Consider the following 144179-nt stretch of genomic DNA (forward strand, 5'->3'; position numbering starts at 1 on the left):
ATAGTTGTTTTGAGTCTTGCTATTATCTTCTGCTTCTAAGATCGATATTTTTTTCTTATTGAACAACTCAAGAAATATTGTTGGTTTCAAACTTATTTATATAATTTTAAAGATGCCCCTTTCTTCTCCCCTTGTATCTCCAAGTTTTATTCTCCTCTCTCTCTCTCTCTCTCTCTCTCTCTCTCACACACACACACACACAAAGGCAAGCTGCTTTAGTCTTGGTTTTTATTAGGTCTTGAATCAAAGAGACTTCCAAGCTCATGAATGGCTTTGGAGTTGCAAAATAAGATGTATCAATCACCATCTTTCACAATTTCTACTAGAATCAGGTACTTGGAAAAAGGAGAAGAAATTGTAAAGACCTACCCGTTCACATCACAAATGTTTGAAAATATACACCTCTAGATTTATTTGAGAGAGAGAGAGAGAGAGATTATTAACCTCCAACAAAGGTCCAAAAGGTCTATGAGACTAAGCAATAGTACAAGTGTGCCATGAGAAAAGGATGCAAGCCCATCAACTACAGGTGATAGTAATGTATACAAGAAGAAGAGTGAATCGTGTGTCATCCTCATCATAGGTAGCACCACAATATCCACCAACCGGGTCAGTACATATCTATGTTGCTGGAGTATGTCCTTGATCTGAAGGTGACGAGATGAGGGTCTGAGAGGGAGGCCACCTAACTCTCTGAAGAGAGTATGCCTGCTCTCTAGTAACACAACAGGTCCCCTGAAAGGGTAGGTACAGTGTATCGGGATCGCATGCATCACCCTTGATCTACCACCTCTTTCTGAGGCTGCCACAACTAAGTGTTCATTGTGCTAATGAAATTGTCAGTAGAATTTGATTCATCCCCTCTCTCTAAATGTAGCCGCATCAAGGCCTCCCCATCAAGGTCTCCCCTTGACAGGGTAGCTCTAATGGGTACACACCAAAGCATCTCTAATATCTGTAGCACATCAACCATGAAAGGGGATCAAACGCCTCTTTGAAGAGGTAATGAAGAAATCCCTCATATCTCGCCATAGAGTGTGGGCATGGGGCAGGTAAACAATTAATGTTCCTCTATCTCTATCTTCCAAGTGCGCCTGCCCTGCATAGTCATTCTCCTTTCATGGTATGCCCGTTGATCTCTTGGCCTCAATCCAAAGCCAATGGAACAATGCTTTCATCTTACTCTTGGCAACCCTCATGGCATGAGATACGTCTATAACGAAATTTGGTTTTCTCAATAAAATCATCCTCTAAGCATATGCTCTTTGTAGAAGCGAAGCTTCGTAGGGAGCTCTAATGGGATCAGCCAGGTCCGACTTTTGTGCAGCCAGATCAAATCTAGATAGATGATTTAGTTGATCACTTTCCATGAGAGATCCAAAAACAAAATATAGTCAAATCAGGATATGCCATCCATCTAGAGACAATGTGAGGCAAACCGTGTGGGAGTACAATGATCTACTCTATCCAACCTATGCAAGCTGTCTTTAGAACAAGTGTCAACTCAGGAGGCAGTCTCTTTCTATGTATATAGATGATGCATGTAGGTAACAGTCTGGAAGAGAGCATCTTAAGCCAATATTATCTTGTGTGGCATCAAAGGCTTACTTCTGATCATGCATGAGAACATCATAACATGCAAGCTGTTCAGTTTTCTGCATCTGTTCTCTCCTGTAGTCATTTCCAAATGGTCTCATCAAGCAACTCTCATTGTTCCATTTCATTGCGTTAAAAAATGGACATTTTGAATGTCCACAGAAAGCCCAAATATGGCCTATGGAACACACACACATTCACTTAACGCCCACAGGAGCCAAATATGACATGTAGAAACAAATGTAAGCACTAGATGGCAGTAACCTCGAATAATATCAAAAAAAATAAAGTGAAAAAACTACTACTGAGCTTTTATCGCTTCGCAATCTAAAGATACATCACTTTACAAGTTTGGGTGTACGAAATTCCTAGATGATGGCTCAGAGAGAGAGTAACAACATTTTTTATTAATTAATCTTTCAGCTTACAAAAGCCCTGATTTGGTCTTTTGCTATACATTTATGTTTACAAACAAATCCAAAAAAAAAAAAAGAATGGCACCAGGAAGGTTAGAAGTAATTTGGAAGGATAAGGTGGCATTCCAATAACCCTTTACTGGGGCCTTTTCAGCAGTTCTTTCACTAGTGCAACCACACCTTGGGCATCCACAGTCCAGCCGACACTTACTTGTGGTTGATTGGTCCAAGGGTTACTCCCATTCCATCTGTAGTAGCATATAACCAAAAAGGGACTAGCTTAGTTTACATGTAAAGGAGTCATGAGCATCTATGGATACACACATGCATTCAAAGGAAGTGACATACTTTTTGAGACCAAGATCAAGCAATGTATGCCCAACACAAATTCCTTGGGTTTCAACTCGAAGGGCTCCCTTCCTGTAGGTGAAGAGACTTGGGTCCAGAAGTGAGGCAAGGCAACCGGGATCATGGAGGAAAATCCCTGCATTTGCCAAAACCCAGTCAGTCTCTCCATTCCCATAACTACCTTCAAGCCATATTAAAATTACTCCTAAATGCACACAACGTTAACAAGAACATTGAAAGGGAGGAATGAAGAGACGGATAGTCCACACCTTCCATACCGTCTGACCGAACATGCCAGTTTTTGTAGAATATGCACATGTTGTAGATGTACTTCCCATGTCTTCCCTTCGAATCTCTTATTTCAAGAAGATCTGCCTCTGAAAATCACATCCAATATACACATTTAGAAAGATTGGTTCCAGAAGTCTTAACTTCTACATAAGTAGCCTCAATATAGTTCGCAGTTTAGCCATGCACTCTTACCAGTGAGTATGATCTGTGTGGTCAAGTTGATACCAATGACCACAATATCTGCCCCACTAGTGAACACCAAATCAGCTGCCTCTGGATCACCATAGATCTACAAAGCAGGTAGAAGACTAAGATGCCTGTTCATGGTCAGGTGAAGAATGATGTGAAACGGGCACGGTCATGTGGAATGCGACCGTGAAACCGGCACAGTCACATGGAATGTGAAACAGGCACAGTCACGCGAGGAGTGCGACTGTGAAACAGGCACAGTCACATGGAATGTGAACCGGCACAGTCACATGGAATATGAAACAGGCACAGTCACATGGAATGTGAAACGGGCACAGTCATGTGGAATGCGACCGTGAAACCGGCACAGTCACGCGAGGAGTGCGATGCGCAATGTGTAAGACACATATGAAACAGCACGGTCATCAATAGAAGTTTAGATTTCTTGTTACTTACATTAGCTTCTGCTGCAGGAGTCACATTTCCACTAGCAAAAAAGGACCCACCAAGAACAAAGAGCTTCTTTACGTTGCTTGCAAAGGACTTGTCTTTTTGCATAGCCTGGAAGCAAAAATTGTTCCTTAAAGGTTCTCAGAGACCAGCCATTGCACAAAGCACCCTTGCAACCTCAAAAAGTAGGTCTAATTTTAAATAGATGTGATCTCAACATTTAAGAGAACTTACTTCTGCAATATTTGTTAGAGGCCCCAGTGCCAAAATAGTGACTTCATTTGGGAACTCTCTAATTTTCTCTACCAAAAAATCAGCAGCACTCTTCTTAATCTTGCTCTTTTTAGGCTGCGGTGGGAAGGTATGGCCCAATCCATCACTTCCATGCACAAAGTCTGCTACACGAGGTGCTCCTCCCTATACACACAACAAAACAAATAGCTTGCAAAGTCAAATTAAGCAATCTTTGCATAGCCATAGATGTCTAAGCCTAGGCAAACCCATGTTCTCAATGTGTACACAACTAAAGTCATTACCTTTAAAGGTTCGGAGCGACCCTCCGCCACCGGCACATCTGGATATCCTGCAACTTCACACTGTTGATTGTAGATGAACAAATAACTCACATGGAAAATACCGTCATGAGAAGTATCATGTAGAAAATACAAACCAGATGCAAAGCATTTCGTGTAGCCACTGATGTCGTAGCATTCCCAAATGTAGTCGTCAGACCAATCACTTCCAGCTCGGGTGATTGGAAGGCCATAAAAATGGCCATAGCATCATCTGCAAGTAAAATCAACAAAACAAATGGTCAGGACAAAGACATACACTTTGTTTACAAAATACAACACGACAATCACAGTCTTATGACAATGAAGATTGGATGTACATGATGTGTGTGTATGTACACATGTATTTACATGCATAGACCCACGCACATCTATGCACGATGTATGTGTGCATATGCATGTTTATGTATGCATGCATCTACAAACAAACCACCACACATGATTACATGTATGCATATGTATGTTTACATGTGTATGTATCTACATACATGCACCCTTACATATCTAGGCATGATGTATGTCTATGCAGGCATATCCATGTTACGGGTGTATATATATACACACATAATCCCTTACATAACTAGGCATGTTGTATGTTTATGCATGCATGTATCTACGTACATGCACACACAGGTATCCATATGGCAGCACACGCACATGTACTTCCAAAAAAAAGAAGTTCAATTTAGTGAATGGAATCATGTATTGAAGATTGAGCACTAACCAATGCCAGGATCTGTGTCAATGATAAGCTTTGTGCGGATCAAACTCTTGATGGCAGGTGGATCTTGAGGCACATGGCCAGCAATGGGATCTGAGTTGGAGACAGGGTCAAGGGAGTGGCCATCCAGCACCATTCTCACCCTGCCTTTTTTTCCCCTTCAAGAACGCTAGCAACTTAGGCCACACTCTGCCTTCTTTCCCTTATTTTTCCGAGAGTTTTGAAGGAACAGATCACTGCTTTTCAATGAATTCAGGCTCTTCTTCCCCCGCGCTTGCTGTTTCGGAGAGCCTAAAGAGCCACTTGAGCATATGACAGGGCACAATTCTGCGGAAAACTCAGCTAGAAAGAAGGCCAAACGCACACACCACCACCACAATCTCTATGCTTTTATCTCCAAAGAAAGAAGGCAGCCCACATCCAGATTATAATTAGCTTACAAGCCCATATCCGGATTTCAGATTATCTTGAAAACCCAAATCTGAGTTTGCAATTATTTCGAAAACCCAAATCCGAAATTCTATTATCTTGGGGGGGAAAAAAAAATTTTGTTTATCTTGGAAACCCAAATCCAAAACTCTGATTTTATGGAGAACCTAGATCCGAAATTTCAATAATCTGGAAAACCCACATCTGATTATCTATGCAAACCAAAGCATGGAAAATTGCATTCATGAGAGCAGCCCACATGCGCAAAAACTCCCCTCTTCTCGGAGGACCAGTCGTACGCTTTGCTTTGCTTTGCTTTGCGTTGCTTTCCTCACAATTACAAAATACAAATGACTCATTATGACGCTGACACGGCTATTAACCGGCGCACCACCGGTCGTGCCCCTCTTTTCCACCCACCCTAAAGGCGCGCTCAGCTCCTTGCGTGTGAACAGGCCCATGCCTATGGATAATATCTTTAAATAATTGGATATTATCTACTAATATAAAAAATTATGGTGCATACCATCAATACTCATTAATTTCTATATGCCTTACCCATATATATATTGCCCTTCTCTTCTCTTCCCTGTATATTATGTTAAGGAAGAGTTTCACAAAGCTTCCATGTGGCACGAATTTGGATGTTCGGGAAGAGGAGGAGGAGGAGTTTGGGGTAGAATTTGGAGATTGGAGACGCGCGGAGCACGGGTCAGCCCGACTAGTTCTACAAAAGTGGGATTTGAACCCTGTAGGTCTACAAAATCTCATGTCTTCTACCACTAAGCAACACAATTTGATTGAAGGTGAATAGTTAAAACAAATGATTCACATTGATTTAGTTTGACTTAATGTGATGTCCCTAGAAGATCATTTATTACTTAGCATATGTATTGAAAAAAATTGGACAGTATAATTATGTAAGTAGTAAAGAGGCAATATTTTGATCTTTTCTTTCTCATTAACAACATGATATGAGTCCTAACATCTTTTCTTTTTGTGTAGATGTTACAAGCCAAAAGTGTATGTTATATCCATGAAGTAATTTGATTTTGATGGCTAACTCATGTATTGATATTGCATTCAATACATGTACCCTTACATATCTAGGCATGATGTATGTTTGTGTGTATCTACATAAATCGAGGCATGATGCATGTTCATGTTTTATGTATGCACGTGGTTCAAATTTGGTGTTGCCTTCATTCAAGCATCAAAAATTATACATTTAGTTGTAATCTCAACATTTATCTAATTTTAATGTTAAATCTAGAGGGGTTACTTTTAAGCATTTCAACATCTTGAATCAAGAGCACTAGAAACCTAGGTCCTTAACTTTTAAAGGAATAGATCACAACTTTGTAATGAATCAAGGCCACCCTTGCTCCCCCACCTACTTTTTTGAGAGATCCTAGGCCCTAAAGAGAATATGAGTATATCATCGGGTACACTTATGCTTTATCAACTAGAAAAGGAAGCAAAATGGCCCACAAACTCATATTATAATTGGCTTAAAAGCCTAAACTCAGATTTTGAATAGACCCATATCTAAAAATTTTATTACCATGACTCATAAGAACTCACATCCAAAATTTTAATTCGAATTGTATTGATTATATTTGCAAACCAATCGGCAACATATGAAACTTACATTAATGAGAGCAGTCCACATGCAAGAATCCCCTTGTTGACATAAACCACCAATCACCTTTTTCTCTCAATGCAAGCCATGTTCACAACAAATATTTTTCTTAACAAATCACAAATCTTTGAGCCTTGAAATTTTTCTTTAAAATTGTAAAATTTTGAGCTTAAATATAGTTAAAATGTCTTAATTTGTACATATTTTTTAATATTGAGAAAATAAATTTTCCCAGTAAAATCAAAAGTGTTGTAGGTGCATCCTACATAGTTTGCAAGCTTTTTGTGAACACTAATATAAAGGCATTTAAGACATTGTTCAGTGCTTAAAAATTGCACCCCAACAATGCATGGATTTTGTGGTGGTGTCTTATCCAACTACCACCCTTTCACATGCAATTATTATTTCCCCTTTGAGGCACCTTATTACTCTAAATGGAAATTAGCTCTTCAAATATGCGTAGAAGCTTTTCATTTCCATACTTGCCTAGGCCTAGTTTCCACACAAGGCTAGCTTTCAAACCACTTTTTGAGATGTTTAAATGCAAGAAGGTAAAATTTTGCAAGCTTCTTGGTAGTAGTTTCCAAGTGAACACATGGGATTTGGAGTAGGCAAGTTGGCAACTAGTTACTAGTTTCAATGGAAACTAGGCTTTATAAAGCTGCTTTGAAAATTTTCACACTTGTGAACTAGGATGCCATGTGAATATGCCCTTAGCTACTCTTATGAATTGGCTCCACAATGACCACATGTTTTCCAATACAATACCTTGTGTCTTATAATGGTGTGTTATGGATAATACCTTATTACCAAATAAATGATGGGGAATCAATAACTACTTTAAGTAACTAGGTCTTGGGGAATCAATATAAGACACAATACCTTGTGTCTTATAATGGTGTGTTATGCATACTACCTTATTACTGAATAAATGATGGGGAATCAATAACTACTTTAAATAATTAGGTCTCATTTACCATTAGATAAATTACATTCAATCAATTAATACTCATTAATTTTTCATATACCTTAGTCATGTTGCCCACCCTCTTTATAATAGAACATGAATCCCCATCTTTTGAATCTCATGCACTCTACCACTAAGCTACACATGCTTGTTGTTGATTATAGTGCTTAATGTTCTTATTTTATTTTAATACACGTGTGTGTGTGTACGTATAAATGTTTGGATTAGATTTTATAACATGTGTATAATATATATGCATACATGCAAACATGTATGCATGTATATACATGACGATGCCACACATGTAAATTGAATTAGCAAAAATTTAGGTGCATAGTATTGTGTACATGAATACATGCATGTATGTAGTATGTAGAATTTGTGTAAATACATGTATCTAATCCTACACATCTAAAATGATTGGAAAATTTCTAATCAATGCATATATCATTTTTTAAACATAGGCTGGCAACAATGTTATTAAAGGCTGACAAATCTAAGCTAGTAAGCTAGGGATGCCCTGACAGAAGGATGATTCAAAAGTATTATTTTGACCTCAACAAGTTTTTGGGGGCCAAATAGAGTGTCAACCACTATCTAAGGTATAAATTCAAAGTAGATTAATAATAATAATAAGTAGATTAATAATAATAAGTTGTTAGAGGTGAAATAGAGTGTCAACCACTATCAAGGTATAAATTCCAAGTAGATTAATAATAATAAGTTGTTGGAGGTCAAACAGAGTGTCAACCACTATCAACATATAAATTCGAAGTAGATACACCTTTTTCCTTGGTTAGCTTAAATTTTTTCATCTTGTCATATCAAGTGAGTTCAAGATGCTCCTTACTTTTTGAGTTTTTCTTTTCAACCCTTGTCATCTTCTAATGTAAAGTAGCATGACATTGTGATGACATTGTGTTACACTTCTCAAACTTTTCCATCTTGTCATATCAAGATGCTTCTTACTTTGTGGGTTTCTCATTTAAAGACGCAATGTAACATTGTGTTTTACTTCTCAATTCTTTATGTCTTGATCAAAATACAAACGTGCTAAAATGACACAAGGATCCCCATATAGAAATTTGTAGAAATGTTCAATCTCTCAAGGAAAATATTTATTTAACCATTCAACTTAAGCTATTGCAACAAATGCAACATAAACCAAGATTTAAAAATTAACATATGAAAATACTTAGATTTTGCATGCATAAACATTGGGGGTACAATCTCTCCCCCCTCATGTGTGTGGCTTGTTCCCCACACGAGTATTTTGAGCATTCAATTGCCAATAATATGCCATCATAGCCTCCAAAAATATAGAAGTTGTGTTTTTTCTTGCACAATGCTCTCTCTTTACCCAAAATAGAGAGCTCTTAAATATTAAATTACTTGGGGCTAGGGAAAAGCATTTAAGCTTTACAAATTAAATGTTAGCAAGTCTATGCTTCAAGTCTAAGCATGTAGAAATATATAAATGGATGTACACAAGCTAGCACATATATACAAAGCTTATCCAAAATTATGAATGCCTTCCAAAAATAATAATTCATGCACTTCTGACTCAATCTTTTGAGTCCTATTTACCTATAAAATATCCTTAAAAAATTAGTAAATAATTATAGTCATACAAACCATCACCACACACATGTTTAGCAGGCGTAAGTACTCGAGGAATTACCCTACCATACAAACCAATTGCAACAAACATAAGAAGCCACAAGCATACGTTAATGTGCACCAAATGTATTAATATTTATAATGGCAGCACCCACAATATTAACATAATTTGGCATGATGCAAAGACAATCTAGGCATCCCCAAATTATCTAAGTGAGTAGAATAATATTTTTAAGGGGGCTTAATATACATTCTCATAACATTCCCCTTACGTAATGTTATGAGAATGTATTTTAAGCCCTCTTAAAAATATTATTCTACCCTCTTAGATAATTCAAGGATACGTGGATTGTCTTTGTGTCATGCCAAATTATGTTAGTATCATGGGTGATTTAATTTTACTACTACAGGATGACCCATTTTTTATGCCTAGTTTCAACGGTGGCCACGTCGTCGAAATAGGCAAAAATGTACGTCGATACAAGTGTTGAAAAGTGCATTGAAATAAGATTCGGTATAAGCGTCGAAAATTGCGTCAAAATTTTTTTTGTGACTTCTTAAAAAAATTCAAGTGTACAAAAAAAGAAAACAATGACAAAAACCAAGTATTTCTTGGTAAATAAAAATGAAATAAGATGTTATAGCTCATCATTGGCTCTCCCATCCTCAGTAGATCCATGCCTCCGAATACATCTATTTCTAAAAATATCTCTCCATCTATATCTTCGTCAATGAGTGTAGCCTCCCTATCGTCCTCTTTTATTTTAGGCATTAGAGGTGGTTGTGTCAAAGTTGTTCTTCTATTTCTTCTTCGAATTCCAGATTAGTTGTTTGCTTCTGGAAAGTGCTAGTAATTGTTGAATTACTATACCTTCATTTGATCCTTCTTCTAGTTGTTCAACTGGATCAATATCTGTTTCTTGTGCTTCTTGAGTGGGTTCCTCAACCTTTACCTAATCTGATATTTCCATATCTTCAAATATTTGTTTACTACCCAGATCAATTTGGATTACAAACAATCACCTATTATCTCTCGGGTCCACCTTGAAGACGACCTGCGCATAATGCTCTAGTAGCACAAATGTGTCCCTTTGGTTTGTCCATATCTTTGTGGATTCTACTTGAACAAATCCGCTCTTATCTCTGCGCATGGTTACTTGTGGTCCTTAAGTCACTACCTTGAACCACTTCACATCAAAAATGAACATAGAAAACTTTCTGAACCCAACCTTGGTAATGTCTTATATCATTCCATAGTAATCAAGCATGCTAACTTCACTACTTAGATCACTTGCACTTGAACGACTTTCTTGCATGAAATTTGCTTTGACACCACAATCAAAGTCTCTTCTTATCTATTCTCTCCACTCGAAAGTGAGGACTGCGTGACCAAAGTGCACCAAATTTGCAATATTACAAGCAAAAGAAGATCATGAAATTATATCAAGAACAAAAACTTATACACGACTATGTCTTGCGGTTTCTTGTGCACATATGAAAACTCACTTACATGGTAATCACAAACATACACAAGCTCCTTCTCCTCATCACTTATAACCTCGCCACGCTGTTTTGCTTGTTGTATGGTTTGCTGAAGCCATCTACTAGAAGGAAATTCTGGAAGTTGAGGGAGTGGATCTGGGTATGGCAATGCTCTAGTTATTCGACTCTTTCTAAAATTCAAACAATCTTAGTCTTTTTCCTTCTTTGCTAGGTTATATCTCTCAATCTATTTCTCCATAGTACTTGAGTTGAGGATACAAAATTATCCTCTTGCGCAATGCCATATCCATTGTTCTCTGAAGCCCTTGTCCTTGATGCTCTTCCCCAACAAGCCGATCATCCTCTTCTTGTGTCCACAATCATGGCATATCTGGGTCTGATGTATTAAGAAATTATGTTATGTATACAAGAGATTCTTGAACAAGCCATCCCATTGTCATACCTGTCCTCAGGGTAATATTTTTGACAAACAAAACCTTTCAATGTCTTCATAAATCTCTCGAGGAAAAACATCTATCGGCTATGAACAACATCTACTATAGCAACCTCGTCAACCACATGAACAAGTAGGTGCAATTGAATGGTCAGGAAACTTGTTTAAAAGAATTTCTCTGCCATTGTAGCTGCATCAATGGAGTTTAGTCGAGCTGCTTCCACGTATTATGTCTTTGCTGAGGCAATCCTGAATGGCTATTGGCAGCACAAACTGGCAGCACAAACTGTAAGATTTTGTGCCACTCATGATACTTCAAGCCACTAAGCTCTTCATTCTTTGTGAATGCTCCCTTCAAGCAATGCATACAACCAGTGGGAGTACGAAATGCACTGATGTACTTCTTTACACGCTGCTGCTCTTCTTTGGTTAAGACCCAAGGTGCTCTAGGGAGAATCACCTTCCCATTAGGTCTACTCCGTGCCGATAAGTGATGCATGTGATCCACCTCTTGTAGAGCATCCCTTTATGCCTTGCTCTCTTTAGCACCTTTAATGGTTTTCCAAAGCATATCAGCTATATTCTTGAAAATGTGCATAGAGTCGAGAAGATGATTAACTAGAAGATAACTCCAGTATGGGAGTAGATGGAAGATGGATAGCCGCTTCATTTTGGGGGGTGAACAACTTGGATCCACTTCCCATGCCCTTCTCCAATCACTTGGTTGTAGCACACGAGGAGGCCTCCCTAGAGATCTCTCTCACAACTCATGGTTGTTGGGGAGATACTTTTTGTGGCCCTCGTAGACAACCTTCCTCAAATGTCAAAATAATGGGGAGTATGCACAACGGAAGCAATAGTTGATGGCAAGATAGAGCAACATATATGAGAGAGAGTAAGAACACAAGATGTATAGAAAGCTTCTATATTACCTTCTATTTCAGCCACTCCAAAGTTGGCTTGATCTTCACCCTCATGTGTTGTGTTACTTGAGTTGTGTTGTGTTACAAAAAGTGAAGCCTCCTGCCCTTTATATAGGGTTTACCAACAAGGGCTAGGGTTGGGCCAACCCTAAATCCCTTTTCCACCCACATGCCCACTTTATTTGGGGTGTGTTCACACCTACATGACCTCTTTCTCTCACCCTTTATCACTTGTACATTATATATTTTAACACCCCCTCTCAATGCCACCATGGAAAAATGCTAAACATGGAGCAAGGTGAGGATTGGACATACAAGAACAAAATGACCCCCTCTCAACCATAGGATAGATGACAAGGTAGGTAGCCTTTATAGATTAGGCTTTTACAAAAGTGATGAGTTATAGAGAAATGTGGTTCATTCCCAATTCTAGCAAACATGCTTCACTCTTCAACTAGAAGAGTTGATTATCATGTGAGGAACTTTCAAAATTCCCCTCAACCTTAGTAACATTCTTGGTACCTTCTCTTCCATAGTGGCTTCGTGCACCACCCTTTTTGATCCTTCGCTTTGATGAAACCATCTTTTTGTAAAAGATAATCTTCAAGTGGGATTTGGATGTACCATTCTTCATTACATTGGCTTCATTGGTTGCATCTTCATGCTTCATAATGCGTACATGTCTCCTTCCAATCATGCTAGCTTCCTTAGTCCAGTTGCCACATAGACTACAGCCATGTTTCAATAGCTTATGCATGTGCTTCTTAATATGCTTCTTGCTTCTTAATATGCTTCTTGCTTTCACCTTCCACTTCATCATGATGCATAAATACATATACCAATGTGAACATTGATTTAGGAGAGGTCTTACCACTTGTTTATAAACACAAGGGCAATGTCTAACTCCATTACAATACGATAGATGACTTTCATGCATATGAGTTCATAAAAAAAAATTAGAAACAGATTTCATGCTTGATGCGCCAATTTTGCTTGGTTTCAAAAATTGTGCATACCTTACACTTCCCAAGCGAGAATGGCACCAAATAATTTCTTCCTCCGCTTGCCTCGAGCTTGAAAGAAATGAAGGCGAAAACCTTTGAGTGCTCAGTTGAAAACTGGTTGAAAAATTGTAGAGCGAAAGGTTAAAAAAAAAAACCTTATAGAAAGGCTTAAAGGAACCTTTAGAAGGACATTCCAAGGGTTTTTTTTTAATTAAAAAAAAACTGATGGAAAAAAAACACAAAGGAGTATAAACCTTTGGAAGAATGCGTTTAAATTTTTTTGTTAAAGCGCGTAAGCTGAGTTAAGGCGTGACCAAGTTGCTGCTGAAGCAACAGTAACCACCAGACGCTGTAGTTGCCGTCCCGTCTCACCGTCTCGCAGTCCGTTTGACGGGACTGGGTTCTGAGTTGCGTTTTTTGTAGCTGTGCGTTGCTCGCCAATGATGCGCCGACTGCATTAAGTCAGCTTTGCTTGTTGTTGTACCAGCCCAAGGTCTTGCTTACCACAGCAACACGGCTGTTGTATAAGCAACAGCCACCGGTCAAGCAGATCTGATGGATGGCAGGTAACGGCGACGGAAAACAGCGTCGGACGAAAAACGCAAAAAATGGACGGAAATGGCGCACCGGATGGATTGACGGACGGAAAAACGCAGAATTTTTTCTTCTTCTTCTACCCTTTGTCTTCCACCTTGTTGTTGATGTGGATCTCAGAAGACCCACCTAGCAGCAGGGCTTTTGCTCTTCCAAAGCCATGCAAAGAAGCTCCAATGCTTCTTCTTCAGATCTCCAAGACTCCAAATAGAAAAGCATTGACGAAAAAAAGGATGAAATTTTTTGTAATTGAAAAAATCAAAGCTTTACCAATTTGCTTGCAATTTCTTCTTCTTTCTCCTCTTCTTTGATTTGCTGGCTTCCTTCACTTTGTTGAAGATCTTGAATTTGATGATGAGAATCTCCTCTTGATGAAGCTCTTTTGTTGCCTTCCTTCTTGATGCCTTTTTGCTTCTCACCTTCTTCTACCACCGTCCTTCTTGATGAGGATGTGAATGGCTTATGATAGTGAGAGAGAAAGAAAAGGGGATTAAAGGGGAACTTAGCCTTTGCAATGCTCTGATAGCATGTCAAAATAATGGGGAGTATGCACAACGGAAGCAATAGTTGATGGCAAGATAGAGCAACATATATGAGAGAGAGCAAGAACACAAGATGTATAGAAAGCTTCTATATTACCTTCTATTTCAACCACTCCAAAGTTGGCTTGACCTGCACTCTCAAGTGTTGCGTTACTTGAGTTGTGTTATGCTACAAAAAGTGAAGCCTCCTGTCCTTTATATAGGGTTCACCAACAAGGGCTAGGGTTGGGCCAACCCTAAATCCCTTTTCCACCCACATGCCCACTTTGTTTGGGGTGTGTTCACACCTACATGACCTCTTTCTCTCACCCTTTATCACTTGTACATCATATATTTCAACATCAAAGTCGTTGAGTACCGAGCCTCTAATCTAGGCCCACATATAGGGCATGCATTATAACCAGATATTGAAAGCCTTGTTAAACATGCTAATCATTGTGATGAGATATATAAATAATACAAAAATACCGAAATCGTGAAATTAAATCAGATTAAGAAATCTTAGAATAATTAGCTTACCAAAGCACTCTCCATAGCCCAGCCAATCATGCATGGTCCACGTAAGTATTCCTCGCACTGTTGCAGCTCTTTCGCCAAACCGCTTCGACACATCATGAACTTGGATACCATCCCCCCATAACGTGCGTAGCTCGTCAACTAATAGAGCCAAGTAGACGTCCATATTTGTAACATTGTACTTCCTTGAAACTATCAAGGAAAGTAAAATGTGCCCTTCTTTATTGCTAACCATGGTGGCAGGTTATAATTCACTAGGCAAGTGGACCATGTACTCCATGAACTTCGTAAAACAAATGGATTGACTCCATCCATTGCAAGTTCGGGACGAATACGACGAGGCTCTTTCCCAAAGTCCACCCACTTCTCTTCGATATGCCTCCATGCTGGAGAATCAGCGCAGGCACACACAGTGGATCAGGTGTTTCGATGCCAAGTCATAAAAGATACAATGGATTTGCATCTGAACATTTTTTGAATACGTGGAATGATGGGGAAGTGTCATAAGACTTTAGCAGGGACCCTTTGTCCTTGGACATCTTGCCGATATCTCGATGAACCACACTATGGACACTCATGAAGACTCGCATACTCATGCCGAAAGAGAATACAATTATTCGGACAAGCATGGTGTGTGTTGCACTCCATCCCTATGGAGTGCAACATTTCTTTTGCTTGTGCATGGTCCGAAGGCATCTTATTATCTTCTAATAGAATTTGATCCTTCAATAACCTATTACATATAATAGAATGAATAGTAAAGGAGAAAGACAACACATTCATGCAAGCATGTGAAACATATAGAGGGGAGGGGACACATACCCCATAAGTTAAAAATGCTCATATCAGACTACTCATTTTTAACTTATGGGGACACATACCCCATAAGTTGAAAATGCTCATATCAAACTACTCATATATTGATTATAACTTCAATATGGAGAGGCAAGTACGGAGAACTGAAACACATGCTCCACAGTAAAGTGGTAGATGGGCAAGCCTACGTAGCTCCTTCTCCTCTCAAGAAGTATGATCCACCTGTAATCTTTGATGTCTTTTACTTCTTGGGCCGTTGTATGCTCCGAATAATGATTGTCTACTTTGTGGCTTGTGTCGTGCGCAGGGCATCTATCATGTCGGCTATGTCATGTTTTAGAACTTGATCCGAGTCCGTAAAAGCTTGCTTGGGTTCCAATGCCATCGAGGTTTCCTCTGCCCTTGCTCTTTTTCTCCGCTCAGGTTGGATATCCACCGGTTCATTGTTGTCTGGGGGCGAACATTAAGGCCAGTAAGTAGATGTTGCAAGTTCTCTATTGGAAATATGCCCCATTTTTTGGAATGCTCGTTGCAAATTCTTCGACGTTGGGGACTTGGTACTTACAATGACTACATGGGCACATCATTTTCTCCTCTAAATTGATAAAATTTGAAAGGTTCATAGCACTCACAAGCTCCTTGTATGTTGAATACGCAAGAGAATTTGGGTCCAAATGAGGGGGAGGTGGAGCTTCTTTTATACTTCATGCATGGCCTAGTCGGTATATTCTTGTTTTTTATGGAACGGTGTCAAGCTGCAAAAAAAAAATCAAAATTTGAATGTGATTTTGAATTTAAAAAGTGAACTAAAGCTGGCATCAAAATAACCGTCGAAAATAATTTTTATTGACGCGTATTTTGATGCTTTTATCGATGCGTATTTCGACGCCTATTTCGACGTTTATTTTAACTATGGGAATTTTTTACAGAACCGCAATACCTCACTATTAGCATTTTTGAAACCTGGATTTGCTTCACCACTCTCCCCAAAAATTTGCAGGTTCTCTCCTGTTAAAATGCAAGCAAGAGTAGGCTATGGTGGATCAAATGCTAGAATCAACATAATTAGCAAGTGATTAGATGAGATTAGTGAGTAATTAATCTAATCAGATAATGTAGGCATGGATACTCAAAAACCAGCAAATACTCATTAGGCCAATGCCTCAATTTATAGGGTTTACATCCACAAGATGCCAAGCATCTAATCCCACTGATTTCTCCTTGATTTGTGCCACCTCCCCTACATTTGGAGGCACCTTTTCCTAGAATCTTTCCACACCCCTATATTCACTCATGCTACCCTTGATTCTCTCATCAGTAGATACCTCTCACCTTTTCATTGTTACCCACTCAATTATAGACTCTCTTTTATAGCCTCTTGCTAAGGGCTTGTTCCCGCACACACCCATTCACTTGCATATTTCAACACCTCCCCTCAAGTGAATAACTTTAGCACACCTGGACCCTATACCAAGTTTCCTTCTTACTTGGTAGCCCGCGACCAGTGCCTCAAGTCCCTAACTCATAGTCCTTGACACTCTCTCTCTATGTGTCCAAGGCTACTACAAGTGCTTGTGACCTTGACTAAAGTGCTCACACATACATCTATCACATGGCCTATATCATCGGTGGCTCAGAGGTGGTTTTACTCTGTTGGGGCAAGTTACTGGGTTGTGGGGTTTCTCTCTCGTTCTCTCTCAGAAAAGATATCTCGACTCCTCTTCCTTAGGAGTCTCCATGAAGTTTGCCAATGCCGATCCTTCTTCATTGGTGGGTTTGCGCAGTCTCTAGTCATATGTCCTGGCTTCCCACAGTTGTGGCAAGTGAAGGTCCTTTCTCCTCCCTTGCCTCTTCCTCATCCTCGTCCTTGTGAGAATCCTCCTCGGGTGTAGAATGCTCTCTCCTCTCGAGTTGTAGGGTCCAACCCTTTCTTCTCTTTGACCTTGGTCTCTTGCTCTAGTAGAGCTCCTTCTATCTCATGCAGCTTCAATTCAGGTACATTCTTTAAGGTTGCCACAATGTTTTTATATTCTCCTTTGTCCACACTATTCAGAAGCACTGCTAGTGCCTCATTATCCTCTACCTTCTTACCAATGGCTGCCAGTTGTTGCTTAATGCTTTTGTATTTGTTCAAGTGTGTGGTTAGAGGTTCACTTTCCTTTATGTCAAGTTTATAGAATTGCATTAGTAGATTTATCATTGAATTTTTTGCTTAAGTGCCAAATAATTTATTAAGTTCATCCCATGCATCTTTAGCCCGTTGTATCCTTGCAATGTGGTGAATGATTTCGTCATTTAGGCTAAGTGCAATGAGCCCTAATGCTTTCTCATTCCTTCTCTTCCACTCATTCTCCCAATCTCCTCTAGACATTCATCTCTTCTCTCAACTGGCCCCCACATATTTTTTCTCATGAGCAAATACATGGTCTTTGTTTGCCATGTATGAAACTGCTTAAATTTAGCTATTTCTTGTGCCGTGCTCATGAGATGATGTGAAGGGGGTCTTACCTCTTGATCCAATTCAAGATTCAAGGGTAACTGATATGTACTGATATGGTTGGAGTATCAAACTATCTCCAAATTGCAATCTGAAGTGATAGGGGTTTGTATCAGATACCCAATGGTAAACTTGTACTATCAATTGCACCAAAAAATAATGATTAGTGCTATTTAACCATTGATTAGTGAAATAGTCCCCTGTTTTGTGTGTGTAGAAAATACACTGAATTGGAGGGATTAATCGGGGTAGTGATTGTGACAAAAAATTCAATTTGAACACATAGACATGTGTAGCACATTCCCAATGTTGGATTAGATCCACCAATGCCTAATTAACACCTTGATTAGGTGAATTAATTAAGCAATTTGCCAAGATAATTCACTGTTCATGTGCAGAAGATTGTCCCAACTTGGAGTCTTCAATTGATCCACTTGCACAAATCTAATCTCAAAATGCTTCGTTATAGTAGTAGATAAATGTGTCGATATGTTTTGAGCCCACAAACATCAAGATTGAAGCTTTAATGAAGAATTAATCAAGTGATTAACAGAGGCACTTCCTCCTTGACTGTGCACAATGCTGGATCTCACTGTAGACTTGATGAAATCAAAAACTGTCTTCACCAGCTTGTAGAGCATGCTTGAAACCCCCTAGGCCTAGCTAGAATTAGACGAATTTGAAGCGGGTGCATCGCATGGAGCTTTTTTTCGAATCTGCTGGCACTTGCAAATCACGCTGCCACCACCGCCTTTCTGCTCTAAAATCGACCAATTCCTTGGAGTTGTGTGGAGGGCCTTAAGTCTAGTATGTGCCTTTAAAAGGGCTTGGGCAATGGGTATGTGTGAAGGGAGAGAGAGCTCCTCCACTAGCTGGGGGTACAGAAACTAGTTGAAAGAAACTAAAAAAATGTGATTAACTTGTAATCTTGATTAGCAATGTAATTTATTGCTTAAAAAACTAGATGGATCCTAAGCTATGGCAAGATTGGGCTATGGTGGATTAAATGCTAGAATCAACATAATTAGAAAGTGATTAGATGATGATTAAGATAAGATTAGTGAGCAATTAATCTAATCAGATAATGTAGGCATGGATACTCAAAAACTAGCAAATACTCATTAGGCCAATGCCTCAATTTATAGGGTTTACATCCACAAAAACCAGCAAATACTCATTAGGCCAATGCCTCAATTTATAGGGTTTACATCCACAAGATGCCAAGCATCTAATCCCACTGATTTCTCCTTGATTTGTGCCACCTCCCCTACATCTGGGGGAACCTTTTCACAGAATATTTCCACACCCCTATATTCACTCATGCTACCCTTGATTCTCTCATCAGTAGATACCTCTCACCTTTTCACTGCTACCCACTCAATTATAGACTCTCTTTTATAGCCTCTTGCTAAGGGCTTGTTCCCGCACACACCCATTCACTTGCATATTTCAACATCTCCTCTCACCTCCCCCATCCCTATACCCTAAACTTAAGCCCTTCCTCCGTCCCTTTCTTGTTTCAGACTTTTTTGGTATGTGTGTGGTGCTAACATAATATGTTTTTTGTTTGTTTTGTAGGTTCTATTCTCTTCCCCAAATTTTTACAAGTTTTCTCTTCTCATCTCTCCCATCCCTAAACCCTAAATCTAAGCCCTTCCCCATCCTTTTCTTTGTTCCGATTTTTTGTATGTGTGTGAGCTAACATGCTATGTTTTTTTGTTTGTTTTGCAGCTTCTAATTTGCTCAGATTCCAGGTAGCCCTTCACCTTTTCTCTTGTTTTTAATTTATTATTTTCCTTGCTTTTGATAATTGCACCCTTGGGTGCTGGAGTTTAAGATTAGCTTAGGTTGAAGCATGCATGCATCTAGCTTAAGCTTAATGCATAGATTAAGCTCTATGCATAGAAGGTCTCAACAATGTTTTAATATCACAACATGCCTCTTTTGTTTAAGCTTTAAGCATTCTTCTGTTAGAGCATTCTTGTGTTGTTGCCTCTTTTGTTTTGCAGCTCTTGCACTAATCCTCTCTTTTGGCTTCACATAAGAGCGGTAAGCTCTCTTCTTCTTTTGATTGCTTTTACAACATGTTTTTCTTTTATTGCACCCTTGGGTACTGGGTTTAGGTTTAGCTTAGGTTTACCTCTATGCATAGGCTTATGCATAAAGCTCTATGCATAGGGCTTATACATTAAGCTTTATGCATAGAGCTTAATCTATGCATAAAGCTTAATGCATAGATTAAGCTCTATGCATAGAGCTTAATCTATATATTAAGCTTAATCTATGCATAGAGCTTAATGCATGCATAGATTAAACTATATGCATAAAGCTTAATCTATACGTAGGTCTTTGTATATAGCTTAATGCATGCATTAAGCTATATGTATAGAGGTTAATGCTTTTGACTCAGAGAGCTTCAAAAGTACCTAATATTCTTTGTTTTTTTTTGTGTTTGTTGTGATGGTATGTGTGTAGACCATTGATCGTACACCTAACGACACACCCGCATATAGCCCCAACCTCTCTACCTTGCCTACACCATAGGCAATGTCCCCGAGCCAATTTTATCATTTCATGTCGCAGATGAGCCTCGAGAAAAGGTCTATAGATCAAGCCTACTTTAGTGGAGGCGCTGGCACTTTTGCACAACCATCACAGCAGCCCACCACTACACAGGCCATGCCCTTGGACACTCCACGGCACAAACCCCGACCGCCATGGCTCGCTCGACTATGTCCAGTCACATAGAAGACGAGATCGTTTGATGGGTTGTTGCCATGGTGGTGACTCCACAGATGCTTCTTCCTCTCAGCGCCACGAGCGCCCACCCATTTCCAGTTGTGAGGGGACATTGTGCTTGGGCTCATCTCGCTGCTTTGACACAAATCCCTCTACCCCCAATCTAGCTCATTCTGCTATCAAGTAGTTGATGGAAATGTGGTCTTGGATGACGTTGGCAATGAGATGAAGTCTCGAATCCACGAGTTATGCCATATAGCCTTTGCCCACGATTGCATGACTACGAGTTATGCCATGATAGCCTTTGCCCATGATTGCATGACTACATGGCATAAACTTGGTAGCACCAAGAAGGAACGAGTCGTGAATCAAATCAAGAGTGAGTTTATGCCAGCACCAGGTAATGAAGAGGTCCATCCTAGATGGTTAAAAGATCACATGGTGAACATGATGAAGCACTGGCGCAGTGACATCACACGCAATGTAAATTTAAGGGGACAAAAGCCTTGGAATTGCACACAAGAGATTTGTGGAAGAGAAGTGTAGAAAGCACCATGCAAATCCTCAAAGGTATAAGTAGCATGAGGAAGCCGCAGCGAAGTAAATGGAGAGCATAGGGAGATCCTATATTGGAAGCGGTGGATGGATGCTTTCCACACATGCTTTGTAAGTTTTAATAGTACCATCACTCACTTTTTTGGTCATAATGGACATTTTATTTTTTTTAAATAAGTACTCATGCTTCATGCTTCCAGCAAAGAGTGGTCGGTCGTGCTGCAAGTGATGTGGAGGAAAGATACACCTAATGCACGGGATATATGCCCTCCTCAAGCGGTGTGTACTTATCTTTTGTATCTGCTGGCACACATTTGTTCATTCTAATATAGTGAGTTTGTGTGCTCTCAAGCTTCTCTATCTTATGTGTGTGCATTATTGTAACCCTAACCCTAATTCCAACAATTGGTATCAGAGCTAGCTTTCTTGACACTTGATCTAGTAGTCTACCTCCCTCCTCTCATCATGACCCTGTTTTTCTGTCTTTGATTGAGATATCCTCTTAGGAGAAGAAGTTATATACTATAGTGTGTTGTATTCGAAGTATACAAATTTTTTGGGGTCCGCGGTACGATTCGGGCATGTTTTGGGCATCGCAAGGTTTCTGTAGAGGTTCTGGAGAGGCGTTATTTTGGATTGGTTCTGCTCGATTTTGGGTTGGTTTTGCTCGATTTTGGGTGTTTGGGTTGTGTAGCGGCAAAGATTTGTGTGCAACAGCATCTACAGTGTCTTCAACAACATCGATCATCATACTTTCGCCAGTAACACTCTATTCTTTACTCTGTGTTATTGTTCATACACTTTGCACGTGATTCAGTCCATCCAGGGTTGCATTCAGGGAATACTGATTGAGTACTCGCAGTGTGCTGAAAGATTTTGCATTTGGTAGAAAGTCATGATTGGCAGTAGTGATGTATTCAACATGTTGTCTGCTGAGGACAAACTTGATGGGACTAACTACCCATTGTGGTCCTATATGATGAGGCATGTATTGGTTGCTACTAAAGGCCTTTGGAATGTGGTCAGTGGTAGTGAAACTCATCCTGTTTCATAACTACCAGTGCAACTAGGTGTTGTAGGTACATCTGAAGTAGAATCTGATACAGATGTGGCTCCTCCACATGCACCACTAGTACCTCCCACTATTGCTCAAACGTAGAGTTGTGCTCATTGCTCTGCAAATGGGGGCGCATTTACTCTTTCTAAAGCTTTATATGTGCCAAGGCATTAAGAAGAACTTGCTGTCAGTTTCAGCCTTATCCTTGTTAGGTGTGACGGTGAAATTTGTGGATCACAGATGTACAGTTTAGGATAGAAATGATGGTTATTCTATCATTGCATCATGTACCTTGTTTCATGGCCTATACAAGATGGATGTATTTGAGAAGTTGCAGCATGATGCTTGCTTAGTCTCTATGACTCGTGCTATGAGTGATGCAAAATTATGGCATGCACGATTTGGCCATCTGAATTATGGGAGTTTTTTACGCCTTCAAAGGAATGATATGGTGTGTGAGGTTCCAACTCTTGAGACCCCTACTAGACATGTATGTGAGGGGTACATTCTTGGTAAAATGCATCGGGCATCATTTTCAAAGGATGGATCTGTGAGAGTTGTTAAGAAATTACATGTTTTTGGCTGTCTTGCTTTTGCTCTTATGCTTGAGCAACAATGCAGTAAGCTTGATTATAAGGCAATTAAATGTATATTGTGTGATATAGTTCAGAAAGCAAGGGATATAAACTCTACCATCCGGCCTCAAAGCAGATTTTGGTAAGTAGAGATGTTGTTTTTGTTGAAAACTTAGTTCAGCCCATGCTTTCATGCAAAAAACAATAGAATGTATGCTTACAGGACATGTTTGATTCACTCCTACCTTTGTTTAAATGGAGGGCAGCCATATGTAGAGCAATTGAATACTCAATCAAGTGCTGAAATTCAGCCTTTTACAGGTGTAAAATCAGCCTGCAAATCAGCCTTTTAATGAGGCAATTATTGAGGATGTAGTGGATGAGGAGAGAGCAGACATATAAGAATCTAGGCGTATGCCAAAATGACTTATGTAGACATTGAGGTATAGCAAGTTGGCAGCTCCTTTACCTAGCAGAACTCATGCAAGTTCTCATCATGCAAATTATTCTCATGTGGATCATGTTCTCATTTCTACTTTATGTAATGAGGAGAAACCTGTTTCCTTTGAGGAAGCACAGGATGATAATCATTGGATGCATGCTATGTAGGATGAGTATAACTCTATACTCAAGAATGACACCTGGTATTTGACAGATTTACCTCATGGCAAGAAGGCCATTGGTACTAAGAGGGTTTACAAGTTAAAATGCAAAGCAGATGGTAGCATTGGTCGCTATAAGGCCATACTTGTTGCAAAGGGGTATGCCCAGCAAAAGGGCATTGATTATGATGAGACCTTTGCACCCACATCTCGTATGACGATAAGGCCATACTTGTTGCAAAGGGGTATGCCCAGCAAAAGGGCATTGATTATGATGAGACCTTTGCACCCACATCTCGTATGACTATCATTAGGTGTCTCATTGCTTTGACATCACATCATGGTGGAATGTACATTAGTTGGACATTAAGACTGCATTCTTGAATGGTGATTTACATGAGGAGGTGTATGTATCGTAGCCTCCTGGTTTTGTTGTGAAAGGAGAAGAGTCTAAAGTATGCAGGTTGAAAAAGGCTCTTTATGGCCTTAAGCAGGCTCCTAGAGCATAGTATGAGAAGATTTATACATACTTGGTTGTAAAAGATTTTTGCAACAGTCCAACAGAGAGTTACCCTCTATGTGAAGAGGAGTAAGGACATATTTTTGGTCATCGTTCTATACATTGATGACATGCTGCTCTTCACGAGGTCCGATATAGATTAGATTTGAGCCTTTAAGGCTGATTTGCAGTCATCGTTTGAGATGTCAGATTTGGGGCCGTTGTATTACTATTTGGGGATGCACTTTATATAGCGCAATGATGGCATTGTTATGCTACAGTGTCTAAATATATACAGAAGCTATTGAAGAGGTTTAATCTTTGCAGTCATCGTTTGAGATGTCAGATTTGGGGCCATTGTATTACTATTTGGGGATGCACTTTATGCAGCGCAATGATGGCATTGCTATGCTACAGTGTCTAAATATATACAGAAGCTATTGAAGAGATTTAATCTTGAAGACTGTAAACTTGTGGCTACACCTATGGAGACAGGTACTCGACTTAGTCTTCAAGATGCAGGAGACTCTTTTGATGCTAGTTTGTATTACCAGGTTGTTGGATCCCTTCTTTATGTATGCAACACGAGGCTAGATATACAGTATGCGGTCTCATAGTTGAGCAGATTTATGCATAGCCCAGGTACAAAGCATTGGCAGGCTGGTAAGCGAGTTTTCTGCTATTTACAGGGCACCCAGTATTTTGGATTATTTTATTTTAGTCACAACTGCATGCTTTTAGTGATTCAAATTGGGCTAGATGTTATGACACATGAGTGTCCACTTCTGGATTTTGCTTTTTCCTTGGGGTTTCATGTATATCATGGCTCAGCAAGAAGCAACCTACAATGGCCACTTCTAGCTGTGATCTTGAGTACAAGGCAGCTTTTACAGCTACACTTGAGTGTGTGTGGCTCATACGTCTTATGGTTGATTTGGGTGTTGGACAATTGTCTAGCACTACAATTTTCACTAATAGCCATAGCACATTAGCAGTTGCAAGGAACCCAATGTTTCATGCTGGCACTAAGCACATTGAGGTGCATTACCAATATGTCAGGGAAAGACTCTCTGCAGAGCAGAGATCAGCTTGGTCTATGTGCCTACACATGACAACATGGCAGATTTATCCACGAGGCTCTTTCTCATGAAAAGTTTGAAGCTTTTCGTAAAGCTTTGGGCGGCTTACTGCCTTTTTAGAATTGATCAGCCATACCCTGTACATGTTCACATCATCACTCTAGGGGGGGATTTGTAGCATTATATAGTAGTGATGTGTGTGAACACAATTACGACCGTCGGGGCACTTTTTCCCTCATCACTGGGAGGTTTTTCCCCCCGTGCGTATGTACACCCTCTTATCTCCTCATTTTGGGGTGTGTACTTATCTTTTGTGTATCTGGTATACATTTTTTCATTCTAATCTAGTGAGTTTGTGTGCTCTCAAGCTTCTCTATCTTGTGTGTGTGCATTGTTGCAACCCTAACCCTAATTCCAACATAGAGAAGTATAAATTACAAAAGTGATATTTATAGGTAGGTGTGAAAAAGGACAGCCATTTATTTCTTTGTTAGGCTATCATTAAGAGGTAGGAGTTCCTCTTAATTACATGATACAAAAAAGCTAAGGAAACATTTTTTATAAATAGAAAATCTAGTTTATATAAATAGAATGATATGTATGTAAATGTTGCTAAGGACTTAGTGGTTATATTTACATATAAATTACTTCAAGAAAAGAAAGTCCCCTGAAGGTGAAGAGTGTTTTGAGAAGTTTAAACTACAAATGTGATATTTGTAGTAGGTAGGTGTGAAAAAGGACAATCCTTTCTTTCACTTATTCCTTATTATTTTATGATTGAAGGGTTACCGCATAGGAGCTTCTCTTCTTTGCATAATATAGAAAAGCTAAGGAAATGTTTTCTATTAACATTAGATAACTTTTAATAGATAATGGATTAAATGATGCATAACTTGGGACTTTCTTATGTGTAGAATATGCTTGACATTAATACCTTTTTTAATGTTCCCTATTCGAGAACACTCGAGCCTTGCAAGGTAGGGAGAAGGAGAGGAGAATGAAAAGGTCTTATCGGCACCTCTAGCTACTCTTAGTAGAGTAACCCTCTCTTGTGGAGATCTAGGGTCCTCAAACTTGCCTCCTTTGTTGTTACTCATAAAGTAGTTAGGGTCCTCAACTTTGCCTCCTTTGTTGTCACTCACAAAGGAGCTTTGCAAATGGGTTGGGAGCAAAAAGAGATAGAGCTAGGGTCCTCAATCTTGCCTCCTTCATTGTTACTCACAAAGGAGCTTTGTAAATGGGTGGGAAACAATGAGAGAGATGTGGAAAACTCAACCTCTCTACTTCGATGCCATGGTCAGTGTGAGAGCATGAGAGAGTAGACAGCCAACATAATCCTTAAACATGCATGCAATAAAGAAGAAGAAGAGAAAGCATACAAGCAACTTCAAGCACATGAGCAAGAAGACTCAAAATCAATTGTGAGAATGGGGTTATGTCTTTTCTCATTAGTCAAAATGTCTTATATACAAGATTCATTTGTACAATGCCCGGCTGCCCAAATAATGTACAAGGGCCCAATAAGTTAGTCTAGGCTCATTTCCTAGTCTAATTCTACATTATTGGCATTTTACACAAGTTATAAGCCTGACATTACACAAGTCGTAAAGCTCGGATATTTTCCATCATAAGCTCGGTGTTTAACTATCTTCCGGCATTACATAAGTCATAAGCTTGGAGATTTACCATAATCATTTTACATAAAGCACATTGTGTGGTATAAAAAATATGGCTTGAAAGTTTTGTCACATGTTTGGAGTAATGTTAGCTCACATGTTTGGAGTAATGTTAGCCAATGTGGTTAACATACCCCCTCCCTTCATGATTCCATCCTCAACATTGGAAGTGAAGCTAAGTGGAAGGCTACTGGTAGAAGCCGCTGAAGTTCAAGTAGAAGCCAAAGTAGGACTTCGTGTACTGGGTGTTGGACTATGTGGCAGTGAGATATGGCGGTAGGCATCACCATGGCATGCCAACCATGTGTGTACATCCACTCAATGGCCTGCAATGATATCTGTGGATGCAAGGTATGGGAATAGCTCAGTGGTGGGACAAAAAGCTTGATGTAGTCTCCCTCGTCCAGGTGGTCAGAAAAGTTAAGGACCTGGCACCATAATTGAAGGTTTAAGCATAGGGACATTGTGAGGGAAACAAAAGATGGTAAAGGACTCAGTGAAGGATATTGTGGTTCTAGAACGAAGAGCATGGTGAGGGTGGTGTGGGAAGCATAAGGGATTTTGAAGAGGATTGTGGAAAAGGTGGAGGTGGGGATCTCCTCGTCCGATGAAGATGTTGTGTTGGAGGGTCCAGTGCCATAGTTCAAGGAGGCCAAAGGGTGGTTGGGGACGGATGGTGAGATTTGGTAGGTTGGTAGTTGCACCCATCAGGTTATCAACCTTTCATTTTGTTTTAGAGGTAACTTGATCTTATTGGGGCTGATCTTCCATCTCTATAATATGTTGTTCTAGTTGAGCTATGGTTTGGTCCTTTGCTTCGATGGCCCTCCAAAAATCTTTGCGCTACTCTCAGACATTTGGTTGTGAATCTCCTCCATGAGCTGTTCCTTGTTGCATGCCATGGTCTTGACCTTCTGGAGTATAGTGGTAGCATGGGTGAGTTCCTCCTGTATTTGCACTTTGGCAACCTAGCTCCCATGACTTCTGTGTGTAGTACATTCTAGAGTCGGCTTTAAGGGCCTGCACTTGCAGCCTATCATTGAGTGCGATGGTGGTGTTCTTCCGAGTTTCCAACTAGGCAATAGTGGTAATGCACTAAGAGGAGTGCTTACTAGGTCACATCCACTTGCTCCTTTTGTCATGCCATGAATTGGATCATGTGCCCAATAAGGTTTTAAATCATAGAGGAAAAGATGATGGGAAAGTTCAAAAGGCATCCCTAAGAGTTTAAGATGTCCTAGGAGAAGCTTTCAGTTGAGGAGAGATGTCCTTCCTAGATCCACGTGTGCGTCTTAGTAATATTTTGCACCTATTATGGATTAGAGATTTTTTTACCCTCAAAATGGACTCCTTGAAATGGATTGTGCACCTAGCACTTCTTGGTACTACCCCTTCCCCATGGAACAATTTGTGGGGTGGGCTATCTAGCTATGTTTTCCCTTCAGGGGCCTGGCTATACCACTTGTGCCATCTATGCCACGTGCCATGTGGGTGTGCCCATCAAGTTTATCTCCAAAAATTATGCAAAGGCTTGGGTGTGGCAGTTGTCTCTTAATCCGGCCTTTGCTTCTTGGGTCTAGGAGAGCAAGGAAGGGAGCTATTGGGGGGACGTGCTACAAAAGAGGCTTGCTTGGGGTGGGTGATTATATGGTTTAGGGAGATATCTTCCCATTTGTGGTAGCATAATAAAGGAATTTGGTGAGGACCATGGCTACTCCAGACTTACCCGTCTAAGTTTGCATAGATACTGAGGAGTTCATGATGGAAATGGTTGGCCTAGTTCAGTGGCAAACCCTATTTGAGAAGGGATTAGAGAGAGAGGTTGCACCTAATATACATGTCTTTCCATCAAAGGTTGGTAAGTATGGTGAGGACTCGAGATTGGGTAAGTAGGTTAGGTTAAGAAATATCCTCTTATTTGACCTTGTCCTTGTTGACTCATCCTGGATGATATATTTGACCATCCCTTGTGCTTCACTCAGTTTCTAGTAGGGCTCTATAGCTCTGGGTAGGTACAAGGCTTCAAAAACATCCACAGTGTGAGTGACCAAGTTAGAACCTGTAGAATTGTGGACTATTCCAATAGTGAGGTGGGTGTGTCATAAGAGGAAATGAATCTAATGTTGTTGAGGTCTAGTCCCCAAGCCTAAAGAATTGCTATCCCACTGAGTTCAAGTCTCTCTAGGTGTTCTATGACTTCTAGACTTCTAGACTTCTAGTCTTCTAGAAATATGGTTGCACTCCTGGGTGTGATAGTTGAGCTTGTTCTTTGCTTGTTTCTTAGATTGGATTCTTATGTAAATCATGTGGCCTCTGACCTCCCAAAGTAGCTCCACTCCTAGTGCGAGAGAAGTTAGTGCTACCTGGTACTCCAAGAGTGGCTACCTTTGTGGCCTTCCTCTTCTTGGGTGGGTGGGTGTGAGCAAGACTATATCTGAGGACGTATGTGATGACCCTACTGCAACTGCATGATGACAGTGGAGGAGGCAAACCTAGGAGAGGCAGGGAGGATTTAGGATAAATTTGGCAAGAGTTTGTCTAGTTGGAGAGTGAATAGTGGAAAATGAGAGGAGGGCCCCTTATTTATATAGTTTTTACCTAGGAACATACGTATACAGGTGGGTACGTACATTCGCAAGCCATTCTTGAAAACGTACGTATATAAAGTGGTATATGTACATGTGTGCACAAGACATTCTTGAGAATGTACGTATACATACATGTGTACACAAGGTAGCAATGTATATGTGAAGAATGGATGTGAAAGTGTATCTGACGAATGGAGGTGAATGAGTATGTGAAAGAATGGATTAGGATGTGTATGTGAAGAATGGATGTGAATGTCTATGCGAAGAATGGATGTGGATGTATGTGAAAGAATGGATATAGATGTGGATGTGGATGTATGTGAAAGAATGGATGTGGATGTATGCGAAGAATGGATGTGGATGTATGTGAAAGAATGGATATAGATGTGTATGTGAAAGAATGTGATGTGATGTAAAGAGATGAGATGTGGCATGAATATATGTGGATGTGAAGTGATAAATATGAATGTATGGATAGATGCAAGTAGTCGTACATGTGAACAATTGGATGGATGTGGATGAATGAGATATGATGTGTATGAATGAGATATGATGTGGATGAAAGTGATGTGATATAATGGTGATGAGAATGAATGTGATGGATATGAATGAATGTGATGGACATAGCAACAACTTCCCCTAAAGATAGCCCAAAATCTACTCAATCACCTACTTCAAAACTCTAGGGTTATTAAAAAAGAGACCATTGGTACCATAGAAATGAACCCTGAGCAGACTTCTCAAAGACCCTTCAACACATGGACGGAAGGACTTCTAAAAGGACAAGACTGGGAGTATAACATAGCAACAAACATGCTTATGGATATTGTCACCGAGAAATTCTATCCTTTGGTTTCCTATGCACTTATGCAAGTAGCTATCGAGGACCTTGGAATTGAACCGAGTCTTAATTTAATGATGTTGGGATTGGATTACTCCGTGGAAAAGAGAAATGCCAAGAAATCTCAAGGGCTATCAAAGTGAGATGCACCTATAGTTGCTCAAACCTCTAAGTAAGGGGACAATCCATTAGCCAACTCTCGAATTGCATCTAGCATGACACCCCTATAATTTTTTACAAAGCTATCAACTGCTCCACTAAAGCAAGAAAAGGTCCAAGAACCATCTAACACGAGCATAAATAGAGTCCCAAATGAAATCCTAGCTAGTGACCCATATGTTCCTCTAGCTAGTGAAACCATGGTCATGACTACACCTTTGAAAAACTATTGCAAACTTGCCACATCTTGGAACTCTAATCACACGGGTGAGATTATTCCAAAAGCTGCTACTTCATGTGTGGAAGCACATGTGGTTTTAGCTACACCAACTCTAGAACCAAAAAGAAAATGCATTGAACTGGCTAGTACCTATGGGAAAGTGCTATTTAGTGCTTTGATTGATGAGGAAGCCATGCACAACTTGATCTCTTTTGCTGCTTGGTGCCAAATAGGGAAACCCGATCTTGAACCAAGGGAAGCTAGAGTGGGAAGTAGCAAGAAGAAAATACAAAAGTGCTTGGTTCGTTAAAAATTGACACCTATTGTGATAATGAATGAGCACCTTGTTGGTGACTTCCTAGTCTTTCCTAAAGGTAAATTCAAGGGCCAATTACCCTTGGTTATAATTGGTTGACAAGTGTAAAAGGTAAAAGTGACTCTGCAAGAGATTGAACATATGTTAGAACATCCTAACTGTAAAACTCTGGTCTTTATGCAACCTTCAGTGAAGTTTCTAGCTTTCAAGGATGATCACAAGGAGGAATCTTTGCCATCAAATGGATTTGAATCTAGTTGCTCAAACCCCTCTAAACCATTGTCAATGAAATATTCTTCAACCTCAACTTCTTCATCATCAACTACTCCAAAAAAGAAGAATCAAAGATCTTATAAACAAAAACCAAAACTTGGTTTGGAGTCTCTGTAGAGAAACATATGAATCTATTAGGGAGCAAACTTCCCAAGAAGTTCTAATAGTTTGTCTAACCATTGGTCTCTCTCCACCAAAATCAAAGCTTACAAGAAGAGAAACAACAACAACAAATGGAGGAGGTCAAAGCTACAAACTACTCCTCACTGGATCCAAAAGCAGCTTTTACAAAGCACAAGGCTTTTATAAAAGAGATTCTTGGATTTGGCTCCCTAAGCAAAAACAAACTACCATCTTATCCTAGCCCAAGTACATCAAGATTTATTCATCAATGACCCATGACTAATGTACCCCATTGTTCAAATCATGCTTGGAAGAGGAAACCCATCCGCACAAAGATTGTGACAACTCCATTACCAGTAATAATTGCTTCAATGAGAGTAGACAAGGGTAAGGCACTTATAGATGTGTCTATAACATCCCCACCTCTCCAAACTTGGCTACCTAAAAAGATTTTGAGTGTAAAACATAGCTGAGGAAGGGGGGAGTCAAACCATCCTTCAACATCAAAAAATCCATAGACCTCCTTGGCCAAGAGGCTTCTTCACCCCATCAAAGCATCAACCCATGATAATGAACTCCAAATCTTCAATGCAACACCCCCTAAAGAGGAAATAGACATGTCAATACATCATGAAGAGTACCTAAATCAAATTCACTCTTATGAAAGCACATTGCCACCTCTTCAATTGGATGTAAGCACTTCTCAAGCACTCACATGTGTACCATCACCTAGGCCTTCTCAACATAGCATTTGTTGGAAAGGATGGTTTCATTAGGCTTACACCATAATGAGTAAAGGAAAAACTTGAGGTGGTGGTCCAGGAGATAGTCTCATCTTCCTTAAAACCCTCTACAACACCTTACTCCCTGAGATTTCACCATGTTCACATATCGGGAGAGGGAGCTTGTTGGAAACTTTAATACCATAAAAATCAGTATCGACCCAATATGTATATCATTAATACTTTGTAAACAACTTAAACATTATTTATTTCTTTCATAACAAAAATACAAAAAAGTAACAAACAAAAAAAGGAAAAGAAGAGATCACTAATCAATGACAGGCAGGCATGTACTTTATAGTCTTGGCTAATCAACATGTGTAGAGCTTTTTTGGAGGATTTTTTTAGGTTTATCATGATGGAAAAAAAAGGCTTCTACAACACACCTACACAAAAATCTTCATTCTCAATAAGTAGCTACTACAAAGTATTTCTATTACAGGTATATATTTTATCATATTTTTGATGAATTAATAATCATAGAGAAAATATACTTAATTTAATTTGTACAGGATTCAGCTTAATGGAATGTGCAAATGTGTACAAGATTATTATATATGCAAATGTGCACAAAGTTATTTTTATGTAACTAAGCCCATTAGCAATTATATTTGGGCAAAGGTTTTTATATGTACAAACCTTAGGGATTTTAATATGGTTATAAATATATAAAACAATATCCTAAAAGTGAGAAAATCAAGCCCAATTTTGTACGCTCATCTATTCTTAGCTCCTTGGGCTATTTTTATGAATAAAAATTCTCTAAATACTCATGTCGCAGGAGTGGAGCTACACGATGGCATGGGGGGGGATTGCACCCAATCTTGTCTTGATAGTGATGTTATTATAATTCTTTTTCCTTGTGTTATGCTAAGCTATTTAAGTATCAATTTCAATTCAAGTCTTTGTTCAAATTATGATGTAATTTATGAGATTTTTAATTAATTCTTTCAAAAGCTTTAAAGCTTTCCTAAATAAATAAAGCTTATATTATATTATAAGCTTATAAATAAACCTTATACTATAAAGCTTATATAAATTTTTTAAAAAAAACTTGTTCTTAAAAGAAAGAGAGAGAGAGAGAGAGAGAGAGAGAGAGAGAGAAGCAATGACCGCCTTCCCCGATTCTCTTTCTCCCTTGTTGATGCTCTATTTCCTTGTCTCCATCCCCTTTCTGCTACACGCGGCCTACATTGAAAAAGTTTATATTATTAAGCTTAGGAAACAAACTTCCTACATTGTAAATATAAAGTCAGTAGAGTAGTTAACCTCAAAAACCTTTAACTTTTGGGAGTAAGACCTTAGATCATAGGAACCAACATCTTGCTCCAAGACCTTCCTTCAAGGCCTAGAAGAGACCATAATAAAAAAAAATTAGTCTAATTATTTTTTATACAGAGATTACAATATTTTCAGGATATCTACAACAATGTGCGAAAAACTTCAAGAATTATCATATTTTTATTGTTGTGATATTTGAACACCACTTTTATTGTTTATTCTCAACTCATCACACCTTGAGGTAATTTTTTTCTTATCTGTGATTATTAATTGCATCAGACATATCTTCATTTGTTTATCTAACATTTTACCATGTAGATGTGCTTCCCTAATAGCATATGAGTACATATTCAATCCATTCATTAATTGCATTGTGTTTAAAATTAACACTAATTAATTCGCGATGTATGAATCGTGGAACTCTTTTAAATTGTTTGGTACTTTATAACATGAGCAATAATATTTCTTTTTCAGAATGATTCCAGCACTCCCAAGTAAGTCTTTATTTTTCATAATTGAAACATCACTTACACTTGCGATATTTGTGACCTTTTAATGACGTATTTTGTAGTAACGTTGTTTGATACTTGCAAGTAAGTTTCTATCCTTCATAGCTTAGTAAATAAAAATTTTAATATTTTTGTGTAAGTTTTATCTTCAGACACTAATTCGAACACCTTCCAAGTAAGTTTCTCATTTCCATCCTTACAATAATGATCATGCTTAAATAATTATGCATAGAGTTTCAATTCATACTACTCTAAATTTTTTATAAATTTATAATAAAAAATAACCCTAGTTACGTTTGGAAGAATAATTATATTTCAATCCATTCGCATTGTTTGTCATTTTTCTTAATGTAGAGCATCATTGCAATCGAATATATAAAAGGTATGACTCTCTTATACGGCTTAACTCAATCTTAATGTAGAGCATCATTGCAATCGAATATATAAAAGGTATGACTTTCTTATACGGCTTAACTCAATCTTATAATTCCTAAGTTTCAAGTTTATTTCAAGTTCAAAAGTAAATTAATCTTTCATCATCCAGACTTGTTCACTTAATCAAGATGGTTAGAATCATTACTAGTTATTCATGTTTTATCAAATTTATCCATTCTTCATCCCCTTAGACAACCTTTCCAACTCAAGGTTAGCATTTTCATATCCTTATAACCATAACCAATTTAACTTATATTCTTATAATGTTAAGTTTCTCATGAGATTTTGTTTAATAACTTTATATATCCTATCCATAAAAGTAATAACAACTCACATCTCTTTCGAGTGTTAATATTGTTTTTGACAAATTATTTCAATCACACAACAACCATGGAGGTATGTATATATATATATATATATATATATATATATATATATATATATATATATATATATATATATATTCATTTCATTTTATATAACTTTTCATAACTATTTTTACAACCTAAGAACCTAATTAATAAATTATAGATTCAACATTAAGGTTATTTCAAGTCCATAACTTAAATAAAATTTCTAGATACAGAAAATTTGTGTCGGAATTTAAGTTTCAGAGAGAGAACTGGCCACTTAGCCTCAAACTTCTATTTTGAAGGAAGTGATATATGAAATTAATCTAGTGGTATGGGACATAAGATTGGTTTCATATACGCCAAACACGTTTATGTCTTCTCTCTTCTACCATCCTATGCGTGTATGTACAACGCGCCTATGTGGTATGGGACACTTAGACTCGTCTTACATACATTCATTTGATTGGTTCATTGCATATGCATTTTGTGTAGATCTAGTCTTCCAAACCAATCATGAAGCTATCCTCTCATACGTTTATGCAACTATATATCGGGGACGCCCGTATATGGTATGCTTTTGGGCCTCCACTATTTGTTTCCGTTGGTTCGTATAGAGGGGTGATTCTCGGAGTACTTACATGTGTGTGGCTGTTATTTGAATATTTATGGGTTGTCTATATCCTCAAGATGACATTGGGATTAATTGATGTGTTCAATTAATTGTTTAACTAATGTGGATGGCATCTGAGTATAGCAACGTGAAGTACAAGGGTACCGATTGAGGTGTCGCAGTGCATGAGATGTGCGAGGGTACCGATTGAGGTGTCGTACGATACGAGGATACCGATTGAGGTGTCGTATGGTTGGAGGATTGAGAGGTGGTGTGAAGATGATCATTTTTCTTTTGTAAAATAAAAAAATAAAATAACATGACCAAGAAGATAGCCATCGCCATGTGGAATCCTGGTAGGTCTTTGGAAAACTAGCAATGGTACCATAAGATCGATGCCTTGATTTGTCATAGGGTGGAACCTTGTTTCTTTACTTCTCTAATAAACCATCATCGTCGGAGGCTCTTAGTAGCGGTTCTTGATATCCTTGGCGAGAGTCACTGGACCATTGCTTTGGTTTCCACGGGATGGTAACTTATCACTCTTCATTTCCCAAAAGAAGCAAAAAAAAAATACTTTTGTTATGTAAGTAATCGTTTAATTACATGCACTTTTATTTCCAGAGCTAACATATAGCTTTAGATGGTTTGTATGTGTGTCATTGTGTTTGATACTGTGGTCATAACCATAGGCATATTTTTTGAACTCAATTCATGAATCGTCGACTTGTACCTATTTCTAAGTTAGATCCGCATTAATCTTCATCTTTGTAGCATCTTTGGAAAGCTTAACCAGTCTTATGACTAATTTCATAACTGCTTGTTCAGCTAATTCCTTGTTAACTTCTACTTGTTCCTTCAAGAACATATTACTTGTTATTTTTGTTGCCATGCAGATCATCCCAAGCCTTACATTGCTTTTATCCTATGACCTCAAATCTTTTTCAACCACATCTTCCGAGGACGGAATCTGCATCAGGAAGGGAGACATGTTAAGTGCTGCCGAGACTTCTATGACATTGAGGTCAACCACTACATATTTCGACATTCATTGGCCTAGGCACTAGAGAATTCATATTTCTCTTATAATGGATTATTTTACATGTGCAATCGCTGCTTGTATATGAAAGGTGCACCATGGGATAATAAGGTTAGAGTTACTAGCTAAGACAAGGCGTTTGCAGTAGTGTAGGCAATCTTGGATGCATTAGGACCTCATTTTTAACATTGGCCGGCTAAGTGTGATGAACACTATGAGCCGAGTGTAAAGGTCAAATTGTAACTCTAAATCCTCATTCTTGTATGCACTCTTGTATGCTTTCAACTGAAGATAGTGCTCTATTCTTCTCTCAAACCTTGCCTATCTCTTACCTTCAATGCTTGTGTGAGTGTGTGTGTGTGTGAGGGAGGGAGTGAGAGACAGTAGTGGCTACACTTGAGGCGTGGTGGTGGCGGGTTTGTTGAGCTACGTTGGCATGCTTCTACATTGACGTGGCTACCACGAGAAGTCCTCGATTCAAGTGAACGAGATAGAGGTAAGTGAGAGTTGCCTCACTAATGCATTGCATGTTTCCCATGACATATTGAATTCAGGTTGGAGTTGAGGCTCCCCCGAGGCATGGGAGAAGAGTCCCATTGAGTGACCGAAAGACCCGACAATATGTATACATATGTGTGCTTACACACACACACACACACACACACACACACACACATACATATATATATTCATATGCATATATTTGTGTGTGTGTGTAAGTTTCACTAAAAAGTGTGTATGTATACACACATATATATATGCATACATACATACACACACACACACACACACACACACACATACATACATACATACATACATACATACATACATACATATATATATATATATATATATATATATATATATATATATATATTCATATGCATATATTTGTGTGTGTAAGTTTTACTAAAAAGTTTGTATCTATAATACACACATACACACACATATACATACATACATACACACACACACACACATACAAATACACACACACATATACAAATACTTACATATGTGCACACACACACACACGCACACACACACATTGTAATGTAGAAAGTTATATGCTTGGATGTGTTGCACATACACATGTAGAATGAGGGCCTATGCGCGCGCACACACACACACACATATTACAATATATATATGTGTGTGTATGTGTACATATATACATACATATAAGTTTGTATTATGTATGTATGTATGTATATACACAAATACAAATATATTTATATATGTATGTACATATACATATACATATATATATACAAATACATGTATTTGTGTGTGTATGTGTGTGTGTGTCACTAAAAGCTGTGTATGTATGATATACAAATATATATATATATATATATTGTAATTTAGTAGGACATTATGTGCTTGGATGTGTTGCATATACACATGTAAGATGCAAGCCTAGGCACATGATTTGGGACATGGGACCTAGGTTTATGGGCAACCCATGTATGAATAGTCCTGAGAATAAGTGACTATATAAGTCACTTTGTACCTTTTTGGCATCTTTTGATATATAATCCTCCCATGAAGCTATGGTTCAAGGATTCATGGTAGTTTAAACGTCCACCCTTGTGTGCATTCCATGTGATGAGTGCCAGGATGTGTGTAGTCCATCCCTATTAAGTACAACCTCCTCTCTTGCATTGATATCAAAGAATTTGTCTTTGATCTTGGCAAGATTTAGAGTTCTTGAATTGCTTAGAGGCTTCTTGATCTTGATTAGGGATTTTTTGATCTTATTTAGGGTTTTCTTGTTCTTGATTAGTGGTTTCTTAATCTTGTTTAGAGAATTCTTTAATCTTGTTTCTTGTTCTTGCTCCTAAAACCAATGGCTATCTAGGCAAGGAGGATCAAGCTCCTGCAACAACTGATGGCTATGTAGGCAAGGGTGATTAAGCACGTACACTGATTAAGCTCCTGCAGGTCGTTGGCTATCTAAGAAAGAGCGATCAAGCTCCTGTAGTAGCTGCTTTGAGAGGCTCTCTTCTTCCACTTAAGCATGCATCTGCAGGGGCCAAGGGTAGGTATTGCTTTCCTAAACCCCAGTTATCAACCTCATTTGCATAGGTGAGGAGCAGGCAGGCGAGATCTCCTTCTTTAAACATCATAACCTTGTCCTCTTACTCTTGAAAATTTAGTCTTCTAGTTGCTGCTATCATCTGCACGAGATGAAGTATGCAACCCTCTAGTGCCTTGCACCTGCATTTAAGAAAACCAAAAAACCTTACAAGACTACTACCGATTTGCATAAAAAGCCAGTTTCCCCCACATGTCTGCAGCCATTGCATATGACATATTTAGTGATATATCTTCTTAGAATACCCTCAAAGTATTGCTTGATAAACATTCTCTTCATGAACATGTGAAGTTTATATTGGGGTTATTCTTCTCCAAGATCTGTGTGGAGACAACATAGTCATGATTTGCAACTATGAAGGTTGTTTGGATAAACATTGTTGGCCATTGCTTGCATTGGAGCACACTTACTATACCTAAAGCTTAGCAATGTTGCAAGATGAGGCTTCAAAGTATTTTCCATCAAGATCTACAATATCACACATGCTACTCAAGCTATATCATGCCTACAAGCCTTGTGGGGTAAGTGATCTTGGTCATGAGTGAGCATTTTTTACAAAGAATTGCATGAGGTTGATTTTTTTACAAGTCCACATGCTATTCACCATGCTTTTTGAAGCTTGCATGGCTCAATTCAAGCTTCATTAAAGCGTTGGGGCAAATTTTGTCATTATACGAGACTTTGTGGAGACAAAACAATCCAAACAACATGTTATTTTGATGCAAAAGCAAGAGGTTATAACAATAAGTACCAAGGACAATGAAAGGGGAAGATATGACAAGATGTATGTTGTTGTGTTCTCCCAATTGCCAAAGCCTATGAAGAGAAATGAATTCATTGAGTATATGGTGTCTACTCAAGTATAAAATCTATGGTTCAAGCATGGTGAACCATTATTCCAAGCTTTGTTTTCATTCAATAGTAAAGGAGTCACTTGTATACAAATTAAGGAATGGCTTTGCAATCGGGAGACCTACTTCTATGCATTCCCTTGTGATGATAAAAGCAGGGTGAATAAAATGACTTCACATTTCATGGACAAAGCTAGATCCCGGTGGTTGCAAGCAATGCACAAGCATTTGTGGTGTTGGGAGAGTTTAGCGTGTAAAGTTATGCAAAGCTTTGTGACTATTTGTGAGAAAATGACCTTTAGAGAAAGATGCATGACACTTCTACATAAGGAGTCTTTGTCTAGGTATGCCTACAAGTATTGGTATCTTTCCTTCTTTGTGTCGAACATTAAGAAGAAGAAATGCATAGATAAATTTGTGCAAAAACTAGACAAAGGTTTCATGCAAATGATACAATGCATTATGGAGAGTGATGATGACATTGTCCTCGATGAGATCTTGGTGTTGGTGGGACTCTTCCACAAGCCAACCTTATTCTTTATTGGGAAATCTACAAGAAGTTTATTTCAATCCATATCTTTTATTAGAAGACACTCTTATGAGAACACTAGAAGTGAAACCAAGATGAAAAGAATCAGTGTATATGAATTGTTTGTGCCTTCTCTTGGTTTACCTCTTGATTTGAGTAGACGTGGAAGGGTTATCATGCGCACAATTTTGGATTATAGTGTCTTTACAAAGAGCAAAGAAGGATATCCATTCAGTCTTGCATTTGGTCAATGTGTGGCTTATAATTATGTACACCTTTATGTACACAATATGGGAGTTGAAGGCGGACAAGAGACTTGGTGTAATTTCAGGACAACAAGATGAGAAGAAGCCTTACACACATCAATGCAACAATCTGGATTTCATCTTAAGCTCCGATTACACCTCTACACTAGTGGATCATTCTTGTACTGATTTTAGAGAGGATTTTTTTAGATTTTGATGATCGTATTCAAACCGGGAATTCATGCAATGTTGATGATGATGGTGACACATTAGATGCACATTTCAAGCAATTATATGCTATAATCATGCCTATGTGGTTCTATGTGAAAAGGAGCATGCCTTGGGTGATTTGCAAGATGTTTATTATGTGGATGATTTGACCTTACTTATACCTTGGCATGATTCATATTTAGAGACATTTAGTTTCAATGTCCATAGATGCTCTTACGAGGTCAAATATCATATCTATGAGGCATTTGTGTTTGTTCATAGTGGATGTTGTCTTGACACCATAGACTCGATCTATGAGACATTCACATCTACATATATTTGGGATGCTATAAATGAGATGATTATTCATCCTAATGATGTTGGTTATACACATGTAAATCTTGTCTAGAGAGACATTGATGAATGACTCATGCCTTGGATCATTCAAGGGATGATATATATAGTGATGATGTTGGTTTGCTTATGATTATGTATGATTCTACCTATGAGATGTTCATTTGTCCTTTGTGGATGTCATCATGACCCTTTTGTCTATGGAGTTGAGTCATTCATGTTTGGATAAAGCACGTCATTTGGGATGCATGGTTCTTAATCACCAGGTAGGCCATGTACGTACTTATGGTTACTTGGTGAGACCAAGGATGGACATATAAGCTTTCCCTTAGATCCAAGATATTTTGGTGGTGGCCTTTTTACGGATGCTATTATGATTCTCATGACTGTGAGACATCAACATTGGATGGTGATCTTCATGGAGTTCCCTTTTATCTAGGCGGCCATTTGAACCATCATCTTGGTGGATCGTTGCATGAAGCTTCCTCCAATATATGTGGTTATGCACGTGCGAATATGGATCATTGGTTCTTGGGCTTTCATTTGACCTAGGAGATTGTGTGATGATTGAGGATGCATGGCTACACCATCTTTACGACCTAAGAGGTATCATGTTTTATAACTGCGAAGTTGGTCCATGTAATTTTCATTTAATTGAGGAGGCTACTACGAGGTCCTTATGATGTTGGTGTTATTTGTGCATTGACACTCATGGTTCCCCATTTTATCATGGAAAAACTTGGTTTATTATATGGTATCACGGATCGTTGGTGGATACCTTCTATGGTCTACAACTCCATATGTTGTGGACCAATTTTGGCTTTGTACGCACGACCACCCTTCGATTTCAAGGACGAAGCTATTGTACGAGAGAATGGTTGTAACATAAATAATTATGTACTTGGATGTATTGCATGTACACATGTAGGATGAGAGCCTAGGCACATGATTTGGAACATAAGACTTGGGTTTATGATAGCGCATGTGTGAATAGTTCTAAGAGTAAGTGACTATATAAGTCACTTATAGGACAACTTTTGTACCTTTCTGATATCTTCTAGTATACAATCTTCTCCTAAAGTTATGGATCAAGGATCCATGGTGATGAGTGCTAAGATGTGTGTACTGCATCTCTATTGAGTGTAACTCCCTTTTACATATACATATACATATACATAAATGTATTTATATATGTATATGTGTGTGTTTATGTATATGTATATGTATGTGTATCTACCTATGTATATATACACGTGTGTGTACACATAACAAAGTTAAGAGTCTCATGTCTATTTTGGGCCTAAGGCCAAGGGATTAAGTGTATGTGAAAGGAACCAAAGGCTAGGAAGTAGGCTAACCATGCCCTTGGACACTTTTAAGTGTAACGTGAAAGGACGATTAGGCTTTGACCCTAATCTTGGCTATGGTGGCTTTTCCCACTTGAGCCAACTCCATTGAGTGCAATGACAAACTCTAGTAAATGAGCGTTCCAATTTGTTTTGGATGTATCAAAGCTTTGAATTAATTCTATTTTTTCCAAATGTTTTTAAAATTTTAAGACATTACTATGTTTTCTTGATTTTTCCTAGACCCCAAGCTTCTTCTTGCTCACCAAGCTTCCATAGCTTGAGGTCTAGTTTGGAGTAGATTTATACCTTCTTTTTGAGCAAACTCTACACGACTATATTTTTGTGTGAGAAATTTTATTGATCTTGACTAGGATTAGGATTAGCAATGTTTTCTTTAGCAGAGAACTCTGTGATCCAAGATCTGACGATTTCAACATCATAGAACATTTCTAGCCCTCCAACCGTTCAATTTGGCTCTGGGATCGCAAATGGTTTGAGTAATCAAACAATCTGTTGTTATCTGACAATTTCAATATCATGATGGATCTGACAATTTCAATATCATGATGGACTTCCAATACATGTGATCCAAGATCGCTAACACTTTCTACAAAAAGTACTAAATCCTAATTGAATGTGAAATCCTAGATATTGATTGAGAGATATTTACATAGCTTAATAAAGCTATCCAAGAGCTACAAATCAAGCTATAGCAAAGCCCGATTCCATTTCTGTTTGATCCTCCAATTGCCAAAACTTTATTGCATGGAAAAACATGATTCAATAAAAAACAGCTTGTGTTTGATTCAAGGTGTGTGCATATCTTAAAGTGCATGTATAAGCTTTACGTCAAGCCAAGGAGCACCCGATTTGAAGTTTTTTTTGGCGATTCATTTTACAAGGTTGATTTTCCATAGAAGCAAAATGGAGTGATATACAGCGTTGACCAAGTCAAAGTGGAGTTGATATTTGGTATCTAACTCTACAAAGATGAAGAAGATTCTTCATCTAACTTTTCCTTAGCAAGGCAACATGGAAAGAGGACAAAATTTCAAAGTTTTCTAACTTGAAGCAAGCGTGAGACAAAGGCAAAGAGGTCTATGGTGGACTAACAATGCATGCTTATACACCAAGCAAACCTCAAGCTACGGAAACATAAGTTCATGTACCTTTCTGTGGGTACAAGGCATATAAATGTATCAAACACTTCTCAAGCCAGTTTACATCATGTTGATCATAATCATACTTTTAAGCATGAAAATGACTTGCCTCCATAATCTATGCATCATGCTCGGCCACATGTCCACAATGTCTATACAAAAAGCGATGATGCAAACAAAATTCTTCAATGCAAGAAAGAAACCTTGATAAAGACAAATGCCTAGGTTGGGAGGAATCTATTGTGGATGAGTCTGCTACTCAAAGACCCAACACCATCAAAGAAGCCATGCTACTTGCACGGAGGTTTAGGAGACAATATATGAGTAAGCGAAACAAGACAAGAGGTAAATGCTAATTTTGGTATCTCACCTATGGTTTAATCCTCAAGTGGTATTGCGCCTCATCCCAATCCTCCTACGTTTCCTATCATGTATGTAAGAGATAGAAGAGGAAATCACATATTTAACAAGGTTATAGGTGAAGATCATATCAAGGACTTGAAGAGTAAAGGATTGTACTTCAAGTGTGATAATAAAATGAAACAAAGATCAATACAGCCATGAAGATGAGACACTAAGCATCATCCTCATCGTATCTTGCAATGAATGCACAAAAGAGAGTGTGGATGAGTACGAGGATTGCTTTGAGGATGACAATGATATGGATGATGTAGAGAATGAGTGAATTTCCCTTTGATCCGAATGATCAAAGATTAGGAAAGATGACTATCATGATGGATTACCATTACTTCTGTGTGCTTGTGATGATAAGATGACCACTTTACGCAATATTTCTAGTGATACCTATGCCGATTGTAAGGATATAAGTACATTGAGGCTTAAGGCATGCATAAATGAAAGGATGACATATTTTGGTGGATAGCGAGAGTACAAATAGTTTCATCAACACAAAGTCTATGTGCAATCTCAAATTACAATCCGTAACTTTACCCTCATGGCATGAAGTTCAAGCGGCTAATGGGACAGAAACGGATTGCACGTTGGTATGCAAGGATATGGGTATGCTACTCATAAAAGATCACCTTTGCAAGGTTAATTTGCTTGTATTGGATATGAGTCCCATTGACATTGTATTTGAATGTGATTAGTTAGCAACTCTTGGCTTTTTACGATAAATTTACAGCATGGATAAAAGTTTTATGCATGGTAATGAAGAGATTACATTGCCGGGGTGCTTGCCACCAAAGAGGGAGGTGTATCATGGGAAAGAGCTTGAGTCACATACCAGGCTTGTCAATAGCCACCTCATAGGTTCAAAGGCAAAAAAGGATAAAGTGACATAGCAAGTACAAGAGCTTATGGATATGGATGGGTCACTCCTAGCCAATCACCCTTCTCATCACCCATACTCTTGATCAAGGACAAGATGTGTTTCAAATGCCGAAGTGCTTGCCACCCAAGAGAGATGGATCATGCGATAGAGCTTGAGCCACATACCAAGCATCTCAATAGTCACCTCATAGGTTGTCAAAGGTTAAAAAAAGGATAAAGTGGCAAAGTAAGCACAAGAGCTTACAGATATGGGATGGGTCACTCCTAGCTACTCACCCTTCCCATCACTCATACTCTTGATCAAGAATGACACTTTTTGCATATGTGGACTACAAGGATTTAAACATGTCAACAATTAGGAATAGATTTCCTATTCTCCGAATTGATGAGACTGACTTGATGAGTTGCAAGGTGCAAGCTGAGGATTCACTTGAGATCAAAATATAAAACCAACTTTCCAAACTGAGAGAGAACTCGACCACTACATGGTTTTGTAGTTTGGGTTGTGCCATACATCGACCATCTTTGAAAATAATATATTACTATTATATTACTACATATACATACATATACATATATGTATGTATGCATATATATACGAGCTATATATATTCATTATTATATTAGTACATATACATATACATATATGTATGTATGCATATATATACGAGCTATATATATACATACATACAAATCTAGACATATATATGTATGTACGCACACATGCGCGCGCGCACACACACACATATATAATGTACACACACACACACACACACACACACATATATATATTTCAAAAGTATTGGGAAAGACGCTAATGGTGGAGGTACCCCCAATGGTCATAAGAAACTGAAAGGATAAAGCCCATGTGTTTAACACCCCACTATGGTACTTCCAAGAGAAAGAGAGAATGAAGAACCCAAAATAATAACATAATGACTTGTTACCGTAAAGCTATAAGGTGCCATACCTTACGAATTACGAAATATGTGTGCGTGTGTGTGCGCGCGCGCACGCTCACATACATATGTATGTGTAGATATGTATGCATATATGCGTGAGCTATATATATACATACATATATGTATGTATATATGAATATGTGTGTGTGTGTGTGTGTGTGTGTGTGTGTGTGTACTTACACATGCATGTGTAGATGTGTGTATGTATCTATGTTTTTATGTGTGTGTGTGAGAATTCACTTGTTTATTTATTTGTTTTATTATTTTGATATGTGGATATATATACACACACACATATATGTAGATGTGTGTGTGTGTGTTGGTATACATACACACATACATACATATATATTCATATGCATGTATGTATGCATATAGCTACATATGTATCTACACACACACACACGTGTGTCTGTGTGCGTGTACACGCGCACACATTTATTATGTATATATATGTGCACGCACACACACACATACATGTATGTATGTATGTGTTATATATGTATATATGTTTGTATGTATCTATGTAATTATGTGCATGCGCATGTGTATGTAAATATGTATGTTTTAATGGTAAAACATCACACATAAATATGAAACCTGCTTGTAATAGAGATACGGTCGAAGCACAGAGCAGGATGTGTACATTTTCTTAGTTCTTCCCATGTGCATAAGCTAGTGTGGACCATTAATGATGGCAATGAATTTTCTGTGTCCTCACCCATCAACGAAGAGCAGATTAATTCTCAATCTCAGGTTGTGTACCTTATGTAATCACCGAGACCCTTCTTACCATCTATGCGTGTAGCAATCCACCACTTTTCCTTTGCTGTTGGCTCTTAATCTGTGCAGCCATCTCTTGAGTTTCGGGCTCATAATTTTCTTATGGTCTTTCCTAACAGTTGGTCACCAGATGGTTTGTTGTTGAGAATAAAACCAAAGCTATGCCTATGCCTTATAAACAAATCGTGCCAAGAGTTCCAAACTGCTTGAAAAAAGGAATATTGGCATCATAAATAACTATCTGGTATGAATAATACTGACACAATTATACATTAAAGTACAGCCCAGCCACTACAAACTGGCGCACAAGGTCAAGCAAATGCATGCGAGGTATACACCAGCTAAGGATATTTTTTAAAGGACCCCAACTAGCATACGCCTCATTGTGAAAATACCAAATGCTGAGATGATTGTGAAGCTTGTGAAAGAGAATCCATTACTGCACTCCAAGAAGATCCAGAGCTCCAAGCTGCACATAAGCATATGCAAGGGTTTAGAGTTATGTCAACCACATTCATGGCCCTTTACTAGATAATCCATTACACAAAATGTGGCACCATTGCAATTACTTTTCTTTGAACACATTTCCAGATCCAATTGAAGGGCCATCTTTTATTTAGATAAATCACTTTATCCTTTTGCAAAAATATATGTAACTGCTCTTGAAATAACATGATCTCAGAGCCCAAGTTAAGGTGACATTGATCCGGCAATTCAGAGAAAATCCCTACTGAGAAGGCTCATAGTCCACAACCTGCAGCCAAGGACAGCCATGGAATGCTTTCCCACATTTTGGCTGGCACCCCGTCCTGCGGTGTCCCGTTGTGATACACCTAGCCGACCCATTTTACAGGTCATTGGGTGGTTTGAATTTTGGCAGTTTGTTGCACCTTTATAGGCAAGAAATAATGTCAGAGTTGCCACAGCTTGAGGCCCCCGTCAAACAAGCATGTCAGGGGTGCATGTTTAGGCAAGGTGCAATAGGCATCATTCTTGAAAGATGGAACAATAAGTGCTGTCCAAAAAGATGGAACAATAAGAGACATCTATCAAGGATTACTTCTATTTTTTGGCTTTCATTGATGACTACTCTAGACATGCTTGGGTGTATCCATTGAAGAAAAGAGGTTTTTACATGCTTTAGACACTTTCTTTCCATGGCTGGTCAAATGCATTTTTGTGGGATACAGTTCGGAAAGAAAGACGTATAGACTCTACCATCTAGCTATGAAGGGGATTTTGGTGAGTAGAGATGAGGTATTAGTGGAGAACTCAGTTCAGCCCATGCTTTCATGCAAAAAACAACAAAATGTATGCCCACAGAATCTCTTTGGTACACTCCTTCCCTTGTACAACTTGGGTCAACCATATGTGGAGCGTTCAAATGCTCAACAAGGTGCTGGAGTTCAGTCAACAGCTGCCCCCTTTGGCTGAGCTTCAGCCTGATTTATAGCCCACAGATCAGCCTATAGATTAAGCTGTTGTCGAGTATGCAATGAATGAGGAATGAACAGCCATTCAAGAGTCCACACAAGTGCCTAGATGGTGGTTTGATACATTACATGAAAATAGAATGGCAACTCCTTTAAGTACAAGTACAAAAAGCATGGTATCAGTACGGTACGTATTGAAAGTACCGAACGGATGGTACGAGTACGGAATGCAACTATGTCTTGGAGACTTGGAGTCATCACCAGATTTTCTTCCACTTGCAGGGTGGTATTGCAATCTCCATGGTGGAAGTATATTCCTCCACAGTGGTTTATGTCCCGCATCTCTTATCTCCCTCCTTGAGATTTTGTACAGGTTTTGTTTTTTGGCATTAATTTTGCCTTTGAGTGCGGTTGGTAGCACTTGTTTCTTTGGCGCTTTACTGCGTGTTTGTATGAGATTTTGTAGTAATAATCAGTCTTCTTTTTTATAAAGAGTGATGCCCTTGTTGGCTTGCCAACCAACTAAGATACCTCCTATCATATCACTGGCATCCACTCATCTAACATGCAGGAGACAGCGTCCATCATTGTTGTTGCATCCATGATGACAAGCTGGTAAGGAAACCCAAAAAAAAATAATCCCCCTAATCCGTTTTGTTGACTCCTCATTCAGAGGGCTCTATCCCTGAAACGCAGTCAAAACACACACACAGGATTCCAAAAAAGAAAATTTTGCAGGTATCCTAGGCTAAATAACCATAATTTTACTCTCCCCAAACTCATGTGTCCTCTCCTGATACTAAGGGCTATATCCCTAGTCATGCAATCAACACAGATGGAGTGCCAAGAAAGAACAAATTTGGGCAGCCCTAAGCTCTAAAGTCAAACTAGCAATGGTTCCCAACTTTAGAGCCTCCATGTATTCCCCTAGTGGAGCTCAACCGTGAGCTCACCTTTACGATATACCTAGTTTGCCCTCTCCAACAATTTCCGAGCAATTCTAGCTTAAGCAAGGTTGGATTGTGAAACCAATTCTGAGACCACACATGTAATACAAGTGTAAATAGAGATAGAATGATCAGCCGAGAGTTACAACATAGGAGTATCCCACTCTAGTCCTTGTATTAAAGATAAAACTTTAGAATGATTGTTAAGCACAACTATTGTACCCTAGTCACAAACCACTAGATGATGGCTCTAGATCTCTGATCAGATGCTCTAGACTATTTGTCCCTCAACCAAACAATAATTGAAGATTTGATTCTAGCTGTCTAAGTCCCATGTTTGATCAATGCTTGACATGGCAAAGCTCTCGAAAATATAAGATACTAAATTGAATGCCAAACTATGATTCCACCAATCGGTGTGAAATGCTTGGTTGAACACAATGCTAATCCATACACTTAAATACACCAAGATTTAATGGACAACAAGCACAATACAAGATGTACTTTGCTGAATTGACAAGAGACGCACAATGAGCAAGAACGGCCGGCTCCTCCCTCAAAAAATGTTCATTGATCTTGGAAGAATCAAATATATAGTGTCATGGGCATTTCTAACTAGATTTCCATACCAATGCATATGAATACAATATTGCAAAAAATATGGTTGTCGGTGAAGATTTGCAACTCACACTACCCCCTCAAGTGCCCATGTTCCCTACCATCTGCTCTCTATTGTTCCACCAACACATGGTAGTAACAATATGCAAGAGAGCACGTAGGACAAGAGAACATTACATAAGGTATACAAACATGGAGTCGTACTCCTCCCTCTTGCTACTTGCTTCCATAATTAAGCATTAAAGCTTACCAATTGCAAGTAAAGTCGATGACAACAGAAGTCTTCGAGATGGAAGCGTTTGAAGTGTTGAAACCTTCAATTCGCGACAAAAGTCTTCAAGAGGATCAACTATGGTTCAACTTGAGAAGGGAAAGCTGAAATTAGGATTTTCAGCCAAAAGACCAGAAATTACAGCAAATATAAGAGCTGTTTTGCTAAATTTTAGTCATTGGGAGTGTGTAGGAGAGTGAATACCACTTAGAAACACTCTTGGAAGCTTGGAAAACACATTAGCAAGCTTGGGTATGGAGTTGGAAAGGAGAAAGTGCAGATAATACAACCAAAGGACCTATGAAGGGAGGCACCTACTTCTAGAGAGAGAGAAGAGAGAGATGATGAGATGTCCACCTTGGGTGTCAGGCAGAGAGGACAAGTGACTTGTGGTGCAAGTTGGGATGGACACATGGCTGGTTGCTCTCTTTGAACAAAGGGGATAAGGTCTAGGCGGTGAGCATTGAGCTTTGTCCACCTGAGGACATCAGTGTGTGTGAACACAGGGCTGGTCATAATTTATAAGTGAGTTTTGGTCGCCCCAAACTTAATGAAGTGTGTACACACTCACTTATAAATCTAATGCTAGTGCCTAAGGCTAGGTTCATAGTTGTCAGGTACGAAAAGTTTGATTCAGTACGGTACGTTCAAATATGGTCTCGGAACACACTACTAAATTTTGAAAATAAAAATACGGTGGAGGTACAGTCCATTAAAAAATACTTAAAAATATAAATATAGATACAAAACTTAGAGAAGTTACAACTTACAACTTACAACTTACAACTAACCCAAAACATAAAAATTTAGAATGTTGCTACTTGCAAGTTGCATAGAAAATGAAAGTTATGTAAGTCTAACATGTTACATATTAGCATAACAATATACATGTCTAGCTTGACTCATATCGTGCATTACACGCACCATGCGCAAGTTATTGCGGCAATAGACCAGCCGCTCTAACTGTCTCGTGCTCAATTGATTGCGTAACTTCGTGTGTATAAGTGAGTAGGAACTCCAGTTCCTCTCACATGCACCCGAAGAGCAATCCTAATCCACAATAAAAATAAACAATGTTTAGGATTCTAGTATCTACACATAATTTAGTAACTTGGTGCCAAGTGGTTAGTGGTTACCTGTGCTACAATCCTCAAAGCCACTCTTTGTAGGTGAGGTTGTTGGTAAGCAAATGACTCCCACCAAAAGAGAGGCTTCACCATAGAATCCCTCCTCCAACATACCACATTGGCGAATGCAGGACCCCTCTGATCATTATAGTTGATGAGCTCCTGTAAGAACTGAAATTGCTCATTCTCATCATTGGGTAATGCTTTCGGTAAGAAAGCATCCCTAGCTGAAAGCAACTCTTGATCAATGAAAAGTAGGAGTGCCTTGTAGGCAGGATGCAACAAAGCAGCAAGGCCATGGATAGGCCTCTTCATCCACTTCCATCTCTTCTCCACGAGTGCCAAGATAGCATCGGTCAAGGAGTAGCCTCAAGGGGATCACTGTGAATTTTAAAATAAAGGGAAGAATATCTTATAAGTTATATGAGAAAAACGAAAGAACAAGTATTTAGATTCAACATTCTATTTTAGTTTATTACTTATTCTTGAATCTTATTTACCTTGGTAGCATATACTCTGGATCAAGCTCATCGAGGACTGTGATGTGGGTAATCTCGGCAATGGCCTCTCTCATAAAGTGAGTGAGGAGCCCCATAGTAGCCCCCTCCATGTCTGTCATGCGTAAAACCCTATACAAGGGAGTAACCGCAATGACTAGGGCGCAGACCTGGTGCCAGAACTCCTCTCAAGCATAGCCGTTGAATGGCTCTTGCCTCATCGACACACGAAGATATCTCACCTTATATCCATTTCTGCCACTCCGGTGAAACCACTGTTACTTGGAGCTTAGGCATGACATCATAAAGGTGCTCTAGAAGAAGCCACATGTAGGCAAAGCGCGTCGAGGATGGCTTCTTCATCTCCAAGTCGCTGTGATGGCGGCCTTGACTTTTTGACTGAAACAAGTGACAATTTGAGTGGCTTGTGTCACCACACTCTTCACCCACTCTAACTTGCCTTTGTCCTCCATAAGCAAGTCAAGGCAATGAGCCACAAGGAGTCCATACTATGGACTTAAACTCCTCCTCAAGCAAGCGGCCCATCTTGCGGCAATTGGACGCATTGTCCGTAACCACTTGAACCACATTTTTGGGGCCAACCTACAAGGACGATGGATGCATGAAAAAGGAAAATAAATAAGACTTGAAAGTTGAGTAAAAGGCAAAGGCTGAACTTTCAAGCTTCAAACTCAAAAATTAAAATTGTATCTCACCTCGATTATGGCTTGTTGGATGTGGTGATAGATGACCTCACCCGAGGTTTTCTTCCCCGCCTTTCCAGCATCCACGGCCCGCAAGAAGTACGTGCCAAGAGGCAAGATACCAGAATGTTGAAAATGCCCCTCTTCTTTCTAGTGGTCCATCCGTCGGAGAGGATGGAACACCCATACTTCACTCATCCCACTTGGACGGGCTCGAGGGTCTTGTTGATTCTCTCCTTTTCTTCATTACGTGCCTTCGTGCGCATGTCGTTGTAGGTGATACCATGCCAAGGGCCATGGCATGGTTCTACTTCACCAATGGCCCTCACCATCCTTTGCCATTGATGAGTTTTGAGGACACGAAATACGAGATTGCACTCAATGACCGTGCGTGCAATCTCCACATTTGCGTCTTGTTGCTTTGCTCAGACCCAAGAGAGAGGCCACATTTGCTCCAATGGAGCCTCCAAGTGTGGCTTGCCTCTTGTGTGGAACCTCAAACTCACTTGGTCTCTTTGATGAGGGGTTGGAGTTGGTGAAGGCGGAGAATGATGAAGAGGATGTATCCCTTGCCGGCGGGATGACTTCGTCTTGAGCAGCAGCAATGGCCGGGGGGGGAGGGGGGGGGGGAGGGGGGGGGGGGGGGGGGACTCTTCCACTATCACTTGCTTTGCCAAGCAAGGAGTACTTCTTCACAATGCCATCGGAAATGTCTTGAGGGATCATCTTGCAAGGTGCAATTTGCCCCCCCATCTTGAAGAGATGTGCAAGAAGCCTAGTGGCACTACTAGTGTAGGCCTTGCCACAATACTTGCAAGTCCACTTCCATGCCCCCGACTTCTCCTCGTTCTTCTCATGGGTAATGGCATGCAGAGTAAATGCTTCGTGCTTTTCAGGAGAGAAGGGTCCCAGGAGAAGGAAAGGGAGAGGTAGGGAGAGGCTTGAGGAAGAGGGAGAGAGAGGGAGAGGGAGGGAGAGGCTTGAGGAAGATGGGGAGACTTGAGGAAGCCTCGAGACTCAAGAGGGAGAGCCTAAAGGCTTGAAAGTTGAGAAAGAGGGAGAGGCTTGAGCCTTGGCCCTTGAGAAAGAGGGAGAGAGCCTAGAGGGGACTCAAGGGAGAGAATAGACTTGATCAATGAGCACTTGTGAGAGGAGGGTTGAGCAATGAGAACTTGTGAGGATGGGGTTGGGCCCTGGGGGAGGGCCTATTATATAGATAATAGGGAGAGCCTAGAGGCTCAAGGCTCAATAGTCAAGCCTCAAGCAAAGGCAAGTTGGCAACCAAAGGGCCAACTTGCCAAGCCTCAAGGCAAGCAAGCAAGAGCCCCAAAAACGCCCATCAAACGGCTCTCCAAATGGCCATAAACGGCCAAAAAAATAGCGAACAAAATGGACATAAAACGGGTAGAAAAAAAAACAGCCAAAAAAAAAACAGTCAGTTCAAATCCGGATCGCACTATACCGTACCGGATCGTACCGTAGTGTATCGAGCCGAATGGAGGCGGCGGTGCGCGAACCGGGTGCAACTATGACTAGGCTTTAACCAATACTTACCACCTGTCACATGCCACATAGCCATGTTAACAGACAGTTTCACATACGGTTACGGGCGGATGTCCCCTTACTCAGAACTACACATTGGTCAAGCAAGCATAAAAACAACATGTAAATTCAATTGTGGGCAGGCACATAAAGATACTATGCAATGCAGCATTCGTATGGGCAATCCCCGTTCATGAGACTATACCAACATAGACAAGTTCCAGGAATGTGCACGAGGTACCAGACCCAATAGAACAACAATCATCAAGGCATTTCCGACCATCTACTCACAGGCACAAGTCCCAACGGAAAGCCAAGTGCACAGTATCACATGAGTGGCATCAATCCCCGGCATATGTAACTGCCATGGATGCCAGTCCAATGTATATACATAATGAGAAAGCACGGGTGGACCAGTTGGGTGGCCAAATGGTGACAAACCCCCCGGCTTCTAAACAGTTATCCACAATCCAAGTATGTCTAAAGCAAGTGTGCACAATCTCTAAAGAACTCTTCATCTACCTATTTAGCATCAATGGGAAGATTGTTCTTTAGCTTCACAAGGTAACACCTAACAACTTTGCCTATAGAAAGCTTGCGTTCCTTGTGATACACAATCTGTTCTAGCCGCAAAATCTCCTCAAGCTCATCCACTTCTACTGGATTCTCAAGACCAATTCACTGGACTCTAGCCCTACATATTTGCAAAGGAAACTCACATGAAAAGCATTGTGTATATGCCAATGACTAGGCAATGCCAACCTGGGTATGCATTCTCTTTACCAGGCCACTTTGCAAGCCTTGCTTTCTCAAATCTCACCAATACCCAATCATTCTCTTTGACATTAAATTGCCTTCTATGCTTGTCAGCAGCCTTTTTGTGACCTCGCAATGGTTGTCTGCACCTGAGAAAAGGTAATATCCAAGTCTCTTACATACTCATCGGCTACAAATATCTCATTCTCTGTGCAAAGGATGGGTGGCAAAACCACCTTGCTATAAACAATCTCAAATGGAGCCTTTTCCGTAGATGCATGCACCATGTTGATGTATGCAAATTCCACAAACGGTAGGTACTTCTTCCAAGAAGCCTTTGATTTGCCACAACATTTTAAGAGATCCAACACGACTGAATTTGCAGCCTCACTTTGCCCATTCATTTGAGGGTAATAAGCTGATGAGAAGTCCAATTTAGTGCCCATATTATCAAATAATATCCGCCAAAAGAGACTTGTAGTCCTGGGATCTCTATCCCCCACAATGGACTTCGGCCTTCCATGATGCTTGAAAACTTTTGCAAGATATATTTAAACCATATGCTCAGCTTAGCTAGTCTTGTTGACCGGCAAGAAGTAAGCTTGCTTGCTAAACTTGTCCACAATTGTCCAAATATCATCATTACCTTGTTGGGTTCATGGCAAGTCCATAACGAAATCCATTGTAATACTTTTAAATGGTTGTGTGAAAATAGGCAATGGCTAAAGCAATCTTGGTGCCTTTTGCCTATCAAATTTTCCCTTTTGGCAAGCGATACATGCACGTACATATGCCTCTGTGTCCTTCCACATAGCTGGCCAGAAGAAATATCGCTCAATCATGTACGTAGTAGGTATTATGCCTCTATGACTAGCATATGGAGGAGCATGGCACTCATCCAAAACCTTTTGCCTCATGTCAAACACCACACATATGCAATTCTCTTTCATAAGATAACCCTCTTTGATCACATATGAGGCATGTGCATGACCAGCCATCAAATCAACCCAAATAGTGACAAATCAACATCTGTATAATACACATCACGCATGGCAGACAAGTCTCCATAAGAGGCAACCGAGATAGCTGCTACATACGACTTTCGTGACAATGCATCTGCCACTACATTCTTCTTTCCTGGAGTGTGAAAGATTCAGAAATTAAACTAGAGAAAAAATTGGCCATCCTCATATGCTTCTTTGACAATTTAGCTTGGTTAAGAAAATACCTCAAACTCTGGTGATCTATCTTCACAATGAAATCAGTCCCAAGAAGGCATATGGTGCGTAAATTACAACCAAGAGCTCTTTCTCATAAATGCCAAGAGAGAGCTCTGCATCATGCAATCTACGGCTCTCATAAGCCACAGAGTGTCCGTCTTGATTAAGGACAACTCCTATGCAATTTTCAAATGCATCACATTCCTCACTGAATGGCCTTCGCAAATCCGGAATGATCAACATTGGACCATATGCAGTTACGTCTTTCAATTTCAGGAATGTATCTCTCTCTATATCAGTCCATTTTAATTATAGCCTTCTTCTTTGTCAAGTCATGCAAAGAAGAAAAACAATCCATGCAAAGTGCCAAATGAACCTGCGATAGTAAGAGCATAATCCAAGAAAACTACGGATTTCATGCACCGATCTTGATTCAAGCCAATTCCGAATCGCAACAATCTTTGCAAGATCCATCCACACTCCATCTTTGGAAACAATATGCCCAAGATAGTATGTATCTCTGACAAAAAGAACTCTCTCCTTGCATTTATGAAGAGTTTATGTTTACGGAGTTCTTCAAAGACAATAGCCAAATGAGCTCTATGCTCTTCTTCGATCTTCTAGAAGACTAGGATGTCATAAAAAAAGACACCTGTAAATCTCCTTTACCCAAGGAACATGAGATCCATCATTCTATCAAATATAGCCAAGACATTCGTAAGACCAAAAGGCATAACAAGATACTCATAAAGCTTAATTGCACTTGATGATACCCACTCTTGAGATCAATTCGGCTAAAGCATGCCAATCCATCCAACTTGTCAAGGATGTCATCTATGTGCGGAATCGGAAACCGATTCTTAATAGTGAGCTTATTCAAAGCTCTATAATCCACACACATACAAAAAAATCCATCCTTCTTTTGACGCAAGAGAACGGGTGAACAATATGGGGAAGAGCTTGACTGAACCAAACCCTTCTCAAGAAGCTCATTTACTAGCTTCATGATCTCCTCTCTTTGGGATCCACTCACACGATAGGCTAGCCTATTAGGTGGTGAGCTACCCGACTCAAGATCAACGCGATGATCTTCCGAGCGTACGGGTGGGAAATCATTTGGCAACTCATCAACAAAACAATCATTGTACTCTTGCAAGAATTTCAATCTATCATTATTACGAATGTCTACATGCACATTATTTCCTTCGACATGATCCTCTACAGGTCGTTATCCCAATTGAAACCTTCTCTTCCTTTCTGCCTTTGGAACATGCATAAATGGAGACACCTCCAAAAGCACTTTTCAAAACTTTTGCACATATGAATTCACCGTCTCTCCCTCATTTTGCTTCACCCAATCCCACTTCATTGTTATCTCATTTAATGCATCGGGAGACAAGAACTGGGCACATAACCTCTCCTTGAACTCTTCCCATGATATAACAAGATTCGGTGAGACCTTCTCATTAAGCCACCAGTGACCAGCAATACCTTTCATGCATGCCGGATCATGAATTTTTAGTGAAATCCTCATCGTTAAAAGCAATATCAAATTGGGCAATAAAAGCAAGTGTCTTTGATGCATTGTATTCCCCATGATATGTATAAAAGTTCATAGATTTGTCTCTGCCTTTGAAGTCGTGAGACTTTGATGCATTAGCTTGCAACTCAAAATATTTTCCTGCATGTATGTCCATTGGGACAGCCCTTGTGACTGGCATCATTTTGGGAACAAAAGGTGATGCATTATGTAAGCTTACATGAGGCAAGACTAGCCCCTCAACACACATTGGTGCATTCTCACCCATAACCTCACCTCATGAGCACACTCAAGGACATGAGTAGCATGAGAGATACGCGGAATACCTGTACCACAACAGACAATTGCAACCCATGTAGCATGTGTTGTGCATGCACATTTTCAACCGGCAATGGCATTTGACATATATTTTTACCACTGCCATAAACATTGCATCCATCACGGACTACATAAGGTACACCTGCATGGCGTGAAGTCACCGATGGTTCCTCTCTAATAGCACGAGGATTCATCCTATTTTCTAGTTCAACCACCAATAGGATACCAAAACATGTGGAATTGTTGCCTTTTTTGCACAGACATCCTCGGTATGAGCCCAAGTATGCATGTGCAACTCTTGACCAATCATTGCCATGGCACGATCCATAAAAGATTCAACTTTCATGGCCTTCAAATGAATACGTACCAATGGATCTTGGTGGTAGACCTTCAATTCTTTTTGTTGTGCATAAAGAAGAGCCTACATAAGAGTAAGTTCAGCCCGTAAGGCTATGGACTCTTCTTCGTGCATTTTCTCTTTACCACGGGACGATTGTCCCACGTGCTCCCATTCCCTTGTATACACCATATGAGTTTGCTCTTCCTGTAAAGCATTGGAAGCATGCATTTCATTGTCCCTGCCTCTTGTGTTTGCATGTTCAACATTTATTGTACAGCTATCCATAGTGTTCTAAGTGTAAAGATAGCCAGTGATCATATCATAGACAGGTCAGCTTTGTTTCATAAGACTCTTGACAACCAACAACAATCCTTTTGTGAGGAATTGAATAAACTTTCGAAGCGATTGGCTGAGAAAGAAGCCTTATTGACACTCTATAAAAGGGATCCTTATGTTTATAGGCTTCTCCAAGGCAAAGTGGCTAGAGTCCGAGATGTTATGGACATCTTTCAAGACCTTGCTCAAGTATATGCAGAAAACCCTAGAGATCTAGCTTACAGATTTCTTTGGGAGAACCGAGATATCCACGTTAATTCTACTAACCAACATATCGTCCCAAATCCGGGGCTCTACAATATGGAAATCAACAACCAGAGAGTTTGGACAGAAACTCCTGCTACAAAAAGAAGAGAGCTAGATTTTCTTCGATGACACCTCCAGTTAGACACGAGAATTTAGAGAGGACTCCTGATCTTCATCCTGGCTTTGAGGAGGTCCCTCGAAAGAAAACAAAACCAAAGTGCAAAATTAAATACGGTGTTGGGTTTCAGCTTGATTAGGTTCTTGGTCTCCACAAAGCCATTACCGTCTTCCCCTACTTGTGGATATTGTGGCCTCCATGACCATGAGTCACTTCACTACACAAAATCGATAATTTTGATTGATTCGGAGGATGAGTCTGAGCAACGAACTCAAGCAAGGCACATTGGCTTCGAACCAGATGAGTATGATGTAGAGTCTCAAGAGCTCTAAGATCATCTATTATTATCGAGGGATTTTATTCAATGATTATGCTTCCTTTTCGGTTAAGTAAAACCTTATTTCTAAGTTGTACTTTTTGGTCCCCGCACCTTGGGCTGTTGTAATAGTTTATTCATTGAATAAAGAAGTTTCTATGGAGGGCCGATTGTTCTGACTTAGTGCTGTGTTTTGGTGTTGTTTATGGTTCTCTCGATGCGTCTCAAAGTTTGTTTCTGGTACTATGCTGTCTGTTTGTGCCTCAAGTGATCCGGGGTTTGGTTTCGTTGGACTGGATTGGTTTCATTTTTAGCCAAAAGACCAGAAATTACAGCAAATATAAGAGCTGTTTTGCTGAATTTCAGTCATTGGGAGTGCGTGGGAGAGTGAATACCATTTGGAAACACTCTAGAAGCTTGGAAAACACACTAGCAAGCTTGGATATGGAGTTGGGAAGGAGAAAGTGCAGAAAATACAGCCAAAGGACCTATGAAGGGAGGCGCCTACTTCTAGAGAGAGACAAGAGAGATGATGAGATGTCCACCTGGCAAAGAGGACAAGTAACTTGTGGTGCAAGCTAGGATGGACACATGGCTGGTTGCTCTCTTTGAACAAAGGGGATAAAGCTTTGTCCGCCTCAAGACACATGGATGGTTGCTCTCTTTGAACAAAGCGGATAAGGTCTGGGCAATGGGCATTGAGCGTTGTCCGCCTTGGAACATCAGTGTGTGCGAAAACAAGGCTGGTCATAATTTATAAGTGAGTTTTGGTCACCCAAAACTTAATGAAGTGTGTACACACTCACTTATAAATTAATGCTGGTTCCTAAGCCTAGGTTTTGACTAATACTTGCCACCTGGCACATACCACATAATAATGTCGGCAGACAATTTCACATACACAGTTCACAGGCAGACGTCCCCTTACCTGGAACTACACATTAGTCAAGCAACCATAAAAACAGCATGTAAATTCAATTGCAAGCAAGCAATGCTATGCAATGCAGCATTGGTAGGGACAATCCTCGTTCATGAGACTGTACAAGGCAAGTACACGAGGTACCAGACCCAATGGAACACCAATCCTCCAAGCATTTCAGGACATGTACTCCCAAGCACAAGTTCCAACAGAAATCCAAGTCCGCAATATCAATCCCCGGCATATGCAACTGCCATGGACGCCAATCCAATGTATATATATATAATGAGAAAGCACGGGTGGACCGGTTAGGTGGCCAAATGGTGACACAAACACACTCACTAATTATAGGTGCAAGAGAGGAGGGAGGGGGTGAGAGAGGGAGCAGCTCGACCACTTGTCCAACTGCTCCACGACCTGCTTTTCCCAGTGTTTTCACACATGGGCTTCCCAATTCATACCTGGCTTGACTGCCTTGCTTACCCAGACATGGGCACTATCTGCTAGTTGACCTGGCTGACCAAAACACCATCTTAGTCGGTCATGCTTGTAGGTGTAGTTGTTTCACATATGTGGTCTCTTGGTCGGAGAAATACGAGCACAATCAGTTAGTGATGAGTGATGTTGCTACTAGACACGAACATATCACCCTTAGATGACACGAACACTTGGGTTTTCGGACATCCCCAATCAATGTCCACGTCCAAACCCAAGGCATTCATGCAACCGTTGGGCTTCTGGAGCATACCCGTAGCCTACTTTTGCATAGACCAAGCAATGTCCACATCCAAAACAAGGCATTCATCCAACTCAATGCTAAGGCATCCATGAAAAACAACATAACCTATGAATAATTAATTTATCTAACTATTTCCCTAGAGTCTGAGACGGGAGAAAATAACAGGGTAACAAACAATATAGACCCATACAAGGGTGTAGAGACTAAAACACCATCGTTCAACTTCGAACGGCTGTGTTAGGGCCATTTTTGGCTTTGTTGGGCAGTTTTTAAGCTATTCTTTCTCTTCTGACTTTCTCGGGACTGTTTTGGTAGATTCCAGAACTGATTTTGAGAGAGTTTCAATTCAATTCATCTACTTTATTGGGCACCAGCAAATGTGTGTTTGGACTGTTTTTTCTGTCAGTTTCTTTTTCGGGCAAAGCTTGTCCTGTTGGTACATGTATGTGCTATTTACTGACTTAAAAAAGATGAAAAGACTGGTCAAAGGCTTTATGGAAGATCATAAGGTTGGTACAGCTGGTCAAAGAGCTCCTCCAGCTGGTAAAGTATTGCATGGCTTTATTGGGTGTTCTATTCTGTCATCGCTCGGACTGAACGAATATATAAACAAAGAGGACCTAATTCGCCCTTGTTTGACACTTAAGACAGATAATTAACCACATTGTATGAGTGATGGACAAGAAGAAGCTTTGAACTTGGCTTGAGAAAAAAACATTTTATGCTATGATGACATTGTACATCATCGGATCAATCCACCTTCAGGATAAATGTCAGCAATATCATTAGATTCTCATGACAACAGAAAGAGTTATCTTTGAGCTACAGGATTATGGCTCTTTATTGGAAGAACAAGACAAGAGATCAATTTTTCATGGTTATCTAAACTTCTATATACATGGGAAGTACCTCTGAAAGGTCATAAGGGCACCCTCTTTAAAGTGGCCATCCATGCTTATTCAAGTGCTTAAATTTGTAGATCCATGTAAAATCAAGGGTGAAAATAGCACGCTACAGGCTAAAACCACAGCAGTGACCATGTGAAAAGTGAAGCTTTTCCAATGAGGTGATAGCTCCAATGGTGAAGGTGTTTGTCTAGGACCAGGAGATCCTAGTTCAAAACCCCACTAGGTGCTTCCTCGGTGGCATCGCCTATGGGCGGATAAAAAAGCACCTACGGGCGAGCGCCTATGGGCAGTGAAAGAAATGGCAACTATGGGAGAATCTTGGGCTTAAGACCAGTCGGAAGAGGAAAAAAAAGTGAAAAAGTGTAGCTTTACCTTTAGCAGGGCTATCTATCCAAGGTCCATTCATTATATTTAGTATGCTGCAAGCTTCAGTGTACTCCAGGTCTGGGAGCAGCTTTGGAGTCAACAGGAAGCATCTACAACCAAAATCATACCATTAACCTTCGAGGACCATTAAGTATAATAATAAAAAACCACAATTGCAACAAGCTGAAGGAAAATATACTGTGGGGTGTTCGGTTCACTTGCAGCCCTCACTAATTGTTGAAACATTTTCCTTTCATTGATGGGGTCCATTCCTGCATGATGAGCACACACAATCTTATTATGCATCTCATACAGACTGCAAACTTAGCCTCCAAGTTGTTATATCCCCAAGAGACGTAACTAAACTGGCAATATTGATGAAGCTAGACTAATGCTAATTAGCGGTTTTCAGAAGGATACTCAAAGCTCTTTCAGCAATAATAAGTTACTAATTAATGGGCCAATGTAAAGATGCCTTAAAGACCCCCTCACCTAGAATGTATATAAGTAAGGCATTAATAGACACACTCATATCAGGAGGAGGAATTAATGGACACTCTCATGTCGTGTCAGGTGGACCTGAATCAGGCTTTGGTTTAGATTAAGCCCTGCACCCGGATGGGTCCTCATGGTCACCGGTATGGGAAACCAATGTGTTGGTCTAGCCTCAGGGGCTGGATGGTGAGTGAGCCAATTCATTAAGGATGGTCCATGAACTAATTATTATTCCAGTTTGCACGCTAAAGCTGGTTAAGAGATCCTTATTAATCACTGTGGGTGCAGTCAGAGATCCTAATCCTTTAGCTTATGTTCCACAAGTATAGACCCATGAAAGCTTCTCTAGATGGACGGTTTATGCATTGATTTCCTCTCCCACAACTGTTGGAACTACCTCCCCTTCTTGCCCATGTTATAAGTCAAGCATAATTGTGTAGATCCTTGAATCATGCATGCTTAAACACATCCTTGACCTCGTACTACTAACATACTGTGGTGTTCTATTATCTTAAATCGTTTTTAATCTAGGTTCTAGCTGATACATTGGAATTTGAAGCAGCCGTTAACAAACCAGTAACCTTGAAATAAGCATCAAATCATCACACACCCACTTGACCTACAAAAAAACAGGTTAAACAGGCCCTTCTTCACCACAAACACAAGTGACCTCCAGCACACATGGCCTCAAAAATCTCCACCTTTGCTCCGAAGGGAGATCTGTTGGATATTTGGAGCTTCAGTGTGTGAACACTCCCTATCAGTGTATGTGTGAACACTCTTAAAGTTGAATGTGTGCAAGTGTGTGTTGGAGCCTCATAAGCTCAATGACGGTCTTTTCAGCACAAAAGTAAGCCAAGCAACTCCAGAACATGGCAGGAGGCTTTGATAAGCTTAAAGCAATAAACATGCAAGCAAATGAAACAAAGCCATTACCACCGTTACGGCCCTACTGGCACCCTTGACCACCCCCCCCACCACCCCCCTCCCCCCCCCCCGCCCGGGCCACACACACCAACCCAGACACACACTGGCCAGCGGTGGGAGCTCATTAGCAGTATCACAGCCTGACATATCTTGCGGGCATGCTGCAGTGACCTCACTGAGGTTACGGTCTTTCTACTGGCGGAGACGATCCACTCTATCTAAACAGACCTCATCAAAACCCTCCAGCACGTTTAGGGCGCTGCAACATGTGACTCAGAGTGCATGAAACACCAGGTCGCCTTCTTTCACATTTGGAGCCCAAGCACATTCCTGCCCAAGAGGACGCCCACTTCACGTGGCATTACAAGCCCCCAGCGTCACCCCCTCCCCCCCCCCTCCCTCCAAATGGATATTTTCTTGGTGGAAAAAGCTCTCTGATGAGAGTATTGAATACGTACCTTGATTGATCTCATCAACAACACGAAAAGGGCAATGAGTTAAATCTTGCAAAGACACTAGATATAATATCGTTGATACCGAGCGCTCCTGTCGAACAAACATGATTGTTAAGTGTACGAGTATAAACGAAAAGAAATGTACAACTTTTACTAAAACCGACTTTCTTAAAAGGGTTACTCCAGAAATATACCCCTCCTGATTGATGATGGGCACTCAAGACTTGCAGCTCACCCGTTTCTCTACAAAGCATTTCAAAGTTTAAACCAATTTGAAACGTAGCAATTGTAATTAGTTTCCAAACTACTCAAGCTATTTGATCAACATAGGCACACGGAAAACCCATCAAAGATGCAGTTTCAATTTTTTGAGATGTGCTTAGAATTACATCCCAACAGGCTACTATCTTTGATTTTCTTTAGAAATGCAATCACCACTTTATTTAAAAATGTCCGAGCAAGAGTGTTTAAGCCTCTAAACTTCCAGTCAACTGAAAAATTAGCGGTTCACCGATTTCTTTTATAGGTTCTAAACCCATCAAACATTCGTAGAATTCGCTATTAATTTACTAGAATCAAGAGTGCAGATGGCACAATGGGACCAAGTCCACACCTTGGAGCATTTGATGCTTCTGTGGGACCTAGTTCGCACCAAGAGCATCCCTAACCTTGGTGGGCACCTCATGCTAACACATCACAAAGTCAGTAAGTCACTGTCACACACATAGAAGTTATAAAACTTTTCTCCCCTCATGAATACTCGAGCAGTCTCTTTATACACAAGGTGCAAAAGTAATCAGCCACCATGAGAGAGCGGCTACATCATTAATCCAGTGCTTACTTAGGAGATTACTTTCTTCCGACCACCAAGCACTCACTAGTCCAAGGAATCGTCCACTCTGCCCAGAAATCCCAACAACATGTTGAATGCTATGCTCAAGACTTCCAAGGAGTTCCATAAGCTTGGTGTCGACACCAATTAGGAACATGGCTCGCAGAGCCACTTGAGGTTAGCTATCCATAATGGATTAGATATATACCATCGTAAGGCCAGATGAATCTGAACTTACGAATAATTTTTTAAAAAAGAGAATCACTAAAAACAAACAAAATCAAAAATAGGAAAGCTTAATAGAGACACCTGAGAAGAAATAATAATAATAACTTGCAAAAATACACAAATACATAACTAAATCACACACGCCCACACACACAAACACACATTCTTTATTGACCCACAACAAAAGAATTTCTTACAAACAAGCTAAACAAATTTTTAATGACTAATCAGCAAAACAAACTTTAAATGACAAGTAGTCTCACTAAGAAGTCTTCTCCTTTGTGCCTTCAAACTTTTGATGTCACTACTTTGTATACTAAATTGGACTTGAAAGACTTGTGTAGGAGAATTAAATCTCTGATTTGTCAAGTCTTTCATTACAAACTAGAGCACAATAGATACAAAGCTTTGTTGATAGAAAAATCAGCTCTTCATTTCGATTTTTGTTGGTTGAAAAACAAAAACCAAGACATAGCCAAGAATAAAAAAAGATATACTAAGATTGTAGACCAAGATGATAGTATGTCTTCGTTAGATCTTCTCCTAGATAACCTCTATATAACCTTAGGCGATTCCTTATTTAAACAAACCATTGGTATTCCTATGGATACTAACTGTGTCGTTTTTCTTGCCAACTTTTATCTTTACATATGAGTTTGATTTTATGGAATGCCTAGTTTCCGTTGATACATGTCCTATCTTCCTTCACAAACTTTGTCAAGTGAGACGTTTTGTTAATGACCTTTCTGTTCCCAATATTCCTGATTTCCAAGACTTTATGTATTTAAATCCTACCTCTCTAGGTGGAAAAATTTATCCCAAGGAGTTTTGTGAGCTTAATTGCACTGCAAATAATGACCATTGTACTTTTTCGGACCTCAAGATTTCTCAATCTTGTGTTTGTACGCATATAGATATATATAATAAACGTTTACAATCAGAGTATTCCAACTTAAATATCATAAGAAGGCCTCACTTCACTTCTAACATTTCTAAAATAACTAAATATGGTGTCGTCTCTTCTCATTTACTAAGATTCTCTCATATTTGTTCAAACAAGTTTACTGTTATTAGTCATAGAAACATCAAGAGACCTAACATGTAATAGGTCCCGGAGTCTCAAACCACCACAATATATACCCCATGTAAAATCCACGTTAGGCACACAAGTCTAAGGTAGAACTGCCAATTTCTCTTAAGATTGGGCCTTAATGTAACTAGACCTCCCCTTGGGTGTTATGTCTAGGTCAACCTAGCACCAAGCTAGCCTTGCCAACTCGATGTAAGATGCCGCTCATATCACGTGTTTCAACCAAAAAAACAGCATATAATCTATATTCCAGGAAAAAGATCCTTCAATTAGTCAAAGAAAAACAGCTGCAAAGCGCTAAGTACAACCACGACAGGCTAAATACAGCCTCACCTCATATAAGAGCGGTAGACAAATGATCAAAGGGAAAGAGATGCTTCTCCTCTGGTTGGCCGCTCTATGAGGAGAAGGCTATCTCATACAGGGAGAGAGAGGGGGGGGGGGGGGGGGGGGGTGCAACCATACAGGTGGTCTATAATGCCAAATGGGGTCACCGCCTCTATCCCCGTGAGGAAAGGGTTAGGCCTCCAAAGTCTCAAGAAGGCTTCCCGCCGCTTCTACATGCGGTCAGAACCTCCCTGCAGCTTCCCCCACTAACTGCGGAGAGTGTGAATGATGTCGAGCCATATGCTCCTGATGATCTTAGCCGGCGGAGTGTGGGTGCCCTCGATGGCCTTGCTACATCTAGCACGCCAAATGTGCCATGCGGCTATGCTACTGCAAATCTCCCATCGCTGGCATGAGCCTAGTCGCCAGACACCTGCTGGTGGGGCTCTAATTGGTACTACTGCAATACGATGGTGGGAAACCTAAAGGGCAAGTCCTCCTCGTACGTCCTGACCACTCAAGCCTTGGTGACCCAAGCGACAGTACCCCAAGTGATGATCCGGGTCGATGCTTTGTGTGCCATGCCCGTGCCCGAAAACCAATCACCCTCACCCCCTCCAAGGTGCAGCCTCTGAAATCCTCCAAGGGGTGCTCTCTAATCCGCCATGTAATCCAATAGAAAAAGTGAGCAGACCACTGTTCTCATCTTCTCCGTGGACCACCACGAGGATATTGTGTCTGGTGAACATGCCTAGCCACACTAGGGGGGTCAGCTCTAGAATAGGAGTCAACCACTCCTGAAGAATAGCTGAGTCGATGTCGACGTTGAGCCTGTCTCTACCCCGGATCCCTATCATGCCTCTCTCCTACTCATCCTGAGGTAACTGCCTGTGTGCAATCCAATCTCCAAGAGACCTAGCTGGTCCCATGCTCAAGACGCCCCAGGATATGTGCGGTCGGACCCCTAGCATGTGGCCATTGGGTAACGGATCAACGGCTTCCAGATCAAAGCTGCTCCTCTGAGGCCATTGGAATAATCTGTCCCAGGGCTGGCCTGAGATGAGCCCAAGCACGACGTAGACTAGCTGCGAATCTGTCCTCAAAGACTGGACTGAAACCACGGGCTCGCATCTCTGTGCAAATCCATCTAGTACTCTGCGGCCACGGGCCTCCAAGGCTCAGAGTGCAAGCTGAAATCCGGGCCAAGAGGAAATCCTTCCAAGGCTCACCACCGGGTAGGAGTCCTCCAACAATCAACTTGCCTAGCATGGCACGACTCTGTATAACTGGATCGATGAGGCCAAACCCCCCTCTGCTACGTGGCTGAATGATCACTCTCCATGCCACCTTGGCCCTGGCTGGCCTCCCATCACTTCCAGCCCACAATAATTTCCGGATCAAACATTGTACCTGGCCAATACAAGCCCGAGAAAAGGCCCAGCACGAGGTGATATACCACATGGTGGCAAGCAGTACCTAGTTCGCCACACCACTCTGCCTACTAGGGATAGCCTCGCCAAGCTCTAGTATAAAAGCTTCTTCCAAATACTCAGAAGAAGCGGAGCGAGCTGTTGCTCCGGAGAGAGATCAATGCCAACTTGGCAACCAAGGTATCGGACTGGAGTGCCCCTCGGGATCCACTAGAAAGCCTCAACTAGTCGCCAAGTTGGGGTGGGTGCTGAACCTACCCAACAACCACACGACTTGTGCCAAGTGATCAGTGCTCCTGATGCACTACAAAAAATCTCTATCGCCTCCGCGAATCTCTGGATATTCCCAACATCTCCAGCAAGGTAGAGTGTTGTGTTGTCTGCAAACCAGTAGCTCCTCCTACGTGCGAAGGGGAAGGCGCAATCCCTTAAGTTCGGTCTCCTTGGCAAAGAGAAAACTACTCATGGCCTCGGCGACAAATAGAAGAAGATAGCAAAGGACAGCCCTATCGAACCGAGCGGGAAAGGGGGAATCTATCACCTCGGGCTCCCTGAATGAGAACCTGGCTGTGAGATGCTGAATAAAGTCATGAGACTCCACGAATCCACTCCATGAGGAATCCCATCCGGCTCATAGTGCCCTCCAAAAAGCTCCAATCCACCCTGTCACATAAGCTTTCTCAAAGTCTAGGAGCAGCACAATGAGGTCCTGTTGTCGCATCTTGGCCCAAGCTATGGCCTCCCAAAAGGTAGAGATGTTGTCCAGAATGCTTTGATCCTGAACAAAACCAGTCTAAGTGTCACGGATCAAGTCTAGGAGAGAAGATTGAAGTCGCCTGCTGATGGCCTTGGCCAAAATCTTATAGGCCGTCCCATCCCTAGAAGGGTGATGGGTCTCCACTGCCGGACCTCCAATCTATCACCACCCTCCTTGGGGATCAAATGTATCAAGCCCTCTGTGAGCCTCTCTGGCATGGTGCTTGTGAGCATAATCTCATTGAAGGCAACCCGAAGGCCACCTTCCATGAGGTCCCAATGTCGAAGAAAGAAAGAAACAGGAAGCCCATCCACCCCCGGGCATTTGCCCCTGGGTAATGCCTTCATCGCCTACGCCAGCTCCTCTGAAGTGAAAGGCGTCAATAAGAAAGACCAAAGGAAGGGGAGAACCACCTCCCTCGTGTGCCTCCAGACTCTCTCGCGCGCATCCATCACCGCCGGGGGGGGGGGGGGGGGGATGGGACACCCGTCAGAAGAAATCCCCGGCGATGGCTCACATGCGGGGGATCAAAAACAACAGCTCCATCCTGGCCACGTAGCCTACAAATACCGTCTCTCCTCCTGTGTGGGCCGGCTATCTCAAAGATAGTCTCCAGTACCTCTGTCATCAACGGCCTGAGTCCAAAATGAAGCCCTAGCATGGTATCTATACTCCACCCTCCTCTCCTCAATGGAGTGAATCTCCATGCGGGCAGTAGCGATCTGACTCTCAATCCACGGGCTATCTGGGAAACTCTCCTAAAGACGCCGTAAAGAGGCTAGGCCCCTCCTCAAATTCCTCTCCTGCTCCCGAAATCCCTCCAATCTACTCTGGGCTGCCTCTTATAAGAAAATATTGATCTCCCCAAGGCCATCATCCAAAGTGTACGCAAGAGAGCCTGAGTAAAAATCCAATCCCACCCATATCTGCTCAATCTCGCTACAAATCTCGGGGTCCTGAATAAGGCTGTCTGGAAAGCTGGAGCTCGCATGTCTATCGTGCCTCCATGGGTCCTCTAGGGAGAAAATAACTGGGGCATGCTATGAAAATGTAGTGCTTGCCAAAATACCAACCATGCCTCCACGGCTGCAAGCCCACTCGTCGACATAAAACCGGTCCAACCGAGAGAGATTGGGGCTAGTGCTCCGCTTATCCGATCGAGAGAAGCTAAGACTTCTAGGGCTATGCCCAAACTTTGGGAGATGCCAAGTGTCATGTCCCCTAAGAATCAGTATCATCTTCTCCCATGAAGAGTACTTTGCTCTTGAGACTATGGCCGTGCCGCCTCCAAGTCTGTCCTCTGCTGCCTCTATCATGTTGAAGTCACCGCCCATGCACCAAAAATCAGCCTGGGGCAGGGCCTATCGGACAGTGCTCCAAAAGATAGCTCTACCTGCAGTCACATTCGGGGCATAAATGTTGAGAAAGCCAACGCTATCCTCTCCAATCAGAATGGTAACCCACTGAGCATGTCCTGGAACTACGACTCTTGATCCTGTCACACAGATGGCAGAAGCTACTCACTGACAGAGAGACACACTCCTCCCTGCGTCCCTAAAGGGCCGAAGCATGGAGACCAAAAGGTATGACTCCTACCTGGTAGAATCTTCCCGCAGTGGCGGGTCCTCAGTAAGATGGTGCTCCTGTGGAAGAGAATGTCAATAGGTCTCCCCACCATAGCTCGCTGTAGCTCTCCTCTAAGGATGCCTCGTCCCTGAAAGCACTGAGACCCCCCTAAGCCCTGAATGTTCCATGAGACAATCCTGATATCAATCTCTGTGTGAGGCGGAACTACCGAAACTGCCCTCCACTCGAAGAGTCTTGGGTGCGGGCTTAGACGGGGAATAGCCACAATCTGTCCTGGTGCAAAGTCGCGCCAAGTGGGGCGTGGATCCTCCCCTCCATGTACTGCCACTCAGTCCGAGCACGAGAGTATGTATACTCCGTGCTCCATCGATCACAATGGAGATATCTATGAGAAGAGGGGAGAGGTACTACGAGAAAGGTATGCATGAACACAAAAAGCAACACCTCCAAGCTCGAGGCCACCATCTCTGTGGGCTGATCCACCAAGCTCCATCTTGGCCAGAGGCCATAAATGAGTAAGAACGTCGGTGATGCGAAGATCCTACAAATGATGCGATAACTCAACTGCCTAATCTTGAATGGTAGCGGCCAAACTCTCTCCCATAAAGAAGTGGGAGGTGGATAGATGCCGAGCCACTCAAGCAACTTGACAAGCACCAAGTCATTACTAACGACAGATTTCATAGTTGAACAAATCATCATTGGCTGCCCAGTAAAGTACAACATGCAGTAGAGTGAAGACAGAGAACAATACCTACAACCCAAGCGGGTTGACAAAAAACTAGTAGGTTCCGAAAAATGACGAAAAAAATGAAAAATTTGCCCTATCAAGCCTTTCACTCCATGAGGTAGAGTTGTTGCTCTCCATATAGAAAATATTTCGAACGGTTGATTATATTAACATCTTATTCTATAACATATGACTGAAAAAAATGAAAACTATGCCCTATCAAGCCTTTCACTCCATGAGGTAGAGTTGTTGCTCTCCATAGGATCAAAATACCATAGAGGAGCATCCAACATGCACAAACGGATTCGGAAAGACAACCCTTAAATAAGAATTTCCTGAACATCAAGTTCACTTGTATCCGGCCTTGGGGACATTACTAGACAGTCTCAAACTCTCTCCCATAAAGAAGTGGGAGGTGGATGCCGAGCCACTCAAGCAACTTGACAAGCACCAAGTCATTACTAGCGACAGATTTCATAGTTGAACAAATCGTCATTGGCTGCCCAGTAAAGTACAACATGCAGTAGAGTGAAGACAGAGAACAATACCTACAACCCAAGCGAGTTGACAAAAAACTAGAGTAGGTTCCGAAATATGCGAGTTAATCAGACGCCCACGTACTTTAAAGTGTCCAAAGCATGTAAAAACCTCCGACTTTTGCTTCAAAGGATACACCCAAGCATGCCTAGAGTAGTTGTCAATGAAGGTCACAAAATAGAGGTAACCCCCGATAGATGGTGTCTATTAAATATTAATAGTGATGAATGTGGGAATAAACAGGTGCTAGGTGGTTGTGTAAATTGGAAGTACATCAAAATGAGCACAAATTTACACTAAAATGGTAAGCTTTTGAGTCATATTAACAAAATACGCCGATCAAAGAGTGAAGGCATTGAGGATTGATTGTATTAATAATTAAGTAGATACAAAATGAGTCAGGACTAAGCCATAAGGAGGCACAATACATGGAAGGACTCAAATGACAAAAAGTGCTAAAGCCTAGAGGCTAGAGCTAAGTAGAGTAAGGCCCATGAATCATGATCCATGAATGATCATCCACGTGATGTGCTTGCCTCATGGTCATCAGTACCTTGTGCCAAAGGAACATCAAGCTCATCCTTCACTGGCATGGTGCTGCTCCACCTCATCCTCTTATTGCTCTTCTTGTTGACTCATCTCCCACTCGGTGAAGGGATCTACCCTCTTGGCCACACTCTTACAAAGCATTCGCAAGTTCGCGCTGACGAAGACAAGGTCATTGGCATGCTCTACTCCGAGTCGATTCCTCTTCCTAGAGGCAATGTGGCTGTAGGTGCTCCAAAGTTGCTCCAGGCAAGAGGAGCTGACGGCCTAGCTAAGTATGCGAATCGCCAGCTACTGTAGCTCCGGTCCATCCAAAAGAAAGTCCTTCCACCATAGAGCAACACCAACTTTGGAGCGGTCAATCTGTGCATCATGACAGCCATAGGAGCCATGAAATGACCTGTACATGGAAAGTTGGTCCCCAATCTTGCGCCTAACCGATGCATTAAGCATAAGACGGTCCAAGATGATCCTCCACCCAGCGCTCACCTCCCGGTCGCTCTCTTGCTTGTTGCCTTGGAATTCTGGGTCCACCACATAAGCTACTAAATGCAATGGAGAGTAGTAGGAATTCCACCTTCCTAGACACAAGGTATGATCTCGTCGTATTTATCTTCATCAAGCACGAAGTCTTTCAACTTCTCTATCATGCGATCTATGGCCTCACCTCATAGACCTTGCCTATGCATGGTTGCATAGCGTCTACAATCCTCAATAGGTGGACTATGGGCCTCACCATAGCATCCGTGGTCTTCACACTCTCCCACCAAGAAGCGTCATCCGCCCGTAACCTACACTCTCGGCCAGTGTTTGTACGGGACTCTTGCATGTCGACAAACTAGCCGCTAAGGAAAAGCCCTCTCAAAGCACCACTACAATCCTTCAACCGGCCCAACATGAGGAAGTTGTAGGCAAACCGGGTGTCGGAATATTTGAGGAGAGAGAGAGAGAATCTCTTGTTGAACTCATGCCGAAGTTGTTGGTGGTTGAGGACAAAGGAGACCATGGTGTTGGCCTTCTCAATGAGTGGGCTGATCCATATGGCAATGCCCCTATGTCCTTGAGGAGGTTGTTTAGGAAATGAGCCATACAAAAGGACACCATGACATGTCCATACATACCTTGGAGGATAGCTCCCGCCACCCTATTGGAAGGCTCCCATCCGCAACAAAGCCCACTACATGCTCGGGACCAATGATCTCCATGCTGGTAGCTCACTCCGCCGCAAGCACATCCGCGCTCTTCCCGACGCCGGATGTATCATGAGATGAGATGAAGTACATCTCTCCGCGGGAATATGCAACAACGCCATGAATACTCCTCTTGCGAGTGTCGCTCCATCAATCCACAATGAGGGAGACTCCATTCCTCTCCCATTGCCGCTCTGTGTTGTCGGCCACTTGCTCTACAATGCGCTTCTCCTTCTCGAGCAATGTAGTACCCAAGCTCTCAGATGAGGGGGACGTATAGGTTGAGCTATACTCTCCAATCTTCTTAACCATGACCTTAGAGTATTCCGACCTATTCAAGAAAGCAATTTACTAATGAGAAGGGGACTAGTATGATGAAAACATGAATGATGAATTCGCAATGATCGATCGCACTTATCTAGCCGCTTGAAAGGCAATGTGGTCGTAGAAGTAGAAGCGGGCCACCCCCATATCCACCTCCTCCTTCAACTTGGGGTTCCAATTCTCCCCAAGTGTACATTGTCGCCGTGGCCCGCGCAAGGGTTGAGAGGCCGTGGAGATGGAGGGTGCCCGCGTCATGGATGGAGCAACATTCCAACTCGATGGTGAAGGTGATGGCGTACATGATCCCGATCCACCACATGACTCCATCGTAGAGAATTGAGTTCCTCTCCCCATCGTCGCAGGATCCACGGCCACTCGTGGTGTCCTTCTTGCCGCTTCGACCGCCTCGTAGACGGCAAGCTTGTCGAGAAGTTCCCATCTCTTTTCGGGCATGACATTCGTGCAAAACCGCACCTCATGCCCACTCTCATACAAGAGGTGGAGATGGCAAGTTTTCCACCAACCCACACGTGGGAATTTCCATGCAAGCCTTTTTTTAAAAGGTTATAAAACCTTAGTTCATTTTTATTTTTTGGGCCCTCCTCTCATAAGCATAAGCAAGTGTCTAGCCCCTATTTAAATTGAGTGTGAACACAATACCTTATAAATATTAAGGTTCACTCAAGTTTATGGGTTTTACCATTTTAAAAGGCCAAAACCAAAAATACTTACCACCTGTTCACATGCCACACCACCAAGTCAGCAAACAGCATTCCACAGTACATTGGGGGTGTCCCCGTCGAGTGTACTGGCACGGCATAACAGGCAGACACACGCAAACAAGTCATGCAAAAACCAATTTATGCATGCAAAAACCAATTTATGCATGTATACAAATAATGGATGAAATTTGCCTTCCATGAAACTTGTACAAGAGGTTCCTGTCGGGCACAAAACTGGCATGACAAATATAAATAAATATGTCTTGGTCTTCCTATGGAGTGACAGTCCCATAGGTAAGACACCATCCTGGCCATACACGAGTGGCACCAACAGGCTCTCATCCATACAGCACGAAGCAAATCACACACGGGTGGCACGAAACTGGTTTTCGTCCATGTGACGCAACACTGGTCGCACACGGGTGGCACTGATCTGGCTCCCGTCCATGTGACACCATAAAACTGGCCCTTTCACATGGGACACTGGCCTGGCCCCATGTGAACATGGCACAAATCCGGCCACTCTATGGAGTGACAGTCCCATAGAAGTGGCTCTAGAAATGGAGATGGACCAAATGGTGACAGAGAATCGAGATTTGAAGGTGCATTCAGAGAATCGAGATTTGAAGGTGCATTCAGTGCTTGTGCGGACCATCACAGAGGAGGTCTCACCGGCCGTGCAAACTCTCACAAGTGCTCATCAGGTAAGGTCTGAATTGGAGGATCTCTTTGCTCGAGATTCGTCGATGAGAGTAGTTACCTTGCAAGGGCAACTCTACGATTTGTTATTCCCTGTAGGTAGTTCCATGCAGTCGTTCCTCTCGTGAAGGCCAAGGTTATCCATGACCAGTTACTGGCTATGGGTGTTGCTTTGTCTCTGCTCAGCTGGCTGCACTTGTCCTCACCAAGCTTCCCCCGGATTGTGATGTGATTTCTCGATCTCTGAGGTGCCAGGTCACATCTACTCAGTTGGATTTTGATGATCTTAGCTTCCTACTCTTGGAGTTAGAGTCCGTCCATGTTTCACAGGGTAAGTTGAAGGTGTCTCTCAACAGTTCTGACCAGGCACTTTCTAGAGTTGAGAAGAAAGATCAGAGCCATTGCTTCTCTTGCGGAAAGAGGGGATATTAGTCCAAGGATTGATTGTCGAAGAAGAAGGACAAGACCAAGGGCGAGTCTTCATCTTAGAGAAAGGTCAAAGACACGACATACTATGGTGTTACAGATTCTTCTAGTACCACTTCTAGGGCTCTCAACGCGCTTTCAGCTGAGGAGGACCCAGATGGTGTACTTCTCTAGTATACATGCAATTTTCCCGATGTGCTTCCAGCCAGAGGAGGCTTGTGGGCGGGAGAGGGGGTTGATTACAGCTCCACTTACTGGTGCATGGGGACCGTGATTTGGAGTACCAAGTATTAATGATTATCTTTTGTGTAGCAGAGATTATGAGCTGGATCTATTCCGAGTTCATTGTTCGAGGCTTTTGGGACGTGGTGTGTGTTTCATCCATTGTTGGGCGTGGTGTGTCCAACAACTCATCATCTATTCTTGGAGTTCACCACACACTTGTGTGGGAATTCGTAGCCAAGCAAAGTTCCTTGTTGTTTGTGGTGGCATTTTTGTTTTGAGGAAACAGGTTGGTGGGTACTCTCTCCGAGGTGATTCCAGTATTCGTGATGCTGGAGGGTCCATGGTTGCATCTTTATCAGCTTATCTTCTTTAGACTATTGCACACTATGAGCTGCAGAGGGGGTGTTAGAATTAGTGCATCTCAGTGTATTTAGGCTGTACCTATTTTATGGGTATTTTATGTATGTTTCCTTGTTTAGTTGGTCGTGGACCTGTCGGCCTGTCCTAGAGACAGTCGGCCTGTTCACATTATACAGTATATAAGGAGGCCTCCCATTTCTCACTTTCTCATCCATTCCCTTGCACAAGTTCAACATTCTTTTGTTAGCTATTGCCATTGTAAAGCTTCAAGCTATTATAAAAGGTGATCTTGTCCACAAGCTCTCTCTACTCTCTCTCTCTCGTTCATTTTCTGCTTCCACCTGTGCATTCTCCAACAATGCCTAATCCAAAAAGATATCTATGAGAGAAAGCCCCAGAACAACAAACCAATACCTTAAAGTTTTGCTAGTGATGACACGTGATGACGTTGGTGAAGTGGAGCTTCCTCAGGCAGTGACTAAAGAGTGAGCTCAACAAACTTGGGCTGCCAGATCTGAGGGGAGATGACACGAACTATGTGAATTGTCTCTTTTTTTTTTTCCTCGAGAAAAGATCCTTTCATTAGTTATATAAAAAAAACGTGGGACACTGAACTTCATAGATTGACATGTAGCATATGTGGTGGCACCATATGTATACACCTTGTAAAGGCGGATCTCTTCTATAAAAGGACCATTCTCATAATGATTAAGTGTGCCTAAATCTTTCAACTCATCTCATGCCCCCTCTTGCTAACCACTTCTTAATCCTAGTGATTAAACTCTTAACCTAATAGTATCCTCATAGGACCACATAAATCACTATGTATTAAGCTGTAATTATTGGACAGCCCTTACCAATCAATCTTTAGGGAATGATGCCCGTTGTATTTCGCCTAAAATGCACCCCATGTACATGTTTGACTAGCACCACAAGCTATGGCAACTCTGACAACATATCGTGCCTTTGAAGACATAGAGAAGAGCCAAAATTCAAGTGACCAAATTGGACATGCCATAGTTCCACGTCACTCATAGCATGTGTGGCAGTAAGAGAGCATGCATCATGTGCCATGACATAATGTAACCAGGGCATGCATCATGTGCCATGACATAATGTAACCAGGGCAACAATGGTATCACCATCACTCCAATCACTAAGTGTGCATCTGTCATCTACAAATTTGACAACTAGGTCTACCCTAGCAATGGTAGAGATTGACAACAAGTTCTTTTTGATGCCCGACACAAACAAGACTTCTGAAGAGTGATTGTCCCACCATTTGCAACAGTGAGCACAACCTTTCCAACTCCTTTTATCGGAAAGGAGTTGTTTGCACATGTGATAATACCTCCTTGAGAGGCAAACTCTTAAGAGAGAAAAACAAACCCCGCTATGTTATGTGCTTGCTAGCACCACTATCAAAGTACCATAGATGTGAGTTTATCATTGACATACGTACATCATGTAAAGAAGGATCGTAAGTAAATTGCACATTGAAAACCCAATCATCCTATACATAGTTCGCGGATTCCTTCTTCTTACCACTAGGTACTGATGCATCAACGCCATGCCTGATTCCTTCTTCTCCTTCTCCTTTGCAAGGCATTTCCTGCATTCATTGATATTATGACCTGGTTTCCAACAAGAATTACATTTGCCCTTCCTCTTGGGCTTCTCACTATCACCCTTGTCAGCATCTTTACCAGAAGAGGGGAGGGGGCTGAACCACCCTTAGGCTTATAGCCACTAGTACCAAATGCTTTGCCTTTGCCCTTGCCTTGGGCATCAAAGGCTTGATCCCCAATCAAGATGCCAGATCTGTTCACCCTCAATTACTCCTCTTGCAAGATTTTAAGGACACCAACTCATGGAAAGAGAATGCCTTGAGATTGCCCTTCATCAATAACCTGAGTGTGGTGGCAAAACCGTGATACAAGTCATGTAATGCATTGAGAATGGAAGCGACCAAAGAACTATCCTACATGATCCCATCAATGCCACGAACCTTTGTCAAGTACTCATCCATAGAGTCTCCCTTATCCAAGTGCAACATGTCCAGCTGCTTCTTCAAAAGGGCCACGCGTGCCTCATTGTGCACTTGATAAAGTGTTGCAAGTGCATCCCAAGCCAACTTTAGCAGTCTCACACCCACAAAGGTGCAATATAATGCTCCTTTTCATCGAAAGAGCAATCAATGCATGAGCTTCTACATCTGGAGCATCCCACCTTTTCTCGTTTCAGAAGGAGGTGCGATGCTACCGTGACGGAGGATGTCGTGTCCTGACTGCCTGTGAGAGCGGGTTGCTATATCACTCGCAAAGTAGGGCGAGGCTCATCACCTAAGACAAGGCTCCACAAGCCTTTGGCAACCAACAAATGCCTCAGCATGTAAGCCCACAACAGGTAGTTAATCTCGTTGAGCTTGTCCTCAGCTGTAAGAATACATCAATGCCAGCAATTGTTCCTGCAAACAATATATATGACCCACACGGCAAGTGTCCAAACACATTGCACACGCAATGTTCATTGAATGCAACATGTATGGCTGCGTAAGTGGCCCACTGGTGGCTGTAAACCTACAATTCTATTGAAATTTCAAGTATAGGAATAGAAAGTACTAGCCCGATGTCGAAAAGCCCCAAATTTTGTTGATGCTATAAGGTCCAATTTGTGCAATTCCAATTCATCCAAGAATAATTTGATCCCTGACAACATTGCCATTTGTTCATATCAAGAACCTTCTTGCTCTCTAGCACCGAACAATAGTGTGAGTGGTTAGACTACTTGTCTTGGACCATGGAGGTCCCTTTAGTGAGGATAATGAAGCCAAGCGTTTGTTGCAATGGAGATCAATGTAGCAGCACACACATAGATGTAGCATGCTAGGAGAGATAAATGGAAGCAAAACACTCAGAGTAGAAATCAAATGAAATGAAATGATATATTAACGTCTCTAAGAGGCCATAGTGGCCTATGAGACCAAAACTGAGAGTACATCTCAAAATGGTGTCTCATCAAAGAGAACAACTAAATGACACTAAAAAGTACAATAAATTGATTGTCCTACAGTTATAAGAACAAAACTGTAAGACTCCGAAATGATACTGAGTAGAAAATACTGGACAATACTGAAAAATGTATATCAGGTAGATCCATGTATGTTGATCAGTTGAAGTGTTGCCCTCACCTTAGATCAAGCATCTCCGCCATGGGGCTGTCTAGAATGGAGAGGTAGAAGCGAGTTAGGCACCTCCGATGCCGAGTAATAATGGCTCTGATCTGGCGATGGTGAGGATGTCGTGGTCTGCCCTCTTCAATAAGTGCCCGAAGTGTCAGTATGTGATCCAAGGTAGTAAATCCTCTCCTGAAGCCAGCCTGTCCATGTGCTCGATGACCATGCCTCTCTGCCCATCGGCTCAGCTCCGATTCCAATATAGAGCCATATAATTTGGCCAAGTAATGACCAATCATGATCGTCCTGTAGTTGCCTGGTACCATGGGGTCCCCACTCTTAAAGAGTGGTACAATGATATGCTCTGTCCAGCTTGTCGGGAAACCCTCACAAATGGCACGATTAAACACATGTACGATGAGCGGAGCCAAAGCGTCTCGTGCATATGAGAAGTGCTCTCCAACTAGCCCATCATGATCCTGTGCCTTTCCATTCTGTAACCTGTCTAACGCATCTAGCACCATCCGCATAGTAAAAAAGGTGCTGCTAGCCGGTCTAGCTCCCAGTGGTGGACGGGGGGTGGGGGGCTGCCCTGGTGCATCATATAGCTCTCTAGCATAAGTATGCCATGCCTCAGGTGCGGTAATCGGAGTACCAGCCTGTCTCTCCTGAAACATCTTCCATGCCCTCTTCCTGTCCTTCCCTAGGAAGAGTTGGTAGATCTCCTCCTCTAGCTTAGCCAGATAGGCTCGTTTCTTCCTCCGCACAAGGCGCCGAAAGATCATCCTGGCCTGTCTATGCGTGTGAGACCCAATGGCAATCTCACGCTGTAGCTGTGCTCGTGTCTCACGACACTCATCATCATACCAACTGTTCTGTGGGGCAGTGCTGCGAGGGTGGGTGGAAGGGATCATAGTGCAGGGAAACGCATATGAGGCGGATGCATGTAGTACACCTGCCAATCCTCTGGTGATCTCGTCCAGAGGGCTATGCGGGTCTAAAGCAAACAAGCCATCAGATACTGCATCTCGATAAACCCCAACTGTCTCACGTGTAAACTGATATCTCGGGTACCTAGGTAGATGAGTGGCTGGCCCATCTCTCGGGGATGTACCTACTAGAGTGAAACTCAGGTATGCATGATCGGCTGCTATGCCAATGGGCCTAGTGGAAATCGTGAAACCCCGCACATCCGGTATCAATGAAGGAGATCCCATCAAGTAGTCCACTGTGCTCGCTCCCCCTTTAGAGTTCCAATGTGTGAGAGCATCTGATCCTTGCCATCTCGATAAGCCATTGTATATGACCAACCCATGTGCACTCCCGAGTGTGAGAAAATGACTGCCATAATCTGTAATCTCCCCCTCATCCTGTGTTGATCTCTGCAACCCTACATCCTCTGTCGTGATCTCCCGGTACATAGCCTCTTGAGTATCATACAACTTTGTCTGCTCTGTGCCTCTACGTGCATTAAAGTCTCCCAATAGTAATGTCTCCCATGCTGGCAAACCTCATGATTTCATCATACAGTGGTATATAGGGCGACTCTCCTGATGGTGCAAACCTGGACTGGGCTGGGGAAAGTAGCATACCGCCACATATAGCTCGCGGAGCCCCTCTCTGCATATTCGGACCCACATGCACCTCGCATCTGCATCTCTATGTACCACATGTATTTTGTCACGAAGCTCCTCCCTATAAAGTATTGGCACTCCTCCAGATCCTCTGGTACCTCCCACTGTGCGTGGCTTAGGGCGGAAAACTGATTCCCATCTATAACCCCGGAAGTCAGGAAGCCTCTTGTTTGTGCACTGATGGGTCTCCGTATACATAGCAATATCACTGTGTCTGAAAGTATCCTCAGAGTATCTTGCATCTGTTCTAAGGGCTCCGTTGCAATTCCACACCGTGAATCGCAAGGCCTCATAGGCCGTGCACCGTCAAGCGGGCCTCCTCTCCGTAATGATGACTCGGCCATCTCTGTATACCGCCCATTTCCCCTCTTTCCTTGCCTCAAGCACACACAGCATGTGTTCCTTCCGGTGTGCTATCTGTGCCGGTGTAAGGTCCTCATCCAAATAAATCTTTTCCCCCTTAAGGGCCATCCTTTTGGAGAGGAAGGCCTTCTTCTTCTCCAAGTCACCAAACCTGATGATCAATATCTTCGCTGTGGTTTGATCTCTGCCTCCTCGCCGTGCTCCGGTAATGGGTACATCAATGGCTCCAATTTTTGTTGCAAGAGCTTTTGCATCCTCTTGGGGATTTCCCTTATCTTCCCACCCAACTACACGTACATGTAAGGCACGTGCCCGTCTCTTGGCTTCCTATTCCAATGTAGCATTCATCACCTCTACTTTATTGACTGGTGTATCCTTCTATTTTTTTACTACTTCAATCCATGGGTTGACTTCCTCAATTTGTTTCTTTGTGGCACTGGCAATTTCAGCCCATGAATGCATTTCCTTCTCACCTGCAGCCACTTTTGCCTTACATGATTGAAGGGAATGGGTGTTAGGGTTAGGGTTTACAGAAGGTACAAACAGGCGTGGAAACCAACACACAGAGAGAACACGACTTCAGTATGCTTGAATGATAAAGTGAAGTACAATAGCCACATGATAGTGACCCTAAAGATAAGTGTTCACATGTCCGGCCATAAATGTGCCGGGTGGACCAAAACACTTATAAACTGCATATAAGTGAAACTGAGCTAAACTGGGGGAAAAAACCTCCACTAACTGAAGTAAAAAGTGCCCCAGTAATCTACTGATGATCACTAGCACTCCTCTGGGTGCATACACAGCATAAAACCCAACAAACCCCCCTGGAGTGATATGTGATCGCTGTACATCATCCACCAAAAGGAAACAAATTCAAAGCACTGCGGAATGCTTCAAATTTCGGACGTGGTAATGCCTTGGTGAAGATGTCTGCCACATTCTGATCTGTAGGACAGTGGATCAGACTGATATCTCCTGCCTGGAGTCTCTCCCGAACAAAATGATAGTGAATCTCAATGTGTTTCGTGCGAGCATGAAACACAGGATTCCTGGCCACAGCAATGGCACTCTGACTATCAGTATAGATAGGTGTAGGCTCCTCCACTGAAATATCCATATCAGTCATGAGATGACGCAGCCAAACACACTCAACAGTAGTAGTGTAGGCTGCTCGGTACTCTGCCTCACAAGACGAAGTGGCCACTGTGGTCTGTTTCTTGCTTAGCCAAGAAATGCATGAAGAGCCAAGAAAGAAACAATTTCCACTAGTGGAATGTCTGGTATCAAAATCACCAGCCCAATCTGAATCACTGTAAGCGTATAACTGCATGTCACCCCCCTCAGGATAAAGCAATCCAAGAGACAAGGTACCCTGCAAATAACGGAATACATGCTTCACAGCTTGCCAATGTGACAACCGTGGGCTGTGCATGAATCTGCTCAACTGAGAGACTGCATACTGAATATCTGGCCTTGTATTACACAAGTAAATAAGGCACCCAACAGCCTGAGCATATGTAGTGGCATCAAAGGAAACACTGTCATCTTGTAGTGACAGTTTCATCCCAGGCTCCATAGGAGTACTAATAGGCTTGCAATCCTGAAATTTAAACTTCTCCAGAAGTTTAGCAACATAGCGTGATTGCAACAACCCAATGCCTCTATTATCCTGCACAAACTGTATGCCCAAATAGTAATGTACAAGCCCCAAGTCAGACATGTCAAATGTCTGTTGCATTATCTCTTTAAAAGCTGCAATTTTGTCATCATTTGATCCCATGAGCAAGAGATCATCCACATAAAGACTGATGACCAGCAGATCTGTCTCTTCTTTCTTTACATACAGAGTGGCTTCTGATGGACTGTTCACAAATACCTGAGTGAGTAGAAAAGCATCTATTTTTGCATACCAAGCTCGTGGAGCTTGTTTCAAACCATACAAGGCCTTTTTCAGCCTGCAAACTTTCCCCTCATGACCATGTTCTGTAAATCCCATGGGCTGAAATACATAAACTTCCTCCTCGAGGTCCCCATGTAGAAATGCAGTCTTTATGTCCAACTGGTGAACAACCCAACCACAATGTGCAGCCAATGCAATGACACACCTAAGTGTCGACATACGGGATGTAGGAGCAAATGTCTCTTCATAATCAATGCCCTTTTTCTGTGCATAGCCCTTTGCAACTAGACGGGCTTTGTACCTGTCAATGGATCCATCTGCATGTCTTTTCAACTTATAGACCCATTTAGTACCAATTGCTTTCTTGCCTTTGGGCAGATCAACCAAATCCCATGTTTGATTCTTTTTAATAGAATCAAACTCATCCTGCATGGCTTTGTTCCAATGCACATTATCTCGTACATCCACAAATGAATCAGGCTCATCATCATCCTGTAAACTGGCTGCCATAACCAGATTCAAATCCATGATGTGTGCATGCTCATTGGTCCTTGTCTCCCTACGAGTACGACCAGCAAGAGGACCCTCTAAATGGCTGTCCTGTAATGTCCTCAAATACCATCTAGGTATATGTCTGACCTGTGGTGCCTGCTGCCCCATATTTGGTTCAGCTTCTGGCTCATTTGGCTGCTGAATTTCTGCACCACCTACATCATTTGCTGGCTGTCCTGTACCCTCATGAGTTGGATCACCAACTGTGGAATGAAACTCCATGGATAGTAGACCTTCAAACACATCATTTTCAGCCTGATTTGCCTCATAACCAGCCATGGATATTTCTGATTTTTCATCAAAAATCACATCCCGACTAGTGAATATCTTCCTGGATAGTGGGTCATATAACCTGTAGCCCTTGCTCTCACGGCTATACCCAACAAAAATGCATTTTGTGGCTTTATCATCCAGCTTCCTCCTCAACTCTTTGGGTATGTGTGCATATGCAAGACACCCAAAGATACGAAAATGCGATACAGAAGGCTTGCGGCCATGCCAAGCCTCAAAAGGAGTAATAGAAACCAATGCCTTTGTGGGACATCGATTCAAAATATGACAAGCACACATTACTGCTTCCACCCAAAAGATATGTGGTAGCCTTTTTGCCTTTAGCATACATCTGGCCATCTCCATGAGTGACCGATTCTTCCTTTCTGCAACCCCATTCTGCTGTGGAGTGTAAGGAGTAGTATACTGATGTTTTATACCTCTACTCCCAAGAAAGGAATTCAGCATATGTGACATATATTCCCCCCCTCGGTCAGAACGGAGAGTCTTCACCTTGCATCCTGACTCTGTCTCAGCAAGTGCTACAAAGGCCAAAAATGCATCATATACCTGTGATTTCTGTGTCAAAGGATAGACCCAGCATATACGAGAGAAGTCATCAATAAATGTTGCAAAATAAAAGCAACCACCTAATGACTTCGTCTGCATGGGACCACAAAGATCACTGTGTATAAGTTGCAACTTTGCAGTTGCTCTTAGAGCCTGATCACGTGGAAAGGAAAACCTGTGCATTTTTCCCAAAATACATCCTTCACAAATGTGATCTGGAGGCTTCTCCATGAGAGGTAGATCTGTAAACATATTATGTCGCTGCATAAGCATAAGACTACCAAAATTTACATGCCCCATGCGAGCATGCCACTCCGCATCAACCATAGCTGGAGTAAGAGTGAATGCATTATAAGCAGACTGATCCACTGGCTGAAATGCATCCAACTGATAAAGTCCATGACATAATGTACCAGTAAGCATCAAGGTCAAGGCATTAGCTTTGTCTCTGACCATGCATTTATCATCATCAAAGTGGACTTGCATTCCACAATGTGCTAAAGAAGAAATGGACAACAAATTCTTCTTCATCCCTGGTACATATAAGGCATCTGTAAGGCGGAGAATGGAGCCATCAATGGCTGTAAGCTGAATCTCCCCAATGCCACGAACTGGATATGAAGCATTGTTGGCACACTGAACAGTTTTGCCAACAGGGGCAGGGCCAACATGACTAAACAAATCCCTGCGAGATGTGATATGCTTTGAGGCACCACTATCAAAATACCAAGTACATGCATGCTCTGTCAAACTGAGTGCCTGTGAAGACCAAGAGGCATCATAGCTGCATGTATAAAAATAGTAATCCCTGTCCTCAACAAAAGAAGCAGTCTCTGGAGGAGCTTTAGAAGCATCATTAACAGACATCCCATCTTCCTTTGCCTTCTCTTTGGCAATCCTCTTCCTACATTCCGTGATGTAGTGACCTGGCTTCTTACAGTAATGACATTTGCCCTTCTTCTTGGGCTGTCCATCACTTTTCTTGGTATCCTGTGAAGAACCACCATCACCTGAATTTTGATTTGCACTCTTTGGCTGAGTTTTTCCTTTCCCCTTTTGACCTGTAGTAAATGCTTGTTCAGCATTTGTGTTCATATTCATATTCTTCCTCATTTGCTCCTCTTGTAGTAAGAGAGCAACAAGTTCCTGATACTTGAGGGGTTCAACAGCATTCCTCATGCTGAGGTTCAAAGAGGTATGAAAAGCCAAGTAAGATCTTGGCAAAGAGTGCAAGATGGTGGACACAAGCTGTGTCTCAGGAATTATCTCATCCACATTGATGAGTTGCTCTCTCAAATCCTGCAGATTGTTTAAGTGGCTAGACATATCATCTCCTTCATTCATTTTCTGATTTTCCAGCTCTCTTTTCAAAAATGAGATCCTAGCCTCATTACGAGCAGCATACATCTGCTCCAAAGTCACCCATGCATTCTGTGAAGAGCCAGCTGAACGAATATGAGGTATAATGGACCTCTGTACTGACAATGCAATGAGTGATAAAGCTTGTGCATCCCTGGCATCCCATGTCTTTTGAGCATTTGTTCTTTGAACAGGCAATGGCTGTCCTGGAGCCCGTAACTGTTGTCCTCGTCCACGAGCACCCCCTTGGGGAGGAGTCTCTGGAGCCAATGGACCTAGACGTGGTTCATCACCACTAACAAAATCCCAAAGACCTTTTGCCACAAGCACATTCTTCAGCATAAAACTCCACAAGGAGTAGTTCGTGCCATCCAATTTGTCTTCCTTAGACAAATATGTGAATACATCACTTTGCTGTTGATTTGCCATTATGCTTTACGCACACTGTTGTACCTGTTTACCAAAAAACCCAATAGCAGAAACCCTGAAAATAACTGTACTCCACTGAATACAGTTCACCCAAATATGCCTGCACTCTCAATCCTCTGAATGTGCAGCTCAATGCACCAATGACTGAGTAGAGCAGCAAATGGCGTACACAATGCCAAAATGCCCCAAAAATGCCCAAATTTGCTGCACCCAAACTGTGCAAAAAACCTGTATTGTTCTTTGCTAGAAAATCTGCCTATTGTGCCTGTATATTTTCACAGAGAAAATAAAAATGCCCAAAAACTGAATTTTAATGCTTACCACTGTTGTACTGAGTAGTACGCAGCACTGAATGCTGCACGGTTCTCTGCGCAGGTGACGGTTGGCGCTGACTGTACGGAAGCAAGTCGACGCCTGTTGCAGCAGTCGACTGAGTACTCAAGGCGACTAGCGTTGGCAAGAGCTGGTACTGATGCTGACAGCAACGAACAGGTACGACAGGCTGCAGGCGGCGCTTACTGTACAGGCAGGTACAGTGACTGAAGGCGACTATTTGCACGCGGCGCAGACTGGGTATACGGGGCTGGTACAGGAATGCTGTACGGCGCACTGGTGTAGCTGATGGCGGCGCAGAGTTGTACGGGCTGCAAGAGTACTGTACGGCGCAGAGATGTACGGGTGCTGTACGGGCAGCAGCAACAAGAGCTTGGCAATGTACGGACAGGGCTCTAATACCAAATGAAGGGAATGGGTGTTAGGGTTAGGGTTTACAGAAGGTACAAACAGGCGTGGAAACCAACACACACAGAGAGAACACGACTTCAGTATGCTTGAATGATAAAGTGAAGTACAATAGCCACATGATAGTGACCCTAAAGATAAGTGTTCACATGTCCGGCCATAAATGTGCCGGGTGGACCAAAACACTTATAAACTGCATATAAGTGAAACTGAGCTAAACTGGGGGAAAAAACCTCCACTAACTGAAGTAAAAAGTGCCCCAGTAATCTACTGATGATCACTAGCACTCCTCTGGGTGCATACACAGCATAAAACCCAACAATGATTCCAAAGTGTCTTGCATTTCTGTGATGTCTTTTTCGCGGTCAGCCATACATGTCTTCAAAGTGCCTTCGTACGATGCAACTCTTGTGCCAATCTCTCGGAGCATGTCATCCTTCCATTTCTGCATCTCTTTTTTCATTTCCGTGTGCATCAAGGCTTGGGCTAATTCCATCTCAACCCATACTTGGGCTTGCATTTCTCCCTTCAATTGGACATATATCTCTTCCTTCAGCGTTTCGTTTATCACTTTTCTTTGGGCATGCATCTGCTCGGTCCATTCCTTTTCAAGCTCCTGTCACATGGTGTTCATCTCTGTCCTTATGTGAAGCTGTAGCTCCTCATAAAGGGCCTCATCTCGTCGGGCCATCTTCCTAATCCTTCGTGAGCCAGGGGACATGATTCCTACCCTCAGTCTTCTGCGGTAGGCATTTGGTGCCTTCGTCGGGGTGTGAAAGGCTGTCTCACCATCCTGTTCCCCCTCCAGGGGTTGAGACATGTTTTCCCCTACTAGTCGCTGCCTTGGGGGCTTGAGCAAGGGTGGGTGGGAAAAGGGAGCAGAACTGAGAACTGGCTGCACATAGAGTACAGCAGAAAGGCGTGCAGGTGGGTGCGCATAGAGCAGGCACACAAGTCAAGCCCGCCAGCCTTCTCACACCAAAAAGTCTTACCACGTGCAGTCCACACCTGTCGCCAAAGACAGAGAGAAGATCGTTTCTGTCCTGTGTGCCAACCTGACCAGCTTTTTCAAAGAAAAGAAAAGAGAAACCACCCACATATGTTGCAGCCCGACTGTGTGCCCAAGGAGAGGATCAGCCAGTCGCCTGTGTGCCTCTGTGTCTCTTACTGCACCCTTCACAAGACCGTGAGAAATGAAATGTTATATTAACGTCTTCAAAAGGCCAAAGTGACCTATGAGACCAAAGATACAACCATATGACATCTGATACACTATCTGGAAAAGAAAAGAAAGGACTGAAGGTAAGTATCTAGCCCTACAATACATCAGTAGGGAGCATCCGGAAGTAGCAACTAGGGAGAGTGGGAAGCTAATGCTACTAGTCAAAATGGGGTATATGAGTACATCGATACATGAATACATGAATATGGGGGAGTACAAAAGTGACAGTGACTACAACAGTATATGGCTGGAGTGGTAATCATCCTAGGAGCTCTAGCATGGGTCTTTGCGGGATGGCCTGGATATCTGCCATAGTGAGATGCCTGGTAGGACGAGCCCGATGCCTCGCAATGATGCTCTGGATCCTCCGGTGTAGGCACCGTCTCTGATGTAAGGATCCGCGAACCCTCAGGCGTCTGGATCTGCCCAACTGGATAGCTCTCTCAACTAGAGTCCCACGGGGTGCCCACTGTTGGGCTGTCGGCTGTGTGTCCTCCCGGGTAGTCCCTCTGAAGAAGTCAGTGATCTGTCTCTGTGTGGACTCCCTGCCAATCGGGCGTCTGCTCCTGATAATGGACTCTCTGAGCCTGCGGATGGCCAGGAGATAAAAACCCAAGCATCTCTGATCACAATAGTCCATGACTCTAGCCAGTGGTCCAAATCCCTCTCTGAAAAGACAATGGTAGCGCCCTCGAATCTCATAATATGCTGTGGAGCGACAGATGTAGTGCTCCTCCGTCTCTGGCTCTATCCAACAAATCTGACAAATCCTGTCCCCTGGAGGTATGCTTCTAAATCTGCCTGTCTCTATCTCTAACTGATGTGAAGAGCTGCGGATCTGCCCAATGGCGCACCACAATCCATGAGATAGATGGGTATCCATGTAGCTCGGTCTAAGTATAAAGCCATCCTCAGTGGTGCGGAGAAGATGGTCTCTATAGAAAGCCATCTTCGTCCCCAACTCTTGTGAGGGCTCTAGCCATGTCCTCCTAGTGTCCAACTGAATGAGGTCCTGTTTGATGACTCTTACTAATCTCGGAATGTGTCAAGGTGAGAGAGGGTGCCTCTAGAGAGTACTGGAAGGGTGGAAGTCTGTCTAAACTGAACCCATGGAGCTCAAACCAGGATGCTATCTGCACATACCAACATGAAGTGTCTCCCTCCATGGCAAGCTGATGAGAGGACTCTAAAGCAAGTCGTGCATACCGGTGTCGGGGAAGCTCTCAGGTGCTATGAATGAAGGACACTGATCTGGCAAGAGCCTCGACTACGATCGGTGGTGCTCCCATCTCGGCTCTGATAATCTCATGGGATACCGAGACCTTAGCCCGAATCATCCTGGAGATCATGGACACAAGTGGTCTCTCCATCGATCTCCATCCATCGTATGTGCATACTGATCGACTGTGACGATCTAGGCTAGGCCCCTAGATCTGTACTCCATATAGCATAGCCGATGTGACCAGCGTGTCAAAAAGCCACAGCTTAGTGCGTGGCTCCTAAAACTGTATCTGTGAGCACATCCTCTCTAGACCTCTCAGTGCTGCATATCCTCTCGTCAATCTGGCCTCTGCTGCCCCCCTCATGGAAAATGTGGGCCCAATGAACACCACTCCAGGATATGTGTATGAGTCAACATACTCCACTGTCTCCTGCCCATATGTGAAAATAGGCGTTGATCTCCAGACCCACTGAGCTGTAGTGTTAAACACCATAACCTTGGTCTTACCAAGGTTAACTGAGAGCCCACTGTCCTGTGCATATGCATGTAAAGTATCCAAGTGCCTCTGCATACCCTCTGGTGAGTCTGCTATAAGCACAATATCATCAGCATATAAGAGCAGAGGTATCCAAGTGCCAGCCAACTGGGCTCCTTTGTCCCCTCGTGTCCCAATATAATCAGAGATCTCATCAATGTATAGTCCAAATAGAGTCGGAGAGAGCAGGCAGCCCTGTTTCACCCCTATACTGGAGTGTATTGGCTGGGAGAGACCCTCTGAAGTCTGCACCTGCCCAAATACTGTCTCATACAGTGCCATAATACCCCAAATGAGCTCACATGGAACCCCCAAGTCTTGCAGCCTGCGCATCAGTCTAGCTCTGGGCACTGTGTCAAAGGCCTGCAGACTTGAGTACCGGCACAATCGTGGAAGTACTCCAAGTCCTAGGAAACTTCTCACACATGGCCTTAGCCCGAATCATCCTGGAGATCATGGACACAAGTGGTCTCTCCATCGATCTCCATCCATCGTATGTGCGTCCTGATCGACTGTGACGATCTAGGCTAGGCCCCTAGATCTGTACTCCATGTAGCATAGCCAATGTGACCAACGTGTCAAATAGCCACAGCTTAGTGCGTGGCTCCTAAAACTGTACCTGTGAGCACATCCTCTCTAGACCTCCTAGTGCTGCATATCCTCTAGTCAATCTGGCCTCTGCTGCCCCCTTCATGGAAAATGTGGGCCCAGTGAACACCACTCCAAGATATGTGTATGAGTCAACATACCCCACTGTCTCTTGCCCATATGTGAAAATAGGCGCTGATCTCCAGACCCACTGAGCTGTAGTGTTAAACACCATAACCTTGGTCTTACCAAGGTTAACTGAGAGCCCACTGTCCTGTGCATAAGCATGTAAAGTATCCAAGTGCCTCTGCATACCCTCTGGTGAGTCTGCTATAAGCACAATATCATCAGCATATAAGAGCAGAGGTATCCAAGTGCCAGCCAACTGGGCTCCTCTGTCCCCTCGTGTCCCAATATAATCAGAGATCTCATCAATGTATAGTCCAAATAGAGTCGGAGAGAGCAGCCCTGTTTCACCCCTATAGTGGAGTGTACTGGCTGGGAGAAACCTTCTGAAGTCCGCACCTGCCCAACTACTGTCTCATAAAGTGCCATAATACCCCAAATGAGCTCACATGGAACCCCCAAGTCTTGCAGCCTGCGCATCAGTCTAGCTCTGGGCACTGTGCCAAAGGCCTTGTGGAAATCCACAAAGCCACAGTAGATCCTCCTCCCATGTGCTCTGCCCTTCTCAATGATAGCCCTGAGGGTAAAGATATGATCCAAAGTAGAGAATCTCCTCCTAAAACCGGCCTGTCCCTGAGCTCGGACCCCTTGTCTCTCTACCCATCTGCTCAACTCATGCTTAAGAGTAGAGGCATATAGCTTGGCCAGCAAGTGACCAATCATAATGGTGCGGTAGTTCGTCGGCAGGCTCGGATCTCCAGACTTGAGTACCGGCACAATCGTGGAAGTACTCCAAGTCCCAGGAAACCCCTCACACATGGCTCTATTAAACATGAGAGCTAGCAAGTCTGCAATCATATCTCTAGCATGTATGAAATGCTCGGCTACAATGCCCTCATGATCCTCTGCCCTCCCTGTATGCAATCTGTTGATGGTCCTCCTCACCATCTCTGCTGTGAAGAAGGTAGAAGTGGGTGGACAAGGCTCTGGAGGGTTCGGTAGTGGTGGCTGCTATGGTACTGTGTAGAGGGAGGCTGCATACTCGCCCCATGTATCTGGAGAGGTAATGGCCGGAGGCGGGGGGTGCACTCTAAGCAATCTCCAGGCCTCCCCAGAATCCTGACTCAAAAACAACTGATAGATGTCTCTCTCCAGCTGAGATAAGAATGCTCTCTTCTTCCGCCGAATGAGAGATCGGAAGATGATGCGTGACTGTCTATATGCAGTAACACCTGTGGCCACCTCTCTCTGTAGCCAGGCTCTGAGCTCCCTACAGTCATCATCATACCAACTATTCTGGGGCATGCTCCCACGACATGGTCGTACTGTGGGCTGCGTGTGTGGGAAGGCCGTCGCTGCAGCTGTATGTAAAGCCTCTATCTGTGTGAGCTCTGCTAATGGCCTCTTTGGATCCTCTGCACTCAACAAGCTGTAGATCTCTGCGGTGTATACTCCATCAGTCTCTCTACGGAAGGTATATCTCGGGTGATAGGAGGACTGCCCAACCTGAGAGAGAATTCAATGTGGAGAGAGAGAGAAAGAAAGAAAAGAAAGAAAGATTTTATTAACGTCTTCCAAAAGACCGAACTCGGCCTATGAGACAAATCGGAGTACCTGTATGGGGTATCCTCTGTCATCCCAACAAAATGAAAAAGTACTGAACAAAAAAAAGCTGAATCTGGGTGTGCAGGGGATGAAGCTCTACTACTAGGAGAATGCAAAGCTATATGCATGGAGTATACAATCATGATATGCAACCTAGCTAGCTCCATCCTGTACCATACTGGGGGTATAAAATGGTATACATCAGTGAAGGGGGTGCCCACAGCTCCCTGAAGAACATGCCTGGGTGTGCTCTGAAGCGGGCCAGTCGCTCCGCACCCTCTCTGTGAAACTGAGCTCTGATCTCTGTCATCTCTCTCTGGTATAGGCGTGGTGTCCGAAAGCCAGGTGTCCTCTGTCTCCTGCGGGCTCTAAGTGGAGTTCTGCCCACCTCCTGCGCCTGACTGTTTGCAAGGGGGGGGAGAGAGAGAGAGAGAGAGAGGGAAGACGCCTGCGATCTACGAACATGTGACCTGCGCCCTGTGACTTTTCAATCTGCTGGCCAGTGACTCAGCGACTCTGCACGCCTTCGACCCTGCTCGTGTGTATCTGAGCTCGCTTGCTCGCTTGCGATTCTGCTCGCCTGATCGCCTGCGACCTACTCGCTTTCATCTCTGTTCGCCTGCGACTTGCTCGCCTAAGTCTTTGTGATGTGTTGGCTTGTTCGATGTGCGACCTGCTTGCCTCCTCATCAACTCTTTGCGACCTCGAGAGAGAGAGAGAGAGAGAGAGTTTATTGGACATGATGAGAATGAGTGAAATACAAGTGAAGTGACATGATAAGGTCATTTACACACTCATTAGAGTGCATACATAGGCTCAAGGAATAAAACCTCCTAAAGAGAGAAAAAGTGCCCCAGCCCATTATTAGCCTACGTCCACACATCACTACCGTATAAATGCTACAAATCCCCCCTACAGTCATGATGTGTACATGTACATGGATCATGTGGTTGATCGATCCCCATTGCTTTTAATCAAGGAAAACACATCTCTATGCAAAAAGCCCTACCAAAATCCTCACCATAGAGCTCAATTGAAGCCTCCGAATTTACAGCTTGCTAATCACTATCATTAAGTCCAAATCAGTATAATTAAGCCTTAATTAGTAAAAATTGGCACAATTGATCTTGCAAATCACTAATACGAATTCATCTATTGAACGCAAGAGACACTCTACCACTATACGAAAGGAGCACCAACGACCTGCAGTACGGAAAAGGGACCAGCATGCCAATGTACGAAAGGGACCAGCATGCCAATGTACGAAAGGAAAGACGTCGACCTACTCTGGTTAGGATTGCCTCGGGATTAGCTCCAACACACACTCACATACATAGTCCAGGTCAAGGCCCTGTCCAGAGTGAAGATGTGGAGAATCTGTTGCCAAATCTGTTGGGCCTTCAGGCAATCCCAAAGACAATGTCATTGAAACTCCTGAGGGTAGCCGCACCGTGGGCAAGCTGCTGGCCGACCTCCAACTACCAACCAAGTGCCGACCGCCAAGCTCCTGTATGCCATCAGCCAAGGAAAGAGGGTGATCTTTCTAGGCCGAAAACGTCAAAAGCCTCTTCCATAAATCTGAAAGAAACTGCTACACGGACCGCCACGAGAATATTAGGTCTGGTAAACACACCCAGCCACACTAGGGGAGTCGGGTCTGGTATTAACACGAGGACAAAGCTTGGCGAATCAAAGTTCAGGATAGGAGTCAGCCACTCTTGAGGGATAGTTGAGTCGATGTCGATGTTGAGGCGCGTGAGAGGTCGGCACTCCCATATCCATAGCTGCCAAAATCTCTCCCTGGCCACCTTAGCCGGCAATAGGTCTATGTGTCACTCCCATGCTTGAAAACCAATCACCCTCACCCTTTGCAAGATGTAGCCACTGAAATCCTCTAAGGGAAGCTCAGATCTCTCTAATCTGCCATGGGATCCAATAGAGAAAGTGAACAAACCACTGCCCTCATCTACTACGTGGACCGCCACGAGAATATTATGTCTGGTAAACACACCTAGCCACACTAGGGGAGTCGGGTCTGGTATTAAGACGAGGGCAAAGCTTGGCGAATCAAAGTTCGGGATAGGAGTCAACCACTCCTGAGGGATAGTTGAGTCAATGTCGATGCTGAGGCGCGTGAGAGGTCGACACTCCCATATCCATAGCTACCAAAATATATCCCTGGCCACCTTAGCCGGCAATAGGTCTATGTGTCACTCCCATGCCTGAAAACCAATCACCCTCACCCTTTGCAAGGTGCACACACTGAAATCCTCTAAGGGAAGCTTGGATCTCTCTAATCTGCCATGGGATCCAATAGAGAAAGTGAACAAACCACTGCCCTCATCTGCTACGTGGACCGCCACGAGAAAAAATTGTCTGGTAAACACACCTAGCCACACTAGGGGAGTCGGGTCTGTGGTATTAAGACAAGGGCAAAGCTTGGCGAATCAAAGTTCGGGATACGAGTCAGCCACTCCTAAGGGATAGTTGAGTTGATGTTGATGCTGAGCCTGTCTCTACCCCTGTCAGGCCTCTCCTGCACCTCCGGGGGTAACCGCCTGTGTGCAATCCAATCTCCAAGGGACCTGGCTGGTCCTATGCTCAAGACTCCCCATGATACATGAGGTCAGGCCCCCAACATGTGGCCACTGGGTAAATGGATCAGGGGGTTCCAAACCAAAGGCTGCCGAAGCCGCTCCTTTGGGGCTGCCAGAACTATGTGCCCAAGGGCCGGCCTGATCCCAAGCTCAAAGTACGCTGGCTGCAAATTTGTCCTCAAAGCTGAACTAAAACCACGAGCCCACATCTCGGTGAAAATCCATCTGGTACTCTACGTTCAAGGGCCCCCAAGACTCAGGGTGCGGGCTGAAATCCGGCGGGCCAAGAGGAAGTCCTTCCAAGGCTCACCACCGAGGAGTCCTCTAACAATCAGCTTGCCGGGTAGGGCTCGGCTCTGAATAGCAAGGTCAATGAGGCCCCGCCCCCTCTAGGACGTGGCTGAATGATCACTCTCCATGCCACCTTGGGCCCTGGCTGGCCTCCCGTCACTGCTGGCCCATAAGAAGTTCCGGATCAAACGTTGTAGATGGCCGGTACATGCCCGAGAGAAGGCCCAGCACTAAGTGATGTACCACATGGTGGCAAGAAGAACCTAGTTCGTCACCACCACTCCACCTGCTACGGAGTGCCTCACAGAACTCCATTATAAAAACTTCTTCCGAATACTCAGAAGAAGAGGGGCGAGCTGGTACTCAGGATAGAGATCAATGCCCACTTGGCAACCAAGATAGCGAATTGGAGTGCCCCTCAAGATCCACTAGAAAGCCTCAATTGGGTGCCAAGTCTGGGCGGGTGCAAAGCCTACCCAAAAACCACACGACTTGTGCCTGTTGATTTGTGCTCTTGCTGCGCGGCAAAAAAACCTCAATCGCCTCCACAAATCTTTGAAGATTCCCCACATCTCCTGAAAGGAAGGCTACTGTGTCATCTGCAAACTCGGAACCGAGCAGCTCCTCCTACATGTGGAGGGGGGGGGACGCAATCCCTGAAGCCTGGACTCCTAGGCTAAGAGAGAACTACTCATGGCCTCAACGATGAATAGGAAGAGGTAAGGTGCCAAAGGACAGCCCAACCGTACCAAGTGAGAAAGGGGGAATATGGCGCCACGAGCTCCTTGAATGAGAACCTGGCTGTGCAAGGCTGAGTAAAGTCCTGGGACCCCACGAATCCACTCCACGGGGAATCCCATCCAGCTCATCGGGCAGCTCCAATCCACCCTATCATAAGCTTTCTCAAAGTCTAGGAGTAGCACTATGAGATCTTGTTGCCGCATCCGGGTCGAAGTTGTCGCCTCTTAGAAGGTGAAGATGTTGTCCAAAATGCTCCAATCCTGAACAAAGCCAGACTGAGTGTCATGAATCAAGTCCGCGAGAAAGGGCTGAAGCCTCCTGTCGATGGCCTTGGCCAAAATCTTATAGGCGGTCCCTAGAAGAGTGATGGGTCTCCACTGCCGGATCTCCAATCTGTCACCACCCTCCTTAGGAATCAAGTGTATCAAACCCTCTGAGACCCTCTCTAGCATGGCACCTGTGAGTATAATCTCATTGAAGGCAACTGGAAGGCCGCCTTCCATGAGGTCCCAGTGATGAAGAAAGAAAGAGGCTGGAAGCATGTCCCCCCCCGGGCGTTTGCCCCTCGGTAGTGCCATCACCGTCTCTGCCAACTCCTCCGTAGTGAATGGAGTCAATAAGAAGGACCGAAGAAAGAAAGAAAAATATATTAAGCGTCTACTAAAGACCCAATGGGCCTATGAGACCAAAGTGATACAATAATGTCCATGGCATATCTCATCATGGAATGGAAAATAAGAGGGGGAAACCACCTCTCATATGCCACCAGACCCTCTCGCGTCATGCGTCCATCACCTAAGGGATAATGGGACACCAGTGAGAAGAGATCTGGAGAAATCTAGGGGGGGGGGGGGGGGGGGGCAATAGCTCCATCCTGGCCATGCAACCTGTGAATACCATCTCTCCTCCTGTTGGGGCCGGCTACCTCAAAGAAATCCCCTGTGACTGTCACCGGCTTGAGTCTTGAATGAAGCTCTGGCATGGTATCTCTACTCCACCCTCCTCTCCTCAATGGATCTAATCTTCGTGCGGGCGGCAGCAAGCTGACTCTCAATCCATGGGCTATCTAGGGAACTCTAATTAAGCCGCTGTAAAGAGGCCAGACCCCTCCCCAGACTCCTCTCTTGCTCTCGAAATCCCTCCAATCTGCTCTAGGCTACCTCCTACAAGAAACCACTGATCTCCCCTAGACCAACATCCAATGTGCATGCAGCAAATTCTAAGGTAAAGTCCAATCCAGCCCATATTTGCTCTATCCTGTTGTAGATCTCTGGGTCCTGAATGAGGCTGTCCGGAATCCTAGAGCTCACATGCATGTCATGCCCCCTGGGGTCCTCTAGCGACAAAATAATCAGAGCATGATCTGAAAAAGTAGTGCCTGCCAAGATAGCAATCATGCCCCCACGGCTACAAACCCACTCATCAACGTAAAACATGTCGAGTCTAGAAAGGTTGGGGTCGGTCCTCCTCCTATCTGATCTCGAGAAGCTAAGGCTCCCAGGGCTACGCCCAAACTCTGAAAGTTGCCAAGGGTCATGTCCCCTAAGTACCAGTATCATCTCCTCCCAGGCAAAGTACTTTGCTCCCAAGACTGTGGGCGTGCCTCCTCCAAGTCTGTCCTCTGCTGCCTCTATCATGTTGATAGTCACCAACCATGCACCAAAAGTCAGCCTAGGGAAGGGCTTGCCAGACTGTGCTCCAAAAGAAGGCTCTACCTGCAGTGGCGTTCGGGGCATAAACATTGAGGAAGCCAACACTATCCTCTCCAATCAAAATGTTAACCCACTGTGCTCACCTCGGAACTATGACTCCTGAGCCTATCACTCTCGGCAAAAGCTGCTCACTAACAGAAATAAGTCCCGAGGACGGAGTGGGGCTCAAAGTCAGTGACTTCCGCCATCCAGGGTTAGGCAGTTGAGCTACCTCATCATCTTCATGATCTTCGCATCACGGACGTACTCACCCATCTATGGCCATTGGCTAGGATGGAGCTTGAATGCTCAGCTCACAGAGACTAGGACGGGGAGATGGTGACCTCCAGCGTGGAGGTGCTGCTTTTTGTGTTCATGCATACTTCTGTCGTAGTACCTCTTCCCTCTTCTTACAAGTACCTCCATTGTGATCTATGGAGTTTAGAGTACTCACTCTCTCACCCTTGGACAGAGGGGTGTCATATGGAGGACAGGATCCGCGCCCACTTGGCACGCCTTCGTCCCAAGACAGATTGTGATTATCCCTCGTGTAAATCCTCGTCTAAGACTCTTTGAGTGGAGGGCAGTTCCGCCTCACACTTAGATTGATATGTCGATAGTCTCGTGGAACATACAGGGTTTAGGGGGGTCTCAGTGTTTTCAGAGACAAGGCGTTCTCAGAGGAGAGATTCAGAGAGCCATAGCGGGGGGACCTATCGACATTCAGACCTATCGACATTCTTTTCCTCCAAGAGCATCAACTCTCTGAGGGGTGCACCCGCCGATGCGAGAAGATTTTACTAGGCAAGAGTCATACTTTCTAGTCTCCATCCTTCGGCCCTTCAAGGACGCAAGGAGGAGTTTGGCACTCAAAGGGAAAGAAAAGATCATCGCGCCATTCTCTGGCATAGAGGGTCTAGAGTGGTGCAAAACCACACATATCCGAATAGATGCCACAGTCTCCTCAAACATATATGTCCCTCTGCCGGAAGATATCGGAAGAAGCTATAATCCACAGGCTGCCCTAAGATCCTGGGGGCCCACCTGGGGACACTAGCGGGAGAGCCCTCACCGAGGCGGCGGCGATGGTCAACTCACCTGGCTCAGATGAACGGTGAATCAAGCTCCGGGTCAGGGGCTGTTGAGGGACGATGGGAGTGCTCTAGAGAGGCGGAGAGAGGAGAGGCTCCGATGTGGAGGACGGGGCTGAAGGAACTACGGCGAGTAAAGACGGGGGAGAGGATGGATGAGGACAGGGAGGGCGAGGGGAGTAGAGGCCGGAGAAGGATGCTACTTGAAGAGATCCATCGGAGAGGAAAGCAACTAGGAGAAGCTCACCAAGGACTCAATGGGGTCTGCCGGTCTCACTGGGCAGTGAGAGTCAAGGGAGGGCTCTCAACGAGGAATCCGCCGCCAAATTGGAGGGACCCGCTCAATGACTAGAGGGGGTACATCGCCAACGGGTGGGTGCTGCGATAAATGCTCAAAACGGTTCTATGACAAAACTGAATCCTCCTGTGCTCTGCCAGCCTGGCTCGCACGTCAACAACGCTCAGCCCTGGTAGTCGGCTGACGGCCCGAGCGCAGATCAACCGTCCGCCACTCTCTAGCAGTTGTGTCGTCCATGATCGAGGCCTAGTGCTCTGCTGCGTGAGAACCTACCTATCTCTCCACCCCTTGGTGAGGTTCTGGACGGGATACGGGGGGGACCATTGGGAGCGGTCTCTTGGACTGACGCCGACAGCAAGCTCTCGCGAGATGACCCATCTACCTACAACTGAAACATTGGCCTGGAAGGCCTGAATACTCCACTCGCTGAAGGATGGAGTCTCCCCGAAGGCATGGGATAGATATTTCATGTGGCACTGAATTTGGCAAGGCAACACAGATGCGGAGAGATGGAATCCCGGCTGCCCATGCAAAGACGGAGGCAACAGTAGGAGGGGATTCCATCACTCTCTCGATGGCACCACCAATCACCAGGAGAAGAGGAAGGTATTCCTTCCTAAGGCTTGGGAAGCAAATTGTCGCTGAAAAGCCCAATACACGAGCAAGAGGGTCAGATGCAGGGTCGAAGCCATGCTACCAACGTGCAAAGAAGGCCTACGCCGTAAGCAATGCAAGGGGGCACAGCTGCATGACTCGGTCTGACGTCGGTGGCAAGTCGAACTCCACCTGGTAGAAGCCACGTCCCAGAGGGTGAATGTCTATGATCTTTGCAAGCACACCAATGAGGCTCGCCTATAAAAGATCTCTAAGTTGTCCACGCACAGGGTGGCTACCAACAATTTTGCAAACCAAGGTGGAAGCCTGTAATGCTGCAATAGTTGTGGTGGCCAGGATCCGAAGGTCCGCTTTGAAAAAGAATAAGCAAGCAACGGTGGCCTCGATTGGAGATGACGGAGCCGGTGCCATGGAGTCCTCCTGGGAGTGAAGACCAGAAAATGCCGAGACTTACTGGGATGAAGAAAGCCCCGAAGTTCCTAAAAAATCAACCTGCGAGAGGAGGGAGAGGAGAGAGAAAAGGAAAACAGACACGGAGGAGGGAAGGCGGGGAACCGCGAAAGGGGAGGGGGAGCGGGGGAGGCTTAAGGCAAGGGAGAGGAGAGACAAAGGGGGGGGGGGAGGGGGAGGGGGGGGCGACAGGGGACAGCAGAAAGACGAGGGAAGAGGGGCGGGGCAGGCGCAGGGAGAAGGGAAGCAGGGCAGCTAAGGAAAAAAGGGGAGGGGGGCAAGGCTCGCAGAGGGGGGGGGGGGGAGAGGAGAAGAGGAGGGGTTGGGGAGAGGCGCGGAAACGCAAAGGGGAGGAGGGGAGGGTAGGCAGGATCGGCCGGCGGCGCAAGGGGCGAAGCAGCGGCGGCAGAAGGGGGGAGACGCAATGCGAGGAGGGAAAGGGGAGGGGGGAGGTGGGGGCTCAAAGAAGCACGCACTCTCAATAGTCCCAAAATGCATCCCCTCTTCCACCAACATTGCGCCAAACTTCTCAAAAGTAAGAAGAAGATCGCACACCTACGTGTTCAACGAGGTCACCAAACTGTAATACTTCACAAGCAAAACTTTGATGCACCTGTGTGCCAGTTCTTCACTGGTCTTGGTGATCCCCACCACTGCTGCCACCTGATCTTGCAAATTCTTAATCCACGATCTACACCTCCTCCTTCAGAATGCTGCAAGCAGATTCTCAAGGTTTTGATTCCCTATCTCATACTAGTTCTTAAGAACTTGCCATGCATCAAAAGTTGTGGTAGTATGTTGAGTCAGGGTCATCACCAAATCAGCAACACTGGTGACGATGGCACATAATGTGTCGGCATCTCTTCGCCTCCATGCCAAAGCAAGAGCAAGATTTGCCGGTACGGCTTGTAATGGATCAATTGGATCCGGAGTAGAACCCGGCTTTGCCTCCACCCATGTTGTTGTTTTTCACAACTCATATGAATCAAGAATGAACCTAATAATCTTGAACTTCCAGAGAGTGTAATTTGTCCCATCCAACTTTCCATCACCAAATGGTGAGGACCGGCATGAGCGGTTGCATTATTTGCAGTTTGGGCCATCTCCCGAAATTGGCCTTCGCATAGCAAGCTACCAAATACAAGCTTTGCCTAGAGCTTAAGCTCTGAAAAGCACAATCTTCACAATAATACAAAGCACTAAATTGCAAAAAGAAGGAGTGTAAACAATATTACTACTTGCAAACTTTGATTACATCTGCCCACCTGTGTGCTTTGGGTAAGGAGCTTTGATGGCAATCTAGACAAACTCTCCATGGAGGATGTCTTGCTTACAAGAGTGCTTGAACACAATGAACTCGACGATGAACAAACGCTGCCAAACTAGTCTATATATAGTGCCCAAGGTTGGCATGGACGTAGTTCGGCCGCATCAGCCAACCCACGACTTGGTCAACCGACCATATTATCCGACTAGGACATATAGACAACAACGTCGTCCCATCGAACCTTTGCGCAGCTCCCATGGCCATCTAAGACCATCTAGACCCTAAAACAAGTTCCACAACCCGAGAACAATGTGTCCTCGATTTGTTGTCCACCATTCACTACTGCAATCAGATAGCCCGCACAAGCATGTATCCTACTTAGCAGAGTGCCAAATCTACATAAGACATCTCCTCACCATCCAATGTCTCAACAGGGAACTGTCAGGTGCTAGGTTGCTCACCAGAACAGCTACTTCTCATATAGGGGACCTTACAAAATAGGGCGCATCCATCACCCAAAACAACAACACGAGGGTGAACATTGAGGAAATGTTTTGCCAACACACTATCTTTGGACTGTCTCCCTAAGGAGCTCACAACATGGATATGTCCATCACACAACCGAGCAACTAAATCCAACAGGACAAGCCAAGAAAGCAAAGGATTACTAGGAGGACCTACACAAAGCGACAACTCTTAATTGACAAACTATACACTGTAGGCTCAGGAGCGGATACACTTACCTAAACTTGACCTTGATAAGAATTCCATACTGACCAAAATTATTCCCATGTTCATCTAAAAAACAGAAGAGCATAATAATCAAGATCTGCAATTATGCTTACAAACTACATGCATTTCTTTGTTTTGCACAGACATGAAGGTTGACAAGCTTACCAAGACTTACTTCGCCTGCAACAGCCATCTCTTGAAAATTCCTACTAAAGGTGACATTAATTTTCGACACCAATCCTCTCAAAGTTGGCAGCCATTTTGCCTATCCAAGACAAAAGCCCCAATTCAAAGCATCATGAGATACTCAAAGAACTTTCATTAGTATTTGTCCTGACAATAAAATGAATCCTTTACGTAATGGCAAGAAACACATTCCAACCATACTTTGACAGCATCTACACCCTGCTGGCATTGATTCAATTCAGTAACCTCATCAGCAAGCTTGGTACTCATACTGGAAATCTGCAATAGAATAAATGCCTCAGCATTTTAGCCTTCTACATGCTTTATTATATTGTGCACGCATGAAAATACAAATATATACGCATACATACATATATATGTATGCACATACATATACGCACATACACACACAAATATATATACAGGCATATAGGCATATATATGCATACGTACATATATATGTATACGTACATATATATAGGCATATATATGCATACGTACATATATATGTATGCACATACATATACACACATACACACACAAATACACAAATATATATACAAGCATATATGTGTTGTAGATACATACATACGAAGAGACCACGGGAGCGATGGGGAGCATGAGGCCCATCATACGTTTAGCTGTCAGGCTTACTATGAGATTCGGGGGAGATTCCAGTACCAATCATCTGCTATTTGGAAGTATACACACATTGGTATTTTTTTCATTTCTTTTTCAGTTCTTCCATGGCTTAGTATATCCATCATACCATTGTATTACTCATAGTCTTATAGACCCTTGGGGTCTTCCGTAGATGTGAATCATCAGCTGTGTACTATGTTTTGGTCTCATAGGCCACTTTGGCCTTTCACAGACGTTAATATATCTTTCTTTCTTTCTTTCTTTCTCTCTCTCTCTATATGTGTGTGTGTGTGTGTGTGTGTGTGTGTGTGTGTGTGTGAAAGGGGGGGGGGGATGAGAGCAGAACTGAGGAAAAAAAGGTACTAAAGGAATACCGCTTGACAACGTGCTTCGTACTCTTCCAGAACATTATCATTCAAACAAAGCACCGCATTTGCCTCCGCAAGGTTTTCTTGTATTGCATCCTCCAAACCTGAGACTGAATCTGGCATCTGAAGTAGCTTATAATGGTCAGTGTAGCTTTAGCATAGCTACTACAGACAACCAAAAACTTACAAGGTTGTAAAGATTTTCAAACCCTGTGGCACAGTCTTGAGACACGTTCTATCAACTCTCCTAATATAAAAGGTTGAAACACTTAGTATATTGTGCTCCATTACCTGTGCAAATGCCCTCTGAATCTCTGGGGAGAGCTTAACAACACGTTCTGCAGCCGCTTTCGCAGCTTCAACTGCTCTTTTGCATTTCTCAACCTCATCTTTGCCTGTCACAATTTAGATTCATAGATCCAAATAATGTGATGATCAAATAAAAGCTTGAACTGTAGAAGGCTTGTTCAAGGCCCCATGGAGTTCAAGGTCCATAGTGGGAACTTGATAAGGCCAATGTTGCAACTAAGAGTGCTTAAGCATATCAGGGGGATAAAATTTGCAGGGAAGATATTCACAATGATCGTATTCCTGTTGGGCTTTTGCTCCATGAATCTCGATGGCTCGCAGAGATCTTTCCATCTCTCTCACCTGTGAAGGAAAGTAGATCCATGGTGACACCAAAGCGAGTACAAACAACACCCTTGGAAGGTACAAGCAAGACTTAATGTATGCACTTAGTTTTTATTTGGATCCATTACAAGCAGTCGCAGCATTAAGTTCACTTCATTTCACATGTACTTAAGACATTTTCTATAACAATATTTTATACACATACACGTGCTGGTCTCATAGACTCTTTCAATTTTATGCTAATGCAAATAAATATCTCCCTCTTCCTTCCTTCCCTCCCTCCATTTATATAACTTTATCCATAAAGCTCAGTCTCCCAGAGAAGCCAACCATGGATCCCCCCTCCCCATTCTCTCTGACATTTACCTTGATAGAGAATTCTATCTCTTTCTTCAGATGTACTTTTTCTTTACTTATTGAGGAAAGTTTTCTCAGGGGAAAAAAACTCACTCAGGCCTGGCAAGTAATTCCGTATCAGACGAGAGGGCTTGACTGAAATTGCATGTGAGCATGTGCCCATGCAAGGGGGCAAGCGTGTGCATGTGACATTTATTCTGACGGGGCCTTGTGTGTATGACATCTGTTCTGACTGACACTTCAACTTCTCCTGGCAGCTTAGCCACTTCCATTTCTTATAAATATCATATTCTTTCTTAAACTAAACTTCCTAAAAGAGAAATAAAGGCTTACCTTTAGATCAAGCTCACAAGCAGCAACACGCTTTACAACAAAGAGTTTCTGTGTATTGACCGTTTCAACAAGAAGATCCTGCAATGAGGAAAAATCACATGCATTAGAACTTCGGTGGGAAGCCAGAAACTCATGAAAACCCCTTTAAGAAAAGTACAATAAAAACGCAATTACCTTCATTTCTAGTGCCCTTCTATGGCGCTCTAGGTTTATATCATGAATCTGTGCCCGTATTCTTTGCTCTGCACTTTGTACATCCTCTTCCTTCTCAATTGATTGAAGCTTCCGCTGCCGCTGCTCTGAAGTGAGTTCACCAAGTAACAAGAATTTAGTTAAAAGTCCCCTTATCGTGAAGAATTATGACTCCCCACACTCTCATCTAGCCAAAGCAAGAAATACCAATTCTATTGCTCATGTCTTGGCGCCTTCTCTTTTCCATCTTCGCCACATTGACGATTTCCTCCTACACAGGCATAGAAAACGATCAAAGAAAGAATGTCTCGCAACCTTAATGAAGTCAAAGTGCAATCTTAGCTTTCACTATATCATGCATAATGCAGACTCTGTGGTGTTATGAAATCCCTACTCATATCATTGGTGCCACAAAGATAGCATAGCGTTCAATATCCATATGTAAAGGGACACGTAGCTTTCAAAACACTTAAGTAGCAATCTTGATTAACCACACAATTGCCACAAGACAAAACCGAAATTCAGCTTTGCACAATTATACCAAAATAGGGGTCAAAGATGACCCACCCCCCCCCCCCCTCAAGCCCAATGGTGGCAATCATCTCAACAAAGATAAAACTATGTGCGAAGATACAGATTTGGTGCTTTCTTGGACGGAATTAAAACACTAATTTATCAACACTGGATACAGTTTGTACGTAACACAAAAGGTTATCCTTGCTTCTTAAATAAACGATCAATGCCCTTTAACTGGGCTACCATACACCTGGCTTAAGCTACCATACAAACCAATTATGCCAGCATTCATAGAGTATTGATGTACACTCGGAAAGACAAAACTTCTGCATACCATTGCCTGCGTACCGGTGAAGACGAAGAGACGAAAGTGTCCCCCCACAGTGCATTATGGGAGGATATAGATCCCCCAGAGTCTCTGAGCTCACGCGGAGGATGCTTTGGACCATCATCTAAGCTTCTGCCCATGCTGTACAGTAAAACCTCCTCACGCACTTCAGGAAATTCCTCACTTCATCGTAAACACACAGAAATGATCGAATCATAGCAAAACGAAGCGATCAACAAAATCACTTTGCAAAACTAGCTATGGTGGAATGTGAGCCTTCGCACTAGATGCAAAGTCGTCTTGCAATGTTTGGGACCTAGGATACCGTGGATGAGCTTTTCTTGGATCTTTTCTTTTTATGAACGGGCACTTTATATGGACACAGTGCAGCTGAGGGCAGCTACAATGCAAGTCAGGAAGAATGTGGTTAGGGCTGACCAAGAACATCCAAGTAGTAGTAGTAGACATGTGTGCCGCCTGTAAAGGCCGTCAAGCATCATCTTGGGCAGTGCACAAGGTAGTCGAGCAGCGCACAGGGCGCACATCGAAGCAACACGCATGTGAGGTAGCGCGTAGGCAGGGCATGGGCACGGGCTGAGCCTTGGCCAGGCGAACAGCATTGAAACATGTGTGAACACCTTAAGGGCGGTTGTGGGCATTTTATTAATAAAATTGTGCTTTATCAAAGTAGTAAGTGGACTTACATAAAGAGAAAACTGGTCAACCAGCAGCGAAGTGCATACACATACATGCGTAGCAATTGGTCATAATCGTCTACATTTCTCAAGCACTAGAGTTTCTACATAGCGTTTCTCTTAGAGCATGGGCTGACCAGGAGATCTTGAGCAGTGTTTAGGCTATGATTTGATGTCTTCATTTCTTGGTCATCTTTTGTACTTGAAGTACAGTTATAACACTTATTTCTTGTACATAAGAAGACCAATAATTTACGACTCTTGTATGATGTATATGTGATTCCCCCGCACTCTTTTCTATCACTAGAAACCCTAGCACATAGGCACAAGTGTCCTACACCAATGGTACCATGCTTATGAGGAGTCTACGATTGGATTGGTAAGAGTATGTTGAGATCTAGGGACGAGGAGTCATATGCTTTTTCATCTCTTCTATGTACTAGCTCCAAAACTGAAGCAACCGCCATTGAGGCCAAAAATTCACCACCTAGTGCTCACAGCAACCGTGAAGACTCTCCCTCTAAGACCTGGACGGAAACTTCCTTCATTCGAGCCTGTGGCACGATGCAATGAAGCATCCTAGGTGTGTGCTCAACCCGAGAAATGGAAAAAAAAAATCAGACGCACACACAAGCATCTCTTTCACACCCATCCCCTAGTTCTAAAGCGTCAGAAAAGAAAAAATTTGCAAGTTCACTAGGCATCCCTAAGCTTTCAATCTAAACTCGTAGTGGTGCTGAATTGTATATCCCACACGTCAAGCTTGCTGCCCACAGTATACCCTGTTTTACACTACGGAACCACCAGCATGTAAATCTAGCTAAAGCAAGATTAGGCTTTGCTACCATCTATATAACACTTGTGCCCATGTGCTAGCGTTTTCAAATATTCAAAAAGTAATCACACATACAGTAGACACAAGACTCCTAATCACACAAGAAAGAAGTGTTACAATTGTACTTCAAGTGCAAAAGATAACTGAGAAATGAAGACGTCGAATCATAGCCCAAACATTGTTGAAGATCTCTTGGCTAGTCCCTGCTCTAAGAGACTCTCTGTATTTAAAAAAAAAACTAGTGCTTGAGAAATGCAGATGATTATGATGAACTGCTACGCATGTATATATATGCATCTCATTGCTCGTTGGCCAATTTTCTCTTTACGTAAATCCACTTACAACTTTGATAAAGAGGACAATTTTATTAATAAATTGTCCGCGACCACCCTTAAGGTGTTCACACCTGTTTTAATCCTATCTACTTGGCCCAAACTTAGCCCAACTACCCACAACCAACCTGCACATTCCATCACATGTGCACTCCTTCATTGGGAACCCCTCCACTACCTTGTGCACTGCCATGGATGTTGCCCACTGACTTGTACTGGCTGCACACACCTCTGCTACTAGGTTGTTCCTAGTCATCCGTACGGTAAGGTGTGCCACACATGGCAACGAGGAGTAGCTAAAACCTCAACTCTGGGCTAAAACCTCGACTCTTGTCGTCTTCTACGATGCCTACATAGTGTTGTATGCGCGGAAGCTTTGTTGTACTGATCCATAGCCCTAATCCTGATTAACAACAAGATGTTGATTTAAACATGAATAAGATAGAGGAGAGAAAACAAGAGAGAGATAGTTGGTGTCAAGGTTTTTTGTATTTAATATTGTACAAAAGGGTTATTGAATGCTTGTAAATAACATAAGCCCTTGGTCAGCCCCAAAGGGGTGACCTCTAGCCCCTACATGACTTCTACTGACTTTCTATAACTAATAAACAGTGAATGACTTGATGCTTTTATATATGCTGGAGATGTTGGTCGGCCAGCAGATACCGTTGTCGGCCAGGTCTTGGACAAAATATAGGCATTAAATGCCCCTTCAATATGATGCACTTACATGGCTGCTGCGCACACATGCTGACCCTTCACTTATGCGCTGGCCGCCTGCTGCCTAGACTCCTGCTGGCTGCCAAGAGAGTTCCCATGCCCTCCAATGCTTGTGATGATGCTGCTGATGCAGAGGATGGTGATACTAATACTTATGCTGATGATGATGGTGCTACTGCTGATGATGATGATGATGTTGATGATGACACTGATGATGTCCTGCATGCTATCTTAACTACTATATTACTCATGGATTATGCTGTTCATGCTGGAGATTAGCCATGGTATGGGCATGCACGTGACACATAGGCTGCCATACAAGGTGGATTTCGAAAAGCCAAATTCCCATTAGAATCTCTAACCACATCCCCACAGTTTGCCGAGTATGCAACAACCAATTCTTTGGCTTTTCAACACCTATCTTTGCAATAATAGCTTCAAAAGTCGCATCCTTCACTGAAGCTTTACACAACCAAGACCCTTTCCACATTAGGGTCTTCATGCATGGTTCTAAGCTCTACTGTTTTTTAAACGATAATAATAGCCTCTCACTTGAAACCTTCATCCTTCCAACTCTGCGTGGATATCCATGTTGAATGTTTCTTGATCCTAAGTGTGAACACACTCCGAAGTAGATTCCACTTCACTTTGAGAGCAATTTGCCATTGCATCTCAATCAAATCACTAAATAAGTTTCCAGAATAAGGACGGTTCTATAACCAAAGGGAAAACTGAAGCTCTGATACCAATGTAAGAGACACATGATTCTCAAAACAATTAAGTAGCAAACTTGATTAACCACACAAATCATTTTTCCAAAAAAAAGATCCCTTCTATTAGTTATATGAAATACCAGCCGGTAGGCTGAAATACAAACACAAAACCTCTAAAAGAGGCAGGGGAGGAAAGTCCCCTCCCATCATTGGCCACCCTTGGAGGGAACCACCTCATACAAGAGGGGACCTATATTGCAAAGTGAGGTCTTTGGCACTATCCGAGAGGAAGGGACCCTGCTGCCATCATGTAGGAAGGCCTCTCGATGTTTCCACATGATTTACCACACAATTAGCTCAAGACAACCAAAATTCAGCTTTGCACGCTCGCACCACTGGGGATCAAAGATGGGCTCACCCCATCTTTATTACCAAAGTTGAAGAGGAGTGTCTGTTCTTGTACAAGATGCGGGGGCTTGGAGGAATCCTAAACCTACGTCCACTAAATTTTCCAAGTACATCAAATATATGAAAACAAAAAAAGAAAAGGATTCCGATACTAGCCCACCACAGTACTCACGTGCCTGTGAAAAACAGTCACATAGTACACACTCAAATAGACATGACAACCAGTCACAACTTTCCTGCACATTGAAAGTCTTCACAGGCAACACTACCTTGCTCCTACCATGCAAGAACACCTTCCAAGTATTCCCTAATAAATATTAATACATATTAATGTGGATAGTAGTGTAAACTAGCATAGTAATATGTGTAAACTCAAGCTTTAAATAAAGCGGTTCCGATGTGTGTGAACAATCGCTAGTGTGTATGAGTTCTTTTGTGTGGGAACAACCTCTTAGATGGATCATGGATATTATGCAAGCATTGATGTGTGCAAAGTGACACCTATTAGAGACACTTGGCATCATGTTTTTGGCATATGGCATATGCGGTGGTTGCATATGCTTCACCTTTATAAAGAAGGGTCTCTCCTGTAAAAAGCCCCAATTTGTATAATGCAAATATGCTTTTCCACAGCTCTCTTGTGTGCTCCCCGTAATCGCCTTATCAATCCTTGTTAACATGCTCATTATCTTGATGGTCATCGACTTCAATTGCTCTATCCTCTCAGTCGTGCTCTTGCTCATCCCAACAAGGCCAAGGACCAACAATTGGTATCGAAGATACTAGGGCTTTTGACACGCTTGTTGATACCATCAAAGCATATTAAAACATTTAAACATGGCCACAGTCTTAACACATATCCATCATCACTTTGCATGAAACATAAAAGCTGGATAAAACATCCACAAATGCTGAAAATGGAGCTTGCACATGTGACACCGCATAGAGTCCGGAATGGGCCGACCCCCCCCTTGGAGTATTTTGAGGGCTTTGAGGGCCTTACTCTACCCACGGGAGATGCCAGATTATCCATATACAAATGCCAGATTATCCATATACAAATGCCATAACACAACCCAACACGAGGCAACCATAAAATTCAGCTAGTACACAAGCTATAGAAATGCCAACCCAACAATATAAACCATATACCTCCGTGTGGGTACTGATTATTCCCCAAAACCATGGGTCTTCATGCAATAGAGCTGGTACAACAAGTACAACTCTCCATTCACCCGGTACAACAAGAACAATGTCTGGTACAAGAGGTACAATGACTCGTACAGCAAGTACAAGTGCTGGTACATCAGGCACAGTGATTGGCACAACAGGTATAGTGGCTGGTACAGTAGGTACAGTCGGTACATTGGCTGGTACAGCAAGAATAGTCATTGGTACAACAAGTACAAGGGCTAATACAATAGGTATAGTGGCTAGTACACAGCCGGTACAATGGCTGGTACAATAGGTACAGTAAGTACAAGGGCTAGTACAAAAAGTAGAGTGGCAAGAAATCATAATAAAATGATTAAATACCCTTGCCTTTAGTATTTCTTCACGATGGAAGCCTCCAAAACAGTCCCCAACAGCCGGTATACTTCATGGGCAACCTTCAAGAGAGAGAGAAAGAGAGTAGCCATCATTAGGACAGCCTGTATCGGTGGTAGAGGCTAATGTGCAGCAAGAGAGCCTCTCCAAATGAAGAGAGAGGGCTCCAATTTATAGATTTGGGCCTCTCATGAGCTAAAATGGCAAGAGAAGGCTATAATAGTTGGAGTGACAAGTGTGAGGCCACTCGTCTCAATTTGATCCACTTTCTGACAAGTGTGAGGCCACTTGTCTCACTTTGATCCACTTTCTTGCCACATGTTCCAATCTAAGAGATGGGTCCTTCCATAAACTTCATCTCTAAACATATCCCAACTCGTAGGCTATTTGTCATAGGTACTTCGGCAACTCTTGGTATTTGCTCAATTCTAGACGTAATAATGCGAACAAAATTTCCATCGGAGTCGGGCCAAAAATAGCAACCCTCCTAGATTTTAGGAGTGTGATCCTTTGTATTCCAAGATAGACCGACATTCCCAAAGCTTGGACTTTCCAAATATTTAGACATCCTGGAGTCCAGTACACCTCTTTCATACTGGGAAATGTCAAGGCTGGTGACAATTCTGCCACCTAGTCAAGTGGCACTAGTGTGGAACGAGCTGCCGCTGCCGGCTTCTTGGGCGGCTCAGAAGGAGCCACCGTCACAATGCCCGCACCACCATCCTAGAGCCACTCTCCACCGATTCACAGCCGGAAGCTGCCATGTGCCACCCGCATAGATCTACTCGCCCCCCAATTCTGCCACGATACTAGTGTGGAGTGAGCCACTGCCGTCGGCTTCTTGGGCCGCTCAGCCCGGTCAGCGGCACTACTGCACAAACCGCTGTCGCCAGCTTAGCCTATTTGGGCTGCCTCAGCTCCTGTTTTGGGCAGCGCCAGTGGAGCAACCTGCGCCCAACCTTTCCGCCTATCTCAGCCGCTAGCCCGTTGCTGCCTGGGCTCTAGCATCTTTTACACACCTATTGCCTGTTGGTCAGTCTTGGCACATCTATTACTGCCACTCAGAGATTTACACCACCCTCTCAAGCCCATAAGGTGAAAGGTGCTGCTGCCTGGGGATTTTCTGCAGATAGGCAGAGGTGCTGTTGTGCTGCCTAGAGATCTGCATCTTCTCTTGCTTGCACTGTCACAAGAGGAAGATCAGTACACACCAGCATATATCAGTTTCTTAGGCAACTCAAAGGCATATCGTGTGAGAATTTTGGAGATTCTTGTTCAAAGGGGTGAATCAGTGTAGTGGAAGCATCCATAGGCACTGACGTTCTTGTGCACATATCTCCGAGCCTTTTTTTGCTCACTCAAGTATACATCCTATTCCTGGTATACTTAGGCGATCCCATCGACAAATCCCGGTGTCTTGTGTACACATTCTAGTCATCATTCAGTATTTTCTTACAAGCATATAGGGTGCATCAAGGGTTCTCTTCCAAGGAGGGCTTTCTTGTTTTGAGTGCACATACTCTGCTTTAAGAAATCCAGCATTGTGAGAAGAGATGGCACAGAGAGGATCTGATCTTTTTGGGTATATGGCCTCTAAGGATACACTTGACAACTCTTATTATTCACTCTGGAGATTTAAGATGAAAAGCTTGTTGATAGCCACGGTGTTATGGGAGATTGTCACTGGGGCTAAGCCCCGTCCTTCCTCGACAGCAGTATCCACAACAGGTGGGGCCAAAACAGTTGCTCAGGTGGTTGCTAGAATTTCAAAGGGTCCCTCCTCCTCCCATTGAAGAAAAACGTAGGTGGGATTCTCGTGATGCTCAAGCGATGTCCATGATCACTCTCAAGATCAAGCAGTCCATCATACCTTACATTCGATCTTGCAGTTCTACTAGAGCTACCTGGGTGGTTCTCGAGACCATGTTCCAGTCTTATAATGAAACATGTACCTGTTGATGCGGAAGCTGGATAACTTGACCATGAACGAGGGTGATTCCATTGCAAATCACCTTACCAAGGTAACAGACCTAAAAGAACAGCTGATGAATATAGATGAGGTAGTTGATAACAAGAAAATTGGTTACCACCATTCTTAACTCCTTACCCGAGTCCTATCATAGTTTCCATACTTCTTTGAATCTCTCTATGACAAGAGGCAATCCTATATCCTCTGAAGAGCTGGTTGGATTACTTCTCCATGAGGAGCAGACAAGGAAAAACAAATCCAGAGGTGATGCAAGTAGAGGAGACCAAGCCTTATTCTCTTCTAGGATCAAACGCAAAGTGGACTCATCACACGGTATGAAGAAAGGAAAATGTCATTACTACCACAAGCTAGAGCGCTGCATCAAAGAGTGTCGGAAGAGACTTGCATAGCAAAAAGCTGATGAAGACTTTGCACAAACTCTGCCACTTCTACCTCTAACAACAAACAATAGCAAACCAAAAGAAAAAGCAAAGCTAGTTAATGATGATTGGGCTTTCTAGCCACATTTTCAGTATGGAGGGAAATGCTAAACACTAATAGTGATTAATGTGGTAATAAACCAGTGCTATGTGGTGGTGTAAACTAGCATTGTAATATGTGTACACTTAGGCTTTGAATAAAGTGGTTCCAATGTGTGTGAACAACCACTAGTGTTTATGGGTTCTTTTGTGTGAGAACAACCTCTTAGAAGGATATTATGCAAGTATTGACGTGTGCCAAATTGACACCTATTAGGGACACTTGGCATCATGTTTGACATATGGCATGTGTGGCTGCATATGCGTCACCTTCATAAAGGGGGGTCTCGACTATAAAAAGGACCAGTTTCTACAATGCAAATATGCTTTCACACGACTCTCTTGTGTGCTCCACTTAATCTCCTTTATTAATCCTTGTTAAAGTGCTGATTATCTTGCTGGTCATCAACTTCGGTTTCTCTCTCCTCTCAGTCATACTCTTGCTCATCCCACCGAGAACCAACATTCCCACAGTTGCCCGATGCACCACCGGTTCACATAAACCAGTCCTAGGCTGTAGAGATGGCTTAGACCAGATTTTGTCCACTTGAATCATCTCCGAACAGCAAGTACAGGACTGAAATCAGCAATTCAGTCAGTACATACAGCCTATACAGCCTGTGGGCCATACAGCTGTCCGTACAGTACAACCAATAGACTTCAGCAGTCAGCAGTCCAGCCAGAGAAGAAGATGACCAGCAGTGCCCAGAGGTGTAAGAGAGGCGGCTGAGGGCATGGGTGTGCAAGGGGGGATCTGGCCCTACAATTCTGCAGGGTGCAAGAGCAAAATAGATGAAGATTTGCAACCCCCTCCTACACATGAATGTGTGCCAAGTTTTGGAAGCCCATATTGGCATATTAGCATTTCCCATAGTTGGCAACATATGGGAAATCAGTTTTTTTTTAATATTGTCCCCCTTGCTTGTGAAACGCTTTAAAATTCGTCCAGCCTTCTTTTAATGTAATGTGTACCTATAACCAAAACTTGTCCACCCTTCTTTTAATGTAATGTGTACCTAACACCAAAACTTGTCCACCCTTCTTTTAAATGTAATGTGTACCTATAACCAAAACATTAGTAACATTAGCCACCCATCCATGCCTGCTTTCCCTAATCCCAAGGCTCCCCTAACCCTGCTGGATTAGTCCCTAACCCTAAGGGTTAGTGCTAGGTACATAACAGGTACATTGTGTGTGTGTGTGTGTGTGTGTGTGTGTGTGTGTGTGTGTGTGTTGTGCACTTGCATATTTTGATGTGTGTGAACACTTAGTGTAAAGAATGTTGTTTGGGCAATGCTTGTTTGAATTGTGTTTAGGTGCCGAGAGGAGCCAGAAATGCGGAACTAAGCAACCTTACGTTGTCCGCATGAAGCCGTACGTTCAAGGGATTCTCGCTTAGTTTTGCATCTGGTTAGTATTTGTTTTAATGCTTGGTTTTATTTTCAAAGCTAGTGTTACTTTTTATACGGTTGAGTGAACAAAAATCATAATGTGAAAGGGCAGCTAAGAGGCTTCCCATCACATATAAGTGTGTATGGACCTTTATTATTAATGTGTTTTCCTTTTAATGAGGTGTGGGACTAATTTTATGAAGATTTTACCTAAACCTATCTCCAATCCAGTTTAGGGATTTCGTGGATGCATCCACCCCCTTTGGGCTGGCCAGTTTTGGCTCTCTCCCCCCCATGCACAAACACCTGACATACTTGCAGCCAGCATCCCCACCCTGAAGGTAACTTTATTCAAGTGTTGGATGCCCTGTTTGTGCACATACTTGCAGCCAGCATCCCCACCCTGAAGGTAACTTTATTCAAGTCTTGGATGCCCTGTTTGTGCACATGCCATCTGTTTGACAGAACCCTGAGCTGTCTAGACCTGTCCGTACAGTGTCATGTTGCCGCCTTGACCTGGTCGCACATCTCTTGTGCTGGCCGCCTTGAATTGTACATACAACCTGCTCTGCTCCCCGATTGCTGTCCGTACACATGCACATCCGTCCATACACCTGTGTTGCAATGTATACAGTCATAGTACATACAGCCCTGCAAAATCTGTCTGTACAGTTGTACACCCTTGTTCACTTGTTGCCACACCATCTTGCCGTCTTCCCTATTCTGCTCCTGCCACAACCTGTTCTGTTATCCATGCCCTAGTACCGCAACCAGTGTGGCGACTTAAGGAAAAAGCTGAAGACTTTGGAATGGAAGAACTGCAGTGACATTGAAAATGGAAGAACCACAGAGACCAGAAGACTCAAGGCCACAGATTGGTGAAGGTCAGTAAATGTATGCTTTGCTCTTGTTTGGAACTCTTGGGTAGAAATCCTTTGTATACGTCACATAAAGTACACTCCAAGATCTAGTTCCAAGGTTCCGGTTGTCATGCCTGGGACCTTGAAAAGGAATTGTTTGATATTTTATAGTTTTAAATTGGTAGCTTTTGTTGTTACTTAGAAATCGGCTTTGGGGTGTCAATTTATCTCAAGCAATTTTATTTTGTTACGTGAATGTTTTGAATAGTTTAATATGATGTTATTGTTTAATCTTTTTGATAGCTAAGTACCTCCTCACAACCCAAGTTGGGTTACAGCTGGAAGGAAGGTTTGTGTTAACAACCACACTTTCTCTCTTTAGGTTTTAACCCTGAAAAAATAGGGAGAGGGCTGAGCACGTCATGGAAAGGGTAGAGGCATGCACTCATATAAAAAAGAGGGGACAAAACACTGGGAAAAGTGTCCCATGCAACAGCATATCTAGGATAACATGTAGGGGTCAAAATTACATCAGCATTGAATGCACCAAATCCAAAGAAAAAGTGCTTTACTAAATCAGTGGTATTTTACCATTTGAGGCGGGCAGCACTTTAGCAGGGTTCTGATTCAAAGGGCACAAGGACATCTCTTGATCGCCTTATCATGGGGTGAGGCTGTCTGCTGGCACCTTATTTTTTCTTGCCTGTGATGGAAGCCACAAACAAGAAAGAATGCAGAAGTTGCCTACAACACGGGCCAATCCATAGGGTAAGGAAAAGCACCTCTAATGCTTCCTAGCATTGCTTCAAGCATGCACATTAACTGGCAAAAGCCACGTGGCTTCTGCCCAAGCTGGACACAAGGGTGGGACTCCACTGAGTCCCCTGGCATACCATAAAAATGGGTTCTGATGTATTGGTGGAGCAGCTTCTTGTGAGCATCATGCACAAGAAGGGAATAACAATATCTGGTAGTGGTGAACCAAGTTCTTTTATCCACACTGAAAGTTAATGAAGGAAGCATTCAAACAGGGAGAACCCTGAAAGACTTCCTTCAGCACAATGATCTGCACTTTTTAGCCCCCAACAGCACAGCCCATGACTACCAAGACATGGGTAATTCTTTGAATTATGAAGGTGAGTGAAGACAGAAATCCCTTGCCTTGCAATCAGCAGCAAGCCTCCTGCAGGCCTAGCAACAAACTCAAGACTGATCTTTAAATTCAAAACCTGGAACAAGATGGTTCAAGTTCTCTCAGGAAAACCCCATTGGCAAACACTCAATTTGATTTTCACGGGGTTCACGAGAATCTGGAGCCTGGCTTTTTTCCACAAGTGCAACAGCAACAATGCTGGAGAGTGGCACTGGCATGACCCAAAGGGCTGTCCTAACCATCCCTATCCATTTCTTTGACAGTTGGACCATCAGCTCTAGCTCACTAGACGGTGGCATCAAAGCTACACCTCCGCTAGGCAGAAAGTATGGCTAAGCAGATGATGGGAAACCCACCACTCACGCAAGGTTACCCTTTTAATTTAGATGATGGCTGAGGCGGTCATGCACTTGGCTACCATGAAACAACCTGCATGCAGCTCATCCTGAAGGTCCATTGCCATTGTCTTTGGAAATACCCAGCTGCCCAGCTCAGAATTGCGCAAGGGCTGAACTGGCACTAGCTTGGCCAGGGGAACCATTGCCTAGGCCATGGGGACAGGTCCTTAGAAGGAAATGGGTTGGGCTTAATCCAGATACTCTAGCCTGCAAACACCGCAAGACTTGTGCTGCCAAGAGCTCAGGAAGCTTTCCACACAACTGGAAAGAGTATTAGGAGTACTCTGTATAAATTGTCATATTCTGATGAAAGAGAAACATTATCTGGAATTTCCTTCAGTACGAAAAACCTAGAAAAAGCTTTTAGCATAGGCTCAGAAAACAAACAAAAAAGATGGCACACGAAGACCTAAGAGGATAATAGTTCTGCCACTGACCCTCTGCCTATGAAGCTTTGCTGCATCATCCTCAAGCTGCCTTTGCTCAGTGGTCAAATGCCTTATTTCGTTTTCAATTCTTCCCAAAGCATCCTCTGCTTCCAACTTCTTTTGTTGCAGTTCCCTTTGCTCTCTCACGTCAACATCTGACACAAGAAGACTACTGATTAAGAACATTCTTACCAATGATTAGGGAAGGCTTCTATGGCAAGATACTGCAGCTGTATCATCTAATATATACTCACTATGCGAGAAAATCCGGGCTGGTTTGACTGGCATGACGCTTGCGGAGATGTGGCCTCCATACCTTGAGGCTTGCCAGCGATAATGATTCTCAGGAGTCCAAAGATCCATCACCCCCAGTTGATTGGCTCTATCAGCCTGGCGATCGGTCTCTGATGTGCCAACAAACTGTCAAGGAAAGAACCATCAGGTGGCAAGCATATCCTTATTGCACACACCAGAAGCTCGATGTGTTACCCTGATGTTGATAACTGAACACACTTTCTGTCTCTGACAAAACTTACAGAATAAGCAAGCTTCGCTTGAGTTCTCAGAACCTCCTTGACAACAGGTGGTGCAGTGAACACATCAATCAGCCTGGTCTTTATTCCAAGGCGTTGCATCTATCAGGTATCATGGGCATCAGAAATGGATTCGAAGCACATGCTATCATGGAAAGCTCCACACACTTTAAATCTGGCTGCTTTACCTCAGGAGTCAGCACAGGAGCTCTTGAATTGTCTGTTTCTTCTGTATAATTCATCAAAGGAACTCCAAACTTCTTCAAATTCCAGTACAAAAGGTCTCGATCGCTAGAATGCTGAGTCACAAATGCCTACAGCAGCAGTAATCCAATCAGATGACAAGATTACAGTTAAACCTAAAAAGAGAAAAACAATGCATTGGAAAGCCATACCGTCCACATATAGTTGGGAACATGGCCTTCCAAGTAGGCTCCATACTCTTGATTCGAAAGATTAACCTGGCAATCCCAAAATTGAAAAGCTCAATGTGACTTTCCATGTGAACTGTATTAAGTACTGTGTGTGTATTTGTAAGTTCCTGATTATTGAGCTAGCATTAATGACACTCTCATCTATTATCTATAAAAGTGAGGATTCAGCTCATTATGGCGTTCGAGGGTGGAGACTCTCAAAATCAGGACCTGGATCAGGCCTTTTGGTCTGGCTCAATTCTTACACCTGATGGTGGGTTACAGTGGTATGAGACATTAATCTTGGGTGTCGAGTCAGGTATGGTGTTGGTGCCTCATGCTTGCAAGTGCTCCCAACAGCGGGGGGGCAGATCGACAAACACTCAAAGCGGGTCCTTCAAACTAACTGTTGATTGACTTTTGCAGGCTAAAGCTGATCCATAGGCTGCATTAGGAGGTAGCGTGGACATGCTCATCAGATGTCTCCCCCTATAGCCGCTACTAAACAAAGATTTGGTGAGGACTAACGCAAGTTACCTCCAAGAGAATAGGCCCAAAGACTTCCATTTTATATTCATTTCGATGATCCTGTACCCATTGGTATGCTTCAAAGATGTTTCGTGCTCCTGAGTCCTTCAAAGCTTGAAGCCGGCGAGTGCCAAAGCTTTCAATATGTTGAAGCCTAAATCATAAAACAAGATATACCTGTAAATGAGAATATGTAAAGAGGAATCTCTCTCTCTCTCTCTCTCTCTCTCTCTCTCATATGAGTTTCCATGGACAGTTTTGTATCACCCCAACGAGATAGCTATGTTTAAGTTTTCTTTCTGTTTTATTTTCCACTCCATGATGAGATATGTCATGGACATTATTGTATCACTTTGGCCTCATAGGCCCATTGGGTCTTTAGTAGACCCTTCAACACGCAAGCGAGCCCTCATCCTACAGTTTGCAAGAGAGACGAAGAGGGTCACCTTCATGAGGAAGAGGGTCATACTACGGGGTTTAGAGGGAGCTCCTATTTTCTTGGATGATGATTTGAGCATAGGAAAACTTGCATGCCACGAGTCTTACACGCGAGGAGAGAAGGCAAGAAGGCCTTCTATCGAGATGGTCGGGTCATCATTGATGGCCGGCCCATGGATTAGCGGTTTGGGGCCTATGGGACACAGACCAGACCACTGACAGAGCTACACATGGCAGTATGGAACTGTAATGGTTCACTATGGGTGCAGCCTGGACGACTGGAGCATGTTATGGTGGGGAGAGACATCATACTTCTGACAGAGACACATCAGAGCCCAGAGAGAGGGCTACCTCGAGTAGAGGGATTCCAGTGGGAGTCAGCATACAGGAGGATCACACGCCAGGGTACCTCGAGAGGGTCACGGGGAGTAGCAGTTCTATTCAGACGGGAGCTACAAGGGAGACTGAGAGTGGTAGCACAGGATCCAAAGGCCAGATACATGTGGATCAGCTTACAGCTCTCACAGGAAAGGGTTATATACATAGCTCTATGTTACTTTTCTCCATCAGGATCCTCCTATGTCATTACAGAGGACATGCCGCAGGAGGAGGAGACAGGAGCCTCGCCATACACTTGTCTGTCAAAGGAGATTATGCATTATTCTACACTAGGGGAAGTATTTCTTACGGGCGACTTCAATGCCCACACACAGAGCAGACAGTGTGAGGTGTATGACTATGATGACATGGAGATCCTCCACCCTGTGGATCCAGAGGAGATAGGGGCTAGTCGGGCATCAGAGGACACTGGACCAGACAGAGGACATTATGGGGACCACTCACTAGAGTTGGGAGCCAAGCATCGTCTCGTTATTTATAACAGGATGCTACAGTGGCCGGGATCAGGAGGGCTGACATGCTTCCCACATGGGGGTCATACACGGACCGGAGGCACGGTGGTAGACTACATTATGGGGTCTTTGGAGGCATCACAGCTACTATGCCTCAGAACAGATGGTATGATGACGAGTGCAGAGCCCTATACTCACGGCTCCGCATATAGAGAGCCTTGGGAGCCATCACAGAGCAGGAGTCGAGGAGAGAGATGAGGAGACTTACTCGCCGCAAAAGGCGAGCCTTCGAAGAGATACAGGAGCTAGAGATCTTTCATTTCTTCATGAGTAGAGATAGCCCTGTCTCATGGCGGCACTTCAGAGAGCCCCGAGCACCGACACCTATTGCAGACCCACAGACATGGCACACATATGCAGAGGGCCTATACCATGCCCCACAGCAGCCACCTATACCTCAGCCCCACAGGAGCCTCGACCTACCACAGCTAGCTTCTTTACCCACTCGATGGTACAGGAAGCTATCCGCCGCCTACAGCATGGACGGGCCGCCGACCATACGGGCCTACAGGGTGAGCATCTCATATATGCAGTAGATTCTTTGGCTCCTTTTCTTGCACACCTGTTTAACAGGGCACTAGCAGAGGGTTTGCCTGCGGAGTGGACGATGCACACCATTGTAACGATTCACAAAACAGGGGATATGCTCGATCCGAGCAACTACAGGACGGTTATGGTTGGCCACGTGCTGGCCAAACTCTATGGTGCAGTGTTGGAGCAAGAGCTTAGCTTATATGCTGAGCGAGCAGGTTTACGCTTATCAGGGCAGGCAGGCTTCAGGAGAGCTTTCTCTACCACTGACCATGTATTCACTTTGAGATGTATGATTGATCAGGCCAGAGTGAGGAAGAGAAAGCTCTATTGCTGCTTTGTGGATTTCCGCAAGGCATTTGACACACTACCACGAGAGAGGCTCTTTCAGCGCCTGCAGTCTCTTGGCATACCAGCAGATATGACATGGGGCATATATGCATTATATGAGCAGGTTTTTGGGCGAGTCAGATGTCCAGGAGGTATGTCCGAGACTAATGCTAGCACCATTAGTGTGAAGCAAGGATGCCCACTTTCCCCCACGCTATTTGGGTTATACATTGATGAGGTGGCTGACTTCATTACACGGGGAGGCGGAGATGGGGTTGATTTAGCAGGTACCTCAGTACATATTATGCTTTATGCTGATGATATTGTATTAGTGTCTGAGTCTCCAGGTGGTCTACAGCAGCATCTACATGCACTCGATGATTTATGCACACAGAGGGGTCTTACTATGAACCTTGGGAAAACCAAGGTTATGGTCTTTCATACATCGAGACAGGGCAGGAGTCAGCTGACATTCACTCTCGCAGGACGCCAGGTGGAGGTGGTGACATCATACGTGTACCTAGGGGTTACCTTCTCTGCAACAGCCACACGCTTCACCATGGGTTCAGCAGCCAGAGCTAGATTGACACGGGGATATGCAGCATTGGCTATGCTAGAGAGACAGTGCCACCAGGCGCATTTTCACGAGCCTCGGACGAAGGGGTGGCTATTTGACACATTAGTCACACCGGCATTGATGTATGGAGCAGCGGTATGGGCGCCAGGCCTTGCTACCCATTGGTGGACACAGATAGAGAGACCACAGGCCCTCATGATGGCATGCATGAAACGCAGCAAACCGTCAGTACCTCATGACATTATCCGAGCAGAGTTCGCTGCGCCCCCTATGATGGTAGAGGCCATACTCCAGACTATATGCCTGCTAGACAGATTCAGAGAGATACAACAGGACAGATTGTCATACAGAGCTTTTGAGGCATCTGGACAGCTGGCTAAGGCAGGAGACAGAGGATCATGGTATGCACAGGTCACACATTGGTTCTCACAGCATGGCCTAGACATGGATCATCTACCACCATTCCAGTATGACAGGGATGCACCACATATCCGTCTCTCTCATAGTGAGAGGAACAGAGTATTGAGACAGGATCTATGGCAGCTCTATACACGAGAGACATGGATATCGCCTACACAGCCTCTTCCACCGAAGATGCTATACTACACAGATCACTTCATGAGTATCACTGATGATGGATTTATAGAGAGACCTAGATACATGGAGGGCTTTTTACCACACGGCTCCCGAGTGGTTATTGGTCAGCTTAGAGTTTCATCACACCGATTGGAGATTGAGACTGGCAGAGTAGCACGGATCCCCCGAGAGGAGAGGGTATGCAGATTGTGCAGAGAGGAGGTGGAGAGTGAGGAGCATTATGTATGCAAATGTAGAGCATATACAGCCATCAGAGAGAGATATCCCATTTTATTCAGAGAGCCACATTCCCTACGCCAGATCTTTGAGGCAGCAGACCAGCGCATACTGGGGGATTCTAGACATACAGTGCCACAGAGAGACATTATTACAGGCTCAGACAGCTCCAGAGGGGGGACGACAGACACAGATTACTACATTTTTTCAGAGATCCATCCCACTCCCAGCCCCTACACGGCAGGGAATTACTCTCCAGAGAGCAGAGACACTCAGAGCCCGCAGGAGACAGAGGACACCTAGTTTTCAGACACCACGCCTATACCAGAGAGAGATGACAGAGATCAGAGCTCAGTTTCATAGAGAGGGTGCGGAGCGACTGGCTCGCTTCAGAGCACACCCAGGCATGTTCTTCAGGGAGCTGTGGACAACCCCTTCATTGATGTATACCATTTTATACCCCCAGTATGGTACAGGATGGAGCTAGCTAGGTTGCATATCATGATTGTATACTCCATGCATATAGCTTTGAATTCTCCTAGTAGTAGAGCTCCATCCCCTTCACCACTCATTGTACTTATTGCACACCCAGATTCAGCTTTTTAGTTCAGTACTTTTTCATTTTGTTGGGATGACAGAGGATACCCCATACAAGTACACCGATTTGTCTCATAGGCCGAGTTCGGTCTTTTGGAAGACGTTAATAAAATCTTTCTTTCTTTCTTTCTTTCTCATTGTATACTCCATGCATATAGCTTTGAATTCTCCTAGTAGTAGAGCTCCACCCCTCCACCACTCATTGTACTTATTGCACACCCAGATTTAGCTTTTTAGTTCAGTACTTTTTCATTTTGTTGGGATGACAGAGGATACCCCATACAGGTATACCGATTTGTCTCATAGGCCAAGTTCGGTCTTTAATAAAATCTTTCTTTCTTTATTTCTTCTCTCTCTCTCTCTCTCTCTCTCTCTCTCTCTCTCTCTCTCTCTCTCTCTCTCTCTCTCTCTCTCTGCCTGCGCTGCCCACCTGCACTTCAGTATGTAGCCTGCACGCCTCTGTCTACACTGCCCAACTGCGCTGTGCGCCTCTGGCTATGCTGCCCACCTGAGCATGGCGAGTAGGCAGAGATGAAACCAAGGCGAATATATTAATCATCAGGTTTGGTGACTTGGAGAAGAAGAAGGCCTTCCTCTCCAAAAGGATGGCCCTTAAGGATTTATTTGGAGAAGGACCTTACACCGGCACAAATAGCACACCGGAAGGAACACATGCCACATGTGCTTGAGGCAAGGAAAGAGGGGAAATGGGCGGTATACAGAGATGGCCGAGTCATCATTGCGGAGAGGAGGCCCGCTTGATAGTGCACGGCCTATGAGACCTTGCGATTCACTGTGTGGAATTGCAATGAAGCCCTTAGAATAGATGCAGGATACTTTCAAACACAGTGATATTGCTATGTATACGGAGACCCATCAGTGCACAAACAAGAGGCTTCCTGACATGCAAGGCTATAGCTGGGAATCAGTGTTCCGCCCTCAGCCACGCACAGTGGGAGGTACGAGGGATCTGGAGGAGTGGCAATACTTTTCAAGGAGGAGCTTCGTGAAAAAACACATGTGGTACATAGAGATGCAGATGCGAGGTGCATGTGGGTCCGAATATGCATAGGGGGGCTCCGCGAGCTATATGTGGCGGTATACTACTTTCCCCCAGCCCACTCCAGGTTTGCACCATCGGGAGGGTTGCCCTATACGCCACTATATGATGATATCATGAGGTTTGCCAGCATGGGAGACATATTACTATTGGGAGACTTTAATGCACGAACAGGCACAGAGCAGACAGAGCCGCATGATACTCAAGAGGCTATGTACCGGGAGATCACGGCAGAGGATGTAGGGTTGCAGAGATCAGCACAGCATGAGGGGGAGATTACAGATTATGGCAGGCATTTTCTCACACTTGGGAGTGCACATGGGTTGGTCATATACAATGGCCTATCAAGATGGCAAGGATCAGATGCTCTCAAGCACTGGAACTCTAAGGGGGAGCACAGTGGAGTACTTGATGGGATCTCCTTCATTGATACCTGATGTGCGGGGTTTCACGATTTCCAGTCCGCCCATTGGCATAGCAGCCGATCATGCATACCTGAGTTTCACACTAGTAGGTAGATCCCCGAGAAATGGGCCAGCCACTCATCTACCTAGGTACACGAGATATCAATTTACACGCGAGACAGTTGGGGTTTACCGAGATGCAGTATCTGATGGCTTGTTTGCTTTAGACCGCATAGCCCTCTGGACGAGATCACGAGAGGATTGGCAGGTGTACTACATGCATCCGCCTCATATGCGTTTCCCTTCACTATGATCCCTTCCCCCACCCCCCCCCCCGCCCGGCAGCACTGCCCCACAGAACAGATGGTATGATGATGAGTGTCGTGAGACACGAGCACACCTACAGTGTGAGATTGCCATTAGGACTCACACGCATAGACAGGTGAGGATGATCTTTCGACGCCTTGTGCGGAGGAGGAAACGAGCCTACCTGGCTAAGCTAGAGGAGGAGATCTACCAACTCTTCCTGGGGAAGGACAGTAAGAGGGCATGGAAGATGTTTCAGGAGAGACAGCCTGGTACTCCGATTACGGCACCTAAGGCATGGCATACTTATGCTAGAGAGCTATATGATGCACCAAGACAGCCCCCCATCCCCCCTGCACCGGAGCTAGACCGGCTAGCAGCACCTTTTTTACTATGCGGATGGTGCTAGATGTGATAGACAGGTTACATAATGGAAAGGCATAGGATCATGATGGGCTAGTTGGAGAGCACTGCTCATACGCGCGCGACACTTTGGCTCTGCTCATCGTACATGTGTTTAATCGTGCCATTTGTGAGGGTTTCCCGGCAAGCTGGACAGAGCATGTCATTGCTCTTTAAGAGTGGGGACCCCATGGTACCAGGCAATTACAGGACGATCATGATTGGTCAATTACTTGGCCAAACTATATGGCTATATATTGGAGTCGGAGCTGAGCCGCTGGGCGGAGAGGCATGGTCATCGAGCACATGGTCAGGCCAACTTCAGGAGAGGATTTACTACCTTGGATCGCATACTGACACTTCGGACACTTATTGAAGAGGGGAGGGCATAGAAGAGAGGGATATACTGCTGCTTTGTGGACTTCCGCAAAGCCTTCGATACCGTACGACGTGCTAGGCTTATGCACAGATTGCATCGTATTGAGGTACCCGAGGATATGCAGTGGGGGATATATGCTTTGTATGAGTCTGTGACAAGTAGAGTCCGAGGTCCAGGCGGACTATCCGATACGGTGACCAGCACGATAGGGGTGAAGCAGGGATGCCCGCTATCGCCCGCCCTCTTTGGACTGTACATTGATGTGGTCTCCAATTATGTGGACAGATTGGGAGGCCCAAGGGCATGCTTGGCAGGGGTGTTGATACCCATCTTGTTATATGCTGATGATATTGTTCTAATCTCAGACTCTCTAAAGGGATTACAGAGACAGCTATGCATTACAAGCTTTCTCTACAGATAGAGATATGACAGTGAACCTTGGGAAAACCAAGGTTATGGTGTTTAACACACACAGGCATGGGTGACAAGATCATAGCCTCAGTTCACTTTCCGAGGGGAACCGGTTGAGTACGTCAGGTCATATATCTACTTGGGAGTTACTTTCACAGGACCGCGTTTCTCCTAAAGGAGGCAACAGCAGCTAAATTAGCTCGAGGGCATGCAGCCTTAGGGGCACTTGAGAGGCAGTGTGCACACATACAGTTTCAGGAAACCGCGCACCAAATTGTGGCTATTTGATACGCTTGTCACCGACCCTCCTGGACGGAGCTCCAATTTGGGGGCCCAACATACATCACAGATCTCAGAGAGGGATGGATGAGGGATGGAGGCAAATGGAGAGACCACTGATTATGATGATTGCCCGCATGATTCGGAGCAAATCACACGGTCAAGATACATGCATGCACACCTATCTTTTGGAGTGAGGTGTGCAATTGGCCAGATCCGTACATCCTCCCATCTGCTGTAGATAGAGACAGCTAGATATGGACCACTGAGGATTGCACGAGCTGATCGGATATGTGAGATGTGCCACACACAGGCTGAGACGAGGAGCATTACATATGTAGGTGCCTGGTATACTACGAGGTCAAGGGGGATTCCATTGTCTCTTCTGTAATGGATTTGGTCCACTTTCTAGTGGTCATGGACAACCATGATCAGAGATTGCCTAGAACTCTTCCTCTTGGAGCTCCGCAGACACAGAGAGTCTTCACCACGGGCCACCAACAACGAGGGGACCAAGGCAGAGAGAACTTACAGACTTCTTCCAGGCAAAGACTTTTACAGGAGTCCCCCCTCCATCTAGATCCCATGCAGAGACTTCTACAAACGCCCCACCCTATCACCCGAACCCCAAGCAACGGCAGTTCGAGCCCGATCCAGAGGAGTGCGATTAGATAGAGCCACTAAGCTTTGCAAAGCACGACGCCCTCACCACAGCGGCCTTGCCCACGACCCCGATACTTCAGACAGATCGTGGCCATCACCTCCCACCATGGGAAGACCACCTCTCACCACCCTGAGCACCATGCAGCAGCTCCCGATGAGGTGTATATTAGCATGAGGGTAGAGAGCTATACACTCTCAATTCTAGTACTAGCTTTAGCTTTTCATTTTTTGTTCCTAGCATTTCCATTTTCTTATGTAACTCAAAAATTGTATCACATGGACTTCATGTAATTAGTTTGGTCTCACAGATTTCTTTGTGGTACACACATCCTCATCGGAATCCACTGCCCACAACAGTTCCTCTACTACGACATCAGATCCCACCACCCAGGGCCCGTACCCACGCTCCAGCTCCACGCCCCAAAGGAGTTCTTAGCGAGAGAGCTCCATCCATTCTGCGAGCCAGATGTCCCAACCCAGAGCATCAAGACCCTCCACCACACAGAGACGGATTCGTGAGGTTCTCCGCCACTGACATGACATGCTCCCATCACAGAGGCCTCACATTCACTCCACCATCAGATCGGTTTTGGCCGAGGCGGGTATCGTCATTAGCTGATCACAGCATATCGCACTCTACACAGGATCATCTATTGATCACATGTACTGTCAGATGTTTTCATTTTACTTTTTCTTTCAGTTTTCCATGGCTCAGTATATCCATGGTACCATTGTATTACTTTTGGTCTCATAGAGCCTCGGGATCTTCCGTAGACGTCTCTCTCTCTCTCTCTCTCTCTCTCTCTCTCATTGTATTACTTTTGGTCTCATAGAGCCTCGGGATCTTCCGTAGACGTCTCTCTCTCTCTCTCTCTCTCTCTCTCTCTCTCTCTCTCTCTCTCTCTCTCTCTATATTCCACTCACCTCCATAGCGTACCCCCCCCCCCCTCGCTATATTCCAGTTCCAGTTTCATTTTCTAGGTACCAGTAGTATCATCTTTATTTTTCATTTTTCTGGGTTTTTTTATCCAGACATTGTATCAGATCCACCATGATGTAACTTTTGGTCTCATAGGTCATTATGGCCTTTCATTTCATTTCATTTTCTCTCTCTCTCTCTCTCTCTCTCTCTCTCTCTCTCTCTCTCTCTCTCTCTCGACTTGTAGACAGGAGGCCCGTTCAAGGCATGGTGGTCGCGGATCTGGAGGAGTTGCAGTTCTTTTTAGAGAGGAGCTTCAGCCACTCATCCATGTTATGCGCCGTGATCAGAGCGCGAGGTACATGTGGGTCAGAGTGAGGGCAGATGAGGGTAGACCCCTATACATCGCTATATGTACTTTCCACCCAGCACATCTCATTATGCAACGCCCAAGGGGCAATCTCCATATATGATTCTAGATGAGGACATATGAGAGTTCTCCAAGGAGGGAGATGTTATCATACTTGGGGACTTTAATGCTCGAACGGCTCAGTACCAAACCTCCTTCTTCGACACTTCGGAGGAAATGTTGAGAGATAGATGTGGAGGAGATGTGTTTGACCCGGAGATCACAGGATGAGGTGGAGTGTACTGAGTATGGGAGATACCTCTTGGAGATGGGGACTGCACATGGGCTAGCCATTTTAAATGGCCTAGAGAGGTATCCACTTGCCAGTGGCTTTACTTGCTTTCCACACAGACATGGGGCCAGCACATTGGATTATGTTTTAGCCTCGCCCACCTCCATCCCGAGTATCCAGGATTTCGCGATTGGCCCCAGGCCCATCGGAGTTACGGTAGATCATGCACTTCTCTCCTTTACGGTGGATTTCCACTACAGTACCCGACAGGTTGGGCAATCCTCCTATCACCCAAATATACCTTCTGTAGAGAGACTGATGGAGATAATACACTGCAGAGATCTACAGCTTGTTGAGTGCAGAATATCCACAGAGGCCATTAGCAGAGCTCACACAGATCCTGACAGAGACTTTACATACAGCTGCAGCGACGGCCTTCCCACACACGTAGCCCACAGTACAACCACGTCCTGGGAGCATGCCCCAGAATAGTTGGTATGATGATGACTGTAGGGAGCTCAGAGTCCGGCTACAGAGAGAGGTGGCCACAGGTGTTACTACATACAGACAGTCACGCATCATCTTCCGATGCCTCATTCGGCAGAAGAAGAGAGCATTCTTAGCTGGTCTGGAGAGAGACATGTATCAACTGTTTTTGAGTCAAGATTCTGGGGAGGCCTGGAGATTGCTTAGAGAGCACACCCCCGCCTCCGGCCATTACCTCTCCAAATACATGGGGCGAGTATGCATCCTCCCTCTACACAGTACCAAAGCAGCCACCACTACCAAAACCCTCCAAAGCCTTGTCCACCCACTTCTACCTTCTTCACAGCATACAGGAGGGCACAAGATCATGAGGGCATGTAGCCAAGCATTTTATACATGCTAGAGATATGATTGCAGACTTGCTAGCTCTCATGTTTAATAGAGCCATGTGTGAGAAGTTTCCTAGGACTTGGAGTACTTCCACGATTGTGCCGGTACTCAAGTCTGCAGGCCTTTGACACAGTGCCCAGAGCTAGACTGATGCGCAGGCTGCAAGACTTGGGGGTTCCATGTGAGCTCATTTGGGGTATTATGGCACTTTATGAGACAGTATTTGGGCAGCTGCAGACTTCAGAGGGTCTCTCCCAGCCAATACACTCCACTATAGGGTGAAACAGGGCTGCCCGCTCTCTCCGACTCTATTTGGACTATACATTGATGAGATTTCTGATTATATTGGGACACGAGGGGACAGAGGAGCCCAGTTGGCTGGCACTTGGATACCTCTGCTCTTATATGCTGATGATATTGTGCTTATAGCAGACTCACCAGAGGGTATGCAGAGGCACTTGGATACTTTACATACATATGCACAGGACAGTGGGCTCTCAGTTAACCTTGGTAAGACCAAGGTTATGGTGTTTAACACTACAGCTCAGTGGGTCTGGAGATCAGTGCCTATTTTCACATATGGGCAGGAGACAGTGGAGTATGTTGACTCATACACATATCTTGGAGTGGTGTTCATTGGGCCCACATTTTCCATGAGGGGGGCAGCAGAGGCCAGATTTACTAGAGGATATGCAGCACTGAGAGGTCTAGAGAGGATGTGCTCACAGGTACAGTTTTAGGAGCCACGCACTAAGCTGTGGCTTTTTGACACGCTGGTCACATCGGCTATGCTATATGGAGTACAGATCTAAGGGCCCTAGCCTAGATCGTCACAGTCGATCAGGATGCACATACGATGGATGGAGATCGATGGAGAGACCACTTGTGTCCATGATCTCCAGGATGATTCGGGCTAAGGTCTCGGTATCCCATGAGATTATCAGAGCCGAGATGGGAGCACCACCGATCGTAGTCGAGGCTCTTGCCAGAGCTTCCCCGACACCGGTATGCACGACTTGCTTTAGAGTCCTCTCATCAGCTAGCCATGGAGGAGAGACACTTCATGTTGGTATGCGCAGATAGCATCCTGGTTTGAGCTCCATGGTCAGTTTAGACAGACTTCCACCCTTCCAGTACTCTCTAGAGGCACCCTCTCTCACTTGACACATTCCGAAGATTAGTAAGAGTCATCAAACAGGACCTCATTCAGTTGGACACTAGGAGGACATGGCTAGAGCCCTCACAAGAGTTGGGGACGAAGATGGCTTTCTATAGAGACCATCTTCTCCGCACCACTGAGGAATGGCTTTATACTTAGACCGAGCTACATGGATACCCATCTATCTCATGGATTGTGGTGCGCCATTGGGCAGATCCGCAGCTCTTCACATCAGTTAGAGATAGAGACAGGCAGATTTAGAAGCATACCTCCAGGGGACAGGATTTGTCAGATTTGTTGGATAGAGCCAGAGACGGAGGAGCACTACATCTGTCGCTGCACAGCATATTATGAGATTCGAGGGCGCTACCATTGGCCTTTTCAGAGAGGGATTTGGACCACTGGCTAGAGTCATGGACTATTGTGATCAGAGATGCTTGGGTTTTTATCTCCTGGGCCATCCGCAGGCTCAGAGAGTCCATTATCAGGAGCAGACGCCCGATTGGCAGGGAGTCCACACAGAGACAGATTACTGACTTCTTTGGACTACCAAGAGTGTCACAGCCGACAGCCCAGCATCAGGCACCCCGTGGGACTCTAGTTGAGAGAGCTATCCAGTTGGGCAGATCCAAACGCTCGAGGGTTCGCGGATCCTCACATCGGAGACGGTGCCTACACCGGAGGATTCAGAGCATCATTGCGAGGCATCGGGGTCGTCCGACCAAGCATCTCACTATGGCAGATATCCAAGCCATCCGACAGAGACCCATGCTAGAGCTCCTAGGATGATTACCACTCCAGCCAATATACTGGTGTACTCACTGTCACTTTTGTACTCCCCCATATTCATGTATTCATGTATCCATGTACTCATGTACCCCATTTTGACTAGTAGCATTAGCTTCCCACTCTCCCTGGTTTCTGCTTCCGGATGCTCCCTACTGATGTATTGTAGGGAGCAGTTCTTTCTTTTCTTTTCCAGACAGTGTATCAGATGTCACATGCTTGTAACTTTGGTCTCATAGGTTACTTTGGCCTTTTGAACACGGTTGTATTATTTTTTGTCTCATAGGCCGACGTTGGCCTCTCGTAGACGTTAATATATCTTTCTTTCTTCTTCTTCTTCTTCTTCTTCTTCTTCTCTCTCTCTCTCTCTCTCTCTCTCTCTCTCTCTCTCTCTCTCTCTCTCTCTCTCTCTCTCTCTCGCTCTCGCTCTCTCTCTCTCTCCCTCCCTCCTGCCTCTCTCCCTCTGTTCACTGTTCGCCCCTACTCGTCGCCCTCTCTCCCGCCTCTCTCCCTCTGTTCACTGTTTGCCCCTGCTCGTCGCCCTCTCTCTCTCTCTCTCTCTCTCTCTCTCTCTCTCCTCGTTGTTCGCCCCTGCTCGCCGCCCTCTCTCCCGCCTCTCTCCCTCTGTTTGCTTCTGCCGCCCTCTCTCTCGCCTCTCTCTGTTCGCCCCTGCTCGCCGCCCCCTCTCCCGCCTCTCTCCCTCTGTTCGCTTCCGCCGCCCCTCTCTCTCTCTCTCTCTCTCTCTCTCTCTCTCTCTCTCTCTCTCTCTCTCTCTCTCTCTCTCTCTCTCTCTCTTCGCTATTCGCCCCTGCTCGCCGCCCCCCCGCCGCCCCTCTCTCCCGCCTCTCTCTCTCTCTCTCTCTCTCTCTCTCTCTCTCTCTCTCTCTCTCTCGTTCACCCGCCTCTCCCGCCTTCCTCAGGCCCCCAAGGCAGCAACATAACTCTCTCTCTGCTGAATCTCTTCTCTTTTCTCTACATGGCTTGACACCCCACCCCCCCCCCCCCGGCGGCCCCTCCTGTTTCGCGCTGCGCGCAGGTGTCATGGATTACTTTCTAGTCCATTGGCTGTGGGAAGTACTGCAAAAAGTCATGGCCAAGACCGGAGTTAAAGAGGAGCTCATGAAGGTGGAGGACAAGCTCAGCACAATTATCAAAGAAAACAAGAAGATGGTCGACTCTTCCGTTACCGCAATCATAAACCGCCTCTCCAAACTCGAGAAGGGATTTGACAAAATCCAAGAGCTCGAAGAGAGAACATCCAGGCAAGAGGCTGAGATTTCAGCCTTAAAGGAGGAACTAGTGGAGGCCAAATTGCATGCTAAAAGTCAAGCGGCTGAAATCTCAGCCCTCAAAAAGGAGTTGGAAGCCACTTCACAAGGCAAGCTTGAGGATGGAAAATTTCAGCCCTCCTTTATTGAAGAGCTGAATACCATCAAGGAACAAATGAGGATCATTCGAGAGGAGGAGAAGCAACATAAAGAGAAGACATCTTCATGGGTGGAGGTGATCACAGAGACACAAAAGAAGATGGACAAGGCGGAGAAATGGATCGAGCTCGCCAAGAAAGGGAAAGGTAAAGAATCGCCACCCATCCCCACTCCCACCATCATCAACATGACCCTTGAAGAGGAGCAAAGGAGGAAGACCCGGGCCTTACATGTACGAGTGTCCGGTCTAAAAGACCGTGATGATGCGTAAGGGGAAACCAAGGAGCTCTTCTCTATGATAGGCATTGAAGCCACGCACACAAAGGCATGGAGAGTGGGAAAGAAGAGAGAAGGTAGTGGTGAATCTTCTAAGGAGAGAGCACTTATCATTCGTTTCCCCTCCATGGAAGCGAAGGACTTCTTGAAGAGACGTCCTACACTCAAGAAGACAGGAATATTTCTTGGAGATGACCTCACACTCTCGCAACTTGCCCAGATGAAAGAAGTTATGCCCGAGATAAGGGCAGCCCGAGAGAAAGGGAAAGTGGCCTTCTATAGACATGGTAGAGTGGTGATTATAGAGAGGCGCTCTTCATGATGGCGCGAGACCTATGGAACTACACTCAAAGTTGCTACTTGGAATTGTAATGGATCTCTACGCCTTGAATTAGGGGCTTTTGAGGATAGTTTCACTAGGAGGGACATCATCTTCTACTCTGAGACGCATCAGGCTCCTGGACAGTCCATGCCACATGTTAATGGATACCGATGGGAGACAGCTTGTAGACAAGAGACTCGTTCAGAGCATAGAGGACGGGGCTCAGGAGTGGTGGCAGTATTGTTTAGAGAGGAGCTGCAGCCACTGATACATATAGTCCGCAAAGATGAGCAGGCTAGGTACATGTGGGTTAGACTGAGGGCAGAGACGAGCAGATATCTCTACATTGCTATATGCTATTTTGCTCCTAGTACATCAGTGTATGCATCACCTAGCGGGCAGTCTCCCTTTTCTATTTTGGATGATGACATTTGGGAGTTCTCCAAGGATGGTGACATCATTCTCCTGGGGGACTTCAATGCCAGGACCGCCCATAACCAGACAGTATTTTATGATACCTCAGAGGAGATGTTGAGGGAGCTTGATGTTAGGGATATGGGCCTATCTAGACTCTCACAGGATGAGGAACATACAGTGTATGGGCGGTATTTGATAGACATGGGGACTGCACATGGATTGGCCATCCTGAATGGCCTATAGAGATTCCTGACAGCGGGCGGTTTCACTAGCTTTCCACATCGGCATGGTGCTAGTACAGTGGACTATGTTATGGCTCAGCCCAGTCTCATTCCCTCTTTTCAGGATTTTATGGTAGGCACTAGGCCGGTTGGAGTAGCAGTGGATCATGCTATCTTGTCCTTTACTCTCACATTTCAATTCATCACCGCTCCATTGGGACAGGTCCCCACACACACTCGTTATACCTTCACGAGGGAGACTGACACCGTGTACACGGATGAGATATAAAGACGCTTATGTGCCGAGGAGTCGGGACGGCCATTAGATGAGCTCACTCAGATATTGATAGAGACGCTTCATGCTGCAGCATCAGAGGCATATCCCCATAGTCAGCGTACACGGAGACAATCTGGGAACATGCCCCAGAACAGCTGGTATGATGAGGAGTGCAGAGAGATGAGGATCAGATTACAAAGAGAGGTGCTCATGGGTGTTAGCACTCACAGACAGTCACGGATTACCTTCCGACGCCTAGTGCCACGGAAGAAGAGGGCTTATCTTGCTCACTTAGAGAGGGATTTGTATCAATTATTTATGAGTCAGAAATCAGGCAAGGCATGGAGACTATTCCATGAGCATTCACCATCACCAGCCATTACCTCCACAGAGATTTGGGGTGAGTATGCAGCATCCCTGTACACAGCACCAGGACAGCTGCCCCTGCCATACCCATCGGAGCCATGCCCAGAGACATGTGCTTTCTTTACTGCTCAAATGGTAAGGAAAGCTATTGACAGGATGAGGACTGGGAGAGCATATGATCATGATGGTTTGGTAGCAGAGCACTTTATTCATGCCAGAGATATGCTTGCAGTGGTTCACTCCACTATTGGGGTGAAACAGGGCTGCCCCCTTTCTCCCACCTTATTTGGGATGTATGTGGATGAGGTTTCGGACTATGTAGAGCGGGAGGGTGACAGAGGAGCACAGCTAGCAGGGACATGGATTCCGCTGTTATTGTATGCTGATGATATTGTGCTGATCTCAGATTCTCCAGAGGGGATGCAACGTCATTTGGATGCATTGCACACATTTGCACAGGACAGTGGATTGTCTGTTAACCTTGGTAAAACCAAGGTGATGGTGTTTAACACCACAGCACAGTGGGTTAGGAGGTCAGTACCCACCTTTACATATGGTCAGGAGACAGTAGCGTATACAGATGCATATACTGGGCCCACTATTTTCGTTGAGGAGAGCAGCGGAGACCGAATTGACCAGAGCTTATGCAGCATTGGGGAGACTAGAGAGAATGTGTTCGCAGGTTCAGTTTTAGGAACCTCGAACAAAGCTCTGGCTCTTTGACACTTTGATCACTTCAGCCATGCTGTATGGAGTGGAGATATGGGGAGCCTCAGTGGATCACCACAGCCGAGCTGGTAGCACTGATGGATGGAGATGTATGGAGAGGCCCTTGGTTTCTATGATTTCCCGGATGATTAGGGCCAAGGCCTCCATACCACATGATATTATCCGAGGCATGTGCAGAGATGGCTGCCCCCCCATTGGTAGTAGAGGCACTCACTCAATCAGTCTCCTTTATACATAGCACTTGGGCTCTCCCTAGAGACAGATATGCTTGCTTAGCCCTGGAGTCTTCACAACAGTTGGCATCACAGGGAGACGGATCATGTTGGTATGCACAGATGACAGCTTGGTTCCAACTGCATGGCTTTAGTATGGACAGGCTACCTCCATTTCACTACTCCCTGGATGCACCCTCCCTCTCTCTCACATGGGCAGAGATTACCAAACTTATCAGGCAGGACTTGACTTAGCTGGACACTAGGAGGACATGGATACAGCCGACACACGAGCTTGGTACGAAGATGGCTTTCTATAGAGGTCATCTTCTCCAGCTCACGGAGGATGGGTTTGTGATTAGACCCAGCTACATGGATACTCATCTTTGGGGTACGGTGTGCTATTGGTTAGATGCGCACATCCTCACACCAGCTAGAGATTGAGACTGGCACATTCAGAGCAGTACCACCTGAGGCCAGGATTTGTCAGTTGTGCATGGAGCAGCGGTATGGGCGCCAGGCCTTGCTACCCATTGGTGGACACAGATAGAGAGACCACAGGCTCTCATGATGGCACGCATGATACGCAGCAAACCGTCAGTACCTCATGACATTATCCGAGCAGAGTTTGCTGCGCCTCCTATGATGGTAGAGGCCATATTTCAGACTATATGCCTGCTAGACAGATTCAGAGAGATGCCACAAGACAGATTGTCATACAGAGCTTTTGAGGCATCTAGACAGCTGGCTGAGGAAGGAGACAGAGGATCATGGTATGCACAGGTCACACATTGGTTCTCACAGCATGGCCTAGACATGGATCATCTACCACCATTCCAGTATGACAGGGATGCACCACATATCCGTCTCTCTCATAGTGAGAGGAAGAGAGTATTGAGCCAGGACCTCTGACAGCTCTATACACGAGAGACATGGATATCGCCTACACAGCCTCTTCCACCGAAGATGCTATACTACAGAGATCACTTCATGAGTATCACTGATGATGGATTTATAGAGAGGCCTAGATACATGGAGGGCTTTTTACCACACGGCTCCCGAGTGGCTATTGGTCAGCTTAGAGTTTCATCACATCGATTGGAGATCGAGACTGGCAGAGCAGCACGGATCCTCCGAGAGGAGAGGGTATGCAGATTGTGCAGAGAGGAGGTGGAGAGTGAGGAGCATTATGTATGCACATGCAGAGCATATACAACCATCAGAGAGAGAGATCCCATTTTATTCAGAGAGCCACATTCAACCCACACACCTCCTAATACCTCCTCCATTGGGCCATCAGGGCACCGACCACGCTCCCAGGGAGTCACCACTAATAGAGCAGTTATCTTATGTCGTGCTCGTCAGCCACGCCCACTAGGATCCCGACCACGACATCCTCACCATCGCCAGATCAGAGCCATTATTGCTCGGCATCGGAGGCGCCTACCTCGCTTCTACGACCTCTCCATTCTAGACAGCCCCATGGCGGAGATACTTGACATAAGGAGAGGGCAACACTTCAACTGATCAGCATACATGGATCTACTTGATATACATTTTTCAGTATTTTCCAGTATTTTCTACTCAGTATCATCTCGGAGTCTTACAATTCTGTTCTTATAACTGTAGGACAATCAATTTATTGTACTTTTTAGTGTCATTTAGTTGTTCTCTTTGATGAGACACCAACTTCAGATGTACTCTCAGTTTTGGTCTCATAGGCCACTATGGCCTCTTAGAGACGTTAATATATCATTTCATTTCTCTCTCTAACAATCACCAGCTTCTTCAAGACCCAACAAAAGGACACCCACACAATGGATCCCGTGGACCCACTATGGGCTATTGCGGACCCACCACGCATGATCCACTCATAAGCTCCCAATCTGAGACATGCTCCTCCACCATTGAGCTACCATTCCACGTGACGTAGCTACGGGAGACATACTCATTAGCCCCATGCTTGATATACTAGAGCGTGGTATACCTTTTATTGGGGACTGATGCTCCTGTCATGTTTTATGTTCCTTGTATTCCATGATGAGATTTCCATGGACATTTTTGTATCACTCATGCCGACAATGTCCAGGCACAACCTCGCATCACGAGCCTTTTCTCCCACATCCAAGAAGCCTCTTGCTGCCACCTGAGAGAGGAACCCACCCAGGACCCCCCACCTCTCATGCGAGTAAGACAATGCACACAAGAGCCTCTCCATTTCCTCGGGGTTACCATAGACTAGGCGGTTCAGATGCACCGAGCTAGGCGCCCAAGACCTACTGGGCCGCATAGGCGCTCCGCCCGTCTCAGCGCCAAGTCCAAGAGATGCTCCAACGTTACAAAGATGCCCACACAAGACATGTGAATATTGATGCCCTTTACACAGTTCCTGAGGATGATGATGAGACCTCTCCACCAGCCACCCTAGCTTGATGTTCCTTGGACCTTGGGTCATCGTGCTATTGTATTCCTGAGGATGCTACTTGTATTTGTAGCTAGTAGTCTTTTTCCAAGTGTTTTATTTTTCTGTTTTACCAAGATCAGTGTAACACTTGGATGCTTTGTAACACCTTTTTGTCTCATAGACCCTAGTGGTATTTTGAAGACGTTAATAAAAGTCTCTCTCTCTCTCTCTCTCTCTCTCTCTCTCTCTCTCTCTCTCTCTCTCTCTTCGGAACAGGCTTGTGCACTTAGACGTCCCAACCCACGGGACACCAACCACAATCCTCATATCAGCTCCAGATTTAGGACATACTCCACCACAATCACACCACAAAAGGGGACCTCTCCGCCATACTTGGTAACCCCATGCTCGACGTACTTGAGAGAGGTGTACCCTCCACTTGAGGATGATGTGCACTACGTGCTTCATATTCTCATGTACTCCATGATCAGAGTCTCTTGTACTAGTGCTTATACATGCTTCATATTTTCATGTACTCCATGATGAGAGTCTCTTGTACTAGCACTTATACCCCCAATGACAACCTCTATTTTCACAGAGCTATGTTATTTGTAATTGTTTTGTTTTTCTTTTCCATGATGAGACATACCATGGATAGCATTGTATCACTTTGGTCTCACGGGAGCAGTAGAGGATGAGGCCCATTATATGTTCAATTTCCCGCCTTACTATGAGATACAAGGGAGATTCCACTGCCTCTTCCGAGAGGGATTCGGACCACTCACACTTTGAGGATCGGAGGTGCTTGGGCATGTACTTGATGGAGCTCAAACAACACAGGGATGTAGTGTTGAGGCACCATGTTAAGAGACAACCCCGGCTCCGACTAGACACCTCACAAAGAGCCACCACAGATTTCTTTGCGGTACACACATCCACATCGGAATCCACTGCCTACAACAGTTCCTCTACTACGACACCAAAGCCCACCACCCGTGCACATACTCTAGCTCCACGCCCCAGAAGAGTTCTTAGCGAGAGAGCTCGATCCATTCTGCGAGCCAAACGTCCCCAACCCAGAGCATCAGGACCCTCCACCACACAGACGGATTTGTGAGGTTCTCTACCGACATGACACGCTCCCATCACAAAGAACTAACATTCACTCCACCATCAGATTGATTCTGGCCAAGGCGGGTATCTTCATTAGCTGATCACAGCATCATATCTCACTCTACATAGTGTCATCTGGTGATCACATGTACTATCAGATGTTTTCATTTTACTTTTTCTTTCAGTTTTCCATGGCTCCGTATATCCATGGTGCCATTGTATTACTTTTGGTCTCATAGGCCCTTGGGGTCTTCCATTGACGTTAATATAACTCTCTCTCTCTCGAGTGGCTATTGGTCAGCTCAGAGTTTCATCACACCGATTGGAGATTGAGACTGGCAGAGCAGCACGGATCCCCCGAGAGGAGAGGGTATGCAGATTGTGCAGAGAGGAGGTGGAGAGTGAGGAGCATTATGTATGCAGATGCAGAGCATATACAGCCATCAGAGAGAGATATCCCATTTTATTCAGAGAGCCGCATTCCCTACGCCAGATCTTTGAGACAGCAGACCAGCGCATACTGGGGAGATACATTCTAGACATACAGCGCCACAGAGAGACATTATTACAGGCTCAGACAGCTCCAGAGGGGGGGCGACAGACACATATTACTACATTTTTTCAGAGATCCATACCCCTCCCAGCCCCTACACGGCAGGGAATTACTCTCCAGAGAGCAGAGACACTTAGAGCCCGCAGGAGACAGAGGACACCTGGCTTTCGGACACCACGCCTATACCAGAGAGAGATGACAAAGATCAAAGCTCAGTTTCACAGAGATGGTGCGGAGCGACTGGCTCGCTTCAGAGCACACCCAGGCATGTTCTTCAAGGAGCTGTGGACACCCCCTTCACTGATGTATACCATTTTATACCCCCAGTATGGTACAGGATGGAGCTAGCTAGGTTGCATATCATGATTGTATACTCCATGCATATAGCTTTGCATTCTCCTAGTAATAGAGCTCCATCCCCTGCACACCCAGATTCAGCTTTTTTATTCAGTACTTTTTCATTTTGTTGGGATGACAGAGGATACCCCATACAGGTACTCCGATTTGTCTCATAGGCCGAGTTCGGTCTTTTGGAAGACGAGCTCAGTTTCACAGAGAGGGTGCGGAGCGACTGGCTCGCTTCAGAGCACACCCAGGCATGTTCTTCAAGGAGCTGTGGACACCCCCTTCACTGATGTATACCATTTTATACCCCGAGTATGGTACAGGATGGAGCTAGCTAGGTTGCATATCATGATTGTATACTCCATGCATATAGCTTTGCATTCTCCTAGTAATAGAGCTCCATCCCCTGCACACCCAGATTCAGCTTTTTATTCAGTACTTTTTCATTTTGTTGGGATGACAGAGGATACCCCATACAGGTACTCCGATTTGTCTCATAGGCCGAGTTCGGTCTTTTGGAAGACGTTAATAAAATCTCTCTCTCTCTCTCTCTCTCTCTCTCTCTCTCTCCCCCCCCCCCCACGAGATGAGGCCCTTTATGAGGAGCTACAGCTTCACATAAGGACACAGATGAACACCATGCGACAGGAGCTTGAAAAGAAATGGACCAAGCAGATGCATGCCCAAAGGAAAGTGATATACGAAACGCTAAAGAAAGAGATATATGTCCAATTGAAGGGAGAAATGCAAGCCCAAGTACGGGTTGAGATGGAATTAGCCCAAGCCTTGATGCACATGGAAAGGAAAAAAAAGATGCAGAAATGGAAGGATAATATGCTCCGAGAGATTGGCACAACAGTTGCATCGTACGAAGGCACTTTGAAGACATGTATGGCTAATCGCGAAAAAGACATCGCAGAAATGCAAAACACTTTGGAATCATGTAAGGCAAAAGTGGCTGCAGGTGAGAAGGAAATGCATTCATGGGCTGAAATTGCCAGTGCCACAAAGAAACAAATTGAGGAAGTCAACCCATGGATTGAAGTAGTAAAAAAACAGAAGGATACACCAGTCAATAAAGTAGAGGTGATGAATGCTACATTGGAAGAGGAAGCCAAAAGACGGGCACGTGCCTTACATGTACGTGCAGTTGGGTGGGAAGATAAGGGAAATCCCCAAGAGGATGCAAAAGCTCTTGCAACAAAAATTGGAGCCACTGATGTACCCATTACCGGAGCATGGCGAGCAGGCAGAGATGAAACCAGGGCGAAGATATTGATCATCAGGTCTGGTGAATTGGAGAAGAAGAAGGCCTTCCTCTCCAAAAAGATGGCCCTTAAGGGGGAAAAGATTTATTTAGATGAGGATCTTACACCGGCACAGATAGCACACCGGAAGGAACACATGCCGCGTGTGCTTGAGGCAAGGAAAGAGGGGAAATGGGCGGTATACAGAGATGGCTGAGTCATCATTACGGAGAGGAGGCCCGCTTGACGGTGCACGGCCTATGAGACCTTGCGATTCACGATGTTGGATTGCAACGGAGCCCTTAGAACAGATGCAGGATACTTTGAGGATACTTTCAGACACAGTCAAATTGCTATGTATACGGAGACCCATCAGTGCACAAACAAGAGGCGTCCTGACGTCCGGGGTTATAGATGGGAATGAGTTTTCCACCCTCAGCCACGCACAGTGGAAGGTACCAGAGGATCTGGAGGAGTGGCAATACTTTACAGGGAGGAGCTTCGTGACAAAATACATGTGGTAGATAGAGATGCAGATGCGAGGTACATGTGGGTCCCAATATGCAGAGGGGGGCTCCACGAGCTATATGTGGCGTTATGCTACTTTCCCCCAGCCCACTCCAGGTTTGCACCATCAGGAGAGTCGCCCTATATACCACTAATGATGATATCATGAGGTTTGCCACCATGGGAGACATATTACTATTGGGAGACTTTAATGCACGTACAAGCACAGACCAGACAGAGTTGTATGATACTCAAGAGGCTATGTACCGGGAGATCACGGCCGGGAGATCACAGCAGAGGATGTAGGGTTGCAGAGATCAGCATAGGATGAGAGGGAGATTACAGATTATGGCAGGCATTTTCTCACACTCGGGAGTGCACATGGGTTGGTCATATACAATGGCTTATCGAGATGGCAAGGATCAGATGCTCTCACACACTGGAACTCTAGAGGGGGAGCGAGCACAGTGGACTACTTGATGGGATCTCCTTCATTGATACCTGATGTGCGGGGTTTCACGATTTCCAGTAGGCCCATTGGCATAGCAGCTGATCATGCATACCTGAGTATCACACTAGTAGGAAGATCCCCGAGAGATGGGCCAGCCACTGATCTACCTAGGTACCTGAGATATCAGTTTACACGTGAGACAGTTGGGGTTTATCGAGATGCAGTATCTGATGGCTTGTTCGCTTTAGACCCGCATAGCCCTCTGGACGAGATCACGATAGGATTGGCAGGTGTACTACATGCATCCGCCTCATAAGCTAGAGGAGGAGATCTACCAACTCTTCATGGGGAAGGATAGCAAGAGGGCATGGAAGATGTTTCAGGAGAGATAGCCCGGTACTCCGATTACTGCACCTGAGGCATGGCATACTTATGCTAGAGAGCTATATGATGCACCAGGTCAGCCCCCCACCCCCCCTCCACTGGGAGCTAGACCGGCTAGCAGCACCTTTTTTACTATGCGGATGGTGCGAGATGCGATAGACAGGTTACAGAATGGAAAGGCACAAGATCATGATGGGCTAGTTGGAGAGCACTTCTCATATGCACGAGACACTTTGGCTCCGCTCATCGTACATGTGTTTAATCGTGCCATTTGTGAGGGTTTCCCGACAAGCTGGACAGAGCATATCATTGTACCACTCTTTAAGAGTGGGGACCCCATGGTACCAGGTAACTACAAGACGATCATGATTGGTGATTACTTCGCCAAATTATATGGCTCTATATTGGAGTCAGAGCTGAGCCGATGGGCAGAGAGTGTTACCATATTATAGTAGTGATGTGTGTGAACACACTTAGGACCGCCGGGGCACTTTTTCCCTCACTAGGAGGTTTTTTCCCCCGTGCATTGTATATACGCCCATTATCTTCTAGGGCTTGTTATCTTTCATTTTTGGCACTCATAATATACTACTGTGTTGTGCTCAAGCTTCCTCATCTTCTTGAAGTTGTGTGTGCATTCCTGCAACCCTAATTCCAACAATTGGTATCAGAGCAGGCTTCCTCCTCCCGGGCAGCATCACCGGCACCTGCCGCTTCATCTCCTCCGATTGCAACGAGGTTTCACGAGCGTCTGCAGGTTAGTATATGCCGTGGGAAAGCCCGTAGGGCTTGGTCGTTTCAGAATTTTGATCTGAAGTCATTTCGCCCTCCGTTTTTGCATTCCAAGTACTGCGCAGGCAAAATCGTCCTACTGTGCAGATTTTCTGTCAAGATTAAAATCTGCAGGACAGGTGCCCATTCGTCTGTTTTGGGCTGTGCTATATAGCACAGGTCGATTTTATACAGGTTTACCTCTTGCAGACAGCATTTACATCTAGTAGTACAGTCATTGGCCATGGCTGACAACAATGATGTATTCCGCATGTTGGCTGCTGAGGATAAGTTGGATGGCACCAACTATCCATTGTGGGCATATATGATGCGACATGTATTGGTAGCAAAGGGGTTATGGAATATTGTGCAGGGTATTGATGCACGTCCTATTGTGGCTGGGAATGCTGCAAACACATCAGAAACAGGTACTGTTGATGATGGTGCAGGCACAAGTGCTGTAGCAGCTGTTCGAGAACCACCACTTTCAGCAGAGCAGATTCGTTGGGATGGTAGAGATGCGCAGGCTCATGCCTTGATTGCGCTGTCTGTCAAACGTACCATTATCCCACATATTCGCTCCTGCAAGACTTCTAAGGATGCTTGGGATGTACTTGCCACATTGTATCAGGCAAGAAATGAGGCTCGTGTTGCTTATCTCCGAAAACAGTTGGAGAATGAGCATATGAACGAAGGTGATTCTATGGATAGCTTTTTGACAAAGATCAAGGATTTCAAAGAGCAGCTCATTTCTGCAGATGAAATCCTGTCAGACAGTTCACTTGTGCAGACTGTTTTGAATGGTCTACCAGATTCTTATCAGGGTTTTGCTTCCACTCTTCGCTTGATGATGAAAGGCAATCCCAATGCCTTATCATTTGAGGAGTTAGTTTCTGTTTTGCTGCAAGAAGACCAGTCAAGGCAAAACAGGAATAGTATGCGTGTCGCAGATCAAGCTTTCGGTGCTAGTCAGAGAAGCGGGAAAGGTAAAGCTGGCTTTTCTTCTAGTAAGCAGAAATCTGCAAATGCTGCGCAACCAAAGAAGGAAGACAAAGATGAGAAGAAGGGTGACAAACAGAAGACATTTTGCAAGTACTGTAAGGGAAATGATCATGTCATCAAAGCGTGTCCTAAGCTGGCTGCGAAAGAGGCTAAGAAGAAAGAGGCTGGTATGGCTGTTGCAGATGCCTCTCCTTCTAACAATGAATCTGCTAATGTTGTGCTA

The 144179-nt window shown here is 43.9% G+C and overlaps 2 protein-coding genes and 1 pseudogene across 2 annotated transcripts; all 3 read right to left on the reverse strand.

Annotated features, from left to right (window-relative positions):
- Positions 1–1981: 1981 nt before the first annotated feature.
- On the reverse strand, positions 1982–5365 carry LOC147617734 (putative uridine nucleosidase 1). The gene is made up of 9 exons (XM_086775983.1): positions 4587–5365; positions 3961–4076; positions 3827–3886; positions 3525–3707; positions 3297–3401; positions 2844–2940; positions 2630–2737; positions 2361–2496; positions 1982–2260 (listed from the first exon to the last, which is right to left on the reverse strand). The coding sequence occupies exons 1-9, from the start codon at positions 4717–4719 to the stop codon at positions 2149–2151; spliced, it is 1050 nt and encodes a 349-aa protein (XP_086632109.1). The 5' UTR covers positions 4720–5365; the 3' UTR covers positions 1982–2148.
- A 40960-nt stretch (positions 5366–46325) lies between these two features.
- Positions 46326–118621, reverse strand: SMC5 (structural maintenance of chromosomes 5). The gene is made up of 20 exons (XM_086775984.1): positions 118460–118621; positions 117905–117970; positions 117698–117823; positions 117513–117611; positions 117231–117396; positions 116986–117131; positions 104351–104414; positions 104126–104250; positions 103952–104029; positions 103207–103279; positions 102920–103023; positions 102635–102751; positions 101820–101897; positions 101598–101697; positions 101444–101498; positions 63550–63598; positions 63359–63446; positions 61678–61750; positions 61485–61588; positions 46326–46686 (listed from the first exon to the last, which is right to left on the reverse strand). Exons 1-20 carry the CDS (start codon positions 118487–118489, stop codon positions 46598–46600), a joined length of 1830 nt encoding a protein of 609 aa, XP_086632110.1. The 5' UTR covers positions 118490–118621; the 3' UTR covers positions 46326–46597.
- LOC147617736 (uncharacterized) lies at positions 47624–51440 on the reverse strand (annotated as a pseudogene).
- Positions 118622–144179: the final 25558 nt, after the last annotated feature.

Source organism: Cibotium barometz, chromosome 36, assembly GCF_041138505.1.
Source record: "Cibotium barometz isolate CiBa-2024 chromosome 36, ASM4113850v1, whole genome shotgun sequence".
Taxonomy (NCBI): domain Eukaryota; kingdom Viridiplantae; phylum Streptophyta; class Polypodiopsida; order Cyatheales; family Cibotiaceae; genus Cibotium; species Cibotium barometz.

Excerpts from the sequence above, each read along its gene's own strand:
- SMC5 (XM_086775984.1), bottom strand. The coding sequence starts at position 118,489 with ATGGAAGTCTTTGGGCCTATTCTCTTGGAG. Across the intron at positions 117,971-118,459 it reads TTGGGCCTATTCTCTTGGAG|GTTAATCTTTCGAATCAAGA; the intron begins GTAACTTGCGTT and ends TGGGATTGCCAG. Across the intron at positions 46,687-61,484 it reads GATAGATAGCCCTGCTAAAG|CTTGGAGCTCTGGATCTTCT; the intron begins GTAAAGCTACAC and ends GCTTATGTGCAG.
- LOC147617734 (XM_086775983.1), bottom strand. The coding sequence starts at position 4,719 with ATGGTGCTGGATGGCCACTCCCTTGACCCTGTCTCCAACTCAGATCCC. Across the intron at positions 3,708-3,826 it reads GTCGCTCCGAACCTTTAAAG|GGAGGAGCACCTCGTGTAGC; the intron begins GTAATGACTTTA and ends TTGTGTGTATAG. Across the intron at positions 2,941-3,296 it reads CTCCTGCAGCAGAAGCTAAT|ATCTATGGTGATCCAGAGGC; the intron begins GTAAGTAACAAG and ends CCTGCTTTGTAG.